Source organism: Tasmannia lanceolata, unplaced genomic scaffold (genome assembly GCF_043159265.1).
Source record: "Tasmannia lanceolata isolate RefF3 unplaced genomic scaffold, GAP_Taslan_0.1 ptg000034l, whole genome shotgun sequence".
Taxonomy (NCBI): Eukaryota; Viridiplantae; Streptophyta; class Magnoliopsida; order Canellales; family Winteraceae; genus Tasmannia; species Tasmannia lanceolata.
Genome location: NW_027518711.1, coordinates 114,910 through 218,120, shown reverse-complemented (window position 1 = coordinate 218,120; position 103,211 = coordinate 114,910). Strand labels below are relative to the sequence as shown.

Here is a 103,211-nt window from a genome sequence, read left to right as displayed (position 1 = left end):
GAAACCGTTGGTGGAATGGTGGGCCCATCTTTGAACAAAATAGGCCCCGCCCATACCCCACCATAGGATAATCCAAACCGTCCATTTGATGAGCCATAAACGTAAATAGGTTGCGTCCCAAAATATTATTTTCATAGGTTGATCCTAACCCTCCGATCTAAATAGAAACTACATCTTATGCAACCTCTATAGATTGTAAGGTTGTGATCATCCTACGGAAATGATTTTTGCGGCACAACCTATTTACATTGTGGCCCATCAAATGGACGGCTCGGATCATCCTATGGTCTAGACGGTACACTTCATTTTCAAAAATATGAGTGGGGCCTAAATTGGTACGAACACACCATAGGATGATCCAAACCATGGATGGCTTGGATCATCCTATGTTGTGGACGGTACGCTTCCATATGAAAAATATCGGTGGGGCCTACGATTGGGCCTTAATGTTATTGTACGACCAACTCCATAGGATTATCCAAACCATGGACGGCTTGGATCATCCTATGTTGTGGATGGGCCTTAATGTTACTGTACGACGACAAGATGATCCAAACCATTCATTTGATGGGCCAACCCTTCTGGGGGCACAACCCATTTACGTTATGGCCCATCAAATGGACGGCTCGAATCACGGTACACTTCATTTTCAAAAATATAGGTGGGGCCTAAATTGGGCCTTAATGTTACTGTACGAACCACACCATAGGATGATCCAAACCATGGACGGCTTGGATCATCCTATGTTGTGGACGATACGCTTCAATTTGAAAAAATATCGGTGGGGCCTACGATTGGGCAGTAATGTTATTGTACGACCAACTCCATAGGATTATCCAAACCATGGACGGCTTGGATCGTCTATGTTGTGGACGGGCCTTAATGTTACATTACGACCAACTCCATAGAATGATCCAAACCATTCATTTGATGGACCATAATGTAAATAGGTTGTGCCCCAAAAAATCATTTCCATAGGATGATCACAACCCTACAATCTATAGAAGTTGCATAAGATGTAGTTTCTAGTTAGATCGGAGGGCTAGGATCAGCCTATGGATATGATATTTTGGGACGCAACCTATTTACGTTTATGGCCCATCAAATGGACGGTTTGGATTATCCTATGGTGTGGTATGGGCGGGGCCTACGTTGTTCAAAGATGCGCCCACCATTCCACGCACGGTTTCTGTTGGGCCCACCAACTATTCCTGTTGTGTGTGTGGGGAGAGAGAGAGAGACCGGTCAAATGGTGGGAAAGTGACATATATGTTAAATCCTAACGTTTAACGTTAGCCAGCCGTCAAGCGAGGGGGGCGGGGGATATCAGCGCCCAAAAAATAAACTAAGTTTAATCTATACTATTTATAAAGTGAAGCCCATCCTACTTTTAAGGGGTGGTTAAAAAAAGGAAAAATTGCCAATGGGGGGCATCAAAATACGAGAATTGCCGAGGGGGCACACTTTTGAAAAATTGTTAGAGAGGGACGAAATGGGGGTTATCAATTCTCTAAAATGGGGTTATCAACCCTCTAAATGGGGTTATCAAACTCTCAAAAGGGGGTTATCAACCCCTCTGTAACAATTTTTCGAAAGTGTGTTCCCCATTAGCAATTCTCATGTTTTGATGTCCCCCATTTGCAATTTTTCCTTAAAAAAATGTTTCCTAAATAGACCGATCTCTCTCTCTCACACACACACACACAATTAAACGATCACGGACGATGGTAGAGCTCAATTATGCTTCTTCTTGCGAGTACCAATAAACTTACAGTAAAGGGAAAAAAAATATTTACACCCCCCCTAGTTTCTGAACATTCAATTCACCCTGAATTTCAAAATGTGACAACTACATCCCCTTAGGTTGCATTTTGTTTTAAGTAGACCTCTGTCAACTGTTTGTGAGTTTAACCTGACGGAATGGCCCAAACTAACCTGGGTTAATATTTCTAGGACAGAAATACCCCCATCTTTGTGTTTAAGCCATTTGTAGAGGGGTTAGAATTATGCCATTTCCTTCATCACGGCCGCCGTCGCAATCTCCGCCCACCGCCGCCGTCGCCATCTTCGCCCACCACCATCGTCTCCCCATCTCAATACCCTCACAACAGACAATGAAACCCTATCCCCATGGCTACATGAAACCACACATTTCAAGAAAAAACATTGATAAAGACAAAAAAAAAAGCCCTAAATATTAGGGTTTTTGAAGACAAATAAAACTCTTACATCAAGGGTTTGTGTTGATAAATAAACGTAGGTTTGAATCAAACCCTAATTTTCAGTTGGGGAAGACGAAGGCATTTTGGTCATTTCCGCCTCGTGGTCTACTCTGTCACGTTAAAAAAACTTCAGGGGGTGTACTTGTCATGTTTTGAAAGTCAAGGTTAGAGTTGAATGTGTCAGAAACTAGAGGGGGGTGTAAATGTATTTTTCCCTACAATAAAAGTGTGCTGATGTCGCCCTCTAATTTGGGAAATGATACTCCCCCACGTTATTAGTTAAGTTTTGAAGGCAAAGAAAAATGTGAAAGGAGGTGAATTTATCCTTAGGAAGTGAACCATTCTCACAGAAACCGTTTGGGGGTGCGGGGCCGGTGCAACTTGGGTCGGGTTGAGGCGAACCCAACCCGACCCGACCCGAGTTCCAACCCGACAAGGTTCGACCCAACCCGACCCGAGGAACCCTTTTTGCCCACCTGAACCCAACCCAACCCAACCCGACCCGACCCGAGATTTTTAGCTTAAAAAATTATTAAAAATGTCGGATTCACTCGGGTTGGGTTGCCCAAGCCCTCAACCCGATCCCGACCCAAACTCAACCCGGGTTGAGAAAACCCAACCCAAACCCGACCCGAGAGCGGCAGTGAGGGGAGCATGAAAAACCGGGAAAAAAAACAAATTCCAAAAGTACTGTAATCTTTTCACTGCTTTTAGGTCTTATGCTCTCTTCCATTTGTGCCTCTCAAATCTCTCCCTCACCCTTTATTCTTAACTCCTCTTTTACAATTGGGGCCCACCAATATTCCATGTTATAATTTTTCATGGTTGCCATACATGCACTAAAATACTCTTTGAACCTAATGCCTCACTGCACATCAGCATTTTACTAGGGTGAATAGTTAATCATTGAATTCAGGCATAAAAAACTTTAAAAACAAGTATGTGTTCTCAAATCTGTTTTGCAAGCCTTGATTGAGCAGATAACATCTCCTTCTGGCATATGATCATATACTCGGTGTGTATGGATCAATAGATAAACAGCTTGATCAGTATACAAATGTGTTACATAATGGATAGATACGTTGCGTGTGATATGATTGTCGAATCTTCGACGGAAGTAGTTCATGTAGAAACATTTATAAAGCATGTGAAGTTAAATGGGACTTAGAAATATCTAAGTCTAGAAACATAATGAATTGGGCCAAATATCCTAAATAAAAAACTCTTTTTACCGATCCTTTGACAAAAAAAGCTAGTAGGAAACATGATTTTAAATTTTGACCGAAATTCGAAATGTCGGATTTCGGTCAACACAGAAACCAAAACAGCCGAAATCCGAAATTGCCGAAATGTACCAAATTTCGGGAATTTCGTCAATTTCGGGGAAATTTCAAAAAATATATATATTAATTTTTTATTCCTTTACCAAATTTCAGCTGAAATTACCGAAATTTCAGCCCAAAAAACCGACATTTTGTGTGACTTTACCGAATTTCGGCCGAATTTTCGGTTTCGGCTAGGTCCAAAATTTATGCCGAAACCAAAATTTCAAAACATGGTAGGAAAACATTTATTTAGAAATGTAAAAGGCAGAAAATATAATGATTTAGGACAAATCTCCCAAATAGATGAATTATATAAGTCCATTGAAATATTTAAGGTATTAATGGCACACAAAATGAGAGTTTTTATATGGTGCCCGACTGTCAAGTATTGTGAAATAGGTTCCAACCTTGATATTTGATCTAACAGTAGCAAACTTTTTAAGAGGCTGCTGCTGGTTCAAATATCAAGGGTGGTACTATTGACGTACCACCTTCACGGGACTTCACGGTCGGCCACCATATAATTTCTCACACAATGAAACACTTGATGGGAAATGTTGAGATTGTGACCACATGGCCTCATTGATTTTTCAGGGGAGAACCAAAAAGATAGCAATTTGATTTGGGGTCAGACACTCTTAACTCAAATCAGTAAACAAAAACCTGTGAGAACTAAAGGAAAATGATAAATTCGCCCCTTTTCTTTATATGGGAGAGTGATGCATGTGCATCTCGCACTATCACGAGATCAACGGTTAAGATCGTCGTAGCCTCAATCAGATCGTCCAGGACCCTCAGATTGGATGATTTCGGACGGTGTCTAGATCAACGGCTACGTTGATTGCTACACTTTAAGAAATTAAAGAGTTTTGCTTTTATTAGGATTTCTTTTGAGAAATTTTTGGAAGTTAGAGTTTTAGGAGTCTTTAGGGATAAGTTTTGCATAGGAGTTATTACTTTTCTTTAAGTCTTTGGACGTGTGAATGGTGTAGAATTTTTAGCAGATATGGATACTTTTAGCTACTTTTTAGGATATAGATTTCTTTGCTTTAAACTTCAAACGTTTTCTAATATAACTCAAAGAGGTCACATCCTCTATAAATATTAAATATGTGGAATGAAAAGTTAGCTTTGTTGATTAAGAATTGTTGCCTTGATGCCTTGGATTCGTCCGTCACCGGAATCGTCACCGGAAAACAAGCCACCCAGTGTTTGTTGTTGCCTTTCTTGCAAGCCATCTGCTGCTTGTTTTTGCTGCCTATATTCAACCACCTACTGTTGAATGATCCCAATACAGGGATTCTGCTTCCGCTATACGCCCGTCATTTGGTATCAGAGCTAAGGCTCGCAAGGTTTCTTAACTTTACAAATCTTAGATTCTATTCCCCACCAAGAGATCTTGCCACGTAGATGAAAGAAGATCCGCCCCGCCTACATAAATACGAAGCCCTTGATTCCGATCGAAGTGAAAGCTACTTTCTGCCTTCACCATCAAAATTTGAAGACTACTTCGAGGGCTTACTTTCCAATCAAATCAAATCCCACCGCCAGTCGAAGCATGCTAGAATAATTGCCCGGTGGAAGTATCAAATTCGTTGGAAAGGTCTTCAATTTAAAGTGGGAGCAAAGTGAGCGTTGATTTGACTTGGCAGATCTGGAATCCCAATGCCGATATCAACTTTAATCTAAACTCATGGTCGAGTTCTTTTCAAGAAAGGGGGTCTGATGCAGGTGCATCTCGGACTATCATGAGATCAAAGGACTGCATATTTTTTGGTACATCACATTCATGCATTTACGATCCATGTGACTGTATTGATACTACTGAAAGGTGTTCTATTTGCCCGTCGTAGCCTTAATCGGATCGTCCAGGACCCTCAAATTGGATAATTCGGACGGTGTCTAGATCAACAGCTCACGTTAATTACTACACTTTAAGAAATTAAATAGTTTTACTTTTATTAAGAGTTCTTTTGAGAAATTTAGGAAGTTAGAGTTTTAGGAGTATTTAGGGATAAGTTTTGCATAAGAGTTATTACTTTTCTTTAAGTCTTTGGACGTGTGAATGGTGTAGAATTTTTAGGAGATATGGATACTTTTAGCTACTTTTTAGGATATAGATTTCTTTGCTTTAAACTTCAAACATTTTCTAATGTAATTCAAAGAGGTCACATCCTCTATAAATATTGAATACTTGGAATGAAAAGTCACCTTTGTTGATTAAGAATTGTTGCCTTGCTGCCTTGGATTCGTCCGTCACCAGAAAGCAAACCACGCGCTGCTTGTTGTTGCCTTTCTCGCAAGCCATCTGCTGCTTGTTTTTGCCGCCTCAATTCAACCACCTGCTGTTCAATGATCCCAATACAAGGATTCCGCTTAAGCTATAAACCCCTGCGTCAGAGAGCCAACACCAGCATACTTGGGAATATGGGCCGTTGAGTCCTTCCCACGTGAAGTAAGTTAGCCCCTCTGTAGTCCATTATTCACCAGGGAGCTGTCCCAAGTAATTAAAAAAAGGGCGTATATATCACTTCCTGATCTAAAATATTGATGTGGAAACAACAGAATCTCTCCATGGTGTAATGAAGCCCTCTACATCATTTTCTTCTTCTCAACAGATCCAAAGAGTGAGGGATGTGCCTTCACTTTGTGCACCTGTGATAAATGTATGATAAGATTGAAATTTGCATTTGTGAACAAGAAGGGACAGATTTTAGCATCATCAAATTGGCGCCATCAGAAGGGACCCCAATGCTTTCTCTGTGAGCGCAGGTCTATAAATAGCGGACCAGCCGCTCAATCACAGGGATAGATTTTAGCATTATCAAATTGGCGCCATCAGTGGGACCATTTTCATTTCACGGCAATGAGGAATCTCGCAACCCAGCAAGACGATAGGATGGTAACCAGGAGCCAAGCTAACTTGTGCTTCCTTTAGAGCATCGGACCAGTCAGTGTGATCGGAGGTCAAAGGCAATGAGCCAACCTGGGGTGGGGATACCCATGTCAGAGAGAGAGAGAGAGAGAGAGAGAGAGAGAGAGAGAGAGAGAGAGAGAGATACGGTCAAAGGCAATGTGCCGACCTATTCTTCCTTTAGAGCATCGGATCAGTCAGTGTGGTCCAAAAATTGTTGAGAAATAGCATTTTGTTTTTAGGATCAATTGATTTTGATACACGCATGATGAATTAAATGAATAAGACAATCCGTTGAAAAGTGAGCCTGCGTGGCTGCTCTCACATGTAATAGCCAGCCGCGAAATGCCTTTCCGTAAATCTCTAAGAGTGTGTTTGGATTGTGGGAATCAGAATCGGTATGGGCCTGTTCAGTTACAGCAAGGAAACGGAAACGGAAAAGAAAATAGCCTCGGATTCGCATGGATTTTCCTCGATTACCGCCTCATGCTCCTCCCGAAAACAGAAGAAGTTAAAAAAGAAAAAGAAAAAGCCCAAACCCCACCTCTCTCGAAACAGAAGAAGAAGCAAAAAAAAAAAAAAACACTTTTCTTCTCCAACCATCGAAAGGAGAAGCCGAGCTCTTTCTTCTCCAATCGAAGCTTGCCTCCACTCCTCGAACAGGTACGCGTCCTCCTCCTCCCTTTCTTCCTTTTTTTCATTTTTTTGGATAATGGGTATGAAATCTCTGGTTTGCTATGGAGCAATGGGATCTTTGGTTTGCTATAAACCCTTGCATTTTTTCATTGGCTTATAAACCCTTTGGTTTGCTGCAAATCCTTTCATTTTTCCTTGGCCTATAAACCCCAGGTACGAAATCTTTGGTTTGCCATAAACCCTTGCATTTTTTTTTTTGATCTTTGGTGTCTAAACCCTTTTAGTTTTTTTCTGCCATTTTTTTGCTCTTCTCATCTCTGTCTAAGCTTTCTAAACCCTAGAACTTTTCATGGATCATTGTTCTTTGTTGTATTTGTCTTTTTTTGTGCCATTTTTTCTGAAAACCCTCGTTTTTAGCTGTAATCTATGCTTTGGAGCCCTCATTTTTGGGCTGATGTCTGGTTTTTTCACTTATTTGGGCTTATCTGTGTTTATCCATTTTGGGTTCTTGAAGAAAAATTATTTTTCTGATTTGGAACTGTGATATGAGTTTTTTCATTTTCGATTTGGTATTTAGTTCTGATTGAATCGTTTGTTGTGAACTCTTATTATTGTGTGTGATGGTTAACCATAATGGTTTATCTATTAATTGCTTCATAATCAGCTATGTTTATCATTTATAGAGTTTTTTATTAGTCTGTGATACCAAAATTATCTTCTTGTCGATCTTTTTTGTGTGTGATTACATGGCTAAGATACTAGATGTACTGTTAACATGGAGGTGTTAATGTGGGTTTGTTTGTGGTGGTGTTAATGGGGGGTTTGCTATGTTGGATTTGATGGGGATCTATCTTATTATGTTTTATTGGTGGTGGTGTTAATCAGATCTGATTTTTTGTAGGGGACACCAATTTCTGATTCTCAATTCTCTGAAGAGACTCTAACTTGCAAGGTAATAAATCTGATGTTTCTTTACATTTATCTTGTTGTTCTAATCATTTATGATGTTCCTCTTTCTTTATCTTGTTGTTGATCCATTATTAGTTTGCTTCATGATTTTAATCTTGTTTGTATGTGATAGTAGCATTGTAGGATGACATTCTGGTTGAATGTTGAGATGGGGGTATTAATGGTGGTATTGGTGTGTTATGGATGGATGGTTTATGGATGGATGGTGGTATTTGTGGTATTAATGGTGGTATTTGGTGGTGTTTATGGGGGTAATAATGTTTATAGATGGATGGGTTATGGATGGATGGTTTATGGAGTGGTTGTGTATGGATGGATGGTTTGTGGAGGGATTTGTATATTCATGGTTGGTAGGTTTATGGAGTGGTTGTGTATGGATGGATGGTTTGTGGAGGGATGGTATATGCATGGTTGGATGGTTTGTGGAGGGATGGTATATGCATGGTTGGATGGTTTATGGAGGGAGTGTGTATGGGTGGATTGATGGTTTTTGGATGAATGGTTTATGGAGAAAGTGTTTATTATGTTTGTGTTGTTTCTGATTGTGTTGATTGTCTTATTTTTTTATTGTGTTTAAGATGTCTTATTTGTGATTGTGTTGTATTTTCTATTGAGTTATTGACTTCTTATTTAGAGTAAGATGCCTCGTCGTCCTACAAGGAGGAAGAAAACAGTGTTGCGAAGAGCTGAGTTGAAGAGTAGGAATGAGCTAGTTGGGCAAGCAGTCGCACTACTAATGGCTGGTGCTGCTGCCATCTTAGTACTTTGGAAAGAGTACTATGAAAAGTATCTTCTCAGAGCTCCCTATGAAAGCAATTACTTAACGCGTCGTACGTTCATTTCTTTTGTCATCGATTCAGATGAACATTGTCATAACTTGCTACGGATGAACATCAGCTGCTTTCGTCAATTTGTTGAAATATTTAAACGGGCGGGAACCCTAGAAGATACAATCCATTGTAAGGTGGAGGAGCAAGTTGCCATCTTCTTGCATATTATAGCACATAATCAGAGGGTTAGGACTATTAGAGCATATGTTAGACGTTCAGGGGCAACTGTTTCGACGTATTTCAACAAAGTACTAAAGGCAATTTTGGGTATGCAAGATTTCTTCATCAAACCAACAAATTAGAAACACGCTTACCACACAGATGTTGACTGATTTCAGTAGACGTCATTGACGTTAGGGGATTATAGTTTCACTCCATATATGGTTGGAGTAACTTTGTTATGTTTTGATGGTTGTAAGACTCTTTTATTGTTTCGACTAACTTTGTTATGTTCTGATGGTTGTATGTGTGTTTATTCAAGTAACTCTGTTGTTTTTAGTGTGATGGATTAAAATTTTGAAGGAAGATAGTAGCTAGTTGTTTTGGATGATGCAGCTTCATTATCTTTTTATGCTTGGATGATGTATGTTGTATCTTTTTATTCCCTGTACGGCATGTTCAGATAGGTGTATACATCTCAGGTTGTTATATGGATGTATGCCTCCTAACAAACATATATGTGCATATTGAATCAGAATAACAACTGCGCCACAAACCTCGCAGAAGAAGGGGAAGAATATCATTTGGAATGACCAAATGGATAAGGTGCTCGTAGATACCATTCCAGTTCAAATCACAGAGGGGTACAAAATCTCAAATGGTTTTAAGGATCCGGCTTATGTAGCTGCAGCCACTGCAATGAATGTCTTTTTCAACCTCCAACTCAATAAGGAGCACATAAAAAATCGCATCAAGACTATGAAAGAAACATACAAGAGTGTTTGCATTATCCTCAGTAGAAGCGGTTTTGGCTGGGACGACGAGACCAAAATGGTCACCTGCGAGAAGAGGTCTACGATGACTACGTCGCTGTAAGAAACACTTCCTCTCAAGATACAATCTTTTTATACTAATACCATATCCAATATCTTCTTATTTTTTATGCTCCTTGTCACAGGCTAATCCAAAACATAAGAAACACTTCACTACCCATCATGTTTTGCATGACGATATGTGAAAAATCTTTGAAGATGAGTTCGCGAAAGGGGCCAGGTCTAGGACACATGAGAATCCAAGCATAGCAAGTTCGCAGCCAGTCAGTCTTGATGACATTGGGGATGACTTTGCAGATGACCATACCCCCATGTCTCACCACCCACCATCTCCAGAAGCAGATCCCACTAATGGTGGTAGTGAGACATCTCCCTTAAGATGGGCTGGTACCAGACCACAGAGGACTCGCCAGGGTGGGGCACATTTGGACAGTATGTCGCGTCTCTCAACAAGCATGGACAAGGTTGCCGATGCCCTCATAGGTGCGCGTGCCCCTGCTTACCTTGCACAGCTTCGCAAAGCTGTTAGAGGGGTTGGGGGTTTTTCGCAGGATATCTTGTTGAGGACCACAGAGTACCTCACAGTAAATCCATCTCAGGCGCATCTTTTCATCATGTACGAGGAGGAGGAGAGGAGGTCGTACATCCGAAGGAAGATGGCTCGTTTCATCAGGCAACATATGGATGATTGAGGGTGGTTATGGTGGTAGTTACTGTTATATGAACAATGCTTTTATGACACTTTTTGGGTGGTGGTTATGGTGGTAGTTACTGTTATATGAACTTTGCAGTCTTTGTTTTATTTTGGGTGGTGGTTATGGTGGTAGTTACTGTTATATGAACTTTGCAGTCTTTGTTTTATTATGGTGGGTATTTATTTTGGATGTTGGTGGTTATAGTGGTAGCTTTTATTTTGGATGTTGGTAGTTAGGCCGTAGTTATTTTTATCTGTAATGATCTTTGACATTTGGATGGTGGTTAATGGCAGGCGGTGCATATTTTCTGTTTTGACATTTGGATGATGCATTGACATCTTTTCATCATGTGATATGTTGTCTTTTTGTTAGGTGAGTATGGGGAAGCAGAAGTACTATGCTGTCTTTAATGGCAGGAGGCCTGGGATTTACTACACTTGGCCAGAGTGCCATGAGCAAGTTGACAAATTTAGCAGAGCATGCTACCGCTCATTTGGGACGTTGGCGGAGGCTCAGTCACAGCTAGACACATATTTGGAGAGAGCCAGGTACTGGACCAGCGAAAGGGTTGAGGAAGTGCAAGGGGTAGAGGAGTTGCGAAATGAAATGGCAAAGGCAGTGCCACAGAGGGTGTTACCATGGGTTTCCCTCTTTCTTGTTGGTATTCCTTTTAAAATCTGCTTCTTAAGTTTTTTTGAGTATTTATTTGTATTAGTGGATTATTTGGTAGGGCTTAGGGGGCATAACTTGCTTTATATGTGGTAAAGAACATATTCTGTGCTGTTTCTTTTCTGTTTCCCGGGCAACTGAATGCACATTCCTATTGTTTCTTTACTGTTTCTTTTCCGTTTCCTGGCAACTGAATGCGCACTCCTACTGCTTTCTTAGCAGTTTCTTTTCCTTTCCGTTTCCTTCTGCCACGTCATTTTCTTTTCCTTTCTGTTTCCTGCGCGCAACTGAACAGACCCTATGGAAATCAAATTCCACTCCCATACCAATTCCCTCAATAAAGGGAATGCCAATTCCTATTCTGATGTTTGGATATGTTTTTAGAATCAGAAATTGTATTCACATCCCCCTCTCTTATCCTAAACCCTCTTCTCTTTCCTCAACGTTTTCTCATGCTTCTCACAAAGCTAGGTCAATCAAACATCCTCACAAAAAAAAAAGATCCAAATCCAAAAGCAATACCGATCATGACCCTAATTATTGCCTCTTGTAGAAGGAATTTGACCAAACCCTAAAACACAACCAAGAGAAAGAAGATGCAAGTGCAGACTAAGGAAAAGGAAACCCTAAAAATTAGTTATGACCATGGTTTTAAATTTCGACCGAAATCCGAAATTACCGACACCGAAATGCATCAAAACCGAAACAGTCATTTATTTCGGCCGAAATTTCGGAATTTTGGTCGAAATTTCAGTTTTTCCGAAATCTGACCCAAAATATCTATTTTTTTAATATTAATTTAATATTTCACCGAAATTTTGGCCGAAATTTAATATGGAATAAAATATTCGTTTCGGGTTATGTACCAGATTTCGACATTCCAGGGGCCGAAACCGGTAGCGAAACCGAAATTTTAAATCATGGTTATGACAACCATGCCAATTTATCCTCTGGGATTGTTCTCCATCGAGATAGAAAATTGTGGATAAGCTATGCTGAGAAAATATTCTGTAACAAGGTTTTTGCAACAGGGGAAGAGTTTATGAAACAAGTGTTTTTTTCCTGAAGAACCCAGAAAACATGTTGATCAAAGAACCCGTAAACAACTTACTGTAAGAAGGTTTTTAGGTTCTTGCAATAGGGGATGGGATTCTGCAAAAAGTTTTCTTTCTTCTGAAAAAGGTTTTTTTTTTTTCTTCTGAAAAGAGGTTCTTGGAGAGAGAGAGAGAGAGAGAGAGAGAGAGAGAGAGAGATTTTCTCAGCCAAATTGAGTATTTTTTGCCAAGGGAATCAGAATACCACCTACTTGGGGCGGTAACATATTCCGCCCGATATTCGACCTAAAATTTCGCCAAGTGATGCCCATTACAACGATAAAATCCAACCAAACGGCGAAAACAGCGGAAGCAGAATCAAACACCCATTCTAATTACCGATTCCGGCAATCCAAACACACCCTAAGGCCTTAGGTGGTTTTAAAAATTGGTTTGAAAATTCTTTGAAAATGGCAAAACCACATGAGTTGATCTCCAATACAATCTAAAAGATAAAAATACTTTGGCTCCTTGATTGCATTGGCTTCAAAGATTTTCCCCAGCTTGGTTTGTTTTCAATGAACACTTGACTTGAAATGGTCCATCTGACTTCTTCCACTTGATGAATTCCTTCACTTGAATACATTGAGTTGGTCACCATCTATGGTTCATCTCCAAGCTTTTGACTTTGGCTCTTGTGCAAGTTGTGGTTTCCAAATGTACCTGTCTAAAACAGTTGCAAGCCATTAGTCCTTAATTAGTCAATTTGGGTTTGTTGATCATCAAAGCATATATAGGGTTGACCCCTTAGGCTTACACTTTCTCCTCTTCTTTTCAATCTCCCGAAATTCAATCTTCTACGGAAAGTTTTGGTCGTCGACCCCTTAAATTGAGTTTCAAATTACCTTCTTAGACTGGCACACTCGTGCATATATCACACACACGACCACAGCTACACACTCTATCCATGCTAACGGATCACACCAACGACTCTTGATCGAAGCCAACAGAAATATAATTAGATATAAAAAGGTACTTCCTTAGTTTATAAGAGAGAGGGACCCCTAAAAATATGGTTGGGGATACCCTATGTCAGAGAGAGAGAGAGAGAGAGAGAGAGAGAGAGAGAGAGAGAGAGAGAGAGAGAGAGAGAGAGAGAGAGAGACGGTCAAAGGCAATGCACCAACCTGTGCTTCCTTTAGAGCGTCGAATCAATCAGTGTGGTCCACAAATTGTTGAGAAATAGCATTGTGTTTTTAGGATCAATTGATATATCACATGATGAATTAAATGAATAAGACAATCTGTTGAAAAGTGAGCCTGCATGACTGCTCTCACATGCAATAGCCAGCTGCGAAATGCCTTTCCGTGTCTGTCCTTAGCAAATCTCATATTATTATTCTTTTAGGGAAATGATTTCAGTGCTCCAATGTTTTGATAAACATGCGCTCTCATGTTTGTCCTGTAGTGTTTATAGGGCTTTAAGAGCTTTTTGAGTACCGTAATATTCCTCTGACAACCTTTTAAACACTACAAGACAAACATGGGACGCATGTTTGTCAAAACACTGGAGTGCTGAAATCATTTTCCTTTTTTAAATGTTATTTTGACTATAAGGTTGATATATTTTTAATGGCAATAAAATTTCCCAAACCATGCAAACTTAATGAGATGCCCCTCCTCTCTTTCGGACAAAGGTAGGTGGAGGCACACGCAAATGACATGAAGGAGGTTTTTATTTCTTTTTGGGTAGGTTTAGGTAGACCTGGCAAAAAGTGACCCGGACCCGCAGGTCCACCCAGCCTGCCCGTAAATTCCGGGTCCGGGTCACAAATCTGTGACCCGTTTGAAATTGACCCGCGGGTGCCCGTAGAGAAGTACAAAAGTTTTATTTTGGCCTTTTTTTTTTCGTAATTGTCATAATTTTTTAATTTCCTTTGCACTTTTTTTGGTAATTGTCATATTTTAATACATTCTTTTGGTATTTTTTTTGGTAATTTTTCTACTTTGCTTCCATTTTTCCGTAATTTTTCATTTAAAACTTAGTACCAGCATGATTATTATATATTGCTATTATTTATTGCTAGCCACCTTTGTGCAAATCGTACTTCTGCCGATCTTTGCAGCAAAGGATGGGCGACAAGCCGAAGTAGCCTCGACGAAGGTGGCTAGCGAATCCATATACAAAAAAAAAATCTTAAACAAAATACGTCAAAAATCCGGGTGACCCGTGGGTCGATTGGGTTCGGGTCCACGCTCAATGACCCATAAAAATTTTGGTCATTTTGACCCGGTCCGTTTGACCCTGACCCGGACGGGTCGGGTCAAACCGGCCCGGCTCGCCTGTTTGCTAGGTCTAGGTTTAGGCCCTGTCTAGATTCCAAGAATTTTCTAGAAAAGTTTAAAAAGGAAATTCTTTTTCCAAACTCTTCTACTTTTCAACTATTTGTTTACACATGAAAAAATAACCTTCAGCAATGGGTTCAAGTTTTTTCTACAAGGGCCTTCAATTTATGATAATATTCCTCTAAATATACCATAACTATACAATTTCCCTCTCAATCGTTGATCGGAAAAATTTTCTCAAGAAAATTTTCCACCGGAGATACTTTTCTTGCAATCCAAAGAATCTAGAGGGTAATAATTGGAAAAGGAAAAATTGCCAATGGGGACGCCAAAATACAAGAATTGTCAACGGGGGTACACAATTTTGAAAAATTGTTAAACAGGGTTGATAACCCCCTTTTGAGAGTTTGATAACCCCATTTAGAGGGTTGATGACCCCCTCGTAGAGAGTAGAGACTAGAGACTTGACAACCCCCGTTTCGTCCCTCTAACAATATTTTACCGTTGGCAGTTCTTGTATTTTGATGTCTTCCATTGGCAATTTTTCCATTGGAAAATGGGAAATGACATATTCACCCCCACGCTTTACCGGGCCACCTCCCTTGTACAATGTAGCTCCCGCCGATCTGAAATTTGGTGTCAACTGGGTGTCGAGTGGCTTTTATTTCTGTCCAAACAGAAACCGCGAAATCGGAGGAATAGGGTTTTAGGCTTTTAGCTAGTCTGAACATGACCCACGTTGGAACGCTTCCGAAATTCTCTTCCTAGCCGTTAACCTCCCTCCAAGGCAAGCTCTTTCTCTCTGTGGATTCGTTCTTTCCCGTTCCTTCTCTCTATTATAAGTACAAATATTTATGTGAAGGGTTTGTATCTTGCTAATCTTGTCATGTTCTTCACAAGTGCTTCTCATGATATCAATCCTCTTGCAGTCTTGCTATACATTTAGGGCACGTTTGGCTGCCATGAATTTGTAACGGCCTCAATGGGCCATGACTTATTTGGGTCTTTTACTTTTCTTGGATTCTTATTTAGTTACGGTTAAGATATTTGTGTTGAGAAAATCCGCTGGGCAATCCGATCCGATCTTCCACTATGAGAAAAAATAATATACAAGGATTACAATGGATTAATCACAAACCCACAAACCCGCAACCCTTTCCTTGCTTCTCAAACCTAAGATCGCCGAGAGAAAACCCCAAGAGAAACCCAAGAGAATACCCCAAGAAGAAACCCAGATAGAAAACCCTCTATTCTTCTTCTTCTCCCTTTGTCTCTCTCTCTTCACTTCTCTTTTTCTTTTTCTCTCTTTCCCTCTCTTGATTTTTCCACTCTCCAAAGAAGAAAGCCACTTCCTCTTTTTAATTGTTTCCAAGAAACCCAAATAAGAGGGTTTCTATCTTTGCCTCTTGCCTTCCCACCCTAGCCACCTACGGTGGGGGGGAAATAAGGCAACTTTCCAACAATCTCCACCTTGGCTTATTTCCCAGCCACCTGAAGATTTTCCGTTGATGTCTCCACCGGTTCACTATTACCGCAAACCACCATTGGCCTTTTAAAGTACCAGCTACACACCATCGAATCACCTTGGTTCTGACTCCTCCTGATTCGATCAACACGACCAATGCACATGTGTAGCTGCCAACCCGTTGACTCACCTAGTCAACCTTGGAGAGGGATCTCGATCCATCCTCCCCAATTCAGGTATTGTCATCCTCTCACCATCGTTTGCAACCTGGAAACCTGTCTCTGCACCAACTGCGAAAGAGACCCTATGTGTGCGCATGCCATTACCCTGTTTCCATCTAGCCATCGAGATCTTAGGAATACTAGTCCCCGTGTCCCCAATCAGACGATATAATCCACCACACTTCTCTCCTTTCATCAGAACCATACAGCTGCGTGTGATTTTCATGGCTCCACTTGCAGCTGAAAACCTGCAACCCCTGAAGTCCAATCGGCCAAGTGATACTAGATTCTTCTGTAGCTTTGGAACATACGCCACACCACCCAAAGTACGAACCACTTCATCGAACATCTTGATCTTCACCGTCCCAACTCCCGTGACGTCACAAGTGGACCCGTCACCCAAGGACATTACACCAGCCCTTGTCTCCTGGAACGCATCAAAATATTCCCTCCTGGAGCATACATGAACAGAGCAACCTGAATCTAGAATCCACTCATCATGAGAAGTGTGATTACCTGAGGAGATGTGAGAACGTCTCCAAACACTTCGCTCTGTTCTCCTGCCACCACAACATTCGTATCACCATTGTCCACCCGGTCAGCTCGTTTTGGACAATCCCACTTAATGTGACCATATTCCTTGCAATGGTAACATTGCACACCCTTTCCGCCGACCCTGGATCTTGACCTGCCTTTTCCTGATCCCCTGTCAGACGACCTCCCTCTTTGATACCCACCATGAACAATCAACCCTTGTTCTTCACTTACACCAAGAACAGGTTTCTTCTGCATCTCATTCGATAAGAGCGATGCCGTGACTTCCTCAAACTTTATCGTATCCTTACCATACAATAAAGTCGTCACCAAGTTGTCATACGAATCAGGAAGAGAAGTAAGAAGCAAAAGGGCCTTGTCTTCTTCCTTCAGCTTTTCGTCAACCTTGTGGAGCTGATCCAGAAGCCCGTTGAACACTGTGATTTGTTCCAGAAGATCCCCGCATTCCTGCATCTTCAGCTCGTACAATTGCCGCTTCAGATACAACTGGTTGGCCAAGCTTTTTGACATGTAAAGATTTTCCAACTTCTCCCATAATTTAGGCGCATCTTCTTCTTCCATAACGTTAAACATAATGCTATCTGCCAGACATAGTCGAATTGTGCTGACCGCCTTCGACTCTATGTCTTCCCACTCGGCACTCGTCATCTTCTCCGGCTTTCCATCATTTCCCTTAAACGCCTTAGCCAAGCCTTGTTGAACTAGGATGTCCTTCACCCTCATCTGCCATAGGGTGAAACTGCCATTTCCGTCAAATCTGTTGATGTTGAACTGAGTAGAACTCGATTTTACCGCCATCTCAGATTACTTCGCACTTCTCGGTGTAACGCTCCACCTCGAACAAGAATCTTCTTTGACAATCTTTCCACCCTAAAAAATCGCTCTAACCGCGATCCAATTACAACACCCACGATCACTCCACCCAGCCTCGACTATCGCTCCACCTGAGCTCTGATACCACTTGTTGAGAAAATTTGCCGGGCAATCCTATCCGATCGTGCACAAATATAATGGAAAAGTAAAATAAGCCGAGCAAATCAAGCCACAAGATGAACACCAAGATTTTACGTGGTTCGGCAAAGCCTACTCCACGGCGAGAAACACGATCTTCCACTATGAGAAAAAATAATATACAAGGATTACAATGGATTAATCACAAACCCACAACCCTTTCCTTGCTTCTCAAACCTAAGATCGTACCCAAGAGAAAACCCGAGAGAAAACCCCAACAGAAACCCAAGAAGAAAACCCAGATAGAAACCCTCTATTCTTCTTCTTCTCCCTTTGTCTCTCTCTCTTCACTTCTCTTTTTCTTTTTCTCTCTTTCCCTCTCTTGATTTTTCCACTCTCCAAAGAAGAAAGCTAGTTCCTCTTTTTAGTTGTTTCCAAGAAACCCAAATAAGAGGGCTTCTATCTTTACCTCTTGCCTTCCCACCCAAGCAACCTACGGTGGGTGGGAAATAAGGCAACTTTCCAACAATTTGAATAAGGGATAAGCTATGTTATCTCATCCTAGTTAGTAGAGATGCCATGTGGCAGTAGGAGTGTTATCTTTTCCTTGTTTGTAGGGATGCCAATGAGCATTGTTAATTTATCCTCGTTGTAGTTCTTTTGAAAGCTAAGCAATAGAATTAATTCATAACTCTGCGTGGTCTTCACGTTAGGAGACTAATCCTCTCTAAAGTATTTTCTGATACAGAGGTGAATCCTCACATATTTTTCCTGGGATATTAGCTTACCCAAGGGCGAGGGACGGTGGGAGAGGGATAGATTTGAGAGGGAGTTAGTTAGGAGTGGGCAAGAAAAGCCTTAAAAATCCTTCGTGTCCCACCGTCCTACCCCTCTCTCACCACTTTGAGACACTAATTTATCATGGAAAAAAATTTCTTGGCTACCAGACATGGCCTTAGTGTCATTCACTAGAGTTTTGCGACTTTTTCTTTCCCTTTTTATAGTTTTTGGTTGCTCACACCCCCTTGAATGTACAGTGCATATCTTTTATGGTCCTGATGATGCCGAAATCTGGTTCTAGGATCCACGGTTGGTAGAGCTCTGATCTGTGATCAACTTGCGCTCACAGAGAAAGCGTTAGGGCCTAAGGGCCCCGGAGTTGTATTTTCGGTGGACCACTTCGACGCTTAAGTAAGAAATCGGCACAGCAGGTGAATAAAGTGAGAGGTTGAAGATGAGTTATAACTCTTACTAGAGATTGTTAAATATGTACCTTTGAGCGTGTGGGTCTTATTTATAGAGGAGTCCACAATTGTTTAGGGAACCTGCCTTAATAGGAGCCTTTCCTTATTGGGCGATTTCCTTGGGAGATAAGTACCAAGTTTCCTTAACAGAAATGGTTTCTATCCTGGGTGAGCGATCTCTCTGGAGAGTTTTCGTCCTTGGGTAGAACTTCCCTTCGGTGGTGCTTTCCTTTTTGGAGATGTTGCTAAATCCGAGATACGGGGAGTCCTCGCGGGATTCTATTTTTAAGAGGCGGACTCAATTTCTAATCTTACAATGAAGCCACATGTCGAACATTGAGGGAGATACCGATTTTACCGCCAACTTCTTGCCCCCCACTCATCCGAGTCATGATATGAGTCGGGTGAGTTATCTGAGCTACCATCAATTACTCGGTACCGAGCGGAATGACAAGACTCAGTCGGTCGGTGAGTTCTGATGGAAACAAAGCGTCACAGGGTGGGAAGTCTGAGATTTTGAATGGTGAGAAGTTGGAACATCGTGTCGTCTTGGGAACATGAAACGACAGTTTTAGGTAATGATGGTGGTGATGGGAAACGATACCCTCATTAAGAGGCATTATGCCCGCGGCATCATATTATCATGACACGTGTCCGGGAGGCGACAGATTTCAATCGTCGCAATTATCCCGCCCGGTTTTTCCCGCCTTCCCCTTTCTTATTTAAAGGGGTTCTGGGGCTCATTTTCTCCCACCTCTTTCTTCTTCTCCTTTCAAGTCTTCATTTTCATTCATCATCATGTCGCAAGAAACCAGTCCCCTCAATCAAACGACGACGATTATTCTAGTGGTAGAAATTAACTCTCCGCCGATGGAGACGATGACCATCATGAGCACGCCGGAAAACCAGTGGCCAAGTGAAGGAGAGGATCAAGGAAAGGAAAAGTGTGCTCCGGGAAGGGACCATTTCTCCCGTTCCTGCGTCTCCCCGGTGGCCGGAGATGAGACGGTGAAGCCAAAGTTGGGAGATAATAGAGGGAAAATTCCGGGATCCAGCAAACGTCTGGAACCCAGCCAACAAACGCCGGAATCTGCTGACGTCCTCTCCCTGGACAAAAATTCAAGGTTATCTTGGGAACTATCGGTGTTCCCTGAAACACGCTAAGGAGCGGGGTTACAAGGTTGCCATGCAATTCCTCCAAGCGGGAAATGAAGCTTGTCGTCTTCAGAGAGGGTCAGAGAGCTTGAGAAAGAGAATGAGGCCCTGAAGACCCGGCTCTGAGAGTCGTCCGAGGCCCGGGGTTTCCAGGAATGGGTGAACTGGTCCTAAACATCAAACCGTCCTTCCCGTTGGTGTCTTTGAAGTTTCCAAGTGCACCCGAGGGAGTACAACAGAGCGGAGATGGGGAATGGCTTATGGAAGAAGATCCTTCCGAAGAGTACCCCCTCGAGGAGGATCCTGCTGAGTGACCCTTGTCTCCCCTCGGAGTCCCAGGATCCGTAGAGAGCGAATTAACCTTCGGATGAGAGGAAGACGCCCGAGACCGAGGACAAATGGTGATATTGACATTCCGAACCCTAATGATGCAACACTATAGTCTTTTTTTCTATTTTTGTTTCTTTTTATCCATTTAACTGGCCTTGGAGTCCCTCACTTTGTAGAAACTTTTAACTTCTCTAATGAAAAGATTTTTCTTTGTTCGTATCTACTGTATAAGACATGTTCTTTTTGGACTCTTTCCCGATCCAAGCGTTACTACAAAATTCTCTCATAGGGTATCTGTCATAAGGATGAGCTACGGTCGGGTCCGACCTTATTTGGAACTTTTCGGGGAGGCTCGGTGCCGTCCTTCCTTGTTCGTTAGTCGGCCCTAGAGTATTCATAAGCTTTGAAGAGTGATGATTGTCAAGCGTGAATCGAGGCGTCGTTTTTAAAGTAACCGTCATTATTTTCGTCACAAAAATGGGGGTTCGAATCGAGGCTAATTAAGAGGGCACCATGTGTCGCGCGTTCCCGAAAGGGACGTGACGATTTCCCACTCATGCCTTTTCACTTCTTATAAAACCCCTTTCTTATCATTTCATCTTTCACCTTTTTTTATTTCTTTGCTCCTCCTCTTCTTCTACGAACAATGCTTTTTCGATGACGCTTCTACCAAATGTATTTGTCCGACATAAGCTTTGCGTCGGGCCGTCGTCGGGCCTCCTGCTGCTAACCCCCCAGAGATTACATCAATGTTGCCCGCAATATGGGGTCGTCTTTCAGTCCCAGTGTCTACGGAGGGTCGGTCACGACCTTCTTGCTGGAGAACGGTGATGACTTGCCGAGCGTCGTCTTTCTAAGGATCGATGAACCTCGGACCTCGGAGGTGGTTGATGATTCCTTGACGGATTTTGGAGGTATCTATTCAGATGTACCTGTTCGACCAACCTCTCTATCTCCTGCTTGAGGTGATATAAATCGTTGGTCGTGTGGCCATGATCTTGTTGGAAGTGGCAATACTTGCTTGTGTTCCGCCTCCTGCCATTACTGCGCATCTTCTTGGGCCATTGCACAATCTTTGTCCCTGATTTCATAAAGGACGTCAGCAACAGTAGTGTTTAAGGGGGTGTAATTGTACCTTTCGAACTGTTGGGCCTGAGGGCGATTGGGAGGTCGGTTGTCCTGTCAGGGCTGTTTAATTTGCCCTTTATTGGTCTTTGGCTCCTCTTTCTTCTTTTCCCCGACTCTAGCGAGTTCCATCTCTCTTTCGATGGCGAAGGACTCCTTGGAGTTAACATACTTGTCCGTCCTTGTCAAGAGTTCCTGGATATCTCTTGGGGGGTCGACGTTGAGTGAGAGCTTTAATACTCTTTCTCATACTGCCGTTTTAAGAGCCGCGACCATGTTGTAGCTGGGCTCTTTAATTTGCGACAGTTCGAGGTTAAACCGGCATAAAGGATCTCAAGGTTTTGTCTCGCCCTTGCCTGAGTGCTAATAGGGCGTCCGCAGGTTTCGGTGAGGCCGGTAATTAGCTAAACAAGTGACGAACTCCCTTCCTAGTTTTTGAAACTAACTTATAGACTTCGGTCTAAGGCGATCATATCAACTCCTTGCACTTTTCTTTGAGAAGGAGGAGAAGGCTTTACACATGAATCTGTCGGTGGCTCCTCTGAGTACCATTGCTTGACGAAACGACGGAGGTATTCAAGTGGGTCGGTAGCACCGTCGTAGAAGTCCAGATGAGGCATGTCGAAGTTTGGGATGAGTGGGAAATTGGCGATTTTGGTGGTGAATGGCGAAACTGCCTCTTTTTCCCATTCGGCGAGAAGCTCGGTATCGTATGGTGCCTTCATATGTTGTTGGACCTCTTGTAATTGTCGTTGGAGGTTAGCCACGGCAGCAGGATTCACAGCGTTCGCATTCGTGGTGTTTGGCATTCGGCATCTCGAAGGGACGGAATTGACGAGCGTTGGATTAGTGAACGTAGGTTCTGCCTTCCCTCGATGCTGGATTTCATCGTTAGCCCTTATGTTAGGCCTTGGTTCAAGGCTGGTGATTGATGCAGAGACTACGCGGTAGGGTTGTCTCCGGTTGTGGGGATTCCTTCCACTGGGAGATTTCATCCTCTTCCTCGATGATTGGAGGATTTTGTATGTTGGGGACTTGGGGGGAGGTTTCCACAATGGTTGGGGGGGTATTCTCCAGAAAACTTCTTGGAGAACGGAGGTGAAATCCTTGAACTGTTGTGATAACTTGTTGAACATACCCATAGTTATTGGAGTTTCGTCGGCCGCTAGGGGTGGATTTTCCTCCTCCGGCCGTGGATTAGCGGCATTGGTTTGGCTCCTCATCGTCATCCTTTTGCCTTGGGGGGGCTTTGTTGTGCCCTTCGATGCTTTAGATTTCTAAGTCTGCATGGTCCCACGGATGGCGCCAATCTGATGATGCTGAAATTTGGTTCTAGGACCAACGGTTGGTAGACCTTCGGTTTGTGATAAACCTGCGCTCATAGAGAAAGCGTTAGGGGCCCAGGAGTTGTGGTTCCAGGGGACCACTTCGACGCTCAAGTTAGAAATCAGCACAACAGGAGAATAAAGTGAGAGGTTGAACACGAGTTATAACTCTTACTAGAGATTGTCGAATACGTACCTTTGAGCGTGGGGGTCTTATTTATAGTGGAGTCCACAACTGTTTAGGCAACCTGCCTCAATAGGAGTCTTTCCTTATTGGGCGAGCGACCTCTTTGGAGAGTTTCCGTGCCTGAGTGGGACTTCCCTTTTGTGGCGCTTTCTTTTTGGAGACGTTGCTAAATCCGAGATACTAGGAATCCTCGTGGGATTCTATCTTTAAAAGGCAGACTCAATTTCTAATCTTATGATGAAGCCACATGTCGAACATCGAGAGAGATACTGATTTTACCCATAGTTGCCGGATTCTCCATCCACCCTCCGGCTCGCGATTTGGGGTCACGCGATCCCAAATGTGGTTCGCTAGCGACCCGGATCGCAAAAATGACGTACCGTGGCGACCCGCGGGAGAGAAAGAGAGAGATACATATGGACTAAAGGAGAGATGGAGAGAGAGAGCTTTTATATATTTTGGGTTGGATTGAAACTGGAGATTTCTTTTTGAAAACAATATGTAGGGCATACATGGGGTTTTTTAATTTTGTTTATTAAATGGATGTAGTATGGACTATGGAAGATATTCATATATTCCAACGAGAACTTTCTTTCTGAAAAAATATGTATGAAATAAATGACGTTTTTATATTTTGTGTATTAAATGTATGTAGTGTGTACTATGGCATGATATTCTTGTAAAAATATATGAAATTATATATATATATATATATATATATATATATATATATATATATATCTATGTGTGTGTAGAGAGAGTGTGTGAGTCCGAATTAGCGCACCAAACTAACCGCGACCCCGAATAGCGAACCAACATAGCATACCCTCATCATACTGCGTACCGTGTGTTAACTTACCAACTTCTCCAAAAGCTTAAGCTGTTGGAGAAAGGCGTTATTTATCTTTTATACTTTAACACTCCCCCGCACGTGTGGCCCACTTGGCAAACACGTGGCACATGTGGTCCCACTTTGGGCCGACCATCGCATGTGAATTTTTCGCTATTCGGGAGGTTTGAACTTGAGACCTTTGGCACTGATACCACGTTAACTTACCAACTTCTCCAAAAGCTTAATTTGGAGTGGATATTTCTCGAAAACACAGAGAATGAGGTGTTTGAACCAATAGAAAGGGGGATGGTAATTACCGACATCATCTTCCCTTCTTTCCTGATAAAAATGACCCAAATTGATTGCTCCACAGATGAGATCATCGAACCCATTCCACTACCCATCATCCCCATTAATAAAAGACAAAAACTATCCATATATCTCATTTTCACAGGTTCTGATGGCAAGATTGTGGAAGGTGGATATGTGGCAAACGGGTTGTAGATCTGGAAGAAAAATAGAAAGAATGAAAACTAGGACAGCCATCAAAGAGGAGGGAAAGAGGACCTAAGCAAGAAGAGATGAAGATGTGGGTTTGATGCCCGGCGGATGGCTACAACGGCCGCCCGCCGGAAAACGAAATTGATAGAATTGTAATCAGGACACCAAGATCATTGGTTTTGATACCATGTTAACTTACCAACTTCTCCAAAAGCTTAAGCTGTTGGAGAAAGGCGTTATTTATCTTTTATACTTTAACAACGTGCTACCATCATACCCGGTACCCGTTCCCGTACAACGTACCGGAATGAACCGCGTTCCAGGTAACATTGATTTTACCCCCAATAGGTCCTAAGTGGAGGCTTGTCTAGGCATGGGACTAGGTGGCGCCAAGCTTGGTGTGACATAGGTTTAAAGGGCCTGGCATTTCAGTCTCGGGGCCTTTGGCGCATTGGTTAGGTACCTAACTTTGGCATCATAGCAGTCACCATATCACATGTTCGAGTCATAAAAGGGATGACATGTGGAGAGGACTACCTGGTAAAAAAGCCAGAGTGAAGCTGTCAGAGTGAAAGTTACCATAGAGTGGGCTGTTGCGGAAGGGGCGACTTGGGGAAAGGGCTACTTTGGAAAAAGGCCAGAGTGAAAGCTGCCACATATTGGGCCACTGAGTACAACAGATTCGAAAGCGTGGTGGAATGTTATAGTCCTAAGCTAAGGGGGCCTAAGTTAAGTATGGGACTAGGTGGGACCTAGCATGGTATGAGATACGTTCAAAGGGTCTAGCTTAATGCATTCCATCAGTCCTAGACCTAGCAAAAAGTGACCCGGACCCGCAGGTCCACCCGGCCCGCCCGTAATTTCCGGGTTCGGGTCTATCATTAGTGATCAGTTTCAAAGTTGACCTGGACCGTACGGGTCCCATCAAAACTGGGCCGGGCCGGGTGGACCCGCGGGTGCTCGTAAAAGCCAAAACATCATTTACTAATATACGTGAAAACTGAAAACTCAAAAAAGGTAAAACCCATTTGACTCTTTACTTTTTTGGGTTTTTTGGGCGCTGATATTCCCCCCCCCCCCCACGCCCCCACTCGTAAACGGATAAAATCCCCCCCTTTAACGGTTTTTGTGAGAGTGGTTCACTACTTTAGGATAAATTCACCCCTTTAACGTTTTTCTTTTGCCTTTAAAACCTAACGAATAATGTCATGGGGGATTTTATCCATCAGAGGGGGGGAAAATATCATTTCCCTGTTTTTTATTCTTTTACGCACAAAGTGACAAAGAGGAGAGAGAGAGAGAGAGAGGAAAGGAGTGGCCGCCATCTTCTCCGGCCACTCCATTGCCGCCGGCTGTGCGGCTGTGCCTTCCAATCACCATCTTTCCCACCCTCTCAAGATCTCTAAACTCTCATCAAAACCCACCTCATAATCGATTTAGGGTTTGGGCTTTGAAAGATTTAGGGTTTGCTCACTGCTTTTCCACTTGGAATCGACGACAACAAAAGAAGAAGAAGAGGAGGAGAAGAAGAAGAGTTTCCAAGTTTTTTTTTTCTCCCCATCTCTCCTCCTCATTCTTTCTTCTTCTACTCTTCCTTTCCCCTTCTTTTTCTTTTTCCTTTTGTCTACTCAACTAGGTATTTTTTATAAGAAGCTCTGTTGTTTGAGAAACCCACGTTGAGATTCTTGCTTTGGTGCCTTCATCTTGATAATACAGATATGGGTTTTGGCATTTAATGTTGTATTTTTGTTATTTTGTGGTTAAAATGTGTGTATAAGTTTAGATTGGTCTTCCTTTGGGAGACTTTCTCGGTCTTCCCTGTTTTTATTATAGTTGACTTACCATTTCAAAAAAAAGAAGTTTAGATTGGTTTTGTAAAAGGGGTGGCAAAAAAAAAAAAAAAAAAGGGTGACCCGCGGGTCCACCAAATTGTGACCCGGCCCGTACGACCTGTACCCGTACGGGTTGGGTGAAACCCGGCCCGGCCCACCCGTTTGCCAGGTCTAATCAGTCCTGAGGCGATTAGCATATTGCTTAGATACCTAACAATATCAGTCCATGGTGATTGGACGATCCTCAGCCTTCGTTCAAGAATGGTATTTATAGGGTTTTTCTGCTAATTTTTTTTGAAAGTTGGCATTTAAAGCCTTGATCAAGTGTATGGGGTCTTTGTTCAGCATGTGCCAGTAGCAGCATCGGTCTTATTGGGGTTGTTGGTGGCCCCACAGATCAACAATTACTATATGGAGGATCACTACAGGGAAACATCCACACGGCAGGGGCACACATTTATCATATAATTCTAAAATATTTACTGAATAATGACCACTAAGAAATGGAACCAATGTGTAATATCTTGTGCATGAGCACGAATAGTTGTTTTCTGTTTCCTTGTTGAATTTTTCTTCTATCATTTATCAATACCAAAATTTCCACTTTCATTAACTTGCTAGTTTATTGCCTTCATCTCTTCTTGCTTTGAGTAATTTATTGCATCTCTCTTGCAGAAATCTATAAGGTTAAACTTCCTCAGCAGCTGCCTCATTTCTCCCATGGCTTTTTGCGATGATGTTAGAGAAACCCGTCTTCTGATTACTCATTGTATGTGCATGATTATTTATCTGTTTATGTTCTCTTATTTTGAAAAGAAATAGTGCAATCTGGAGGGCATTTGGGGATCTGTAAAACTTGTCCTTTCCTGGTTGTGTCTAACATTTCATCATCAGCAAAAGATAATATCATCTAGAATCAATCTAAGTCTATTCTAATTTTCATTAGAACTACTCGATGGGCTTAAAATTTTCTGTCACACTACTAGTTATCGATGGTTGCAATGTTCCTACTTCCTAGCCATACAGGAAAGACATCACCATTTTTCACCACAGTACACTTCAAATGTCATAGTCATCAATTGTTCCTCAATTACACAAGAAGATTAATGATCACAAATATCTATTTATCACCAAAACACACTTCAGCTATCATAAATATAGAATTATTATGAACCAGTTCACCAAAAGCTCGGTTTTAGAGCATAAAAGGAGGGGTGGTGTTTCTCCCACACAAATGATCTCACCATGACATCAAATATCTGTGGGTTCAAGTTACACCAAAACCAATCCACTTATCAGAAAAAGATTCTCCCGAAGTAAAAAAAAAATTGACAAGAAAAAACTTCATATAATTTCAATTTTTGAGTGGGTTGAACGAAACCACTATGATTAATTCCCCCAATCAAACCCTCGAATGATATTGAGAAGCTGTCAATGAATTTGAGGCTGGATTCGAATAAGAGTGATGAGCGTTAGGTTTTGAGGATCTTTGCTTTGATACCAAATTACCATGTTAGAGTTGAGAAAAGAAGAACAAAGAAAATATACTTTTGAAAAAAAGGTATATCATCTCACAACATTTACTAATCTTCTCTGAATTTATTTTGCGAAAAAGACAGAAAGACCCCTACTTAAGTACTAAATAGAAATGAAGATGAAAGGACAATAATGCCCATGTATAAGATGTTAAATTATATCTCAACACTTGATAGCCAGCCAAGAGTGCTAAAAACCCCACCACAGGTGATTTTATATCACGACCATTAGTCGTTATTCATTTTTTGAATGTCATTAGTCATTATTCATAACAGATTCATCTTTTGTTATCTTCTCCGTGGTTTTTCCTTGTCGATAATCCAATGGTAGTCCATGTTCATCGTGGATGGTGAAATTTCTTCTTCCAAATGCAATCAAGAGGAGCAAAGTAGCAAGGAGAACTAGATGCCTTTGTTAACAATGAAAATAAACATATGCACTATTTGTTATCTTTTCTTGGTGATTCGAATCTAATGAAATGTGTTCGGAGAATCAAGTCCATGAAGTGGAGATTGAAGAGAAAGAGAGGAGCAAAGTGAAGAGAAGAGATGTTACCCTCCCCCACATGAATATATATATATATATATATATATATATATATATATATATATATATATAGGTGAGTAAATACATTACAAGAATGACAAGAATACCCTCAATGAACTTAACACTCCCCTCATGCTGGAATGTATATATCATACATTCCCAGCTTGTTGCAAACATCATTCAACTTAGCGGATCCCAATGGTTTAGTGAACACATCTGCTTGCTAATCTGTTGATCGGGTAAACACAGTGCATATCTCGCCTTTCTGAATCCTCAACGGCAGCCAACAAGTTGAGCTCCAGATGGAAGAGGAACCAACCGCCACGATTTATTGGAGTGGAGAGTAGTCAACTCGGCATCCATGGAAGCCCGCCACCAGAGATGAGCGAGAGCATCTCAAACAAACTCAGGCACAATGATGGAAGACAAAATAGAAACAAAGGAATGAAAGGTGGGTGAGATACAATCATAAGAAATAAACTGAGAAATAGGATGAGCAACAATACGAGAGCAAGTATGAGAAGCAATAGGAGCGAAGTAGGAGTTACAGTAGGAGGTAAAGTACCTAAAGGAGAGCTATTAGACTGGTGAGGGGGATGGTCGGGTGGAAAGGATGCCTTTGTAGTAGGATGCACAATCCGTCGTGGCCCACGAGTATAAACTTGCCGCTGAGAAGTAGTGGTCATTGGAGGAGCTGACAGTAGCGGAAGAGGCATGACAGGCTCACCAACAATAGCAGGGACTGAATCTGAAAAATGGAGTAGACTCAATGAAGGTAACATCCGTGGAAATAAAGGTTTTGCACAAGAGAGGACTGTAAGACTTATAACCTTTATGGGTAGGAGAGTAACGCAGAAAGATACACTTTTCCGCACGAGGATCCAACTTTTCAAGGCTAAGAGCCAACTTTTGAACAAAGCAGGTACAGCCAAAGACGCGGGATCAACAGAATAGGATTACCGATATAACACAGAAAAAGGCCTCTACGGATACAACACAGAAAATGATGCCCGACTTGATAATACAGAGGAAGGGAGACGATTCCCTAAGAAACATGCTGTGAGAAACGCATCGCCCCAGTAGATTTTGGGCACTCTCATTTGGAAGAGAAGAGTCCGTGTGATATCTGAAAGATATCGAATTTTCCTCTCAGTAATGCCATTAACTGAGAGGTATAGGGTCAGGAAGATTGGTGGATAATAACACGAGAATCAAGAATTTGTTGAAATCCATTAGACAAAGAGAAGTGCTCCCTTGCATTATTAGTAAGTAAGCATTTAATTGAACATTGAAATTGATTTGTAATTTTCGAATAGAATGTGCGAAAGGCATTAAAAAATTCAGCACGATCCTTAATAAGAAACAACCATGTAGCCCTGGAGTAATCATCAACAAATAGAACAAAATACCAAAAAGCATGTAGAAAGGGGTTCTAGAGGGACCCCATACATCAGAATGTACTATTTCAAATGGACGCGATACACGACTAAGGACTTTAGAAGGGAAAAACACCTGATGGTGTTTACCCAACTCACAAGACTCTAGTAAAGGACGAAATAGGATGAGGCACAATAATAGGCTGCTGAAACTTCTCAACAGATGGGTGACAATGCCACTGATACGCTTCGACAGAGTTTCGTAGGGCAACATTAGCACTGCCTTGCTTATAACAGTACAAACCATCGATCTCACGGCCCAAATCAATCCTCCTCTTAGTCTTTATATCGTGAAAGACATAATAAGAAGGAAGAAAGAGAGAACAATTTAATGATTTGGTCCACTGAGCAAACTGTTGGGAAACTGCGGAACACAAAGAATAGAAGATAAAGTGAGGTCAGTGGAAGGGGAGGCCACACCAACCCCTGGGACAGGGGATGTAGTCCCATCAGCTAAAGTAAAAATATGGTTAGTAGAGGAGGAATATAACTGAAAAGAAGAAAGAAGGCTAGAATTGTCAGTCATGTGATATGATGCTCCTGAATCAATGAGCCATGATCCAGAAGACAGTCGTAACTCAACAGGAGGTGGTACTACCTTTTTGTGCAGGCATTTGAGTGCTTGCCTTTGTCTCTCAGGCGCACGAGTTCATCATATTCAGCACGAGAGATAACCAATGAATCGGCATTATCAGTAGGTGCAGGAGCCGGAGAGGAACTCTCTGAGTTAGCAACAAAAACATGAGCAGAGCTGAGAGGACGCAGCTCAGGATGCAAGTCATAATAGAAATCAATATAGTGGCCCTCAAAGCCAAAGTGTGTACAAAGGCAGGAGCCACGACTACCAAAAACACGACCTCCCCCTGAATCACGGTGAACGACCACAATGCCAAAGACGCAAGTAGATCACAACAGAAAACAATCAACACGAAGTGCACTAAACAAATCAGCAGTAAGGAAGCGTAGAAACCAGCAGCGGCGGCAAAGAGAATCACATCGAATAATAGTATGCTGGCCGACATATCACTACGTGGAGTCGCCAAAGAAAAGAAGAGAAGCCATGAGGCACCACAGACAGATCACCAGTAACAAGGAATCACCCCGAATAAGGCACCACAGATAGAGCACCAACAACGAATAACCACCAACAATCAACCACATCCAACAATATGGAGGACAAACCAAGAGAGATCACAGTCAACAAAGCACCAACAAAGTACCAACGAACGAGCGACCAATAAAGTAACAACAAAACACCAACAAATCTCCAATACACACCACGACAACCATCATTAGTCACTGATACACGCTGTCCCACAAATCAGTACGTGGTTCCAGGACGGAAAGATACCCCAACAACACACATAAGCATCACCAACAAGATGAAATCACCGAACATCTCCTCGGAACCAACAAAGGGATGAAAAGGGTCAAGGATGAGTGTTTAAACCATCAAATTGAAGGGAAATGAATGTATGGTGGGTTAGAGGTAGGCTTAGAGGTAGATTCAAAGGGATTAAGGGCTGTAGGGAATAATTTTAGTAGCTTGGGTTAGGGTTTGGGGTTGAATCCAACCAATAAAGAGGTATGGAAGGGGTTGGCTAGGGTTAGGGCTGATGAATTAAAAAAATAGATGTTGAGAGGGGGACGGGGACGACAATGGAAGATGATGATTTGGGGGGTGAGAGTAGAGTTTGGAACGATGTTGGAAGTGGTGGGTTAAGATTTAGGGTTGGGGCAGCACCAAAGTGAGAGGAGAGAGGGTGCTGGGGGGGGGCTCACGTCTCGTCTCTTTGAGTCTTCAGACGGTGGGTGTGAGGCGTCTCGTCTCGTCTTTAGGATCATTGACTCTCACTATGATGAATCAATTCCATGAAGTGGAGACTGAAGAGAAATAGAGGATAGTGAGAAGAGAAGAAATGAGAGAGATGTTACCCTCTCCCACACGAATATGTGTGTGTGTGGGTGGGTGGGTGGGTTGCAAGAATACCTTCGATGACTTGATACACTTAACAAAATGAAATAATTTACACAACGATTGCATTTGCTCTCAACACAATCTCTACTAGTCAGTAAAAAAAAAATCTCTACTTACAAAATAAGCCAAATTGAACTGTAGGTTTATGCCCCAAAAAATAAGGATCCTCCCATGTGCTCCTATACTCGGAAGAATTCCTTGATTTTCTGTTTATTTTAATGATATGAGGAATGCTTTGTTGTGATTCTCCAATAACCTACACAAACTGACTAGCATTTCGTGTTCTGTTAATTGTTAAGGTAAAAAACTAATGCAGATCATTTTTTTTCAGTAGCTCATTCACATCATTACTTCTTATTATATCTGGATATCATGACATATAAAGAGTTTTGGACTTTATTTCATTTTAGTGATATGTTATTAATTTCTTTCAGTGCCTGGCCCTAAAAATGCAAAACCTGAAAATATGGAAGGATGTTTTTTATGTCTCCGCCATCCAAAGTCAGGTAAATTGCTATCTATGCTTATTACCGTTATTTAGATTGCAATGTATTGGCGTTTCTATATCTAAGAGTCAAAAGCTTTTAGACTATAATCATACAATTGTTGGTGTAAGTTTATGTGATAACATCCATGATGCTAGAGTTGACTAAAGAAGTCCTAAAGTGTAATGCCTTTGTGAGTCATCTTTGGGGAACAAATAATTGTTGAATATTTTATGCATGTTGACGTTGATGTAATTCGCGAAGCGAAAGTGAGGGCGGTTGTAACGACCCGGATTTTCGGATAAACCCGAATCGCTACTAAAGATTGAAACTAAATGCAACTCATATGAAAAATGCGGAATAAAATTTTTTTTCTTAATATATAATATAGAACTCAAGTAATATTGATCTACATCAAACTTAGAGTTTAGCAAAAGTATACCGACATCAATAATATAAATAAAAAAGATTAGACACTCCAATGACTCGTCACGCTCTTCCTACGCTCCCAATTTATTCTCGATGTTGTCCATCGTAGTAAAACCTGTGGGGATTTATAGGGGTTAGTTTAACGAACTAAGTAGACTCATTCACTACCAAAACATACACAATTAAGCAACTTTTGAATTTAAAGGCATACAACTTAATTCCATAGGTGAACATGTAGCACAATTCATTTCTAAAGAAATCATGAATGGTAATATAGAGGGCTATGGCATAAATCAATTTGAAACTATTATTCTAGCAACGCAACAACGTTTTACAAGTGAGAACTTTATGTTTTGTTATCATCATTATTAATGCATGAGACTACTCACCCAGGACAATCAAGCTCCCTTAGCTTGTTGTCCCGCCCCTAATATGTTCCACTACCCTCGACTATAGGTAGTAGGCATGAGGGACTTTTTACGACGTGCCTACTGGCCACTCCGCCTATTGACATCACGGTCTAAGAAGATGCATTTGCCACCATGGGGGTCCGCTATAAACCCATGGCCGCTGCGGAATTTCATTATTCTTGGACGACTCATTCCTCCGCCCAATCCACCAAATCATATTTGCCCATGCCATTTATTTCATTTATTTACTACCAGTTGTTCCTGGTATGTCATCCATTTTCAGTATCCTTAAGATATTCATTAGCAATTTTCGTGCTTCCAAAATATTTTCCTTTAACAAGGAATCATAGCATTCCATCATTTGTGGGCATTAGCATCTCATTATTAGTGAGCATAGCATCATTATTATATCGATTGCATGCTACTAATATGGAAAAACATGAGAGGGAAATACATATCATTTAACAACAGTTATGTCTACAAGTATCATGAACCACTAAGAACCTTCATTGCATACAATTAAATCAATCATTGTCCAGAAGTGTAAGTTTAGGATACCGTCACCTACCTTAACCACTTGAAATGTGAGAGAGTGAGAAATCTTCTATGTCTGAGGCGAATGTTTGGGAATAGAATTTAAAGAGCAAAACCTAAAAAGTTATGACTGTCTAACTATCTTAGGGTCAGAGTTAAAGTATAATTTAACGGGAACCTTAGTGTGTGCACATGATTCTTGTTTCAGATTTGGTAGCATATTCGCTTCAGACATAGAAGATTTCTCTCTCTCTCTCACATTTCAAGTGGTTAAGATAGGTAACGGTATCCTAAACTTACACTTCAGGACAATGATTGATTTAATTGTATGCAATGAAGGTTCTTAGTGGTTCATGATAATGACTTGTAGACATAACTGCTGTTAAATGATACACATTTCCCTCTCATGTTTCTCCATATTAGTAGTTTGCAATCGATTTAATAATTATGCTATGCCCACAAATAATGAGATGCTAATGCTAAAAAATGATGGAATGCTATGATTCATTGTTAAAGGAAAATACTTTGGAAGCAAGAAAATTGCTAATGGATATCTTAAGAATATTGAAAATTGATGACATTCCAGAAAAATGGTAATAAATAAATGAAATAAATGCCATTGGGAAATATAATTTGGTGGATTAGGTGGAGGTATAAGTTGTCCAGGAAGTATGAAATTTCGCACCGGCCATGGGTTTTTAGCGCACCCCCATGGTGGCAAATGCATCCTCTTAGACCGTGATGTCAAGAGGCGGAGTGGCCAATAGGCACGTCGTAAAAAGTCCCTCATGTCCATTACCTGTAGACGAGGGTAGTGGAACGTATTGGGGGGGGGGGGACAACAAGCTAAGGGAGCTCGATTGTCTTGGATGAGTCCTCTCATGCATTACAAATAATAATAACAAACACAAGTTTCTTACTTGTAAAACATTGTTTGCTTGCTAGAATGACTGTTTCACATTGTTTAAATACCATAGCATGATCCCTGTTAATGTTTCAGGCTTTCTTTAGAGATGATTGTTGTTTCGTGCTTACCTAATGAATTAAGTTGTATCCTTTAAATTCAAAAGTTGTTTAATTGTGTATATTTAGGTACCGATTGAGTCTACTTAGTTCATTGAACTAACCCCTATAAATCTCCACAGGTTTTGCTACAATGGACGGCATTGAGAATAAATGGGGAGAGTAGGAAGAGCGTGCTGAGTCATTGTAGTGTCTTAGTCTTTTTCATTTATATTACTGATGTCAGTTTACTTTTAATAAACTCTAAGTTTGATTTAAATCAATATTACTTGAGTTCTACGTTATATATATAAAAAAAATTATTCCGCATTTTTCGTAGGATTTGTATTTAGTTTCTGTCTTTGGTAGCGATTCGGGTTTCTCCGAAAAATCCGGGTCGTTACAATTTCCATATATTTTTGTGATTTTATAGAATCTTCATTGAAATTTCTAATTGACACACGTTTCTAAGTTCGATCGAAATAAAATCATTTTGGTCGTTTTGTGTCCGTTTTGTGGAAATATTAAACCATGAACTTTGGAAGCATTCTGTTTCTTTGGTGTTGGTTGGTAAATAATCAACTGCAGCTCCCTTGCCTTTGATATCTTGAGTAGCGATTGTTGTAGGACATTGCAATTAGTATTAAGTGCTGTGCTGTCTTAACAATTCGATTAGGTCATGGAACCTTTTGGAATATATTCATCCTAAATCTCCTATGAGTTGTTTGTCTCATAGTTTCTTCCATTTTTTGTACATGGAAAATCCCTAGGTAAGTGGAGGAGTTCGACTCTCTAAATATATATTTCAACCCAAATCATAACATGACCCTCCGATTTCGTCGTTGTAGACCTTATATGCCATACTACATTCAGCATAATATTTTTTGAAAATTTTAACTTAAGCTCCTTAGCGTTGTATGAATGTAATACGCCCACATATTTTTCAAATTGGGTTTGGATTTCTTAACAAAACACTTAAAAAGGGCACAATTTCAGATCTCTCTTTTGTTAAATATAACCAAGTCATAGTAGTGTAATCATCTACACAAAAAAGAAAAAACACTTATGAAATGACAAACTTTGAACTCTAAATCCACCCCAAATTTCAAAATCAACAACTGAAAAAAAACATCCTTTAATTATCTCTAGAATAGAAACGAACTCTGTTATGCTTTCATAGCTCACAAGCTTCACAACCTGAAGTACACAAAGATCTTCACAGTATAATGATTTAGGGACTCGGTATATGCTGCTTTCACATGTTCGGGGAAAATGATGAAAATGGGTGGATTAACTCTTCTCTGAGTTGCTCTCCAGCTCTCTTCTCAATTGCAAAGAGAAGTTGTCGTTGATATCATCATCATCCCAATCATCATCCCACTGCTGCATGGTTTCTTCCCCTTCTTCCTTATCATCTCACTCTTCATCGATTTCGAACTCTTCAAACTCGTCATTGTCTTCGAAGAGATCAATTTTGGCATCTTCAGCCGCTACCCTTCGATTTGGTCGCCATTTTAATACCTCAGAGTTGTAGTTTACTCTCCCTTATTGTGTTTCTGTTTTGAAACACTAGGCATTTGAAGTGTCTTCTCTCTGTCTCTTTTTTCTACTTAAGATCAAGCTTAATGGTTCCATTTTCAGTCAGAAATTTTAGTTTTTTCTTTGCATCAAGGACCACTTTCGCATACCGTGCCTAAGAAGATAATTCAGCCCATTTAGTGTAATAGAAGTAAGCTGCATTCTTTGCATCTCCATGATGTTTGAAAAATTGGATTTATTGACTCATTATGGAGATCCCCAAATATGGCTACAACTGATCTATTTAATCACATACAAGACAACAACTGTTCGACCAACCTTAAACCCTCAGCTAGCAAACAATGCATCAAGGCAAGACAATTGACAAGGAGGCATGGTTTTAAATTTCAACTAACATGTGTCGATTTTGGCCAACATGTGTCAAACTTTCGTGGGGATTGAAGTTCGAAGTTTGATTCCTTGCATGCACCCACTGAATAAAAAAATTCAATACATCCAGGAAATATTAATGCCCATTCTATTAATAAGATGAGTAAGTTGAAAAGTAAAAGAAATGTGGCGATCATCAGCTTTTAAAACATGTGAAATATCTGTGTTTAGGATGGCACTTACGATTCCAGATGTGTGCAACGATGCATGTTACTAGGCGCTTGATCTTGTTATACCATTATGGATGGTTGCATTTCTTATGTAATGGTTTCTAAGTGTATTTGTACTTATTCTAGCATTTCTTAAAGTTTCATCTTAAATTTTCATCGTTTGCATGGACCTCCATAAAATTTTAGAATTTGTAAGATTTTTTTGGACTAGCATAAACTTTCATGAAGTACTTCCACTTCCGTGGGGACCGAAGACTTTGCCGAAATCGATGTTTGATTGCATACAAGAAGGCTGCACAACCACTAAACACAGTTTTAAGACAGTGAATCATTCAATTCTCACTTAGGCAGTACAGTTACAAATTAGGGCAATATCCTTCCCATTCGGCCATTCCACATGAAGGCAACACAACCGCATATTAGAGCAGCACCCTTGCCAATCCACAAGAGGGCAGCATAGTTAAAAACAGCACACTGGTATTTCAGTCCAAGGTAGTACACATGAAGCAGATACACAATAGCCAATCATCAAGAAAATAAATTAGTCACAAATTAGAGCAGTAATCTCACCAAATCATATGAACGCAACGTGATGCTTCTAATTAGAAAATCTGCACATCTTTGCTGTAAAACTTCCTTCTTGATTTAACACTAAAATACCTTCAATGATGCACACTAGGGCACAAAACTGCAGAGAACCCCATGGGGTTTCTGTGCACAAAGAAGAGAGAAAACCCTATGGTTTGCTCAGCACAAGAAACTCCAAGAAAGGAGGAAGATTGATTAAATCTAGGATTTTCAAGGAGAAAACACAGAAATCAGACCAAGGCACTTATGGAACTTGGCTCTAATGCCAAGTTAACTGTAAAAGGAGAAATCACTTGGAGTCTTGGAGACCACCCAAGTCATAGGAATTAAGGTAGAAAAGAAGGGAGGAGATGAGAAAATGGGTGAAAGGAGTCCGTGGGTTATGAAGTCTAACCTCACAACTCTCATAATAGACACACACGCACGCTCAAAACAAAATAGTGCAAGTATGCCATTATGCCCCGAGTATGATGGCCGCCATCCTAACTACACAAGAATGCCTTGTAAAAGATAGGAATACATAAATATTAAAACATCCTATCTCTTTACACTTGTAACAGCTCGACACCTGTTTTTATTTTGTTCATTAGTTATGAAGATATTCTACAAAAGTGGCTCATATTTGATGCTTTTTACTGCTCACTATATTTGACGAGTATTTCAAAGTCATTGGAAATTTATCATTAGTTACAAAGATATTCTACAAAGCGGCTCTTATTTGATGCTTTTACTACTCACTGTATTTGATGAGTATATTTCAAAAGTCATTGGAAATTTATAATTGTTCAGAACTCTCAGATAAGTTGTTTTTTCACTACTGACCGTATTTTTTTGAAATCTTGATCGTCTCTTTGCCACCGTTCCTCCGGGACATAGTTTGGAGGGGTTGGTTTCTGTGGAGGAATGCATTAAAAAATTTTCAAAAAAAAAAGAGCTTATTTTTGAACCTTGACAATTTGTCAGATACAAAATATTGTACTGTTGGCATTCTGGTAATTTACTTGTATCTATCTAACACATTTATGAAAGGAATCCCCTTCTATTCACTTAATAAGCTGCCTGTTTATTGGAATTTTCCCACAACTAGGTCTGGTCATTTCATCCGACATGCTCTTATTTTTTAAAATTTGTAGCTATTGTTTGATATGGTTGTACATGGTTGTTTTATTGGTCTTGAAGTGTTTAGTCTTTGAAAGCTTACTTTTCACTACTTTAATAGGAAACCCAACATCTTATGCGTTCATCAACGGATGTCTTCAAGAACTTCATTGGTTTAAGCAATCTTATGGCTCTTGGTTCCTAGGAAATTATGTTTGCGAAGGTAATTTAATTTTGGTGACTCATCATATATGCTGTCTGTTGAAGTCATGCACTGCAAATTTCAACTTCAGAGTCTTTAGCTTCATGCTCTGTGAGGTTATTGAAATACAAGGTGACAAACCAGGGGGGGGGGGGGTTGTGAATTGGCTAATTAAAAATTTGAGGCTTAATTAAGTGGATCAATTTACCAACTAAGCATTAACAAGTCTAACCCTTGATCAATCAATAAATATAATGTAGGCTAGAGATTAGATATTACTTTATGCTTATATACTCCAACCCTTGTTCAATGGAACATAAACAAAAGTAAAGGGTAGAGATTACCAAACACCAAAGTGTAAAGAGAAGGAGAAGAGAAAGCATTTACAAGGCAGAAGTTTTATAGTGGTTCTGTCACAACTTGACCTACTCCACTCTTCCAAGTTTTCCTCCCTGAGATTCTCCACTAACCAATAAGATTCTTCAACTGGCGAATCTCAAAGCCTTACACCAACTCTTTCAACTTCAAAGGGTACAAACCCTTTTTGCACAAAGCCTTGGCGAGGGGTCACTCCCTCTTACAACGTCTTCACCTTTCTTAACGGGCCGAAGAGTAGACCCTCACAACGTCTTCACCTTTGTTACTGGGCCGAAGAGAAGACCCTCAAATACAATGAAGAATAAAAAGATAAGAACTCTCAATGCCTCTAGATTAGGCGGATTACAAATTTGATAGCTCACAAACACTCCAAGGAAGATAAAATGTAAGCCTATGGAGTTGCTCTTGAAAGAATGTAAAAATACAAGTTCAAAGAGGTTTAACTTTTCATGTAAAAGTTTAAGTTCGAGAAGATAGGATTTGAGCTTGCAAAATGTTATTTAGAAATGTTTAGATAGTGTATATATAGCCCACAAGGAAATATGACCGTTTGGGGGTAAAACTGTAAAATACAGGGTTGAAAAAGTCAACCTGCGCAAGCCTCAACGGCTCTATTTCCATGTCGAGGCGGTCGACTGAGGCACGACGGTCGCCCGAGGCATGACGGTCGCCCGACCTTATCGGGCTTTCTATTTGAATTTCAAATTTCATACCGGCGCGGTTGACCAGCCCTATGGCGGTCGCCCGCGAAGGCAATCTGTTTGAATAAAAATTCGGCTAAAAAACACTATCGCGGCCGCGGACCAATGTTAGTCGTCCTCAAAGCCCAACCTGGATGTTTTCTGGATTTCCAGAAAACAAATCCGCGGTCGCCCGGGTTAAATTTCGAGATGCCCTGGAATTCTAGGTAGCATCCCGCGGTCGCCCGGCCCTGAGTAAAATTCCATTTCTAACTATAAGATCCAGGGGCTTTGGGCTTTAGTCCTAGGTTTTCAAACACATATTTGGGTGTGTATGGTTTTTCAAAGATATAAAAAGTTAAGTATGAAAACCATTTGAAAACCTATTGAAAGTGCATTTAAACATAAAATCAAGAGGGCTCCAAATACATTCTAAAAATAAGAACCTTGAGTCTTCTGGGAATGTCTTGGCTCCTTTGCACTTCCTTGGACTTCTTTAGCTTGAGGTGAACATCTTCAACTTGACTTGCTCTTGTGACATCCTCCAATCTTCACTACATGTTGTGAGGTGCATGAGGTGTCACCATGGCATGTTCAACTCCAAGCTCCTTGACACTTGCTAGGGAACTTGTGGGATCTTCATGTTGAGCTCCTTGGCTTGATCATTTCCAAATGGTGATGACTCCAATGAAGGTGCAAGCTCTTTGTTCCTTTGTCTCTTGATCCACAAGCCATGTGCTGTGAAGAGTTGTGTAATGGCGATTATGACATGAAATTCCTGTATATGACACAACACCTCAAAACAACACATTAGTCCATAAAAGCTAGTCAATTTGGTTTGCTAGCATCAAAACAAGAAGGTAAGTGAATGATTAACTCATGGGAACCCTTGGGCTTACATTCTCCCCCTTTTTGATGATGGCAAACAAATTGATTAGGGAGGTAGGAGATATCAACCAAATAGATGAATATGCATGATATGAAATACACAATAGAGCATAGCTCCCCCTCACTATATGCACAAATATAATTAATGACTGTAAAACATATGGTGCATATACAATTGGACTACCTAATAAATTCCCAAAATTCTCTCCCTTTTGGCAACAACAAAAAGGTAGGGATTAACAAGTGAAAGTGCAAGTGGGGTGTCAAGATGAATAATATCTTGTCTAAGCTATGTGCCTTGTATATGATATACTATTCAAGCTCTAGTAATGCTTATCAAAGAGAAAACCAAAGTGAAATGCATGATAAGCCATTTTTTTTTTTTTGATCGAATGATTCGCAAGTTAAGCACAAGAATAAGGGCAATAAACCATATGAGCATATCACACTGATCTATATAAGTGTGAATATATAACTATTTAGCTCACTCCCTATGAATTTTCCATTGGCCCTAGGTGAAACCTATGTTGTAGGGCATGACAGGGCAGAGTGATTGAAAAAAGGTGAATTATGTAAACACTTGGGCTTCATTGACAATTTGTTTAAAGCAAGTGAATATGATACCATTAAGCTCTCCCCCTATTTATTTGTCATTGGCCCTAGATGATTATACATTTGCAAGTGACATCTCCCCCTGAATATATGCATCTAGTCTATATGTAATAATTTCAAGCACATAAGCCCTTGATTTTAATCACCTTAACCATTCCAATTTTTGCTCCGTGCAAATGAAAAGTACAATTTGAATTAGAATGGATGATTATTAGACATAGGATTATAAAGATGAAGCAAATACAGTCTAATAAACACATGTATTAGAGAAAGACTGACAGACAAGAGAAGTACACATCCATGGCAACCAAGAGAACTCATGTATATATAAAGATAAGACAAGATAAGGTCCCATATACATGAATAAACGATGGAAGAGACACCCTCTTCACATCAAAACTACATGACAGAGATACACAAATAATGGGTGTGAGGAACAAGAACTCTTCACCACTACAATGGGTAAAATCACATAATCTCTGAACATGACAAACAAAATAAACCATAAAGCATAATGCCCCTCCGGGCAAATATCCTCTACATCTATAATCATGCCAAACAAGGCTTATACATCCACATATACATACACATAAACTGCCCCTAATGGCCATAACAATCTATCAACCAAAATATCAAGCCCACACTGGGCATCATCCACATATAATAAAGCTCATACTGGGCATACATACCAAAACACAAAGCCCACATCGGGCATAAACATCCACTGAAGAAAATGAAAATACAAATATAGTCCAAAAGAGAAGATCAAGCAGCAAAAAGATGCGACTCCAATGTATTTGCTGCCGAGAAGATGCTGGAAATCTGTCACTCCTGAGGAGGAGGCTGATGCTTTCGAGATGGAGATTGGGAGGTGTAGTATCTTGGTGGCCTGGCTCCTCTGATAAGCTTGCATCATCTCCCTATGCTGCCTTGACATAAGTTCCATGAGTCTCGCATGATCTGAGGCTCTCTGACTCTCTGCAGTCGTAAAGGCAGTAGCGAGGGACTCAACTCTAGTCGTGAGAGTGTCTTGGCCAATCCTCAAGGATGCAATAACTCTAGCAAGATTCTCATATGAGCCAGTAGTGGGAACTTGGCACTGTTGAGCCTGTGCCTGCTCATGTGTTCTACTCTGCTCCTGCATCAGGGCCACTCGTTCAGCTTCATCCACAGCCTCATTTATGTCATCTTGTGTGACCTTACTAGGACCACCTACTCCTGGTATAGGAATTCTCATAAGGGTAATGGTGGAGTGGTTGAGTGGTGGATCAGGGTTTGTTGAGAAGGCTTTTTCCAGATTGATCTTATAGAGCCTTAGGAGCTTAGTAATCTGGATCCCATAAAGAAGACCACTTTGACCTCTCTTGACTGCCTCATCCATATAACCCAACATGATGAAGCGTAAATTTAATCGGATCTTCTTCATAATGCAGTGAATTAAGAGGGCTTCGAAGGGCTTTACAACATCAAAATTTCCTGCTCTAGGGGTGATGTTGTATGCCACAATTTTATGAATCACCCTAGCCGTATCATTCATTTTACTAGCTTGGATGTTTAACTTATCCTTTGGAGGAGGAACTCCTAATGTCCCATATACCTCTTCTCTTGGAAGGTGATTTTCTATTTCATCTTTCCCCCAAAAGAAAATCCTTCTCCCTGCATTAGGTATATCAAGCCAAGCACATAAATTCTTCAAATTTAACCCAAATTTGTTTCCTTGAAGGTGGGTATTCATAACTACTCCTTGATGGGAAATATCCAAATTGGCATAAAACTACCTATCTCAGGATAGACTGGAGCGCTATAGACTAGAAAGAAGGACCAACCTTGGAATTCAAAAAGTGATAGAAGATCAAATTTGTCAAAGTCTTGGAAAATAACTTTTTGCCTCGAGATGACGACTTGATCCATGAAGGCCTTATAATGATCCTTGGCTTGCTTGTTGAAGAAGTGTTCGGTGGGGAACGCTTCTTCTTCCGGCTCGGTTCTAACTCGCTTGCCCTTTTGTGCGATGGATTTTCTTGAAGTCGACATTAAGGAGTTAGGGTTTTGAGAGAGATGAGAGAAATCGAGGTGAAAGATGAGGGATTAGGTGAAGGATGATGGAGGATGGAAGAAGAAAATGGAAACAAAGAGAAAATGAAAGATTTGAGGGAGATATGATGAGAAATGTGGAGAGAATGAGCTATGGAGTGATTTAATGTAGAAAAACAAATGAGGGAGATGAAGAAATGAGAAATGAAGGAAGAAGAATGGATCAACCTACCTAATACTTTTAATCTTCAAGATTCTTGACGGAAAATAGCTTGGGAGCGAAGAAGAGAGAAAACCTAGGATAGAAAGAAACGGCGGAAGTGAAAAAGTGATTCGCGGACGCCCTTTTTAAAAAGCAGTTTTCAACCGTCGCGATCGACCGGGCTATCGCGGTCGCCTGCCGTGACCCGCCTGTCCCTTTTTATTTTTCATTTTGCGACCATCCGCGGTCGGTCGCCGAGGGTCGGTTGTCCCCCGCGACTAACCATTTTATTTTATTTTTGTCCAGGTTGCCTTCCGCGGTTGCCCTCTGAGGCTCGGTCAACCACCACACCCCAGTTTTCAATTTCTTTATATTTTCAAGGGATTTTGTGGACAAATCGATTTTCTCCTATTTTTTTCGCCTTTATGGGATTCTAATGAACATGTAAACTCGATCCCTAGGCTATCTAAGGACATTTAAAAATTCATCTCTATTTTCATATCATTTAATGCTCAAGGTAATGAATGGACATATGTTTTCAATGAAGTTCAAAGTGGATGTGCTAAATGAATTTTGCTAGATATGGATGATTACATATGTTTACTATATGTCTAGCAAAATATTGTCAGGATAAGCTCTCCATTTGTGGATGCTAAGTGCATATGTGTGTGTTTTTGCACTTAGATGGATTTTCTTAAAAGATTTTCAACAATGCACAACATATAGTCTAAAGAGGTAATTTCTTGTTTTCTTTGTAGACTACAAGTGATATATGATATGATCATAAAGCTCAATAAGCAATGATACATTCTACTAAAAACATGACTAATGGTATGTATCTATGCTTAATTATGAAATGATATATTATTAAAGCACAGGTGATCTAGATACAATGAATGCAGCATTGAAATAGTATCTAGAGAGAATTCATATGATATAGCAATTTAAGCACAACCCCATATATCAATGATTTCAAATTTTGGTTCCTACAAGTTTGTTTGTGGGAGTGTATCTTTTCTTACCCATACAAACTTGTTTGATTTCACAAATCTAAACTTACACCTAAATTTGTGATGCTCTAATCTACTACAATATGAACATGAATAAGCAAGGGTAGATGAAGAGCAACTACAACCATAAGAATACATATGTGAACATATATGGTTGTCTTTATCTTCTTGTAATCTTTGGTCCTTTAATGAGAGTTCTTCATTTACTAATTTTATCTCATTCAAAATATTCCTTTTGATGAGATGAGTTAGCTTTTAATTGTTCTTCATTTACACAAACATTTTTATATTTTTCATTTAAATCCTTGTTTGTGTTTTCAAGGCTTTCTTTTTCTTTTCCAAGGATAGTGCATTGTTTAATTAAGTCGTCATTTTTGTTTATCAAGATTTTGCTCAAATGACTTAATTTTTCATTTCTTTCTAAACTTTCATTAACCTTCGATTTCAAATTTTCAATTTGTTTTTCTAAATCGGAAATTGAATGTTTGAAAGAATTTTCCTTTGCAAAAGAGTTTTGTAAAGTCTTTTTTTGTTCAGAAACAATATTGTTATCAATTGAGGAGAGACTACTATTTTTCTCATAAAAATTTTCAAGATTAGTCCAAATATCTTTTGCATTTGTACATGATGAAATTTTATTAAAAGCATTTGGACATAGTCCACAACATATTATAATAATAGCTTGTGAATTTAACAAAAATAATTTTGCATCTTTTTTAGTGAATTTTCTTAGAATAGGAAATCCCTTTTTAATGATATCTAAGATGTCAAAATCTATGGATTTGAGATAGGCAAACATTTTTACTTTCCAAGCTCTATAATTTGTTCCATCAAAGAATGGAGGAATTATAGCGGATTGTCCTAACTCAAAATCCATTTGGGTTGTCACGGATCTTTATCTCTTGTAGATTTTGAATTAAAAATCTCTTTAAGAGCCTATGCTCTGATACCAAATGAAACACAAGGTGACAACCCAAGAGGGGGGAGGGTGAATTGGCTAATTAAAAATTTGAGGCTTAATTAAGTGGATCAATTTACCAATTAAGCCTTAACAAGTCTAACCCTTGATCAATCAATAAATATAATGTAGGCTAGGGATTAGATATTACTTTATGCTTATATACTCCAACCCTTGTTCAATGGAACATAAACAAAAGTAAAGGGTAGAGATTACCAAACACCAAAGTGCAAAGAGAAAAAGAAGAGAAAGCATCCACAAGGCAAAAATTTTATAGTGGTTCGGTCACAACTTGACCTACTCCACTCTTCCAAGTTTTCCTCCTTGAGATTCTCCACTAACCAATAAGATTCTTTAATGGGCGAATTTCAAAGCCGTACACCAACTCTTTCAACTTCAAAGGGTACAAACCCTTTTTTCACAAAGCCTTGGCAAGGGGTCACTCCCTCTTACAACGTCTTCACCTTTCTTAACGGGCCGAAGAGTAGGACCCTCACAACGTCTTCACCTTTGTTACTGGGCCAAAAAGAAGACCCTCAAATACAATGAAGAATAAAAAGATCAAAACTCTCAATGCCTCTAGATTAAGCGGATTACAAATTTGATAGCTCACAAACACTCCAAGGAAGATAAAATGTAAAGCCTATGGAGTTCCTCTTGAAAGAATGTAAAAATACAAGTTCAAAGAGGTTTAACCTTTCATGTAAAAGTTTAAGTTCAAGAAGATAGGATTTGATCCTGCAAAAGATTTAGATAGTGTATATATAGCCCACAAGGAAATATGACCGTTTGGGGGTAAAACTGTAAAATAAGTCAACCTGCGCAAGCCCCAACGGCTCTATCTCCATGTCGCGACGGTCGACCGACGCACGACGGTCGCCCGCCCTTATCGGACTCTCTATTTGAATTTCAAATTTCTTACCGGCGCGGTTGACAGGCCCTATGACGGTCGTCCGGCGAAGGCAATCTGTTTGAATAAAAATTCGGCTCAAAAACATTATCGCTGTCGATCGGACCAATGGCGGTCGTCCTCCAAGCCCAACTTGGATGGTTTCTAGATTTCCAGAAAACAAACCCGCGGTCTCCCGGCTTACCCCGGTCGACTGGCCTGTTAAATTTCGAGATGCCCTGGAATTCCAGGTAGCATCCCGTGGTCGCCCGGTCTATCGGCCCAAGTAAAATTCTATTTCTAACTTTAAGATCCAGGGGCTTTGGGCTTTAGTCCTAGGTTTTCAAAAACATATTTGGGTGTGTGTATGGTTTTTAATGATATAAAAAGTTAAGTATGAAAACCATTTGAATCTTGGCTCCTTTGCACTTCCTTGGACTTCTTTAACTTGAGGTGAACATCTTCAACTTGTCCATCGTGACCTATTTCTTGCCCATTCCGGTATCAGTCCATAGGGACCCATTTCTTGCCCATTCCGACATCGGTCCATAGTAACCCATTTCCAGAATGGTCGATATTCAAAATCGGCCTAAATATGACTCACTTATTCAGGGTTGAGTCAAATCCAGTTCATTGAAGCTCTTCGCGGCTCATCTTTCATGTGGTTCTGGTGGGTCGTGGCATGGGTTTGATGATCTCATCCGTAGAGCTTCTCCCATTACCATGTGAAGGCTACATCCATTTCTTTCATCAGATAGTTTCTCCCAAGGCTCTTTCAGTTTTGCCTGAAGCAAATCATTCCAGCAAAGACTACTTGTTGTCAGGCTTCATCTTGACAGGGAAAGGCGTTACAAATTACATCCCACCTACTTTACTCGGTACACTCCTCTTTCCTAATACCCATTCACCCTATCTCCTCGGGTCCTTGTCTTTGCAAAATACTCAAATATCAGTCCTTGATTTGATAAGTGCACCCCTTCATTGTTTTAGTTCCCAACACTTATCTTCTCTACCTACCTATGCACCTTAAGATTAATAATTAAGACCCCATTTGCTTTCACCCAAAGGTCTACCCCCCAAATTTGTTATTTGCACCGCTAAAAAAAATTTCATAGTGTTGGTTACTTATGTTTGCCATTATTTTTCACAACCGCTAATTGTCGTTCCTACTTTCAAATCTTAATTTCCTTTTTTAATTTCTGCTCTGATACATTGTAAAATGAGGAGATGATTTCACTAATTCTTGGATGATTTACATTGAGCACAAGGAGTGTTTTTTTAGAACCCTCAAATGGTAAACATAGCAAGAGAATTTGATAATTATGGAAAGACATTATCCTAATATAATTCACTTGCCTAATCAAATCAAATCTTCTAATCTCAGAATATTTGATCTTGATTTGATTTCATTCTCTAATATGCCCCCTCAAACGTGGATTGAAAATCCATATATGCTTGAGGGGGCATGCTAGAATATGTGGGATCCAATGGTTGGATTGGATTAAGATCTCGCAGTTTGATCATCTTGGGAGGTAGATTGGGTAAGTTGGCTAAATGAAGCAACTAGATAAATTAGGCAATGGATAGAAGAGGCAAGCAAGAGAGATTAGAAAGTAGATTTGATTAGGATTCTTTCTCTCCATAACTATCTTGATTTATTTCTATGCTTATCATGTAAGTGCTCTTTATAAGCACATCCTCTTGTTAATGAAAATAATCTAAGAATTAGTGAAATCTCCTAAATTTATCAGTAAGAAATGCAAATCTTGATCAAAACTTGCTGAACATAGAGAAAAACCAGTCTTTGCTGACACATAGCGGGAATGGATCTAAGACACAATCTGTACAGATCATACGATATAAGATGGGAACAAATATTCAGATCACCCTAACAACAGATGTGAACAAACTGAGTGAGGATAGAGTTGCAAATTCTCAGATTGTCATTATCTGATGGCTGTGAGGAAGATGTTGAAAGACAAGGTTGGGCTAAAGGAAGGAATTTATCTCTTCCTTAAAAGGGTTGAAGAGGTTATTGAAAAGGTTCGTAAGGACAATGCTATGATGGCTGTCATGAATAGTGAGGAAATTAAAACTCTCGAACCCGAATTGGATAAAGATAAGGAAGAAACTGATGTAGAAGCTACTCAATAGACTGATCTAACACTTCAAAGTCAACACAAGAAGGAGAAATTTGTGTGGTTAAAATCCACTTGGGATGCTCTCCTGGTAACACTTTCCAGTGATTGACAGGTATTATTTGGAACATTAGAAGGATTGATAACTGTTCCTTCATCTGTTGACTAAAACATTTGATCAAATAGCATACCTTAGAGGGATTGGTAACCGTTCCTTTATTTTTTGACTAAAACATTTGATCAAAGAGCATACCTTATCAATTTGTGTCATATCTGAACCTATGTTTGGTATTGGCGCTATTTCCTGAATTGCCAATAAAATTGGTATGAATAATTCCTTTGCCTATGAGAACTGCCCCGGGATATGGTTCTTTTAGAAATGTAACACTAATTTTAACCTAGTGTTGTACATGGACCGAGATGCTACTATGATGTTAGAATTTAACAATATGGAAGTTTCTCTTAGAATCGTTTATGCTTATAATTCAAGGCAGGAGGCTGTTATGGAGTCATATTAAAGAACTCAACACTAATGTCAGCAATTCATGGTTTATGGGTATTTTGAGGTTGGATGAAAAGTTTGGTGGAAGACCTGCTAACACCAGCTATTAATGATTTTCAAGATGCGATTGATGTTTGTAGAGCAAGGAAGCAGGATTCTTCCCTGGGAGTGGGGAACCACGATTCCCCGGTTCGCGAATCCGAAATGGGAATCTTCTCGAATCCCCAAAAACTAGGAATCTCGGTTCGGATTCGCGAAAACCCGATTCCGACTTTTGGAAATCGCGGTTTATGATTCCCTGGAAACGCGATTCCCACTTTTGGGAAGCACGGTTTATTGTTATGTGAAACGCGATTTCCCGGTGATTCCCCAGAGATTCCTCGTGCTCTGTTTCGTTGCTCATTTTGGGGGGATTGTAGGAGTTTCAAATGCTTGAGATCTTCCAAAGATCTCCCCAAAGCATGTTTGGTTGTCATTTAGACCTTTGACCACTAGACAACTTCTAGACATCATTATTGCTTTTTATACTAGGTGGCGCGTACGTGGCAGAGATATTTCCCCCATATTCTTCTCCCCTTGGTGAAATTTGAGGAGAAAATCTCAAGAAGTTCTTATCTTATTCTCTTTTCTCCCTTTGTCTCTCTTCCACCCTTCATTTTGGTAATGGCACCCTACATCTTACGCTAATCTTCTCGTGGATTGCTGTGTAACCAACAACCACGGTACCAATCTTCCGCTTTTCTTCTCCCCTTTGACCACATCTTCTACTAATTTCTCACCCAACTTCAAGCAACCAAATAGAGCATTGGCGATTCCCAGCTCCCCAACGATTCCCGGCGAATCTCCGGTGACTCTCCGACGACTTCACGATTCCCGCTTCTGACCACTCTGAGAGCCTTCGATTCCCGCTCTGGCAACCTTGTTGTAGAGTGGTCGTTAATAGCAATGGATCAATTGCATTCAGAGTACCAAGGTGAGTCATTTGTCTCGCACTTGTTTGGGCCACGGTCCTCTTATTTTATCTCTTGGAGAGTCTAATCGGTTACACAGAAGGCCTTTTAGATTTCAGAACATGTAAACTTTAAATGTGTAATTCGTGGGTCTTGTTAAAGATCAATGGCAGTCTCCTACCCAAGGTTTTTTAAATTTCGGTTTCGATTTCGGCTTCGGTTGCCATGTAAATGGATTGGTTTCGGTTTCAGTGGAAATCCGATAAAATCACAGAAACATATGGGAACATATGCAAATGGTAGAAATTTAAGATGAAACTTCAAGAAATGCTAGAATAAGCACTGACACATATTTTGAAATCATCACATAAGCATGAAAATCACCCATAATGGTTTAACGATATTGAACATCTAGTGCATTGTCGCACATGCCTAATAATTCAATACATACCACATTTCACATGTAATTCATTTAAATATTTATATATAATATATACAACACATTTCACATGCTGACCCTAACTAGTTTGGGACAAAGGCTTTGTTGAGTTGAGTTGAGATACAACACATTTCACATGCAATTCATATAAATATAATTAAGTAATGCATAATGATATGGTATACCACTATTGCATTTATGATTTTGGTTTCGAAGTGTTTCGGTTTCGATATCGTTTTGACGGGGATGAAAACGGAAACAATTTCAATGGAAATTTAAAACCACTTATGGCTCTTATGCTGAAAATGCTAAAAGGAAGTTTGAAGGAATGGAATAGAGCTTCTTTTGGAGATGTTTATCGAAATGTGAGAGATGCAAAAGACTTGACTGCTTTGGCTGAAAATTTGTATAATATCGATCCTTCTCAAGTCATTAAAACTATTATAGTGAATGCTATACAAAGGTTGGAGCAATCTCTCCTCATGGAAGAAATTTTCTTTAGACAAATCAAGAGGAAAGTGGCTGTAGGAGGGGGACAAAAATATGAAATTCTTTCATGCCTCCTTCGACTAGCAGAAAGTATGACACCATTAGAAAGATTCTAAACAATGATAATTGGGTGGGAGGATCCTAATACCATTTAAGATATTGCTTATGACTACTTTTTAAGTCCATATGGACTGGAGTGAGAGCTATCGTGGATGATGAAATAATGGATGTTATTCCTAAGGTGATCGATGAGGAAGGTAACTTTATGCTTATTAATATCCTGCATGAGGATGAAGTGAGAAAGGTTGTTTTAAGTTTACCCCTGGAAGTGATCCAAGTCCAGATGGATTTGTTGGTTCTTCAAACATTGCTGGGAAGTGATCAAAGACGATCTTGTCAAATCAACCAAAAAATTCTTCAAGGGGTGTATACCTTTACTTTTATTTCATTGATTCCTTAAATTGACAACTCAAAGATGTTTTCGGATTATCGTTCTACCAACTTATGTAATCTTTGCTACAAAATCATCACGTAATCGATTGTAATATATAAGAACAAGGTTCTTTTGTCAATGGAAGGGAAACCATTGAAAATATTGCCACAACGCCGGAAATTGTTCAAAATATTGACTAAAATGTGAGAGGGTCGAATGTGATTCTTAAAGGCCTGGAAAAGGTTGGATTTAGCTTTGGAGAAATCTGATCAAAAGGATGTTAGATAACTGCTGGTTTTCGATTATGATAAGTTTTGAACCAATAGGGTATTTCAAATCTTTCCGAGGGATTAGACGAGGTGACCCTCTTTCCTCTTACCTTTTCATAATTGCTAAAGAGGTTGAGTAGAGGTTTAAGGCAGTTTTTCAAAGTGGTAAGGCTTATTTTTATCAGTTATCTAGATGGAGTTTGCCTATATCTGATTGCCTTTTTGCTAATGATACCATCAATTTTCTAAATTGCACCAAGATCCTTAGTAATGTCATTTATTTTTTATCCAATTGTGGAAGAGTTTCAAGGTAACTCATAAACAAGGAGAAAAGTTATTTTTAATGTCCAGTGAAGTTATTAGAGATCAGGCACAGAATCATTAAATCATTCTTGGGTCCTAGCCACAAAAGCTACCTATTATCTACTTTGGAGCTCCTCTTTACAAAACAAGGTTGAAGACAGAGCTATTCGAAAAGTTCAACATTAAAATCTGGAGCAGAGTTGAAGGTTTAGAAAGGGACGATACTTTCTCCAGGAGGAAACTCATTCTTTTGAACCACATTGTAACTTCCATGCCAATTTACATCTTATCGACTATGAATGCTCCTATACCTGTAATTAAAAGGTTTGAAAGCATTATGAGTAATTTTTTGGGGTCCAGTACGGAATATGGAAACAGACCGCATTGGATGGCTTGAGATAAGCTATGTAATAAAAAAAAGGAATCAATGTTAAGTCTTTTGTTGAAATTTGCGAGGCCTTTAGATTAAAATCTATTCATGGACTGAACATGAGATCTCTTCATGCTGCGAACTTAAGACAGCTGGTTATGTTATAAATGAAAACTTCTTATATTTTGTTCCTAAAGTTGCAGACTCTAAGATGTGGAAAGATATAATGAGCCTGAAATAAGTCTGGTTTTCTAATGAAAAATGGATAATTGGTAAGGAGAATAATCAGTTCTGTACCACCATTCAAAAAAAAAAAAAAAATCAGTTCTGGACTGATAGATTGATTAGTAGCAGGCCATTTCTAGAATATGTTAATAACACATGTTTAAAGAACTCAAATTTGCTGGTCAAAGATTCTGTGGACTGCAATGGTGAGTAGGATTTAAACTCTTTGCTAATTTCTTGCCTTTTGTGAAGTGATAAAGAAGGTTAACATTTCAAACTGAGAAATCAACTTGTTTGTTTGCCAAGTAAATCTGGTTCCTTCTCTAGTTTTGCATGGATGTTATTATGGTCCAAACTAGTGGTAAAGCTTGTGCCAAGTTCATATGGAAGGTTTTTTTTTTTTTTTTAACTAAAATCAGCTGTTTTTTTTATGGAAGCTGTTCAATAAAGCAATTTCAGTTGACAGCAGCATTAAGAACAAATCTGGACACCTGCATCTAAGTGGAATTGTTGCAACACCAGTCAAGAGGAAAACCTTGTTTATCCTTTAATTGATAGCAGTATGGCTAATGAAATGTTGAATTTTTTCTTTCGGAAGTTTGTCGTCTCATTAATCTAGTACCAAAGCATCCTGGGAGGCTTAATTATTGTATCAATTGTCTTTTAGATGATGTAAAACTTCACATGGAAAAGTCTTCAGAATTATCCCCTCTTATCATTGCTGGGAGTTATAGAAGGAGAGATGCACTAGACGCATGGAAGGGAAGTGTTTAAATACATTCATATCATAATAAGATTTATTTTAGACGAGGTTAAGCTCATTGCAGAATGGAAGGAGAGATGCTCTAGATGCATGGGAGGTAAGTCCAAACCCATTCATACCATAATAAGATATTATTTTGGACGAGGTTAAACTCATTGAAAAGAATTTCAAGCTCAGTAAGGGTCTAATGACTGTTCTTTCATTGAGTCATTAGCACTATCTCATATTGGAATTAATCAAATTAAAGTGCCTTATGGTAAAGGCATTTGGGTGAAATGGAATAGACCTGAAGGGTCAACTATTAAGATGGATATTGACGGAGGACTTGGGTGACGGAGGAATCATTAGAGATAGTAGAACTAATCTACTTCTAGCTTTCTCACTTTTCTACCGTGTAGGCACTAAAATGCAAGCGAAGGGAAGAGCTCTTCTGGATGACCTCTTTTATAAGGCTCTTGAGATTAATGTTACAAGTAAATACATTGTATGCTCTGTATGTATTCTCAATATATATATATATATATATATATATATATATATATATATAATATTTGCTATTCAATGTTGCTTTTACACTCTGATTATATATGATTTTTTTCTTGACTTTTGGTGAATGGATTGGAGTTACTTGCAACCTCAACATACAACGCTGTTATAACCTCAAGGGAAAAGTCCCAACTGTATGATGATATAACATGGTACTATACAATATAAAATATCATGGATATTAACTAACATAGTGATCTATATGATAATATCTTTTTTTTACCAGACATCATTTACTGCTTAATGTATTATTAAATATCTGTCATAGAACAAAAGGTTTATATAATATAATATTTTTTTCTAGATAATGCAAAACATGGCTGAAACATGTAGCCTTGTCCAATCATGTCAAATCTCTGATTGTTCATTTCAAGTTGGACTTATTCCAAATTGAGTTGCCTAGCTTATTGTGGAGGCTTTCACATGACAGAAATTGGCATTTGGCCATTTTCATGAGCTGACATTTGATTTTGTACCATGGGCATTCTTTTGAAACCTTTGGTTCGCCTTTTAATGAAATTCGTATTATTCAGTCTTTTCATTTGGTTATGTATAATTTTGTCATTCTATATTCTTGAACCTCGAAATCAAATAGTATGAATGTATGATCACTTCAGGATTATATTCTATCCGTTTGTTGTGAGACAGATGGGGGCTTATATGCTGCAACTCCAGTTGATCCTGTTTTTATCTTGTTGCCCATTTTTGAAGAAGCTCGAATGAAGGTACTATATAATATGTAAATAGTGTTAGTTAAAGAGATTTTCTTGGTTGTTTATTGAGGACTATCATAATCATTGCAACTAATTGTTTATTATCTGCTTTCCATATTTCTTTGCCTTTAATTTCCTAGTGGAGGCACCACCTCTGAAACTCAATGGAAAAATTGTTTGTTTCTTGTGTGGCTTATAAATTATCTGTTTGTTGATCTAACGGATATTTAAGCGCATTATATAGGTTTTGTCTATTCATTGATTAGATGGTGTGGTCCTTAAAGGATTAAAATTTGGGGACATAACAAATTCAATTCTGGAATATTTGATTTTTTGAATCAAATTGAATCTAACTTTCACCAAACAATTCGAAATCTTTACGGAAAGGTCATCAATTTACTACCTTATTTTCAATTGACATGACATTTATGCCTTGAGAAATATAATGTGTTTTCGTAATTTGAATTGAATCTTCTTTTGGAATGGTGTAGCAGATGACTACAAGTGTCCTTGGCATGGTAGGATGAGGCTTCCAAATTGAGAAGTTATGGTAGTTCAGGTATTAACAATTTAGAGGAGGTGAATCACATACTATTTTAACTTATGGTTTTGAGGATTTCTTCCCACTTTCTTCACCTTTCTTTTCTTTTCTTTTTTTTCCTATGCCTTCTTTCTTCTAATCCCACACCTCAAGTTTATTAGGATGGTCAAGGTGTACTTTAGCCCATGTAGGACCCATCACATTTCCTTACAAGTTACAACAAAACAACGACTGTTTAGAATTAGGAAACCTCTAGAGTCTAGATTTCTAAATGAGAGGAGAAGCGGGTCCCATAGGGCATTGGAAAATTTGTTTAGAATGAATTTACAACCAATGATACATGAAAGGGGTTTTCCTCTTGTTAAAGGTGGTTTATTAATTTGTGGCAATTTGCATTTCTAGTTTTTTTTTCATTAATTATATTCTCTAGACATGAAGGGCAGACGGATTGTATGGTGTTCGTGCGTATTTTTCCAAAACATATATTGGAAACAAAGGACAAATGGGTTCAGCCCTTTGGTGGTCCAAACCATTTATGTACTGGGCCTTATAATGAATGGGTCATTAGCAAAAATCTCATGTAGTGAACAATCCCAATCCTCTAATTTGTCAACTTTATTTTATTTTTTTGAAGCTTATAAGGCTTGCATTTTACACCCTTCGATCATAACAATTGGGGAAGTCCAATCAATAAGAATTTTGGGGCGCAAACAGTGGGCATCGGTTGATCCAGATAATATAGGCCGTTCACCCCACGGCTCGAACCAATCATCCTCCCACTCTCTAGATCCTAAAAAACATACTAAGAAGGAAAAAATGTTGCAAAACAATGAAGATCCTTAATCAAGTGGCTAACAGAAAGTAAGTTAATAGGGAAACGAGGAACACATAAGACATATGATAAAGAGTGCTAGGGGAAAGAGAGGCGACCCCTACTCTAGAGACACGAGAGATGGTCCCATCAGCTAAAGTAACAGAAGTAACGGTCGACGAAGGTCGAAAGGCTGAAAGAATACTAGAGTCACCGGTCATATGATGTGAGGCACCTGAATCAATAAGCCACTGCCTAGAGGAAGAGACAGAGAGAGAGAGGGTGGGCTATCAGACGGATCCAAGGTGGCACTACTGGCATGCACAGTATGGGCAGTGGAGGAAGGAGCAGGGCTATCAGATGTCTCAACAGAAGCTGCCCCTGCTGTCCGATGGGGGCGCAACTCAGGATGAAGATCATAACAAAAGGCAACGGAGTGGCCTTTCTGACCACAATGAGTACAATGGCGAGAGCCACGACCACCAAAACAACAGCCTCCCCCTGAACCAGAAATACCACCAGAGCGATCACTACAGAAGCCATGCGCCTGTCTGAGCATCCATACATGTCGGAGTCGAACGCGAGGAGAGAGTCATAATGGAAGCCCCCCATCAGGGAAACAACAACAAACCACCAACACGAAAGCACACCAAAGCGACGAAGCACAGCGTGGAGAACCGACCGAACAACACGTCTCCAATAGAACAATAACAACCAACCAACCAACCAACAAGGTGGTAGCTCTAGCAACGACCAATCGACAACCACAACATGATCAACCAACAACAACATGGTAGACACACACAGCATCACACGGCTCTGATAAAACACGAAAATGTAGCCATGACAATGAGTATAGCAAGCCACAAACAACTACGCTGACAACTACTCACATCATGCACAAGCAGAGAACCACAAACGAACGACCAACAAAGAGGCGCAACTACATTAGCCAGAGTCGCTAACAACACAACACTCCATCAGAAACAATCAACCAAATAGAACCGATCACCATCAACGACAGACACTAAGAAAACTCTAATAACAATTCAAGACGAATAATAAACCACCAACATACTCCAACATATGGATCACGACCAACCACTATCAATGGAAATCTTAGTCACTACCGGCACCAAACAACCACATCCACCAAACAACCACATCCACTATCACCACAAACAACGAACTACAAAATCGCCACTAAGACCATAAAATCAAATCACCAACAACAGATCAACATAGCTCCACCACGAGGTCACCAACGGAAGACCCAACAGATGATGTCACCACTAATACCAACTACAAAAGAATCACCACCAACAACACAAGTAACGAGGAACAACCGATCACTACCAAAGGCAACAAAAAATTCTATCAGACATTTCATCAAACAGTTGGTGTGCATTTATATCACCAACAACCAAATTAGATTAGCACGCACATCAGCAAGTGCTATTCCGCACATAAGTTGATAGTTTTGGATAAATGGAGTCGACAACATCACATAAATGCTCCACAAAGGAGCGAAAAATACCAAACAGGGAATAATGCGGATTTATATCATGAACATGAAGGATTAGAAGAGGATTAAAATGGGATTAATGACTGATGAGAGTAGTAACGAATGAAATTCAAAGGAATAGGGTTTCTGATAGGGAGACAATAGAGACAAGAGAGTGAGCAGAGGGGCGGTTAGGATGTGGGGCTGAAAACATGAGAAAGGGTAAGGTTGGGAGGTGGCGGCTAGGGTTGTGATTGATATAAAACAAGCAAAAAAAGGAAAAAGGGAGGGGGGGGGGGGGGGGCTAGGGTTAGGGTGTGCAAATGATGAAGAAGAACTAGGTTTTGGTGTCTGTGGCTAGGGTTTTGTGAGAGGGAATGAAAAACCCAGAAAAAATTGGCCGGGGGGGGGGGGGGGGCGGGGGGGCGGGGGGTGGGTTGTTAGATGTAGGGTGAGGTAAAAGACAAGGAGAAAGAAAAATATATGGGAGAGTTAGGGTTTCTGTATGGATTAATGAAAAGTCCAAAAGAAAGAAAGAAGAAAAAAAGAGGGAAGATGAAAGCGAAATGAATCTTCTAACCTTTAGCTTTGATACCATGTTAGAGGTATCCTATCTTCCGTGAGAAGTGGAGAAGAGTTGAGAGAGAGTTGTGTTTCTCTCTCCCACACGAAAATGATTATATATATGTATCTAAAATACGGTTACATGGAAAGTATTGAAATACCCCCACATAAGTGGGTCTGTGTAATACGCCCACTCTCAACAAATACTATACAAGTACCAATATCAGAATGTTTAAGCTAAGATTCAATGAAATGGTCCCGTCTTCTTACTGGTATTCTATATGATCCTAAGATTCAATGAAATCACTTTATATATTATATTTCAAACGAGGCCACTTTACAATATCCTCTAATAGTCGTGTTTTTTTTTTCTTTTATTAACTTTGTCAATTGTACTATTAGTATCATATTATTTTGGTGCGGTAGGTTAACTTCTTATGCACGTTTCATTATTTTTCTGGCACTAATAGATCCAAATATTCATATTTGGCTCTATTTTTTTTCTACAGAAAGTTGATTTTGTTCTGCATGTTTCTTGGTAACATTCTCTTTTTTACTGCATTTAACAATTTTAAGTTGTGCTGTAACACTGACTAATTTCAAGGTAAGTGTTACCATATTGTGTTATCTGTCTTTCTCTTCTATTTATTTTGCATTATTGAGTTGAAATGTAGCTGGTTAGTTACCACCTACTTTTTTAAATGCAGAAGGAGAATGATCATGGGATGTTTAGGCAATTAGACGAAATAATCTTTGTTAATAGTTATCCAGGATATCAACATTTGTTGGCGACTGCAGAAGCTTCTATGGAAGTAGTTTGTGAAGTAAGAGGTGACGGCCCTTTTTTCCCCTAGTTATCATAATGCAGCTTGCATTATGTGTTATATTATTGAGATGATACAATATGCTTTTGGACATAAAATAGTGCTATTTCAATTTTGATCCTTTTCCTTTGACATGGTAAGTGTGAAATGCCTTTGGCAAGTGCCTTTTTCCCGAGTTATGCAGTTGGTTCTATATTATTGTGATGGTACAATTTGTTCATTGACTCAAAATAGTACTAATTCCATTTAGATCCTTTTCCTTCGGTTGTTAGTGTGAAATTCCTTTGGTAAGTGTGAATTTCCTTTCAGATCCACCTTAAATAAGTCGGTATACAGAACACTTCTAATGTTAGATTATTATTATGTGTTGAAATTAGGTCTATTGGTTGGATGACTAATTTGCTCGAGCCCAATATAAATAATGTATATATTGACCTAATTATTATGAAATTAGGTCTCTTGTTATTGTTTGCTGTTAGTTACCTGATTACTTCATTTCATTCCATGGGAAAATCTGCTTGTCGATTCACTTACCCTTGATTTTGTGTTTTAAATCAATAATCTCACCAACTTCTAGAAAGAAAGGAATACAACTCTAAAAGGTTTGGAAAGTTTTATCATACTTTACTGTAGAAAAGTCAAACCCCTTACCGAAGATGGAAGAGAAAAAAGAAAAACTCCCAAAGAGAAATTGAAAAGAAATGAGCGAGAGAAAAATGATTACTTCTCTGTACTAACATGATTTTCTTAATTTCCGAAGTTACATATTTTTCAAGACTGCCACTAATTGGTGGAAAGCATAAGTTCTGATAACACAAAAATTCAAGAAAAAATACTTCAGACGTTGAAACACTAGTCCTCAACTTGCCCCCAAAGTAACCCTTCATTCCCAATTTGCCAAGCATCCCATTTAGGTGGCCTTTACGGCTTTGGTGAAGACATCAGCTACCTAGCTGGGCACTGGAATGAATGTATGAACATTGGTACATCGTAAACTAGCTGGGCAATGGAATGAATGTATGAACATTTGTACCTCGCGTCCACCCACCCTCACACACACCAACTCTCCTTGAAGAAGTGACAACTAAATTCAATATGTTTGGTTCTTTTGTAAAGAGCAGGTCTATATACTATATGAATAGCCATTTGATTTACACATTGAATTAGATAAGATAACCATCCTTGATTCCCCTTCTAATAAGTGCAGAGCTGTAGAATCTCACAAGTAACGTAAGGCATCATTATATTATGCTTCTGCACTTGTTCTAGCACATGTGGGCCGTCTCTTTTTTTTTACCTTGTTTTTTGGTACTTATGTTGGGATCGAACCCCCGACCTCAGGGTGAAAGAACATAATTTTTACTTTTTACCAGCTGAGCTAGAGGCGCAACCCCATATGGGCTGTTTCTTGCTTCTCCATGCTCAAAATTTCCACCAACATAAGTTCGTTAGCTTGAAGTTGACCACCTATCAAAGGGATACACAGCCAAATCAGCATATGAGAAAGCAAAATCTGAAGATGAAAATGATTTCCGAATAACACTCCTTGTCAAAGGTGACATTTATGATCTTAAAAGTCTCTACATGACATCCAAATGAGGCACATTGAGATTTTAATAAATAGATTGTACTCCAACGAGTGGATTTACGATGTATTTACTGTTAAATAATAAACTTTTATAATGTTATGTTTCAAAAACTCTAAAAGATTTTTCATTGAAATTTTTGGAAGAAAACTCAAAGGAAAAAAGGAAAGAAAAAAAATCCTTATGCGGGTTCTTAATGGTATAACACCATAGGTAGGAAAGAATACACATGGGTCATGTTGATTAGGAAGAACTCTGATCTATTCATGTCTAATCTAGTCTCCTAGTAGTGATTCTGTGTTACCTCAAACAACCAACTGGTGTGCTATATGACCATCTCAACTTTTGCGTTGCATCAAAGCTATGGTCTACCTTTTCCACTTGACTCCTACACCTGAGTTCTTTAAGACTAATTAAATTGCATTGGCTCGCAATTGAATGAAAACTATACTTACCTAGTGCTATGCAAGAATCAAATAGATATGCCTCCTCTCATCTTGTCACAATTGCATGAGTGACACAAGTCTCGTAATAAAGTCATCTAGAATTATTTATCGTGATGGATGCACTATGCTTCTCCAGTGCATTCATAATACACACACACACACGACCATTTGATGGGATAAATGTAAAAGGCTGTGAATCACATAATCCTACCATTACACATTCTAGAGAATCTCCTAGAGCAAAATTGTCTATGTTAGCGTTTTAATACTCACTCAGAATGAGAAGTCAGCCACGTTAATAGGGAATAAAAAAAAAAGGATGCTTGCGGCCAAGAAAAATCCTTGTCAACTTGGTGCAGATGCGGCCAAGAACGCGGTTGACGGGGAGTTAGGGAAAGTTAAACAGGAACACAAAGGGCTATTGCTGCAGGAAGAAATATCTTGGAGGCAAAAATCAAGGGTGAAATGGCTGGTGGAGGGTGATAAGAATACTGCTTATTTTCATGCTATGGCTAGTGCTAAAAGGAGGTCGAACATAATCGAATCTATCTCAGTAAATGGAGCTATAATTAGCTCCAAGGAAGAGGTATCTTCAGCCATAGTTGACTTTTATACTTCTCTGTATGCTTCAGAAGGAGTTCTTCGTCTCATTCCTGAAGAAGTGGAGTTCAAGAGTTTGAATCTGGAGGCTAGTTCAAATCTGGAACACCTTTTGAGGAAGAGGAAGTTAAAAGAGGTCTTTTTTCGATGCCTAAAGATAAAGCTCCTGGTCCTGATGGTTTTTATCTAGCTTTTTTCCAAGCTTGCTGGCCGGCTGTGAAATGTGATATTCTACGATTCTTTAGAGAGTTCTATGATGGGCTGACTCTTGACCGAGGCACATGGGCTACTTTTATAACGTTAATACCCAAGCTCAACTAAGGTGTCTGATTTTCACCCGATAAGCTTGGTGGGGTGCTTGTACAAGTTGTTGGCTAAGGTGTTAGCTGATAGAATTAAAGTGGTGTTACCTCATATTATCTCGGATAGTCAGAGTGCTTTTGTCAGCAAACAGCAAATTTTGGATTGTTCTTTAATTGCGAATGAAGTTATCGAATCTTATTCGAAAAGTGGAGCTGGAGGTGTGCTGTGTAAGTTAGACATGGAGAAAGCTTATGATAGAGTGGATTGGGATTGCTTAGATTTTTTGCTTGGTAGAATGGGTTTTGGAAATTGCTGGAGAGGTTGGATGAGAAGTTGTATTTCCTCTGCGTGGTTTTCCATTTTGGTAAATGGCTCTCCAAAAGGTTTTTTCAAGTCTTCTAGGGGTTTAAGGCAAGGGGATCCCCTTTCTCCTTTTCTTTTTGTCATCATTGCGGAAACTCTTAGTAGGTTGATGTGTAAAGGGTGTTGCTTGGGTCTGTTCGAGGGTTTTGTTATTGGATGTGATAGAGTGGAAGTTTCTCTTCTGCAATTTGCTGATGATACCATCCTTTTCTGCGCCCCTGATAGGAATATGATTTTAAACTTGAAGGCTACTCTAAGATGCTATGAATTGGTCACTGGTCAAAGATCAAATTTTAGGAAATCTAGTTTGTTTGCTATTAATCTTCCTCCTTCAGAAGCTGATGAGTTTGCTAAGGTGATGGGGTGTAGGCTGGATTCCCTGCCTTCCTTGTATTTAGGGCTCCCATTGGGGGTGGGAAACCTGGAAAAGAGCTATGGACTCCTATAGTGGAAAGGATAGAAAGAAGATTGGAAACTTGGAAGAGGAATCTTGTTTCTAAAGGTGGGAGACTCATCTTGGTCAAGGCAGTGTTAGCTAACATACCAGTGTATTATTTATCTTTGTTCAATTGCTTGGTTAGTGTAGTGCTGAGGATAGAACAGATTCAAAGAAGATTTCTTTGGGGAGGTGCTGATAGTAAGGGTGGTATACCCTTAGTAAAGTGGGAAAAAGTTTGTGTTCCGATAAAGAATGGTGGTCTGGGGATAATTAAGTTGAGAGAGTTCAATCGTGCATTGTTGGGGAAGTAGCTTTGGCGTTTTGGTATGGAACAATCTTCTTTGTGGGTAAAGGTGATTGGCAGCAAATATGGCTTCTTAAATGGGAACTGGTGCTCAAATGATTCTTATAGCAAGAAAGGTGGGATTGTTTGGCGAAACATTTTGAGGTTCAAGCAAAGTTTTGAGGTGGGTATTCAGTTTAAAGTTTACAAAGGGGATTGTATAAAATTTTTGGTGGATGCTTGGTGCTCTGATGAACCCTTGAAGGCTCTTTTTCCTGATTTGTTTTCGGTGGCTTTGAATAAAGATGTGTTGGTGTGTGATTGCTTTGAGAGGGTGGACACCAGGGTGGTTTGGAAGCCTAGCTTTAGAAGGAATTTTTTTGACAGAGAGTTAAACTCCATTTCTCGGTTACTTCTTTTGATTGAGAATTGCTATCTAAAAAGAAGTGGGTTGGACAAAAGAATTTGGATCTTGGATCCATCCGGCTTCTTCTCTGTGAAATCCTTTTACTCTTGGTTAGTGCATGCTTCAGGTTCCCCTATTGCAACTGAAGTTTGGAAATTCCTTCGGCCTCCATCAGTTTCCTTTTTTGGTTGGGCAGTTTGCTGTGGGAGGATTCAGATCATTGAATTTCTTAGAAAAATGGGTATGTGGCTGGTAGATTATTGTTCGCTTTGTATGGAAGATGGTGAATCTATTGATCATCTGTTTATTCATTGCAAGGTTGCAAGGGAGATTTGAGGCCTCATTTTGGATAGGTTTGGTATCTGTTGGATCTTCCCAAACTCTATACCAGAACTTGTGTTGAGTTGGGATTTTGCGCCTTGGAAGAAGAAAGGAAAATTGCTTTGGAAGCTGTGTTTGATAGCTTTGTGGTGGGTTATCTGGAAAGGAAGAAATTCGAGAGTTTTCAATGGAGTGGCTAAGTCATCTTACTGGTTATTTATGAAAATTATTGCTTTGGTTATTTTTTTGGGCGAAGAGTCTTCCTCAGTTTCAATTTGTTTCAGCTTTTGATCTATGGGAAGGCTGGAGAATTGTGTGTTGGGAAGGGGTGAGGAGAGAGAACATAGTTCAAAGATGGGAGGCACCTCATGAAGGGTATCTGCAAATAAAGTTTGACGGATCTAGTTTGGGTAATCCGGGCCCGGCTGGTATTGGTGGACTTGCTAGGGTTTCCGCAGGGGTGGTGTCTTGGGCTTTTGCTGGCCAAATTGGTAGAAGCGATTCGTCTGAAGCAGAAGTAAAAGCGGCTTTTCAAGGAATGAAACATCTGAGTAGGGATATGTTTGATAAAGTGATTGTGGAAGGTGATTCTTCTAACGTAATCAGTTGGTTATCTGGGAAGATTGCACCTCCGTGGAGATTTCTTAGCTTCTTTGAGGAGATCGCTGATCTTGTTTCAGGTTCATCCATAGTGTTTAAATTTGTTAGAAGATCAGCCAATGGTGAAGTTGATTCCCTTGCTAGATCGGGTGTCCATAAAGAGGGTCTGGAATGGTTTGATTATCTCCCTCCGTGAAATGTATTTTTAGTCCATTTGATGTAACTTTTCTCTTTCTTTGTAATTATGTGGACCATCTCAGTTCCATTCTTTCAATATATTGTCATTTCAAAAAAAAAAAAAGAACTCGGTTGACGGGGATTAGTACTCGGTTGACGTGGTCATAACTAGGGAGATTCATATAGAAGTTTTTATTGACTCTGGGGGCGAAAATGTGGAATACGGCGCGATAAAGCGCGGAACATGGCCAAGGGAAAAGTGAGTCGACTCTGGGGAGTCCACCATAACGCGGGGGAGTTTTAAAACTATGATTGACAGTCAATTTTTCACTATCTCAGTCGAGTTAAAGCAGTTTTGTTTAACTTGATAGGGAAAAAATCGGATTTGGACGATAACTCAACCAAGGTGGGAGGACTCGGGCGAGTTGGTGATTCACACGTGATGCTTTAAAGAGTGGTCCAACTCTCAGGTCAAGTCCTCCAAAGAATGACAGTAGAGCTTTGGCAACCTCAACCTTTAATTTCGAATTTTTTTTTCTTTATATTTCCAGTGTCTTATAGACAATTTGAATTTTTATCCTTTATGTTTCTCATTTTGAAACTAACTGTGGCAGTATTGAATGAATAGAAACCCAAAAATATTGAGCAAAAGCTGGCCCCTGATTAACCAATGTAGTTTCCCATAGACTATGTGTCTTTATAGAATCTCTCTTACAACCGGTTCTTTATAATCTATTGCGCCTACTTGCTTCTTGTCTTCATATAATATCTCTTACAAATGGTTCTTGATAACCTATTGCGCCTACTTGTTACCTATAGTTTGATATAAGGAACTGAGTGTTGCAACAGATTACTTTTCATAGTTGCTGTTTTGATTGGAAGTCTAATTTTCAATGTGCTAATGATGATTGTTTGCAGAAATTGGATTGTCTAAGTTTTTTAGGCTGGACGATTCCAAGGTCTTAGCTTGGCTGTGCCATAAGGTATGCCTTCATTGCTTAGTCTTTTCTATTATTAATGTGCAGAAATTCACTACAGTTGATGGTGGCATTATTTTGTTAAATACTGTTGAACTAGCATTCAATGGATGGGTAATCCAGAAGGTAAATCTTATTAACCATCATCAGTCTATACAATCTACCATAAATAGGAACCTTAAAAAATTATTCAATATTTGTGGGGATTGTTCTTTGTGAGCTTCAGTGGGGCCAGCCACAAGTTACTGTTCATTACTTCTCCGAGCAACTGGGTTATTGGCCAAATTAATACATGAACTTAGACACCATCATATCATTAATCTTATTATTACTGATGACATAAACCTTAAACAGAAAAATTAAAGCAGATAGAAACTACTGCAATGCAAACTCTCCTTGCTAATACTTCTTTATCAGCTCTCTCTCTTGCCAAGCCATCCTTTATTCTTTATCTATGTGTGCCATGGGCATGGTTTAAAATTTCGACCGAAATCTGAAATTTCGGTTACCGGTGGGGACCAAAACCGGAATTTTCCGAAATTCCATTTTTCGCCCTTTACCAAATTTCGGATTTCGTAATTTCGGAATTTCGGTTTTTGGTGGGGTCCGAAACGGTTACCAAAACCGAAATTTTAAACCTTGGCCATGGGTACATAGATAATCTTTTAGCCAACTGATAACATTCTTTGAATCTCCTTCCACAATAAAGGTGCTGGAAAATTCCTCCTTGAGAATTCACAAACCGACTAGGAGGGCTCCCAATTTCTGCCTCATGGAGTCACCATCCCAAGGGCCCTGAGAAAAGCTTTAACTTTACATATGTAACAACCCAAAATCCTCATTGGGTCGCTCCTGGAAGAAGACCAAGTAAAAACACAAGAATTTAAAAAAAAAAAAAACAATCGTACATAAGAATTAACTACGATGAGAAAATAATTAAGAGCAATCTTATTCCAACAAATTAAAAGTCTAGTACATCATTTAAGAAAAATAACCTACTAATATCATGTCCATGAACTAAATAAAATGGTAAACAAGACTCAAACTGAAACTCAAAGTTGATAACAACTCAATAGTAATGGATATGACCTTAGAAGCACGAAGCGAGTGCGGGGGCGGGGGCGGGGAAGCGTGGGGTCTAGAAGAGTCTAAGTTTGGGAGCGCCATGTGAGCGTGTATGTAATATTTTCTTTATATATCTTTCAAAATTCAAGTACATAAAAAAATAATAGTTTCTAACCATTTTCATATGTATCTTTCAAAATTTAAGTACATCTAAAAGCTAATTTCTAACCATCTTCACCATCTTCATTTGTGTGCACTCGTTCCTCGTGCCTTCTAAAGATGGACAAGCCTTTGTGCTTGCTCCAATGAAGTACTGTGAAGAGTTGGAGGAGTTTCATGTAAGAAAGTTGGTGATGGTGGGACCTATAGAGTAATAGAAGAAGATGGGAGCGTCATTAGAACGGTTCCTGTCTCTCTGGGGTCGCACTCCCTAGAAGCTCCCTTCCTAAGGAGCGCCGAATCGAGGTTCCAAGGTGGGAGCGGCACCCCGAGAGAAGGTTCCTGCTTCTAAGGATATGACGATGATGTCTTCCCCAAAGATACTACAATTGCTCTCCCATCCTACAGTGTGGTTCATGTTCGTTCGTTGATGAAGGCTCGTTCGTCACCACCTTCAAACCCTGTGGGTAGTATTCGGGTTAGTATGAACTGAGCAAAATCATTTAGATGACTCATAATAAAGTGCATTAATGAAATTGCATCATAAAGATAATCCATAAATCAATATCAACAGGTAGTCGAAACAAAATAGGTACATGAATAATATCTCAACGAGAAGGCGTGAAAAATGACCAGAAGGCATAAGCATAGGCGACAAAGAATGTGAATAGCTCATGGTATAGGAATCTAATGGTTATGGTCAAACTACTTCCAATATCCTAAGAAGCACGGGTACTCTCCGGAGGCCCACGTACCTGTGTTGGGTGCGTATCGGGTGTGGGTGCTCTTGGGTACTCTTTGGGTGCGTACTGGGTACGCACCCGGGTTTGTGTACGTATCGGGTGCACACCCGGTTCAAATTAAATCGAAAACTACAAATTTACAATAGAGGGGCTGTCCCAATTAACAAAAGGGGGGTTGAATATATCTAAATATCTATAATATATATCCCGTAATTAAAAACCTAACAACTTAGAAGTAATATTAGATTTTGGTGAAGTAACATTAGATTTTGATGAATGTATTGTTATTTGATTGTTCTCCAATTAAATTGTTTGAATTCTTTAACAAAATATTTAATATTTTTATTTTTATAAATATTTAATAAAATATATTTTTATATTATATCAACGTACCGCCAACGTACCCTATCCTATTTTTTTTTTAAATCACGTATCCACGTACCTGTATCGTGTCGTACCCACACCTCGTACCCGTATCCGTGCTTCATTGCCAATATCACATTGTATCAAAAGATACGGTTCAAATTCATGCATCCTATATATATACTCGGGTCAAACCTCACAAGCCGTCGCTAGTGGATCCAAGTCATTATTATATATATACTATGTATATATACTATGTAAATATATATATATATATATATATATATATATATATATATTTTTTTTTTTTTTTGAAAGGTAACTATTTCAGTTCATATGTATAAATGTACATATTGACACATGGGACAAGCTGTCCCTGTGATAAACAAAAACAAAAACGATTCAAATATTCCCCATGGCTTCGTTAAAAGATATCTCCATATTCGAACGTGTTGCATCCTCCTTTGTTAAAATGTCCCCGACGGAATTCGTCGTCCGTCTCCTATGCCTTAAAGAAGGGCGGATGTCTCGAATAAGATCCCTTATCTCTTCCACCGAATTCGCTAACCGCCATGGCCCAGCACATTTGCTCCCAGCCCAAGCGATGACGTTTGTGGAGTCCCCTTCCACAATCAAAGGGCCCATATTATGAGACTTGTACCACCTCAAGCTGAAAAGCAAGGATTTTGCCTCCGCCTCATTTGCATCACAAAAGCAAACCGGCCCTGAGTAAGACATGATAGTAACACCATTCGCATCACGCACAACCCCCCCAATTCCTCCTAGGCCTGTGTTCCCCAGTGAACTCCCGTCAAAGTTTAATTTGAAGTATCCGGCAGAAGGAGCCCTCCATCTTGGACATATGGAACGTGCTACTTTCCTTTCCGAAAACACAATTTGGCCCTTACGCAATGTCTAATTGGTTACCGAATATGAGAGTTCCCCCTTGCATTTAGCCCACTGAATGATAGCAATCTTGATAATAAGAGAAATATGGGAGGCCGCCCTGGATTTGCCATTGAAGACTCTACTATTCCGTTCAAGCCAAATAAACCAAATAATGGCATAGGGAACAGAGGACCACATCGATTCGCCTAAACAACCCTTGTAAGCTCCACCCCAATTCTTCATAGTTTCAGAAATACTAGTAGGTGCTACCTAGGCCATTCCACAAAATCTCATAATGTCCATCCAGACTGATAAAGAGAAGGGCACAAAAGAAGTATGTGATCCAGAGTCTCTGAATTCTTCCGCCATAAGAGGCACCAGCTAGCTAGATGAACCTGCCTTCTCTGTAATCTCTCACATGCTATATATATATAGGGAAATCTTATCAGCACTACTGTATTTTGATGAGGGCACTCCTCACTTTATTAAAAGTATATATATATATATATATATAGATTAATAACATATAAAGTCATCAAGTATATACATATGGACCTAAAAGTAAAAATCCTAACAATTGTATTATCAACATCATTAAAAATCACTGTTATCATAGAGTCAACTTTCACTTGCCGTTTTGTGCTTGAGTCTAAAGAGACGACGTGAAATAGCTCTTAGTATCAACCGGGGAGAAGCCTGTAAATTTCACATGCCAAGGGTCATCATTCGTTCAAGTGTTAAAAAATTTCTTCCATCTACCCGGTTCGTCTTTTATGTCAATTGGATAAATTTCGTTTTAATCATGGTGTTGTGGGAGATCTTCGTTTTATTAAGTTATGTGAGTTTTAGTTATTAGAGGAAATGATATTTATCACAATTGTGTTTTGATATTATTACTAACAAATCCTATCTTTTCTTTTTCAAGGGGTGGTAAAAAATTCCTTAAAATTCTCACAGATCTCTCAAGTTGCAATTTTTAAGAAAAGACAAACTGATTTTGTGCAGTTATCAAATCATAGTAGTGCTAAAATCAGCAGTTTGTGTTGTACCTTTGAAGAAAAGACAAGCCGAGTTGGTGCGGTTATCAAAACCTAATAGTATTGAAATCCGCAGTTTGTCACATAACACCAAAAAGACAAACTAAGTTTGTGCAGTTATCAAAACGTATTTTGGCTGAAAACAGTAGTTTGTCTCATAAAACCAGAAAAGGCAAACTAAGTTTGTGCAGTTATCAAAACGTATTTTATGGGGGTTTTGAATAGGGTTTGGGTTTTGGATCATATTAGGGTCTCAAATTACGAAGAAAAATTAGGTTTTAGGGACTTGTAAGGAAGATCGAATCGGAGAAACCCTAGCTTTTCCTTTCTTATCTCTCTCTCTCTCCTTTCGGTCTCTCTCTTCTCTCGGTTCGCGTGCGTGCAAAAGAGAGAGAGGGAGAGGCTATTTATTTTATATATATCATTTTTTTTCCTACTTGCCTTGGGTTTTTATATTTTGTTAACTAGTTAAACTCTATCACTAAAGGCTAGAGTCCATATTGGTTTATGCCTTTTAAAAAGGGTGTGAATATAAATTTAGAAACTACTTTATGTAGTTTTAAGGGTTTCTAAAGCATTTAATGGGGCCCAACCTTGCGTGTGCACCCTCCCAAGTTGGGAGTGTGCGTGCGCATCCCAAATTTTGGGTGGAAATTTGTTTTTCTAAAAACTTCAATAATTATCCTTTCCTAAATTACCTCACAGCTCAACCAGATTTGGCTCTAAACCCAACCGGAATTGGCTCTCAACTCAACGAGATTTGGGCGTCCCATGTCATGCGTGTACCCTTATTGGGGTTGCGCATGACCCAAAATCGGGGAGAAATTTTATAATTAATTTTTTTAATAATTATTTGGTTAAATTAATGGGTGGTTGTTACAACTTCACTCAAAACTTTTCTAATAACACCATTCAGAAGGACCCGGATTACCTTGAGAGGTACTATCAAAGTTGTGCTTGATGACTGAAGGGGGCGATGCCGGACTACCTCCACTCTAGCTTCAGGAACTTCCTCATCACTACATGCTGATTTCTTTGAACATCTTCTACCTGGTGTTCCACAAACATTCCTTTGAATTCCCCCAATGGATCAATGATATTTGTATATCTGTAATAAATCTTTCTATTGTCCAAGGGTTTCCTTTGAAATTTTTTGAGTTGCTTTCTTCCCAAATATGCCAAAGGACCACATAGGGGGCATCCTCCAAATGATCTTTCCAATAGCTCAAAAGGACATTGAAACACGAGAGAATCCCCTCCCCTCCCCCACCCTACAAACCCAAAAGGCCACTTCACAATGGAGGAACAAGTGATCCAGTGATTACTTCTGTTCACATAGAATGATCTACTTGCTAGGAAGAAACATTCCCTTTGAAGTGTATATATCAAAATGTTGATCTTCAACAATGAGATAGACAATTGTGTTAAAATATTAAGAGAAAACAAATAAAGTGCAATTTATAGTGATGATTGTGATGTCATATGTCCTTTAGAAATAGCATTCATGTTACTTGATATGGTTTGATTTAATTGAGATTTTTTCTACAACTTGTATGTGGAGATTGTGGGGGATTTCATGAATGACCCAAAAAAATAGGCAGATATGTAATAATTAAGAAGAGAGGAGGTATTTATAGTGATGATGGTGATGTCATATGTGCTTCTTTAGTAAATAGCATTCATTATGGTTCGATTTAATTGGGAGTTTTTATACAACTTGTATTTGGAGATTGAGGGGGATTTCATGAAGGACCCAAAAAAATAGGCAGAGAAGTAATAATTATGAGGAGAGGGGATTCGAGTTTCTAACATTCTAGAGATTTTAGGGGCAGTTATGCAAATATTACTAATTCTAATTTATGTGAGATTAGAGAGTTTTCTTTCTGACAAAAATTCAACTGGAATTAGGAAAGGTAGATGGAGATTACAAACCCATGTAGGCTTCACTTGTTGCAGAGAAGTTAATATGCAAAACCCTAGAGGTCACTCCCCTTCCCCTAAGCTTCCATCTTGTATATCTCTCCAATCTCAGCTGTCCATCTTCATCTGACTTCATATCTAATGCGTTTAACACTTCAAAGACCCAGAGGTGCAAGTACATATTCCCTTTCTTGTGCTGATCATCTTTCGCTCATTGAATTGTGTTCCAATCATGACAATCTACATTTGATTACATGCCTAGTTTGAAGATATTGGTGTAAAAAATTTGAAACCGCTTCTGCCAATCAATCACAATAGCTGCAAGATTTCCCACATTCATAGGGAAGGTAATTCAAATGGTGGCGATTGATTAATTAAACCTGGATTGCTTGCAGTTTGTCCTTTGTAATAATCTAGTTTTTGACGTCAAATGCTTGATATCCCGCCAATTGGCATATTTCTTTCTTGGATTTGTGTTAATTTCTCTTTTTTTATTAAATATAATTTTATTTACTGATTCAGAAAACAAATTACATGTGTAGAAGATTTTATTTGTTTAGGAAGATGCCCTATGACTTCTAACTGCAGAATGACCTGTATAAAAACAATATTAATCTGGAATTAATTGTAACTTGAAAATCAGGTCCAATGTTGGTTGTATTGCTGTGGACCTTATTTGAGTTGATTTGTTTATTTTGTCTCAATTACATTTGTATTGGAAAGGCTATTCTTAGCCAACTTGAATTGATTTTGATGAGAAATGATTATTAATACACATGGCCTGATGGTCTTATGTCAGAATCTTCTCTCTCCCCATGTATACACGCGGCTGTGTGTATATCTATGTGCACACTACACTTAAACTCAAGTGTTTATGCCCAAATCGACTATGCCTTTGAAGATATAATTAAATACCCATCCATTTGTCTGTATGCGCACAGAAATCCAATAGCGCCTTTGGAATGGTAGCTTAGGTATATCTATATTGCACAAACTAGACAATGTGAGGATTAGCATAATTAGATTCTTCTTGCTTTTGGTGGCGTAGAACCATACCCATCGTCGCAATAGTTACTCCCTTATAATTTCTCTACTCCTAGACATACATTAAAATTGCTGACTTTGTGCACGATTGTAGATGGAAATCTTCCTAATTCCTCATCCTGTAACTTTTGTGCTGATCCGAACTCCGGTTCATTGAATTCCAGGTGTTCTATGCTATTCATAATCAAGACATGGATTTTTGTTGGCCTTAAGATTGATCATTTCCAACCCACTGTAGACACTCCCATTTTGCTTCACTTTAGCCAACAAAGTTTATTTCAAAGTCTTATTCATATTATAGGTAGGGTTAGGTTCCTGGTTCTTCTCTAGTTTCACCCGATTTCTTGTTTTCCCCTTTTTTTGGGCCTGTTTCTCATTTTTTCTCACTTGTGGGCCTTTATAGTATTTCTAGGGTGTGTTTATGATCTCTATTTACAATTTTCTATTCATTTAAATATTTTCCTACTTTTTAGGGAAATTTCCAAATTTCACTTATTTTCGGGGATATCTCATTTGCAGAGGTTTTTCTCATTTCCAGGGGTTTTCCGGGAGGTCCATTAGCTGGCCCCTACTTGTTTTTCAATTTTTCTTATTCCCCATTTTCCATAGAAATTTCGTGGAAATTTCCTCCATTTTCTCCCATTTTCTTTCTTTTCGTTTCTTTCCTTTCCTTTCCTTTTCCTTTTCCTCTCACTTTCCAACCAAACAAGGGGAATTTGAATTCCCCACATGGGTAATTTGGCCACAATGGTGGGGCCATATAATCTAGGTTCGGTCCAAATAATAACTAAAAAACATTAGGTCTCATATTGTACTATTCTCATATTACGTAGTTCTCATACATACATAAATGAAATAAATCATTAGGCTTTATATTACAATTATATTATCACAGGTTGCATGTCACGTAGAGGTCACTATGTTATATATTCTAGCTCTCTTTCATACGAAAGATTTAATAACTCCTTTAATCAGATTTAAATGAATAGGATTCTTGTAATTAAAGACCAGTTTTACCGAGCGAGAAGGGTGCCTAACAGACCCGTTTTAGCGAGCGAGAGGGTGCCTAACACCTTCCCTTCTTGTAACCATTTAACGGGCCTAGACATATGAGATCGTACACTAGTTTACAATTTCACTTATGGGTCCTAGGTCCTTAACCTAGGTGGTGATGGGTCCTAGGTCCTTAACCTAGGTGGTGACTCTGGTCAGTCTTCTTTGCGTGAAATTCGGGTTGTTCCTTAGTCCTAAGTTCATGGAAAAGAGAACAAATTCTCAGAAGTATCAAACCCGACACAACTCTCGTGGGTGTGGAAGGGATAGCTTCCCAACACGGTACCACACTCACAAACACATAAAATAGAATGGGATGACTATTTTGTCTTGAGTGTGTCTTCTTTTCCAAATACGCCTATGTTGGGTGCTACGGTGGTTAAATTGACGTCCCTTATATCTATTGCTTAGAAGCAAGAAGCACGGGAGGGAGTGGGAGTATGCCAACATACAAGCTAATTCTCAACATGTTCAGAGTTTGGGGCAGACTAGCCAATGCATTTTAGTGCCAGGACCGAAGCCAATCGCCTAGAGACCCTTTTTGATGTGGTCGCTAAGCTAACGCTTGCCGGGCAATTGGCTTTCTTCCCCGCCACAACCCCTTTATCGAAAGCGAGAACCATAGACCGCTTGCCTTTCTCTTCGAACTGCCCTCTCAAACTCAGTTGGGCACAACTTTTTTGCCTTTCCTGAGACAAAACCTTTTCTGTTCGGGCTAACTTATTTGGTTGTCACGAAAGCTATTCTTCCCTAAAAGGCCATAACAAATTTCCCTCCAAGCTGACCAGGATTACCACGTCACTTCCATGCAAGGTACATGTTATTTTTAGTTCCTCGAAGAAATTCATGACTGTTAGAATAGATGGTTTATGTTGAGTCCTTTTCCTTTGATGGAATGCCCTATATCAGTTATGTAGTTTCTAATTGATGTTTTATGAGCGCGATACACTTTTATCACTTTAACTGCCCATTTTGTGGGAAAAATCATATGGGGTTTCTCATGTTTTCCTTGCTATACTGCAGGTAGACCCCTTAAAATTGACGCTGACAACTCTAGACAGAAATTATGCTGCTCGGAATAAAAAGGATACATGTATGGGTTTAGTCAGAAAGTTCCTAAAGCGAGAAGATGAGAATCTTTTATTTCCATTGCATTTGCTCTTTTCTTTTGCACTTCCAAAGGGTGTAGAAATTGCACAAACTATGGTAGAATAGTTCTTTTTTATTCTGGTGAATCATTTTGAGATAGATACATCTATGGATTTGTTTGTCATCATCAATTTTTATTGCTCGTATTAATGACACATTGTTAAAACAAAAACATGAAGCTAGACATGACAAAGAACGAACCTGTAGTTCACTAACTACTTACTTTTCTTTACACATTGGAATCGGAATGCATGGTTTGTAGCATGGTGTTGAATGTCCATTGAAACCAACACGAAATTACCGAAATGTTTATGTCGAAATTACCGAAATGTTTCTGTTTCCGTCCCCATAAAAATCAAAACAAGAATGATAAAAATGCATTACTGAAATCATAAGTGTAATAGCGGTATACTATATCAGTATGTATTACATAATTATATTTATATGAATTGCATGCGAAATGTGGTGCATGTATTATATATTAATATTTATATAAAGTGCATGTGAAATTTGGATTGTTCTAAATTATCATACTTGTGCGATAGTGCATGTCACTAGATGTTCGATGTTTTTAAGCCATTATGGATGGTTATCTTGCTTATGTGATTCTTTCCAAGTGTGTGTTTGTGCTTATTGTAGCTTTTCCTGATATTTCATCTTCAAATTCCATCATTTGCATATATTTCTGTAATTTATAGGATTTCCATCGAAATTTCCAACCAAAAGCTTCCATTTCCGTGGCAACCGAAACCAAAATTTAAAACATTGGTTTGTAGCACTCTTATTTCTAATAACTGATAAAAAAATCCAATTATATAAGATATAAGAGAGAATCTTCATAGGAAACATTGTTCAAAGTACATACAATTGAATATTAATGTTGTTCAGTGTAAATATTGTAAGTACATATTGTAAATAGGTATGTAGGGAACCTTCTTCAGTAGGCGGTGTCGGGTTTTCTGCTTGGAAATGGCAGTAGGAGGTCGCAGCATCGAAATTTCCAACCAAAAGCTTCCATTTCCGTGGCAACCGAAACCAAAATTTAAAACATTGTGTTGAGAGAGAATGAGAAAAGTGAGTTGAGGTATCTCCCCCTCACTCATTTATTTATATACTAAAATATTTGTACAATGACTAAAATGCCCATAGGCTTATTCTAACACTCCCCCTCAAGTTAGAATGTATAAGTTATACATTCCTACTTTTTTACAAATGTCACTCAGCTTTGATTTATTTAATAGCTTTGTGAACATATCAGCCAACTGGTTTGCAGAACGAGTAAATATAGCGTGTATCTCACCTTTCTGGATTCTCTGATGGATGAAATGACAGTCGACTTCGATGTGCTTTGTTCGCTCATAGAAGACTGGATTTGTTGCAATATAGATGGCTGCCCTGTTGTCACAATATGACTGTGAAGGCGAAGGAAACACAATGCCGATCTCAAATAGGAGTGATCTCAACCAAATAATCTTAGTAGTAGTATGCACCATGGCTCTGTATTCTGCCTCTGTACTTGATTTTGCAATGACGTCCTTTTTTTACTTTTCCATGAAACCAGGTTACCTTCCATAAAGGTACGATACCCGGTAGTCGATCTCCTATCAGCAGGAGATCCAGCCCAATCAGCATCTGAGAACCTCACAATTTGTGTATGACCATGCCGTTTGAATAGTAATCCCTTTCCTGGCGCACCCTTCAGATATTTGAGGATTTGAACCACTGCATTCCAATGTGAAGTACGAGGGGAGGTCATGTACCGGCTGACTACCCCAACGTCATAGGATATATCAGGACGAGTAACAGTAAGGTATATAAGCTTGCCCACAAGCCTTCTATACCTACCAGGATCCTTCAACAAATCACCCTCTTGTGGAACAAGTTTCACATTTGGATCTATGGGTGCAGCTGCAGGTTTCACACCAAGATTTCCGGTCTCTTTTAACAAATCCAGAACATACTTCCTCTGTGATAGAGATAAACCATTAGAGGAGTACGCAACTTTTATCCCAAGAAAATATCTGAGACGTCCCAAGTCCTTTGTCGCGAACTCTTTTTGCAAGCAGGCTTTCAGTTTCTGAAGTCCCCTTGAATCACTGCTTGTAATAATGATGTCATCGACATCTACAATCAACATAATGCAACCTGCTGATAACTGAATACTGAATACTGAGTGATCCACGACACTGTTTGAGGCCAAACCTCATAACTGCCTCACTAAATCTGCCAAACAATGCACGTGGAGACTGCTTCAACCCATATATTGATTTTATGAGGCAACAGACTGATGAGGACAACTCCCCCTGAGCAACATAACCTGGAGGTTGCTCCATATACACCTCTTCAAGGAGGTCGCCATGCAGAAAAGCGTTCTTCACATCTAATTGGTGAAGATGCCAGCCATTATTGACTGCGAGGGAGAGGACTCGGACTAAAGGTATCTTCGCAACTGAGGAGAACGTCTCATGGTAGTCTACACCTGGAACGAAACAAATTCCGGCTGGATTTTGTTCCGATTTCTAGACCGAAACCGAAATTTCGGTTGAAACGAAACCAAATATAAAACTTAGGTGGGCATCATGGAAATGGTGGGAAAAATAGTCCCACATTGAAAGTTTTAGAAAGTGAAGATGGGCATATAAAGCTTTATCCACTTCTCTTTCTTGCTTTGTAGCACTAGTGGGTTTTGGAAGTGGTGGACCTGCGGGAATGCACCGGACGCGCACGCGAGAGTGGCATGGACGGTGGGCTATAGTGTCGCTTTTTAGCGCACTTTGCACTTTGCCCATATGCATCGTCACGAGGAGCGATTGGAGCGCTTAAATTTTTTCAGATTTGATCTAAGCCATTGGATCAAGATCAGGTTGATCGGATGTGATCCCGGGCGGGTGTGATCTGCACCGTAGGATCTCTTGGTTGTTCCCCAATGGCTAGTGATGGATCGAGATCGATCCGGGGCGTTGGATCGTGGGAAACAGATAGTATGTGATTGTGTTCAATCTGGACCGTCAGACCACGCCCATTCGCATACCAACAATCAGAAGCCGATCGGGTGCGATCCGAGCAATGGGATGCTGGTTGGTCATGATCTAGCGGCTAAGGGAGAGGACGGGGGTTTTACACAACCCAACAACCACTCCAGGATTGATTTGGACTGTAGAATCGCGAATGGGCAGGATCTAACTGTCAAATTTCAAACTGATATGGAAAGGTGCCTTGAAGGGGTGTTTTCAAAGGGAAAAGACACTAGAAACTCTATAAATTGATCAAATCACAGCGATTTCATAACAGAACCGAAAATACACATTTGTAGTGCTATTGTGGGGTGTTCAACCCATTTCTACATCTTTTCAAAGTCCCCCAAAGACAATTTTTTCATATTTTTTTTATTGTTTCCTTCTCTAGTTACTGTTATTCTGCAGAAACAGTAACTAGATCTTTCTCTAAGGCTCCTTATTCTCGGAGGCCGTTTCGGGTTTGATTCCCGCTTGTGCATAGCATCATCAAACATTAGTAAGAAATTCCTACTAGTCTTCATTGTATCTTGGAGGCAAGTTCGCGGATCCCCTTTGCATACAACTGGTGGGGACGAATATTAAGGAAAGCGGTATCACATTTGGGAATTTGTCCATATTTGGATGATACTACTGTTGACATTCATTTGGGAAACGAGGTTAGTTGGTCCATCACAAGTGGTATCAGAGCATCCTTACTCAAGGTCTCTTTCAAGTGTTATCTTGGCATCTCTACTCAATGTCTCTTTCGAGTGTTTAAATCCCCTTTTCTATTGGCCCAAAGTACAAAGATTGTGTATGGTGTGACATTGTCTGTGTGGATGCATGCAATATATTGCCTGGAAGGCCGTGGTAGTAAGATAGAGGTTCCTTCACATATTTTCTTAAAGAATAAAGAGAGAAGAAAATCACATTCTTGCATATGAGAGGAAAGCATGGATCACGAAAGGGTGTAAGCACTCGTTCTAAACAAAGGGATTCTACCTACAACTATTATGGCGACTTTCCAACCTCTCTTTAGGGAGTAAAGGGACATAGCATGGAAGATCTTCCTGACAAACTTGTTGCTCCACATTCAACATCACATTGATCTAGTGCTTGCCAAGCATTACTACATTTTCCACACTACCACATGAGTATGAAAATTACATTGGAAGGTCACCAATTTATTGAAGAAGGGTTTGATCGAGAGTGTCTACATATGTGATTCCTACCTTACCACGTAGAAGGATGGAACTTGGAGGATGTACATTGTGCGAATTTGGAAATCCTTAACTCTCTGCTTGATGGGTTCTCTAAGCCCTTCCTGGAATCGACGGGCTAAGGCTCCGTCATCCCCCATAAGTCATGAAGGTGCAAATTTCCCCAACTTGCTGAATTTGGCCTCATATTCAGATACTGTCATACCTCCTTGTTTCAGGTTAAAGAATTCATTTTCTTTTAAAAATTTTATGCCTTCGGGAAAGAACTTATCATTGAAGGCTGTATGGAACTCCTTCCAAGTACACTGTTTGTCCTTCCACACGATGAGCTTTTCCATCTTCCACCAAGTATTTGCGTCACCTCTGAGCATAAAGGTAGCTGCATCTAGCCTCTCCTGATCCGTGTGTTCCAAATAGTCAAAGATCTTTATTGTGTCATCCAACCACTACTCAGCCTCAAGTGGATCTGAACTCTCTTTAAAAGGAGTTATCAGTGACTGTTTTGCTTTAGTTGAGGCTGTGGCTGGGGTTGATTCTGCTTTGCTTGCATATTCACCACTCCCACTAAGGTTTTCATCATATCCCTAAGGCTCAGAGATCCCGGTTGTTCCTCCTTTCCATTTTGAGTCCCAGACGGATGATTCGTGGAACTTGCTTGCTGATCATCAATTGGGGCCTCTTCATGCTGATTTTCTTGTGGGTTTATATTCGCTCCAATTATCGCCTCTGTGTCCATTGAACGTCCGACTGATTCCTGGGACTTACCTTGTACCGTCCCTTGTTCCTTTTGTACTATTTAGGAGGCATCCTGACCTATGTCAATAAATAATGTCCATAAGTACATTGATGGTTTCAATATAAGTAATATTTATACATGAACAAAATTAGATATTAGATATACATATACTTATATACATATATCGTTCCCCATGTGATCCCCACTCTCACGTCGAGTATGTGTTCTAGTGTTTAAGGTCTCTAGGTTTTCAAACCTATGCTCTGATACTACAAAACTGTCACGCCCCCAAACCGAATTCCGGTCTAGGCACATAACAGCGCCACATATTCATCAAACAACGAATATGTAAGGCAGTCTCATAAACAGAGCCACTAAAATAATAACTAATTAATTAATTCACCATCAGAGTAATCAATGCGGAAACTAAAATCTCTTGTCCAATGGACTACATCAATGTAAACCAAATGAATTATTTAAAGGTTATTCCTGCTACTACTATTGTCTTAATAACTGAAATAAAAGAAACAATAAACTCCTAGACTATCGTCTTTGCTCACTCCCAAGCCCGCGCAACAAGCATCCTACTGTCCTCCACCTGTAACATAGAATGTGTGGAATGAGCTAACGCCCAGTGAAATAGAAATGTCTACACTGACAACATGATATCAATCAATATAACAGAATAACCGGTAAGATATATAAAAACCGTAACTGGCATAGCAATCTAGCTAGCAAACTGTATAACTGACATAAACATGCATAACTGTAACTGTGACTGTAACTGCGCCTGATGCCTAGTATAGTGAGACTAGTACTGGTAGACTACATAGCCAACGGAACCTGCCTACTAACTCATAGGAAGCCGAATCCTAACGATCTCGTACGGGATTACACCTTCGAAAATACTGCATAAGGTTATAACTGCGACTTGATCCGTGACCTTCCTTCGATGGCCTAGAAAAAGTCTCATACACTAGCAATCATGCAAAACACTTCATCTCAAAGGGCATTAACTATTGCATCTTCACTCGGATAACACCATTTCTTGATCCAAAACTGTGACTATAAAAGTCTAACTGGCACATACGTGCATATGGTAGATCCGAACTAGGAGTCATACCATACTGTGAATATTGACCCTTGTGTACACTAACACAATCAATATCATTCAAGAACATGCATAACTTTGCATAATGATTCATATTCAAGATTAGAGAAACTGTGATAGAACAAGTCTACTTACCTGTAGTATTCGTTTGATTTGTTTCCCACGAACAAGATCTTTAAATCACTGTGTAGTATCACCTACAGTTCATATTAACCTTTAATTATCACTTTGGATTAATATCTAGGTTTTACAGAACAAATCTGTGTCCCCAAAACTTATTGGAAAAATATTCCAAAATTCGGCATTAATAGTGTGTTCGGGCGTCCGAACCGGGCGTCCGAGGACCCCTTTGGGCGTCTCTGAGATTTCCCCCCTCTCGGATACCTCTTTGGTTCATGTCTTCGGACGCTCGACCTTTGCCCTTCGGGCGTCCGAGAGACCCCTCAGACGTCTCCTTCGGGCGTCCAAGAATCGCGATTTGGGTTTTCCCAATTGGCACATGAACACTATTTTTCTCCGGTTTTCTACCAGATAGTCCTTTATTCTTGTTCATTTAAACATCTTAATAAATTATCTCTTATTTTCTTTAATTGATTAGGGAATCCAATGCGGAAATACACGAAGATCTTCGGGAAAACCGAGTTTCCCTCAACCCAAATCAATGGTTCTTCACTCGAAGAACACAAAGATTGATTTAATTACTATAGATACGTTCTAACTTTTATTCTCAAGAGATGTGAAATTCCGTAGAGTCGAATAAATCATAATTATATTTTTAATTTGATTTACATACCTCTTTAGGAGATGGATCCCCAAGCTTTCCTCAATCTCCTCTCCCAAAAGCTCCACACGTTTTCTCTTTAGGGTTAAAGTTCTAAAATCTGTAGCTTAAGTGTGTTTTTATAGACTCTCATTAAGAGTCCTAAAATAGCAGGCTTTTGGAAACCTCAACTTATTCTAACTAAGAAACTAGTTTATTTCTAATTTTATTTTAATATTTTATAAATTAATATTTCGGGACAAAAATACCCCACTCCAAAAATGTTTTACGTTTTGGGGTATTTCATACATTGATAGCAGCACTATCAACACAATCACGATCAAGTATAAATTTCCAATCCCTTGATTGGAAGACATGTTGGATGCACTGCATGGATCCTAGATTTTCTCAGTGATTCACCTATTGAGCGGGTACCACCAGATTTGCTTACAACTTGACAAAGAGTGCATAACTCCCTTGAATATAAGGGATGGGTTTTACGAGTGGTTAGTGGTTCCATTCGGGCTGTCTAATGCTTTGAGCCCCTTCATGCGGCTATGAACCAAATACTTTGGTCATTACTTGATTGATTTGTAATTATCAATTTCGATGATATTTTGATTTCTAGTCGTACCCCTGAAGAGCATCTAAAACATTTAAATTTGATGCTAAATGTACCACAATAATAGTTGTAATTAAATCTTAAATGATGGACTTTTCTTCCTAATAACATCAATTTCTTGGGATATGCTGTATCTTCTAAGGGTTTCAAGGCAGATGAGCAAAAGGTGAAAACTAGGATTTTTGAACTGAAAAACTTGGGCAGAATGAAGTTCATTTTGGCTTTTGAGATCACTTGATCCAACAAAGGGATATTCCCTTCTTAGCTAAAGTATGCCCTTGATCTCTTGAAGGATACTGGATGTTAGGATGCAAACCCGCTAGTTCTCCCATCTATCCGAACTTCTCTCTCCGTTTTAGTTAGGGGGGCTAATGTCTGATCCTCAGGAGTACCAATGTCTTCTAGGCCATCTTATCTACTTGACAATTTTTCAGTTGGATATCATCTTCGCCCTTAGCATGGTTAGTCGCGTTCCTCGCTTCGTCATGTCCAGACCTGACTGGATTTGTGTATCATTGTGATGCATTGCCAACATGGCAGCCATGTCATGCTTAGGTGTTTTTGGTGGAGTTCCAAGGTGCATTCCCGCATTGAAGCTTCTGACCCTTTTTTAACCTGATTTTTGGACCTCTAAATGGCAGAATTGTGGAAATTGGTAAACTACATAGTTGTAGTTCTCTTTTAGATCTTTCCAACAAGTATTTGTGCTCTAAAATTGGACAACTGGTTAGAAAGTTATGGTAGTTTTAGTGGACTGTGTCTGTAGGTTCTCAAACCAGTCAAAGTTAGTGAGTTTCAATGCAATTAATGTTATGGTAGTCCCTAAGTTAGCTAGTGGAGGAGGTTGAACGAATTTTCTCTTGTTTTCTTTTATTTAAAGGGTTAGAAACCATCTTTAGAGGCGATTTTGGATGTTGATTAACTTATATAATTGATGGAATATCAATTGGGTTGAGCTTTGCTTCCATTTTGGTTCTTCTTCTCTTGTATTGTTCTTTTTTTTGAAAGGTATTGTTCTTGAATTCTAATTTTCTTCTTCTTCCCTCTTAAGCACCCGCATTATCTGGTATCAGAGCCAACGTTACTCTCTTGAGCTAGCTTCGTTTTGATTTTCATGGTGGCACGAAGAGGTAGAGGAAGACGTGGTAACCAAATGATGGAAGATTTGAGAGATGAAAGAGATGATGAACTTCAAGCGCTTCAAAGACAAGTTCAGCAACTTACCATGCGTCTTGAACGCCAAGAGGCTCGTAGTGAGCCTCGTGGATCAAGCCGTGGAGGTTCTAGTGATGAATCCGATGTGAATCCCTTCGCCAATACTCGTGAGGAGGCTAGGTTGGGAAGGTTCTATCGTGATTTCGACACCGTCAAGATTGACTTGCTGGAGTTTCATGGTCGTTTACAACCCTAAGAGTTTCTTGTGACTTGCTGGAGTTTCATGGTCGTCTACAACCCCAAGAGTTTCTTGAATGGCTTAGTGCCATTGAGAAGTTCTTTGATTATAAAGAGAAACCCGAAAGCCAACGTGTGAAGTTTGTGGATACAAGGCTTCGTGGCTACGCTTCAACATGGTGGGATAAAGTTCAAGAGATGAGAATCCGCAAAGGAAAGTGTAAGATCTCTTCTTAGGAGAAAATGAAGTCAAGGCTTAAGGAGAAATTTCTTCCATTGGATTTTTCTCAAATTATCTTTTCTCAATTCAACAACCTACGCCAAGAATCCAAGAGTGTGTTGGACTACACCGAAGAATTCTACAAACTCATGGCTCGTAATGATATTCAAGAGGGTGAAGATCAACTTGTGGCAAGGTATGTTGATGGTTTGAAGTTTTCGATTTGTGATGAGGTGGAAATGCACCGATCATTGAGCGTTAATGATGCTTATCAACTAGCCTTGAAGGTGGAGGCTAAGCTTTCTCGTCGTGGTGCTAAAAAGTATGTGGATGTTCGTAGTCTCTATCCTTCTTCTAAAGGTGAATCTTCACAATGTGGAGGCATTAAGTCAACGTCCGAATATTTCAACAGAAATTCTACAAAATCAGCCCCTACACATCAAGTTGGAAATCAGCCCAATCATCCCAACAATTCAAATGCTTGTTTCAAGTGTGGTCAGGTTGGCCATCGTTTCAAAGATTGTTCAAAGAGGCAAGTAGTGGCCTTCGGTGATGAAGAAAATGATGATGATTTTGTTGATGATTCAAATTAGCTCATATATGATGAGGAAGATGACATAAAACATGAAGAAATCGAACCTGAAGAAGGAGAAAGCTTGGTGATCCATAGAGCACTTGATACACCAAAGGTTGAATTCGATGATGATTGGCTCCGTTCCAATATTTTCAAGACTCGATGCAAATCTCATGACAAGGTTTGCACCATTTTGATCGATGGTGGGAGTTTTGAGAACGTATCTCATAAAATGGTGAACAAGCCCAAGCTCAAAACCGAACCACATCCAAAGCCCTATCGAATTGCATGGTTTAAGGAGGGTAACGAGGTAAAAGTTACTAAACGATGTTTAGTTTCATTTCCTATGGGTAAGATTTGCCATGATGAAGTTCTGTGTGATGTTGTCCCTGTGGATGTGTGTCACATACTCTTAGGAAGGCCATGGCAATATGATAGAAATGCTACCCATGATGGTTGTAAAAATACATATAGCTTTCGAATGCGAAAAGTGGAGATTGTTCTTTTGCCTAGTAAGGAGGAAAAGTGATGCAGCACTGTGAAGAAAAATTGAGGAAAGGGGAGAGAAATAGACGAAAGGGGATAGAATTAGAAGAATAGGGGAAGAACAGAAGAGAAAAAGAAGAATAGAAGAGAAGACGAATAGGGGAAGAAGAGAATAGAAGACGAAGGGAAGAAGAGAATAGAATAAGAGAAAAAAAAGAGACGAAATTAGAGGGAGGAGAAGAAACTTTTAAGGGGAGAAGCCAATCAACTTTTATTAATCATCAAAGTTCTTCTTACAAAAGCTGTAAAGAAGGCCTATAAATAGGCAAATAACAATTAGTAACCTACCTAAATATGAACTCTTAAAGAAGCCTACTAAAATAAGAACTCTAAACAATAAATGACTAAAATATCCCTAATAAAAGTACTAATTGGCAAATATGCCACTTATTTAATTTAGGCCTATCATCTGCATCATTCTCCCCCGGTTGAAAAGAACTTGCCCTTGAGTTCTAGTGCACTTGGGTCAAATATGAAAATAATCCAATGAAGCAGAAATAGGCGCAATCCGTCTGAAGCAATCCTGATGGCTAATGCTCGAGACAACAATGAAAGCGATCTGAAAGGTTGGCGGCGGAATATGGAAGAAAGCATCCATGCAAAATCATCAAAATACAAGCCTTTCGTGAGAATCAGAGAAGCTGGGAAGATGGCAATGTACTCGTCTTGGATCGGCGTGATCGGCAAAACACCTATGGGTGGTACCAATCGGGGAACATCCTCCACATAATCAACATGATCTGATAGCTCAGTAGGCGCAGGAGAATCAACATGAAAATCATCCGCTGGTATCTCATCAGGCTCAGTAGAATCAATGATAAAATCAGCGTCTAGGACTGAAGCTAGGGAGTGATGTCAGGGTGATGGACCTCATGATCAATCTGCCGAACAAGATCATCTGTGTCGGCACAAGTCTTGGCAATCTGATCAATCTTCTCAAATATAAGGCAATCCTCTGTAATATGCTCGCGATCATCTGTCTCAGGTAATGGCTCAACAGTCATGTCACTCGGCTCTGACTCAGGACGATGCTCGATCAACTCTGTGAAGGGAAAAGCCTCACGTGGATCTGCCACAATATCTGCCTCAGAAGAGTGAAGTTGGCGCTGCAAATCTGACTAACGTATACGACGCACTGAATTTTCAGCTACAATTTTAGCTTCGCATATATAATGACAGTCTTCTTTTAGTCGGTCAAGGAGGGATTCGACTTTACTTTCAACACTACACAACACTCTGTACGCTCGCTCACGATTCAATCTCTGTTGATTTAAATAGTCGAGCGCATAAATATTCATAAACGCATCACGAACATCCTCCCAACGACAGATTGGCTGCTCACGTCTTCTACGATGGTTTGTTTCAATGTGGCTCCATGAGCATCGGGTTTGTCGTCGCACAGTTTCTTTAGCCCATTAGATAGTCTGGCGGTGATTATGGCCATTGTATTCATGATATGCGTCTAGAGCATCAATCCAATGTAAACATGCATCTTCATAATAGTGAAAGTGAGTGCGGCCATTCCAATTGCTTTCGTCGTACCCATCAAAAAATGGAATAAATGGTGGAGTCATAGAGATCGATGATGAAAACTGAAATCAACCCTCTGTTCTGTATGGCATGTCGAAAGAAACACACTGTCTGTCGCGGATCTGAAATCGGATGAGTGAAAGCTGATGATCGGAAGAAGGAACGCGATCAACGGCTTGGATTGCTCCTGCAATGGTGCTGAAGACTGTTGTTCGCTGCTGAAAATAGGCTGGATGCGTTCTAAAAGTTGTCACGAACAACTTTCGTGTTGAGGTCGAGGGCCAATTTTGAGCAGAAAGAGCCCAAACAAGGAGAGAGAAAATTTGATGGAGCGAGGAGAGGGGCTAGAGAGAGATAAACAGAAGTCTATGTCTCTTATTTTTTCTGATTTTTTTTTATTTTTTTCTGATTTGTCAAATTGCTCTTTCCTAAAGGAAGGGGTGGCGGTGGTAAATATCACTTAAAAAAAGGTGGGGGTGCACGAAAGGAAAATTGGGGTGTGAATTAAAGAAAGTGTTAAGGAAAAGAAAAGTCAAAAACATAAAGGAGGGGTGGTCTAGGGAGAAAAAAAGGCTTGGAAAGTTGTCTTTCTACAATCAACTTTAGTCACACTGACATGACTCTTTCTTCTTTTAACTTTGACTGAGAATAAAATGTCCTTTTGTGGTAATTTGCTAGGCAAGGAGCCTTTAGTTGGTAAAAACCAAAAGTAGTTCTTACCTTTTGCTTTAGCCTTTAACTTGCCTTGCTCTACATCAAAGTTCTTACCTTTATTAATCATCAAAGTTCTTCTTACAAAAGCTGTAAAGAAGGCCTATAAATAGGCAAATAACAATTAGTAACCTACCTAAACATGAACTCTTAAAGAAGCCTACTAAAATAAGAACTCTAAACAATAAATGACTAAAATATTCCTAATAAAAGTACTAATTGGCAAATATACCACTTATTTAATTTAGGCCTATCATCTGCATAAAAAAGACACCCAAATCTTTACAAGAGGTTAGTAATTTTCTCATTTCATCAATGTTTGCAAGAGAAAGTGAGAGTAGTGGTATCATTTACATGCTAGTGGCGAAAGATTTGGAAATGTCCTTCAATGTGTCTAGTGAGTTTGAACCTCTCCTGGATGAATTTAAGGATGTCAGACCCGATGAGTTGCCCAATGGACTCCCTCCTTTAAGAGACATTCAACATCAAATTGATTTGATTTCCGCGGTTCAAATCTTCCCAACAAGGCTCACTACCGTATGAGTCCTAAAGAGCATGAAGAGTTGAATAGGCAAGTCATGGAGTTGTTGAAGAAAGGTTACATCAAAGAAAGCATGAGCCCTTGTGCAGTGCCGGCCTTACTCAAAGAAAGATGGAACATGGCGTATGTGTGTGGATAGTCGTGCCATAAACCGAATCACTATCAAATACCGGTTTCCCATTCCAAGAATTGATGACAAAGATATTTTCCAAGATTGATCTTAGAAGCGACTACCATCAAATTTGAATCAAGCCGAGTGATGAATGGAAGACCGCTTTCAAGACATGTGAAGGCTTATATGAGTGCCTTGTTATGCCATTTGGTCTCTCCAATGCTCCAAGTACCTTCATGCGGGTAATGAATAAAGTCCTTCGCCCTTTCATTGGAAAGTTTGTTGTTGTTTATTTTGATGACATTCTTATTTATAGTCATGATAAAAGTGAGCATGTAGAACATTTGAAGGTTATTCTAACCACTTTGAGAGGTGAAAAACTATGTAAACTTCAAAAAGTGTTCTTTCATGACAAATAACCTAGCTTTCCTAGGCTTCGTTTCGACTTCAACAGGGATTAGAGTGGATGATAAGAAGATCAAAGTTGTCCAAGAATGGTCTACTCCAAAGAGCTTGCAAGAAGTGAGGAGTTTCCATGGATTGGCCTTATTTTATCGCCAATTCCTAAGAAATTTCAGCACCATATCAGCCCCCTTGATGGATTGCATGAAGAAAGATGGGTTCGAGTGGACTATGGAGGCTGAAAAAGAGTTTTCAACTTATAAAGCTCAAGTTGTCTAGTGCTCCTGTGTTTGCTTTGCCGGACTTTGAGAAGATGTTCGAGGTTGATTGTGATGCCTCTCATGTGGGCATTGGTGGAGCACTTAGCCAAGAAGGTCATCCCATTGCCTTCTTTAGTGAAAAACTCAGTGAAGCAAAGAAGTACTCTACTATGATGTGGAATTTTATGTCACTGTTCAAGCACTTTGGCATTGGCGATCGTATCTTGTTCAAAGGGAGTTTGTTTTGAATTCTGATTATGAAGCTCTCAAGCACATCAACAATCAAGGAAGCCTAAATCGAAGACATGCAAAGTGCGTCATAAGAGTGGAAAGTGCAATCAAGTGGCGGATGCTTTTAGTAGAAGAGTGGCTCTTCTTAATTCCGTGAGTGTACAACTTGAAGGGTTTATACCATTAGAAACATGTATGCTAATGATGAAGACTTTGGTGAAATTTGGAAGCTTTGTAAAGAAGGGAAGCATGAAGATTATCTTCTTCAAGATGACTTTCTCTTTAAGGGGATTCGCTTATGCATTCCAAAATACTCCCTTAGAGAGTATGTTATAAAAGAACTACATTCGGGAGGTTTATGAGGACATTTTGGAAGAGACAACTATTTTGCTAGTGAAAGAGAAGTATTTTTGGCCGACCATTTACCGAGATGTGATGCGTTATGTGAAGAGGTGCCGAATATGCTAAACATGCAAGGGACATACTCAAAACACCGGTACCTACAGTCCACTTCTACTTCCTAATGCTCTATGGGAAGATGTTAGTCTGGATTTTGTGGATGGCTTGCCGAGAACTTAAAAAGGTAATGATTCCATCTTCGTAGTTGTTGACCGTTTCTCTAAAATGGCCCATTCATTCCTTACAAAAGACTATGGATGCTTCCTATGTTAATCTTTATTTCAATGAGGTAGTTAAGCATCATGGTACTCCCAAGTCCATTGTTTCGGATAGGGATACTAAATTCCGTAGTCATTTTTGGAGATGCTTGTGGAAAAGAATTGGTACTATTTTGCTCTATAGTAGCGCCTATCACCCGCAAACCGATGGACAAACCGAGGTGGTGAATCGAATTTTGGGAGACTTGCTTAGGAGTTTAGCGGCAAAGAGGCCCAAGCAATGGGATATGGTGCTTCCCCAAGCGGAGTATTCTTATAATTATGTTGTGAATTGTTTTACCGGTAAGAGCCCATTTAAAGTGATCTATGGAAAAATTCCAAAACACTATCTTGATCTTGCACCCATTCCCGATCCATCGTTGTCCAACAAGAAGGCGGAAGATTTTGCTAGTACCATAACAAATATTCATGAAGAAGAATCTTGAAGAAAATACCGAGAAGTACAAGCAAGCGGCCAATACTCATTGCCGAATCAAAATCTTCAATGAAGGTGATCTTGTGTGGGCTTATTTGAAGAAGGAACGATTTCCAGCCCGATCCTATGACAAGCTCAAGGAGAAGAAGATTGGCCCATGTCGAATTCTCAAGAAAATGAACAATAATGCATACAAGATTGAGCTTCCTCCAAATATCAATACTCACCCTACTTTCAATGTCAAAGACTTGACAACTTATCATGGAGAGCTTGATGAGAACTCGTGGGTGAGTTCTTTCTCACCTGGAGATGATGATGCAGTGCCAACATGGCAGTGGCAGCCATGTCATGCCTAGGTGTTTTTGGTGGAGTTCCAAGTTGCATTCCTGCATTAAAGCTTCTGACCATTTTTTAACCTGATTTTTGGACCTCTAAATGGCAGAATTATGGAAAGTGGTAAACTACAAAGTTGTAGTTCTTTTTGAGATCTTACCAACAAGTATTTGTGCTCGAAAATTTGACTGGTTAGAAAGTTATGGTAGTTTTAGTGGACTGTGTATGTAGGTTCCCAAACCAGTCCAAGTTAGTGAGTTTCAATGCTATAAATGTTATGTTAGTCGCTAAGTTAGCTAGTGGAGGGGGTTGAATGAATTTTCTCTTTTTTTCTTTTAAAGGGTTAGAAACCATCTTTAGAGGGGATTTTGGATGTTGATTAACTTATGTAATTGATGGAATATCAATTGGGTTGAGCTTTGCTTCCGTTTTGGTTCTTCTTCTCTTGTTGTGTTCTTGAATTCTAATTTTCTTCTTCTTCCCTCTTAAGCCACCCACATTACATTGTCATGATCACATGGATATCTCTTCTTATACAGTTGCAGATTGGGCTGGATCCACCTTATGGGCAATTTAGTTACATGGAAATGCAAGAAACAATTAGTTATTTCTCGCTCTAGTGCTGACACAGAATACATGGCTACATCATATGGCGCATGTGAGCTTCTATGGCTTCATTCCCAGCTCTCTGAGTTTGGTTTTCATACCCTAGGTCCAATGCCTTTTTATTGTGACAACCAAGCTTCTATCCACATCGAATGAAGCATATTGACGTAATGCTCACTGTATCAAGGAAAAAAATTGTGATGGGTCCTTGGCCCATCCATTTGTTCGCTCGTCGCATCAACTGGTTTTTATCCTTCTATTGCTGTAGGGCACACTCTTCTTCAATATAGTAGTATCAAGCTGGGCATGTCAAATCTATATTGCCCAGCTTGAGGGGGGGGGGGGGGGGGGGCTTGTAATGTATTGTATTATATTCTATGTATATTTGGTATGGAGATAGATGGTCATGTAAGTGTATATTTTGTTTCCTTTATTCTTTGCCCTCATTTAGGGAAATTTGGTTATTGTAATAATGTATGTTAATATAAGGCAAAGGAGTCTCATTCTCTCATTCTCTCATTCCACTCTTCACAACATTTCCTTTTTCCTTCTCCACTCTTTCTTTTCCATTTCTTCTTCCTCCATCGAATCTAACTTCAGCCATCAAGCATCAGTTTGGACATCCGATCAAAGAGACCGGAAGAGATTAGGAGTTGTGAAGATTTCAAAGACTTTTTGTAGGTTTAGGATTTTTTTCTTGTGTAAGTCTGTAATATCTGGGTTCTCTCTCAGAAAAATCATAAGTAGTTATGTGGTTTAGAACATTATTGCCTGTGACTTACAATTATAAAAGGGAGTCTAGGGGTTGTTTTCCTATAAGTCAAGGCTGTAGCAGCCAAGGGCAACATATTTCCAGGGGTTGTTTTCCTACAAGTCAAGGCTGTAGCAGCCAAGGGAAACATATTTCTTTGGATTTGTCACTTTTTTCCACGTTTCCATTTTGGCTATTCTTTTGAAGCTGTTGAGATTTCATAACTTGAAGAAATTCTGCTGCTTGTTTATCTTGAGCCCTGCTTTATTTGTTTACTTTCTTCTTGTGTGCTTGTGGTGCAGATACGTTTCCATTTTGGCTATTCTTTTGAAGCCGTTGAGATTTCATAACTTGAAGAAATTCTGCTGCTTGTTTATCTTGAGCCCTGCTTTATTTGTTTACTTTCTTCTTGTGTGCTTGTGGTGTAGATACCTAGCACCTTACTACAGTTCCTGATGTTCGAATCCTCTCTGCTAGAAATTTTCACCCACATTTATAACTCACTTTGCTGGAAATTTCTGCATCTAGCAAATTTCTTTATGATGAGACCTCTTCAAGTTTGAGTAGCAGACACTAACTCCCAAAGATTATTAACAATAGGTTAGTAACAAGTTTTTTTTCTAACACCCTACTTATATCCAAGGTTTTAAATTTCGGTTTCAGTCGCCACAGAATGGGAACATTTGGGTTTCAATTGAAAATTTTGGTTGAAATTCTTAAATATCAGACAAACGTATAGAACATATGCAAATGATTGAATTTTATGATGAAACTTCTGGAACTACTAGAATAAGCATAAACACAAACTTAGAAAATGTGACATGAACACTAGTGACATGCGCTGCTGTGCATGTTTGATAATTCAGCATATACCACGTTTCACATGAAATTCATATAAATATTTACACAATACATACACCACATTTCATATGTAATTCATATAACTATGATTATATAAGACATTGATATTAGCATACCACTAATACACTTATGGCTTTGGTTTCAGTATGTTTTTCGATTTTGTGTTTAGGTGGGGATGGAAACCGAAATATTTCGGTCGTTTCATGTTGATTTTAGTGAAAATTTGAAACTATGCTTGTCTCAGTCCTCCGACCCAAGTCCTCCAGAAGAAGCCAAATAGCCCTCTGACCTTGGCTATTGAGAACAAAACGTGGATAGAAGAGGAACAAATCTGTACCCACGTTCTGTATTTAAGAACAATCCATCTTTCGAAGGATCCTCAGAAGAAGTGGCCATTCTAGACATTCTTAGCTTTCTCCCTAACAAGTAGAGCCATCTCTCCTAACAAAATCATTGACTTCATTAGCCTTCACAATTCCATCTGATGGCGAAGTATATAACTATTGCCGGCTGTAGCAACCAATAATTCCATAACAATTTTAATGTGAAACAATAGAACATAATATTTTAAACAACTCCAAGAAGGATGCTAGGTCAATCCATGGGATTCATTCTCATCTTTAATAAATTAAGGTCTTCTCCTCAAATTGATCCTGAGCGTCTATGTATTCTTGTGCCACCTAATCTGCATCATTCTCCCCAAGTTGGAGAGAACTCGACCTTGAGTTCAAGTCTTCTTCTTCCTATGAGTCTCTATGATACGGAGCTAAATGTTTGACGTTGAATACATCATGGGTAAGAATGTGACTTAGAAGCTTCAGTCAGCACGCATTGTCATTAATCTTTGCAAATCTTTTGCATGGGACCATGTTTCTTGGACTTAGCTTGCTATATTTACCACTTAGAAATTGTTCTTTGGTAATGACGACCCCAAAAAAATCTCCAACTTCAAAATACTACCATAAAGCGATGCTGATTTGTGTGAGCTTTATAATTCTCTGTAGCACACTCTAATTGTTCATGGACATGTGCTTGGATTCATGATGATTTGCAGTAACTTCCTCTGCTTTACGATGCGCCTGCATTATATTTTTAGATGGAGCAAAATCAAGTTCGGTTTTACGATTAAATCTGTGCACCAACTTAAGTGGATTGAATCCTGTAGATCTGATGGTAAACTTACTGAATGGAAATTCAGCTTGAGATAAGTCATGATCTGACCTTTTAGTATTGCTTCCATTAAGGCTACGAAACAAGTTGCAAATGCTTCGATTCACTACTTGTGTTTGCCCTTGGTTTGTGGATAATAGGCACTACTAAAACATAGTGGTACCAAGTAGTTTCTATAAATTCCGCCAAAAGTGATTGCTCAATTTGCGATCACGTTTTATGGAATTTGGCACTCCATGCAAACAAACAATCTCACCGGAAGTATAATGAAGCAATGTTATACATCCATGATTTTGTGACAAGCCACAAAATGTGTCATCTCTGATAATCGATCCACTACCGCAAAGGCCAAATACATACATCTTTGAGTCCTGAAAAGACCCAAGAGGGGTATATTCTGAAAGTTCCAAATATTTGGAACGCACCAAACTTGTAATCACACAATAGGCAATAACTCATAGCATGTATGATCATCCACTTGAAAGCCAAAATGTTTTTTCTCTCTTTTTTAGAGAAAAAAAAAAAGAACCTTTAACATTGCATTAGAAATTTATGGGAAAAAGTACACAAATCCTTAAAAACCCTTTTCCACCAAACCCTAGAGGTGTCAAATCCTTGACATGGTTGTACATCTTACGGCCTGATGAGAGCATCAGAAATCCATGAATGGATTGTGCTTTGATACCAACATGATATATAGCCTCAAAATCTGTCAAAATATGTGGGTAAACGAAGGAGAGAGAGAGAATAGGTGACGAAGAGAGGAGATTGCGACAACAAGGCAGCGAATCACATTGCCACAAATCCAGTCTTTCATGAGAGAACTAAACATATCGAGGTTGATTGCCACTTCATTCGGCACCAGATTCAAAAGGGAGAAATATGCACAGTGTTCACTAGATCGGTGGATCAATTAGCGGATATGTTTACTAAGCCATTGAACAAAGCTAAATTAAGTGATAATTGTAGCAAGCTAGGAATGTTTGACATATACATTCCTGCTTGAGGGGGAGTGTTAGTGTATGTATATGCCTATGGGCATATCCGTCTTTTGTACATTTTTCATTATATATAAATACATAAGTGAGGGGGAGACTCTCTAACTCACAATTTCTTTCTCTCACTCTTCCTCAATAGATACCAATATGATGCAGTGCGGTTGTGGAAGCACAAATCAGATCTAAGAATCCGGCTTGCAAATTACGAAATCAAAGAACACAAGAATTTAAGAAGAGGTGTTATTTCTCTACTTTTATTCCAAATAAGATGTATAACCCAAAATTCATCAAAAACTCTCCAAAATTCTCCTATGTGATTATTTTTATAGAAGTACTTACACGTAGCTAAAAACTAAACCAACACAAATTCTCCTCAAAAAAAATATAAAGAAACATGCTAAAATGAACTTCCTTAACCATCTTGTCACCTTGACTCCTCTAACCCTCGATCGATGGCTAATTCCCTCAATTGATTGATTTGTTAATCGATCGACGAGGTCCACTTGTAGTTTTATTAAATCAAAGGCTTCTCCTTAATCCCTTTATCAGTTTCTTCTTGGCTTGATCCTGGTTGTCCAAGTCATCTTGTGCTATCTGATCTGCATCAGCAATGAGAGACGCATTAAAGGTAGAACAAAATAGTTGTGGAAATAGAATTCTTCCATCTCCATAATATTCATCTCTAGTATCTCTTAAAATTGCTGAAAAGAGCCAATGAATATCTATCCTGATTAGGCATCTTCTCCTTCTAGGGACTAAAAACAGCCTCTCTATTTCATCCTTAAGGAAAGGATAGCTCAAATGTATGAAAGTGCCAAAAAACAAAACAATTAATGTACAAATTCATGGTGCAATTACTCTCAGACATAGGGTTTGTTTTCCACAATTCATTACTAAAGGCAACTAGAGCCACGTGATCAAAAACATGAAAACTACTCTTACTAAATATAATCAATGCTTGTAAGTATAGTAATGCACATCCTTTTTGTACACACCCTAGTTGAACAATTTATATTGGAGTTTACTTGGACACTTCCCAGTTGAATAGTTTATTAGAATAACTAGCCTTGCAATTTTATCATGCTATGTATGAATTTAGTTTTTTTTTCTTTATATTATTTACTTTATTTTTTAAAAATATTTATTTTATTTAACTAATGCTATTTTTAATTATTATAGAACTATATATATATATATATATATATATATATATATATATATGTTACGAGCATGTTTCACATATGTATCAGTCTTTGCCATTTTTAATGAATTCTTTATGTTTTTCTGCATTTTTTCGTATTTTCAATTTTTAATAATTAACTTCTTTGTTTGATATTGTAGAAATTTTGACATAGATCTACATATGTAGGCTATGCTTGTTTATTTTATTATTCCTATAATTACGTAGCGGAAGGTTAAAGTACATCCTGAATTTACAAAAAATCCCAAGTATGACATATTTAAAACCTTTTTACATCTGAGGAGATTGACTAGGTTCATCATTTCCGTATTTCCTCAAGTTGCTTTTACACTTCTCATAACTAAGGTTCTTCATTGACAAATACTCCCGCATCCAAATTTTCAAATCCTTGTGAGAAAAAAGGGGGTTAGGAGAGCAGGTATATAGAAGCTTCGACAAGTAGCTGAAATCAATAATAAGAGACAATTCTATAAAAATACGCAGTATTTTGTATAGAACATAATGTGAATTTACAACTAATACTAATAGGATTTTTTATAGAAACAATTTAACCAGATAGTAAAACAAACCATTTAAAGCCCAATAGTTTCCAACTGTTTCTATTTCTGAACTTTCCTGTAACGATCTGTCTCACCGTCGTATTGTCCGCTTTGGACTTGGCCCGCTTCCACTTTTGGGTAAGTCGGCGGCTCAGAGGAACAAACACGTCACACGAGAGAGACTATCGCACATTTACCTCTTCCATTTCTTTCATTTCTCATTTTCGTTCAAACTTCTTGTGTATATGAAATCCAACATTTCATCATTTTGAAACAAATATGATTTGATATTTCTCAAATGTAAACAATGAATAGTCGAAGTCAAACAGATAAGAAATATCTGAATAAAACAACATATAATCATATCCCCATCACTTTCATTGAGAAAAGATACCAGTCGAGTCTAGCTATCACTTGCCTTATCAAACCTGAGAAGTGGGAATTTGAAGATGCTTAACCTTGAAGATGAGAACGATCAGGGAGAAGTGATTCTCTTAGCCTTTTCCTTCTTCTCCCTCTCTTCCTCCCTTTTCTCTCTCCTTTTCCTGTCCTCTTTCTTCTTCTTCCTTTTTTCTTCTTAGCTGCTCTATTTATAGGAAAAGCTGAGGGGAATAGTAACATGTGAATAGTTTTTATGCATAATAACTGTTATTTTTACCGGATATTACATATATTTGGTCATTTTCTTTGTTAAAATAATTGTTACCTCACTTTTAATAGGAAAAAAAAAAGCTCAGCAGATTGTGGACAATATGCCCGAGACAGTACAAATCTAATAAATCACATAAAAAATCGTCAAATCATAGTTTTTAGTTGAAGTAAATAATCAACTCAAAAACTTATTATAAACATAAAATGTGTTTGAAACATTACATATTGCTCTTTTTTGGGACCATCAAAATCCGTATCACCATTCAACCTTGCGTTGGATGAGTAGGTTTATTAAACTTAAGTTGAGCAAATAATAAACCTCTACACATCATTTTATAAGTGGGTGAAAAAGATAATATGGTTCTTCTTGCTTAGGCCCTGTTCATTTCAGATTGGGATAACCGATTCTTTGCTCCAAACTGATTATTGGACTCAAAATTATGTTTAATTTTTAGTCCAATAATCGATTTGGGCCTAACAATCGGTGGCCAAAATCTGAAACGAACATGGCCTTACTTGAATGAGAATCCATATATGTGTTTTTATTGCATTACCTTCAGTAATTATTTTTGAAATTATGGATATTATTGCAGTTCTTGGTATAAACGATTATAGTGTTTATCTCATCCAGTTTTGGTGCAGTAATTGATGCCGTCTTACTATTGGGAGAATATATGAAGGATGATCCTTGGTTGAAGCTTTTATGCGATCATCTAGGGTAAAACGTCTGACTTAAACTATGAATAAGAGGATATCTAGACTTGTTTTATTTGGGGAAATGCTATCAACCCCCCCTTGTTTTGATAATTGCTCCTCTTTACTTTATTAACCACTTTTCTGATTGACAGTTGATAGCTTTTAGGGAATTGTAAGTCTTTAGCAGCCATTAGAAATGTGTATAATAAGGAGGGAAATACCATTATCAAAGCCAGGGAGTGGACATCAGGTCTATCCAAGAATTGTAACAAGCCTGTAATTGCTGATTAGAAAATTGTAAAATAAGAAGAGAGTGCCTTTCTCTGAACAGGGGGCTTCAGATGGCATCTCACCTTATTTTGTATAGTTCATATTTTCTTCTTGCGGAACATAGAAATATGAAATGGAATTGAAATGCAGAAATAAGTTCCTTAACTTCTTAGGCTTGGTCTGACTAACCAGATTTTTCAGGTTGGATATACAAGAAGTAACCAGAAAAGCACCTGCCCATGAAAGCATTCCAAGTGCTCTAGAAATTACCCCCGGATCCTCCACACAGGTAAGTACCAAAACATATTCTCTAAAATTTCCACTGGCACATACTTTCAATTATTCATACTCTTATTTTTATTTTTCGACATTTTTTGTCTAACAACTTTTCTCAATCAATTTTTAAAGATGAAACTTGGTAACGAGAAGAACGCATCAAGCAATCGAAGACAATCGAAAAAGATGAAAAGAGAGACTGCTTCGCAAAACATAAAAGACATGTTTCGGAAAGCCTCAAAGTCAAAAACCTGAAATGCTATTGGAAGTGACATGAATGAAATTTCGTCGAAGGCTACCTGCAGTTTCAGAAGGAAAAAGATTGGCTACAAAACATTATTCCCTTACCATCCTTTTCTAAACAAATTTTACACCTATTTTCCTCTTGAAAAATGAGCTTCAAATTTGTTTTATGCTCATTTTATGTCAAAAGAAACAGAGCCTTGTAAGAAATCCATCCCATATTATTGTTTTCTGTTTATGGCATGGCACTGTCATGATTGAATCATTGTCGTGGTTGAATTTTTGCATGTAATTTGCATATGCTTTAAACTGCAAATCATTTTGAAAAATGGTTTTCAAAAGCCCAGGGTTCAACTTTAAATTGGGAATTTAAAAAACCTTGGCATTTTTTTCTTGATTGAACACCCCTCTTATATTGATTTTGTTATCCAGATAGGGGGAGTTCATCTTAGGGGGAGAATCAAATTGGTTTCTAGTTTTCTATTTGCATATCTTTAACCTGAAATCTTTTGAATCTCTCTGTTGATGTCAAAGGGGGGAGAGAACTTGGGTTATATGTTTAAAGATATGTGCCTTATACTTGGGTTATAAGTTTAAAGATGTATTGCTTATAATTGGGTTATGTGCCTTGTATTGCTTATCATTTAGCTGTAAACATGTAATTAAGTTGAGCTTTATTTGAAAATCCCTTGTGTGTTGTCATCATAAAAAATGGGGAGATTGTAAACCCAATGGTTCAACCCTTAGCCTTCTCTATCTTGTTTTGATGATTCAAAGAAGGTTAAAATAAGAAATAGTAGAAAAATGAAAGATGAAATCAGTGGACCCAAGTCAAGTGCCAAGTGAGCTCAAATTTGAAATAGCATCAATTTGACACTTGCTTAGTTGACTGCAGACCTTAATTCTATCATAATTGATCTAAATCCTTTTCAAATATTTTGTAAATATTTTTAGCAGATTGATTTCCTCATCTTGTCCGAAGAAGATATGAATTTTACAAGCCAGCGGCAGAAAATAGGAAAACCAGTTTTTTGTAGGTTAGGTCGACTAGAAAAAATGTAGCCATTTCAGCCATAAGGGTTAGTTGCAGGCAATGAACATAAATTACAGTTTTGCCCCTCAAACGGCTAGTTTTGTATTTAAGCCTATATAAAGATTTCCCAACCTTTTAAACTCAATTCTAACACTCTACAGTCCCAAACCTTATTGGAATACATTTGGAGTTAGTAAACACATTTAAGTCTCTCTTGATTCAAGATTAAGGATTGTATTCGGAACTTAATTTGTACATTTTTTTTCACGCATCCATTGTAGCGTCTTGAAAGCCTTTTGGTTCTTTGTTTCGTTTTAAATCATTGTATTTGGCAACTGCTAGAAGATGCGTAACCATCTTACGCATAGCCATCTCTGATGGCAAGTTGTGAGGAGCAGAGCCAACCTCTGATTGTAATTGATTTAATCCTCACTTTTAAGAGGATTAGGTTAGCGAAGCCACCAAAGACATTGGTGGAGTGGATGTAGCCCTCAGTGTGGATCTAAGGACCGAACCACTATAAAATCCCGGTGCACTCTCTACTTTCTCTTATTTGTTCGTTACTTTTTGCATTTGATTTTATCTTCTATTGTGCTAACAAGCTACCTTGCACTTTGCGCCTAAGTGCATGATTTGTTTACTTGTTTTAATTTTTAATTAATCATTTTAAAAGAGCAAAAAAAATATATTTTAAACCCAATTCACACCCCTCTTGGGTTGCATCTATTGGGATTTTAGTTCAGATGTAGCTCAATATCTCTTTGGAGCGTGGAAAGGAAAACCGCATCCCTTCTTTTTAGATGGAAAGATTTTCGCCAAATAAAGAACACTCGGTTTCCAAGATGGAAATGCATGTCCATTACATTTTTCCTTCTATTTCCAAAAAAAGAAGAAGAAGGGAATGGAAACTTGGAAAACAATTTCCTTTCCATCACTTTCTACCCCATTCTTGCAAACCAAACAGGTCCGAAAGTACTGAGATCAAATGAGAGCTCTTAGGAGTCGAAGAGATGCCTAAACACCTGTTTGACTACGATGAAAAAGTGATGGAATATTTATTTATCCAACATGAGAGAGAGGGTAGAGAAATAGGAAAAAAAAAGATTCGAATACATTTTTTCCATTTTTTCGCCCTCTTCTCACAGCGTTTGACTCTTGCCCCCTCATGTTTCTCTCTTTCTCCCGTCCTTTAATCCATCAATTTCTTTTCATGGCACGGGTCGCAACATTGAAAAAGTTTACCTGAACGATTTCTTCATTGGAAAACTAATTTTCCATAGTTTGATAAACCATAAAGCACTTTTTTAAGTAAAATTTTTTCACCGACAAACCTTATAAGAAAACCCATGCTATCACTGTGATTTTTCCTTGGAAAATCTTCATCCATATTATGCCTTGTTCGGATTGAAGGAAAAACATTTCCGTGACAAATATTTTCATAAGAATATTTTCGTTTCCATGTTCTAGAGCGAAATGATATGATCATGACTTATTTATATGGATATCACTATAAATTGAATATCCTTCGATAAAAAACATGAACTGCAGTGGTTCAAGTTACTGTTTTACATGTGTATTCAACCAACAGAAATGCAAGAAAATTTGGAAAAGTTTTTCTTTTCCAAACTTTCAAAAAAAATATCCAGCAAGCCTAGTTGAACATGGGTACATTTGGATTGCCAGGTGCTGGAATCGAGATCTGATTCCAATTCTGCCCAATTCCTTTGTTTGGTTCAAAATAAAAAGAACAAAATCAATGGAGAGGAATAATTGACACCAAGGCCGAACCAGAGGGTAAAAAATGTTGAATTTGTTTCCCACCCCGACAAGTTGTATTGTAATTCTACCCTGATTGGAATAGAATTTTTATTAGATTTTTTTTATTTAAAAATTTTATTTTAATTTTTTTATCATTCCATTTTAGGGAAATTTGGAATATAATGTCCATTTCCATTATTGATCCTGGCAATCGAAATGCAACATAAGAGTGGTTGACCATTTTGCAAAAGGAGACTCGACTGCCTAGATAAAATGACGGTTGTCTAAAGAATTTCAAAGAAATGTTTGGGACATCCTCTGTTCTATCATTTACTTGAGTTTCCAACAGGCAATTGGAGGTCCCAACAGCATGAGTTTGGGGAACGAATGTGGAATCGTATCATATAAGGGGTTCATGTCTACTTTTGGGTCAATAATCGGTTGGGTCGTCACCATCGGTTCTCACAATCTGAAACAAAACGGGTAGTGCCATTATCAGTAGCCTGTAGCAATATTTTTAATCTACTTTCTTCTTGGTATTTGCTAGGGACTTTCGCAGAAAGACATTTCGCGGGTGGCTGTTACATGAGAGAGCAGCCACCTCAGAAAAATTAAATTAGTAAGACAAAATCTGCTGGAAAGTGAGCCTGTGTGACCTCAGATGAATTGAATGGGCAAGACAAAATCTGCTGAAAAGTGAGCCTGCGTGACCTCACGTGAATTAAATGACTAAGACAAATTCTGCTGAAAAGTGGGCCTGTATGGCTGCTCTCTCATGCAATAGCCACCCGCAGAATGCCTTTATGCAAAAGTCCCTAGCAAATCTCTTTCTTCTATGTAGTATTTTCAAGATGAACTAAATAAATAAGAAAAAATCTACTAAAAATGAGCTTTTGTGGCTGTTCTCTCAGGCAAAAGTCATTTGCTTAACCCTATCAAATCTTCTATTTTCAAATATTTATTGGGTATTATAATATCAAAATAACTATATTTATTAATAAACTATTATCACTGTCATCACTTTATTATAATATTAAAAAGGTAAGAAGAAATGAAAATCTAAATAAATAATAAGAATTTGTTTCTTAGGTTGTGTACTTTAACTATTTTCTTGGTTCTCATTTCGGAACCCAAAAGTACTTCTCATCCTTTGGGGTAGATGATGCCAAAATCTGATTCCTCGATCAAAGGGCTGGTAGAGCTCCAATCTGTGATGGTCTATGCTCACTGAAAACGCGTAAGGGTCCCGGAGCAGTGGCTTCGGGAAGCCACTCTGATGCTCAAGACAGAAATCGGTACCACAGGTAAAGGCTAAGTGATAAGGGAAAGTTTTGGAGGTTGAAGGAGGAAAAAGAATCTCTACGTACGTACCTTTGAGCGTGGGGGCTTCTGTATGGAGTGGAGCTCTTACGCTGTGACTTGGTGTAGGTACCACCTGGCGGGGGGATAATGATGGCGTTATAGCGTGTATTACCATCATTTAGAGGGAATTGATTTGGTCTCATGTGGATGAGGCATGATCTCTCAGTACAGGTGCCACTCGGGTCAATTTTTCAAAATTTGGGTTGAGCTTTTACCTTAAAATTGGGTCAGGTTCTGGTTGATTCCAATTCATTTTTTAGTAAAAGCTCAACCCAACCCAATCCAAGTTGCACCCGTAGATCTCTGACCTCGCACGGAAGAGAAGAAGGTTACTGTACAATTTCCATGAATTGTAAATGTGATTTACTATCAATTTTCCCATGTTGAAGATTTCTGTCCAGATTATAAATTTACACATAAACTCATAGAAAATCTAATCAAAATAAGATGAAAATGTTACAATAGCTTTTTCTAGACCAGAGAGAATTACTGTAAAAGTTTCATGAATTGTAATGATGATTAACTATTAATTTTTATTTTAAAAATATCTGTCCAGATTACAAATTTACAAAGAAACACATAGTAAATCTAATCCAAATTAATCCAACCTTTGTGAAAACATGCAATTCCTACAGTAACTCTTAATAAAATATTTCCAGATTTTTTCATGGTAATTTTCTATTTGTTTCCGATTTAATATGGCATGCTTGATT

The 103,211-nt window shown here is 39.1% G+C and overlaps 1 protein-coding gene across 2 annotated transcripts; it reads left to right on the top strand.

The window, feature by feature from the left end:
- The first annotated feature begins 15,216 nt into the window (after positions 1-15,216).
- Positions 15,217-98,610, top strand: LOC143859584 (uncharacterized). Of its 2 annotated transcripts, XM_077370238.1 has the most exons (11): positions 15,217-15,419; positions 27,031-27,124; positions 32,286-32,357; positions 38,657-38,758; positions 54,464-54,540; positions 58,656-58,779; positions 65,215-65,279; positions 74,569-74,638; positions 97,503-97,578; positions 98,028-98,115; positions 98,235-98,610. In XM_077370238.1, the coding sequence occupies exons 2-11, from the start codon at positions 27,076-27,078 to the stop codon at positions 98,355-98,357; spliced, it is 846 nt and encodes a 281-aa protein (XP_077226353.1). In that variant the 5' UTR covers positions 15,217-15,419; positions 27,031-27,075; the 3' UTR covers positions 98,358-98,610. The 2 variants fall into 2 exon arrangements, with proteins under 2 accessions (XP_077226353.1, XP_077226354.1); XM_077370239.1 differs by lacking the exon at positions 38,657-38,758.
- Positions 98,611-103,211: the final 4,601 nt, after the last annotated feature.

Excerpts from the sequence above, each read along its gene's own strand:
- LOC143859584 (XM_077370238.1), top strand. The coding sequence starts at position 27,076 with ATGGCTTTTTGCGATGATGTTAGAGAAACCCGTCTTCTGATTACTCAT. Across the intron at positions 38,759-54,463 it reads AGGAAATTATGTTTGCGAAG|ATGGGGGCTTATATGCTGCA; the intron begins GTAATTTAATTT and ends GTTGTGAGACAG. Across the intron at positions 65,280-74,568 it reads TAGCTTGGCTGTGCCATAAG|GTAGACCCCTTAAAATTGAC; the intron begins GTATGCCTTCAT and ends GCTATACTGCAG.